At 41.1% G+C, this 144,179-nt stretch overlaps 1 long non-coding RNA gene across 2 annotated transcripts; it reads left to right on the top strand.

Annotated features, from left to right (window-relative positions):
* The first annotated feature begins 48,883 nt into the window (after positions 1–48,883).
* Positions 48,884–120,551, top strand: LOC138794739 (uncharacterized). Of its 2 annotated transcripts, none has more exons than XR_011363486.1 (4): positions 48,884–48,980; positions 104,656–104,761; positions 108,560–108,634; positions 120,316–120,551. It is a non-coding gene; the product is annotated as an uncharacterized lncRNA (long non-coding RNA). The 2 variants fall into 2 exon arrangements; XR_011363487.1 differs by lacking the exon at positions 48,884–48,980 and adding an exon at positions 100,673–100,712.
* The last annotated feature ends 23,628 nt before the right edge of the window (positions 120,552–144,179 follow it).

The raw sequence follows: 144,179 nt of genomic DNA, 5'->3' as shown, positions 1-144,179 counted from the left end.
AACAAAACATATAATGCAGAAAAAGCATTCTGGGAAAAATATATCTAAACACTGTGTGAATCTGGCCTAAAGCTTCAAGTATAGGAAATGTAGAACAACTTTATGAACAGAACTTCATTAGATGAAAGCCGTCAGTAATAGGTAGTTTGTCTTCTGTAAAAAAAACAACAACACTGCAGCTATTGATGTATATGTCATAATTTCATAAAACCTGTGAAAAGCAACAAGTGACTTTTGGTAAATAATCTAAATCTATTTATACTGATAATCCCAAGTGTAAAAGCACCTCATGTTAAAAATAATACCTGTTCTGCAGGAACATCAAGTGGCTTCAGCAGATGTGAATATTGTTATGGGTGTGATGACACGTTTGGGAGAATAACAGTACAAGAGAGAATTTAAGATAAAATGTTGCATAAGACCATATCACAGTACAGAGAGATATCATAATAATACATTACAGTCATGTAGCTAGTAGTTTTGATCAGTCTTCTGTAAAGTGGAGATATCTGTATAATGATAAAAAAAGCTTGCTGCAGGTTACTACAAATGGTGAGATAGCATACAGTCTACTGAAAGTAATGATACAATTCTGTTTAATATTAGCCTAGTATATTACTTTTTTATACACAAATACTGAGGAGGCATGTTCCACCTGGGAATAGTTTGACATGTTTAGGCCATGCTTAAAATATGTATTACGTCTGGGTCACGTAATGGCCGATCTCTGAAAAGATCATCCCGGCCGGTACTGCTGGATGATCTTTGCAGCCGCAGAGTTCTGATGCGGGCACATCCATGCGCGCCTGCATCAGAACTCCCCACTGCACACTATAGAGCGTGAGGTTGGAGCCGCTCGCTTAATAGTGTGCACTGACATGGTTTTTTACAGCTGTTATTCAATGAGTAACGGCCGCAGAACACAAAGATGTCAGTTGTTTGCGGCACCGCTAGGGATCCCGCCCGGAGCATATACTATGTATATAAGCTCCGGCCGGGATCCCATAGACAGCAAGGTAACGTATATTTTCATAATAATCACGGCCGTTGTACAATATTTTACGAACATATACGTTGTGTGAACATAGACTTAGATTGGAAGTCTCGGGTAAGCAGTAGTGTTGAGCGAGAATGCTCAGTCGACCATGGTGCTCGTTTTAGCATCTAGGCACTCAAATGGGAGCTCCATGCTCAAGTGAGCACCTTTGTTGTGCTTGGATAAAGGGGACCATACACCTTTAATTACTGATGGCTGTATCTCGGTTATACCTATTACGTTTTTTTTTTCTTTCTAATTTTTGTATTTTCGTCCCTTAAAGGGATGTTTAAATAAAATAAGAATGAAAAAATAAAATTAGAATGTAAACTTTTTCTGTAAGACACATTAGAACTTCGGCGGTATACCACGAGAGTTCTAATGTTTGAAACAAGACACAGACCAGCACAGCAAGGGTTTTCTTGAGAGACTGCCTTTCACTGGTGTGTGAGACGAATATGTACAGGTATCAGTGGAATACTGCTTTAGCGTGGTGGGTCTGCTTTAACAGTCCATAGTACATCCAATAAGGAAATTGTGACACTTAATGTGCAGAATATTGTGTGGGTCATTACAAAGAAAAATCCATGAGCACTCTCAGGTATTATAGCTGTAGCACTGGTGTCAACACCGCTCCATGAACACCTGTAAGTGTTCATGGAATTTTTGGTATAAGTCACACAATATTCTACACATTTAAGTGTCACTCTTGTTACAAAAAACTTTTGACATTTCAAAAGTTTTGATCTGTTTGGGTCTGAGGGTTCAGACCTGTACCAATTGGGAGAATGAGCAGGGAGAGGATCGTGCTGCAACGCATCCTCTCCCCGCTCTGAGTTAGAAAAGAGAGTCGGGTTCCATAGAGCTCCATTATAAGTCTGACTCTTTTTTTTTTAACTAGCGGCAGCATGTCTTCTCCCCGCTAATTTTCTACAAGCCTTTTTGGGAGAAAGCTAAATGACCTTCAAAGCGGGAATTAAATTAACTGCTATTAAAAAGAACAGAAAATAAAAACTGCGGACAGTTAGTGCAGATGATTGTCATATGTCTGTCACTTAAAAAAAAAAGTTAAAATATTATAAAATATTACACACACACACACACACACACAAACACACACTCGTTACTCCTTTCTGGACTATTGTATCTTGAGACGAGACTCAACATACAATATTACAGACAGTCAGAGCTGCAGCACATGTGAATAACTAGATGATCAACCAATAAAAGTGGCCATTTTACTGATAAAACCCCAGTATATAATCAGCAAAATGGCACCAAGGGAAGAGGCAGAGCCAGATGGCTGTACATCAGGCTACTATAAAATATTAAGGGCGGAATTAATGCCATAATATTATTTAATGAGATGTATAATAAGGGAACATATTATGAGACATATAAAATCAATCATAAAATAAAGTCATTGTCATGTTAGGTAGGGATCAGAGTAGCCAGGGGCATAGCCAAAGGCTCATGGGTCCTGGTGCAAAATTCAGCTTGTAATACCTGCAGGGATGTAAAATGGTCAGAGTGGAATCACTGGGCCTGGCTGGGATAAAACAGGTGAGGATAGTTTACTGAATAAACTAATTGTGCCACTGTATCCCCTTAATCTAATGATGCCATTGCCCTGCAACTGAGCCACCATGTCCTAATGAACAGTCTGATAATAAAAGTGCTGCTTATTCATCTGATAAAGAAGACGACTGATTCCAGAGTCATTTCTATAACCTTTCTTAAACAGTTGGTTGCCTAAATTTTGAAAGACCTAAGCCTAGGTCTAAGGCAGATGTCCACTATATCTGCTCTAGTAAAAAGTCTGGAGACCAGGCAAATGGATATCTCCCTAAAGGCTTACTAGACGAAATATCAAATATAAATGCAGCCCTCAACCAACTTACAAGATCTACTTCCTTTTCACACTACAGAACAGTTACTACAGCATATGGCCTTGGCAGACTTTTCACAACTTTGCTATCAGTGAAGAACCAAACACTCTCCTCTTCATTCTCCAAACTGCAGAGGAGGTTACTTATTAGTGATGAGCGAGTACTAAAATGCTCGGGTGCTCGTGACTCGAACCGAATATCTCCCGATACTCAAGTGCTCGTTTCGAGTAACGAACCCCATTGAAGTCAATGGGAGACTCAAGCATTTTTTGAGGGGACTCAAAGTCGGTAGAGTGAAGGTCGTGTGAAAACCTGTCAACCTCAGAAATTGATGGAAACACAACGGAAATGGACAGGAAACAGAAGGGGCAGCATGTATGCATGCCTCTGAGGCTACCTAATGGCACCATTATGCCTAATTCTGTGCAACAGCCTGGTAAAACAAAGTTAGGCATAGGGACCACCCAAAAACTCAGCCTGACACAGCATGGCAGTGAGAACACAGGGAACCATTAAAACAGAGGTAGCTTATCATGAACCACCCAAAAATTCAGCCTGACACAGCATAGCGGTGAGGACAGAGTGAACAAGGTAGAAGCGGTAGCCAGTCAGCCTTCCAAAAATGATACCAGACCTAGCATGGCAGTGAGCTCACAGAGAACCATTAAAAGTGAGTGAGGAAGAAAGGGAGCCTCCCCAAAATTAGGCCAAACACTGCATGGCATTGAGCACACAGAGAACTGCCAGGATCAGCAGTAGGCAACATGGAGGCCAGGCAGGAGCAACAGTAACCAACATGGAGGCCAGGCAGGAGCAACAGTAACCAACATGGAGGCCAGGCAGGAACAACAGTAGTTAACATGAAGGCCAGGCAGGATCAGCAGTAGCCAACATGGAGGCAAGGGCAGGCACACCAGTAGTCAGCAGTAGTCAACATGGATGCCAGTTAAGGCCCAGCAGTAGCCAACATGGAGTCAGGCACCACAGTAGTCAGCAGTAGTCAACATGGATGCCAGTAAAGGCCCAGCAGTACTCAACATCGATGCCAGTTAAGGCCAAGCAGTTGCCAACATGGAGGCAAGGGCAGGCACAGCAGTAGTCAACATGGATGCCAGTAAAGGCCCAGCAGTAGTCTACATGGATGCAAGTTAAGGCCCAGCAGTAACCAACATGGAGGAAAGGGCAGGCACACCAGTAGTCAGCAGTAGTCAACATGGATGCCAGTTAAGGCCCAGCAGTAGCCAACATGGAGGCAATGGCAGGCACACCAGTAGTCAGCAGTAGTCAACATGGATGCCAGTAAAGGCCCAGCAATAGTCAACATGGATGCCAGTTAAGGCCCAGCAAAAAGGAGGCAAGGGCAGGCACACCTAGTGAGGCTCCCCAAAACTAGGCCAGACACTGCAGGGCCTTGAACACACAGAGAGCCATTACAAGTGAGTGAGGAAGCTAGTGAGGCTTCCCAAAACTAGGCCAGACACAGCATGGCATTCAGTACACAGAGAGCCATTACAAGTGAGTGAGGAATCAAGTGAGCCCACCCAAAAATTGGAGTGAGTCCAGGGGCTGGGATATGTAGTAGACATGAACCCGGGTGCTGACAGCTAACTGGCTAGGCCTGCTCTCACTCACCACTCACCATCAAGAGTACACTTGATGCCTTTCGACCGGGGGTGGTGAGGCCCCGACCATGGCTAGACAAAAAAAATAAAATAAAACAGCTGGCCGGTTGGTGGGGGCGCGATTGGCGGGCCCCCGGCAACCAGTCCCGCTCCTCTGCAGACGTAGTGTGACGTCAGGCAGTGAGGACACATAGAACAATACAGTCTTCTTAAGAGGCCCTGGAATTTGAGAACACGGGGAACCATTAAAACAGAGGTAGCATATCATGAACCACCCAAAAATTCTGCCTGACACAGCATGGCGGTGAGAACAGAGTGAACAAGGTAGAAGCGGTAGCCAGTTAGCCTTCCAAAAATTATACCAGACCTAGCATGGCATTGAGAACACAGAGAATCCTTAAAAGTGAGTGAGGAAGCAAGTGGGCCTCCCAAAAATTAGGGCAGAAGCAGCATGGCATTGAGCACCCAGAGAACCATTACAAGTCAGTGAGGAATCAAGTGAGCCCACCCAAAAATTGGAGTGAGTCCAGAGGCTGGGATATGTAGTGGACATGAACCCGAGTGCTGACAGCTAACTGGCTAGGCCTGCTGTCAGTCACCACTCACCATCAAGAGTACACTTGATGCCTCTCGACCGGGGGTGGTGAGGCCCCGGCTATGGCTAGACAAAAAAAAACAAAACAGCTGGCCGGTTGGCGGGGGCGCGATCGGCGGGCCCCCGGCAGCCCGTCCCGCCCCTCCGCAAAAGTAGTGTGACGTCAGAGCATGGCAGTGAGGACACAGATTACCATTAGGAGTGAGGAAGCAATTGAGCCTCCCAATAATTAGGCCAGACCCTGCATGGCGGAAGAAGACTTGGCAGTTGGCTGATAATTGTAGGAAGAGGCGGAGGAGGAGAGGAGATACCAAGAATCTTCATATTCAGCTGCTTTCCCCGGGTGGACAGTTGAATTCAGGTGAAATTCAGGCATTGTTCATTTTTATAAACGTCAGCCTGTCAGCGCTGTCAGTGGACAGGGGGGTGCACTTATCAGTGATGATGGCACCAGCTGCACTGAAGACCCCCTCTGACAACATGCTAGCGGCAGGGCAGGCCAGCACCTCCAAGGCGTAAAGCACCAGTTGGGGCCACATATCTAGCTTTGAAACCCAGTAGTTGTAGGTAGCAGAGTGATCAGAAAGGACGGTGGTATGGTCAGCAAGGTACTTCCTCACCATCTTCCTGAAGGCTTCCCCCCTACTCTGTCTAGACTGGGATGGTTGACATAGTCTTGCTGGGGTGCCATGAAACTGTCAAAGGCCTTGGAGAGTGTTCCCCTGCCCCTTGACAAGCTGCCTGCTCTACCGCTCCTCTCCCCCGCTCTTTGGCCCACAGAACTACGTCCTCTGGCGCTAGTGGTGTCAGATGGGAAGTACATTTTCAGCTTCTGCACCAGGGCCTGTTGATATTGATTCACTCTCATACTGCGTTCCTCGGCAGGAATGACAGTGGAAAAGTTCGGTTTCTACCAAGGGTCCAGGAGAGTGAACACCCAGTAATCTGTGTTGTCCAAAACCAGTAGTCAACATGGATGCCAGTTAAGGCCCAGCATTAGTCAACACGGATGTCAGTTAAGGCCCAGCAGTAGTCAACATGGATGTCAGTTAAGGCCCAGCAGTAGTCAACACGGATGCCAGTTAAGGCCCAGCAGTAGTCAACATGGATGCCAGTTAAGGCCCAGCAGTAGTCAACATGGATGCCAGTTAAGGCCCAGCAACAAAGATGCAAGGGCAGGCCCAGCAGTAGTCAACATGGATGCCAGTTGAGGCCCAGCAGTAGTCAACATGGATGAGAGTTAAGGCCCAGCAGTAGTCAACATGGATGAGAGTTAAGGCACACCAGTAGTCAACATGGATGCCAGTAAAGGCCAAGCAGTGGCCAACATGGAGGCAAGGGCAGGCACATCAGTAGTCAGCAGTAGTCAACATGGATGCCAGTTGACTTGCGGAAATGCGCACAGATGCGGTGCACCTTGTTAAGCAAGTCAGCCACATTGGGGTAAGTTTTAAGGAACCACAGCAACATTAGGTTGAAGACGTGGGCCAGGCATGGTACATGTGTGAGGCTGTCGAGTTGCAGAGCCGCCACCAGGTTCCTCCCCTTGTCACACACAACCAAGCTCACTGCTAATTACACACGAACCCGGTTGCTGACAGATAACTGGCTAGGCCAGCTGTCAGTCACCATCAAGGGTACACCTGATGCCTCTCGACCGGGGGTGGTGAGGCCCTGGCCACGGCTAGACCAAAACATCTAAATTAAAACAGCTGGCTGGTTGGAGGGGGCGCGATCGGCTGGCCAAGGAAGGTAGAAGGTGCTGTTCAGTAGTTTAAGCACCGCCAGTTGGCGCTTACCAATGGCAGTGCTGCTGCGCCTAAAACTAAAATAGCCGGATTAGGGCAGGCACACCAATAGTCTACATGGATGCCAGTTAAGGCCCAGCAACAATGAGGCAAGGGCAGGCAGACCAGTAGTCTACATGGATGCCAGTTAAGGCCCGGCGACAACAAGGCAAGGGCAGGCACACCAGTAGTCTAGATGGATGCCAGTTAAGGCCCGGAAACAACGAGGCAAGGGCAGGCACACCTGTAGTCTACATGGATGCCAGTTAAGGCCCGGCAACAACGAGGCAAGGGCAGGCACACCAGTAGTCTACATGGATGCCAGTCAAGGCCCGGCAACAATGAGCTAAGGGCAGGCACACCAGTAGTCAACATGGATGCCAGTAAAGGCCCAGCAGTAGCCAACATGGAGGCAAGGGACAGTTGCTGCAGGGACAGTTGGACGCTGCGCTTGGACAACTTGCTGGAGGGTGTGGAGCATAGTGGAGGGGAAGGGGTGTGTGTAGGGTGTACCACCTGATGCCTCTCGACCGGGGGTGGTGAGGCCCTGGCCACGGCTAGACCAAAACATCTAAATTAAAACAGCTGGCTGGTTGGAGGGGGCGCGATCGGCTGGCCAAGGAAGGTCGAAGGTGCTGTTCAGCAGTTTAAGCACCGCCAGTTGGCGCTTACCAATGGCAGTGCTGCTGCGCCTAAAACTAAAATAGCCGGATTAGGGCAGGCACACCAGTAGTCTACATGGATGCCAGTTAAGGCCCAGCAACAATGAGGCAAGGGCAGGCAGACCAGTAGTCTACATGGATGCCAGTTAAGGCCCGGCGACAACAAGGCAAGGGCAGGCACACCAGTAGTCTAGATGGGTGCCAGTTAAGGCCCGGAAACAACGAGGCAAGGGCAGGCACACCTGTAGTCTACATGGATGCCAGTTAAGGCCCGGCAACAATGAGGCAAGGGCAGGCACACCAGTAGTCTACATGGATGCCAGTCAAGGCCCGGCAACAAAGAGCTAAGGGCAGGCACACCAGTAGTCAACATGGATGCCAGTAAAGGCCCAGCAGTAGCCAACATGGAGGCAAGGGACAGTTGCTGCAGGGACAGTTGGACGCTGCGCTTGGACAACTTGCTGGAGGGTGTGGAGCATAGTGGAGGTGAAGGGGTGTGTGTAGGGTGGGAGGCGCTCGTGCCTGGGGCCTGGGCGGCGGGACTGACAGAGCCAGCATGTGACACAGGGGAAGGAGCAGGGGTGCGACTTGCAGTCACTGAACGGCTTTGGTTCCACTGAGTGGGGTGTTTAGCACTCATATGCGCATGCTGGTAGTGGTTAGGCTGGTAGTGGTGGCTTCCCTGCTGATCCTGGCGTGGCACACGTTGCACACTACAGTCCGTCGGTCATCCGCAGTTTCTTTAAAAAACCTCCAGACTTCGGAACATCTAGCCCTGGCCACGGGAGTTTGACTCCGTGAAACAGTTGCGGATCTACTCGCTCTGCCCCTGCCTCTCCCTCACCTCCTCAGTTCCTCACTCTCTGGTATGGGCACCAACTGTACACACTTTCTGTCACCCCTATACAATGAGCAGTGAAGTTCTATGCAGGATGCACTACAAATCCCAGCAATACAGTGTAGTACACACTAGTTTAGGGGGTGCTATCTGGTATGAGCACCAACTGTACACACTTTCTGTCACCCCAATACAATGAGCAGTGAAGTTCTATGCAGGATGAACTACAAATCCCAGCAATACAGTGTAGTACACCAGGACCACCAGCCCCAAAATCAAAAAGGAGTACACTGAGCACTTCTTAGGGGTGTGTATGCAACACCTAATGTCCCCTTTCTGCCAGCAGCCGGTCACCACAGTGTGCTGGTTAAATCGCGGTAGCAGCACTGCAACTCCCAGCCAGCAGTCTCTAGTAATAGTATTAATAAAAGCTTTTAAGCCCTGAAAAGGGCTGTTTGTTTATATTGCTAGTATATACCCTGCCTACTGGAACGCTAAACCCTACACTGACCAGCAGCAGCTCTGTCCCTGATCTCTCACAGCATGTGTCTGAAGCAAGCATTGCCGGCGCCGAGTTTTTTATGGCAGGGTCATCTGATCTGGCCAACCAATCGCTGCTATCGACATGTATGGGTTCCACGTCATCGCAGGATGTACCAAAGAGTCTCCTGCATGTTTATTGGCTGAGAAATAGCGCCCAAACTTACAGGAAACGGATGATGAGATTTCATCGAGTATCGCGAGATGCTCGTCCGAGTAACGAGTACCATTGGGTACCCTAATACTCGATGGAGTACCAAGCTCGGACGAGCACGTTCGCTCATCACTATTACTTTTAGGTATGAGCGAATTTACAGTATGAACGAAGCAAATTGCCGGCTTCCTTTGAACTCCGTTCTGCTCCTCCCCGAATTCTGGGAAAAACTTCTCCCTGTTTCCCAGGACTGGATCTCGCTTTTCCCGGCATCACAGAGTTTAAAAAGGATGTACCATCAGGTACACTCTTTAAAATTACATATGAATTGAATGACACGGCGCTGTTCCCGTGTACAGCGCCATTCTATTCATGGTTACCAGACCAGGGGTGAAGCACTGGAGATGGCCGGCCCGCCCACAGTGGAAAGGAACTACTGCCCCTCCATAACACGGCTCCATTGATTAAAAAAAAGGACCACAATATCGGTTTCCCCGTGTCGGCCGTTTGATTCATGTGTAATTTTAAAGAGAGTGTACCTGATGGTACATCCTCTTTAACTCGGCTAATAACCAACTGCCGGGCTAAGGAAGCGATTTTGCTACTTACACACATCATGCGGATCCACAGCAGAAAACCTGCTGCGATACGGTGTGTGTGAAGCTATCCTAAACAAAAAAATTTGAATAAAAAAGCGTAGTAGCTTTCTACAAAACACAAGCCTGGAGAACAAAGAAATGGCTGCACATAGCACCCATGGTTAATGTAGCTTTAGTATCAACCATGGGTGAGATGTGCAGCCATCTCTGTGTTCTCCAGGCTTGTGCATTTCTGCAAAATACATTACAATTGTGGTTGCGATTGCCTGAAAATGACAGCTATGCAGCCTCAATTATTTGAGCAGCAACTGAGCATGCTTGATCAACACTAATAGCTATCAATCATCAAGTAGGACCACCTACATGATGGACCTTATGAGCACAGGCTCTGTTTTCATGGCTATGCTGTGTTCATGATGCCATGTCTATGAGCAGAATGCAGGATACTAGCCAAACAGGTCCCACCCCCTAGTCCTAAATACATGTTTCTGTGCAGAATCCGTGCATGTACCTTTACTACTAATTCCAGCCATCCTCTACATACATAAGTTATTTAAAATATTTTCTACACCTGATGTATTTAACAAATATATACATAAACCTCCGACAGGGCGGCACACATTGGAGGTTTATTGCCTATAAAAAAAAGAAATTAAACATGTATTAAACTTGTGTTATTACCAGAAAAAGAAACAAAAATATTATTTTAATATGTAAAGCAGAAGCCATTGCAAATAAACATAGTATCAGCCAATGCTGACTGTTATAGTTCTTTGGACAGCAAAGAAAGCTATTTAATTTATTGCTAACTCATCAAGCTCTATACATCAAAATGATTCGGGAAGAGAATAAATGTAAAAAAACAGCCGTTTGATTATAAGCAAGTTAGCATTAATATATCAATGCGTTTTATAATGAATGCCACCACATTTTGCATGTCTGCATATTTCCCCTTTTATTAGCATAAAAACTCTTAGCTCTAAACCTCTTCTGCAAATGATCTGTGTCCACCAGAAATATATTAACAATTTTATTGAAAAACTGCGTAGTTCAATAAACCTCAGTATGAACCTGAAGTCCAGCTAATAGGAACTATTTATCATTGTAAACGGACAGATTTTTACACACTCACAATTTCCACATTTTTCTATACATGTGTTTTGTCAGGGAGGGAATATACCAATTACATTCATTCATCTTATTGCATATTTCATTTCTTCCATTCAGAAATAAGTATTTATAATCTGGAATTTTCCCCATAATTCGGTAGCAATTATCTGGGCCTAATTTACGATAAGAAGTATTTTTACGGAACGTTTTATGTGCTTGCGCTGTTTTAGACTGATTAGTAATTCATATTATGAGGCGATAAACATAAACAAACAGATGAAGTTGTGATTAGTGTTGAACAAGCATCTTCTATCAAGGGCTCGATTGAGCATTGGGCTGCTGGTCACCACATGATGCTCAATCGCGCACCTTGTGTCCCTCGGGTCAAAGTGCAAGTCTCCTCCCTGAATGTTTGGCGGTTTTAATTTGCCTATAAACATGCAGGGAAGGCCTGGCACATCTACTAATGCCATAGCCATACCACTGACCACTGACAAGTAACCCTATTTTTTAATCTTTACTCCTCGAGGAATTTATGTACGGTAAAACCCTGTTTCCCCGAAAATAAGACATCCTCCAGAAATAAGGCCTAGTGGAGGATTTACTTAGCTTAAAGTGTCACTGTTGTTATAACTTTCAAAATCTAAATCAGCAGTAGATGTGATATAAAGCAAGTTTGCAACTTACATTCATTATTTATTTTTTAGTTATCATGGAAAACAGGGCACTTCATGTTTTCTGACTGTGCTTCCTGTTTTCTGAGAAAAAAAAAGTCAGAAAACAGGAAGTCCAGTTTATCCCAGGTCATCTGAGCTCTCACAGAGAGAAGGCAAGTCATTTGATTGATGGACACATTGAGCCGTGACTCTCTGTACTGTCCGGAATTCATGTGTTTAATCTGTTTTTTTCAACCAGCACAAGTCAGAAAATCTGCCTTCAGGAGACTGGGCCTGGATTTCTGGTAAGTACAGCTCTGATAATGATAACAACAACAAACAAAAATGAATGTATATTGCAAACTTGTTATATTTCACATCTACTGTTGATTTAGATTTTGAAAATTATAACGACAGTGACACTTTAAAATAAGGCACCCCCCAAAACTAAGACCCCCATCGTCGACCTGCTAAGGGGGGGAGTAAGTGGGAAAGGGATTGGTTTTGTTTGGTTATGCTGGTCTGTGATGACAACTACTATACAGTACATAAGAAATGTTCATTTCTTTTTGTTCAACAATAAGTGTGAATTCTTCTTCATGAAAAAATAAGAAAATAAGACATCCCCTGAAGACATAAAAATAATATAAGACACTGTCTTATTTTCGGTGAAACAGGGTATGAACATTTTGATACCACACATGCAGGGATTTTACAGAGCGTAATGTGCATAAGATTTTATGCAAACCTTGCATAAATTATGTGTAAGTGACAATTTGAGACTATTGCAGCTTCCGAGCCCACACAATGCAAGAGCTGTGCATGTATGGTGCTGAGAGCTAACTACCTTTTCACTGCACAATACATGTAAGGCGCAGGGCAGGAAAGTGTTAATACCCGTTAAACACAGATTACAAAATGTGCAAAAAAAAAGTACTATATATATATAATTTAACCTCTATTTTGCTCCTAAACCCTGTTGTAAATTATTTGAGGTCATATTAGAAAAATAGGGCAGTGCCCTAAAGGCCAAATTTGGCTGCCTCCTTAAGGGGTTAAAAAGTAAGTGCACCATTAAAAATAACCTAGCATTGTGCACTTATTATATTGAAAAAATGTGTGATTATTTACACAACTCACAATTATAAAGATCACACAATCTAAATAAACTAACAATACATGTTGTACTGTTCATTGTTTTCATTGAGCCCATTGAGTAAAAAGTCTATACGTATCCTATAAAGAGTACATTTCTTTTCAGTCCTCTTCTGTCAATGCCGAACCGATACAATAACCGCGTGTGAATGTGTTTCCACTATTTGAGGAAATATTTCTACTGGCCAATATTTTTCTGAGTTTGTTATACTACCATAAGGTTACATGGATAATTAAACTTCCACCTGTGTTTCACTCCTTGAAATTATTATTGAAGTATTAAAAATAAGCTTTTCATTGTTTTAGCCAGTCTGTGGAAGGTTTGCTGGTAAGTACCTAGCAATCTGGTAGAGCAGACAAATTCGTACTGGCAACAAGATACATTCTTTCTTTACAGTGCTAATTAACCCAGCATAGTGCTAATTAACCTAGCACCAGCCAGCCCAATAAATATGCTAATGAAGCCAGCTATTCCATGGTCAGACACTGAGAGAATTCCCTGGGAGGAGTCCAGAGAAGGGCACAGAGACGTGATTAAGAACAGGTCCATGTGCTTGTGTTTTTCCCCCCAATTATTATTATTATTATTATTATTATTATTATTATTATTATTAATAATAATAATAACAATAATAATAATCATAATAATCATAATAATAAAAAAAAATAATGCAATTATTTTTAACACAAAGTAATGAAAAATAAATGTAAATGTAGCCTATTAACCTCTTAAAGTAAACTTGCCTTTTGCAGTCCAACATCCAAGCAGCATATCATAAAACAAGAGATGTTCAGTTAATTTTGTTATTAAAGTTTTAGCATTACTTATTATTTCTTCATGTAAATCTCCACTTGGTTCTACATTTCTATATGTGCAGCTATACAGAGAAGGCTGTCAGTTACTGAATGCTCTTCTACCATTATGAGTTCTAATTCCTCAGCTTTATTAGTGAGGCTTCTAGCATTTGTATACGTACACTTAATATGTTTGACCATATTTCCTTTCCTCTTATCACCAGCGACTGTTCTATCCCCTCCCGCCGCTCCTCCCCCAGTTCCATAATCTAGCCCCAGCTCTCCATCTACTTTGTCTTCACCTTCTAGGTGGTAGTTCCTCTCTCCCCAGTCCTTAGTTTAAACACTCCTCCAACCTCTTAGCCATCTTCTCCTCCAGCACAGCTGCGCCCTCCCAATTGAGATGCAGCACATTAAAGTCTGGTGAAGTTTTTTATTAAAGTATTGTATTGCCCCCCCAAAAGTTATACAAATCACCAATATAAACTTATTACAGGAAATGCCTATAAAGTGTTTTTTTCCTGAACTTACTACTGAATCAAGGCTTTACTTATTGGATAACATGGTGATGTCACTTCCTGGATAACATGGTGATGTCACTTCCTGGATAACATGGTGATGTCACTTCTTGGATAACATGGTGATGTCACTTCCTGGATAACATGGTGATGTCACGACCCGACTCCCAGAGCTGTGCGGGCTGTGGCTGCTGGGAGGGGGACACTGAGGGACACAGGGCACTGGAGAGACACTGAGCATCCCTCTGCCATCATCCTCTCCATGTTAGATGTAGAGTGTAAAGTTCTATCTACTATAGCAACTCCAGAAGTATTGTGCATATCAATAGCAGAGCTCAGACAACACATGACTATAGTGCAATAACAGTATATCTGCCCTTTGCACCCAAGTTATTAGTTTGGCACCTGCCTCACACCAGTCTAAAAACTCCCTGGCATGCCTATACATTAGACTCTATATAAATATATATATGTATATATATATATATATATATATATATATATATATATATATACATATCTACCTGTGCAGGCATAGATGAGCCCTATAAGAAATAAACCTGATTGTCACGGTCATATAGCAAAGTATGACATGGAGAGAAAAGAGCTGTTGCACATCACACCTATGGCTGACACTAATGCCTCTCGGTCACATTTACTAGTGTTGAGCGAGCATGCATGGTATGATAATAATGCTTAAACGAGCTTTGTGGTGCATAATGCTTGATCTAACTTCGGGGTGCTCAATTGAACTTGATGCTCGCTGGAGCACTTTGTGGTGCTTGGGTAAAGGTGGCCATAAACCGTTAATAACTGATGGCCAAACTGACAATCATTTGTCCGTTAGTTATAACTACTACATTTGTTCGTTCTAAATTTTGTATATTTTTTCCCTTAAAGGGATGTGTAAACATTAGAGCTCCCAAAAGTATGCATCTCATAAAAGGGAATCTGTACCAAATGAATCCCCCCCCCAAAAAAACAAAACAAAACAAAACACTGGTACCATTGGTTAGATGAGGTAAAGTCCTTCCTAGATGTCTTTTTTTTAAATCCTCCTGGTGCCGTCTGTTATTTGAAAAATCATCATTTATTCTTCATCAGTGGTATTTCTCGTTTGCACGCACTATATCGATCCAAGATGGAGCAGGCGCAATGACGCGGACGGACATCTCGTTCCTGGTCAGCACATCAGTACGTCTGCGCCATCTTGTTTCCCAGAATATGGTAGTGATTATTTGCGAGGCACAAGCATGGTAGGGGGCAGCCGATTGGCCCATAAGAGAGCGGCGGTCTGCTGCTGATTGTTGCTATTGCTATCGGGATTTAGGTCATGCTGTAAATGAATTATCAGCCAACATTGTGCATAATGGCTGATCGTTGATTTAAAACATGACCTACTACACGGAATGATTATCAGCATGCTGATGGAGAAGCATCACAATCACATGCTCCTCCATGTCGGCCATTTTATGGACAGGAAAACCACAGAGCAGGGCAGCCCAGCCTGGAGGAGAGGAGTCTGATTTTAGCTCTATGAGGTACACAGGGAGCTGCTATCAGTATATACAGTGAGTACACCTACTAATACTGTACACTGAGCAATTTTACTATAAAGTGGTCAACCCCTTTAAACATTACTATTTGTTAAACCTGTTACAATACATACCGTACAATTAATTATTCTACTCATTATAATTGCAATGCACATATGTTACTTTGCAAATAAGTTTTAATTCTCACACTGCAAATTTTTAAGAAAAAAAAATCTATGTTTTTAATTTAATTTTCCAAACCTTTGCAAGAAAAACATGTATTTCCTTTGCAGCAGATTTAACATATGTCCTCTATGGTCTGGTGAGCTACAGTACATGGTTAGACAGTACAGCTGTATCTGCAAAAAATCAAAAGTGGGAGTAAAGACAGCTGTCTTATGGCCGTTCCAGACGTGATAGTGGCAGCGGTCAGCAGGGGTACCAGAGACACTGCCATTGGACTCGGGACAGCGGTGAGGTAAGAATATCATGTCTATGTTTTATCTAAGGGCAGGATTATATTAAAAGTTTTAAAGTGACGGAGTACCCTTTTAAAATTCCAAATTGTAACAGTATAGTAACAAACTTTCAAATGTGAATCTAAAGCACCAATATTTAATAAGGATTATTGAATGTTAAAAAAAAAATGTTGTATGGCATTAATACCTGATTGAGAGACATGCTATGGTCAAAACTGCTACTTTTTTAGCTTAGGAGGCCTGTGGTCAAATCATGTGATGCCCCTAACTCAGTTAGGCCCAGAAGCTCCAACATTCCCCATGGTGTGTGCAGTAACATGTCTACAAAACATTATGGAGAACACTTCATAGTTAGGGCTGTATTAGATGGCCTGATGACTATAGTAAATGAGTGTCGATCTGCTAGAACAGCGCTTGCTTACTGAGTCTATTACACTGCTCGATTATTGTGCAGCAAGGGCTGTATATATATATATATATATATATATATATATATATATATATATATACAGTGGTGCCTTGGATTACGAGCATAATTCGTTCCGGGACCGTGCTTGTAATCCAAATCTACTCTTAAACCAAAGCAAATTTTCCCATGAGAAATCACTGATATGCAAACAATTGGTTCCACACCCTAAAATGATAATTTATTATTCTGAATAACATGTAAAACAGATGACAAAAACATTCAGAAACAGCAGAATATGTGATATTATAGGTTACTGTACAGTAATGGAGAGGATGGGAAACAAAGGGCTGACAGAGACTGCAGGGAACATGAAGGCATGAGCAGGGCAGATGTGGTCTCAGTATAGCAGCGCTCTCTGTCCGGGGAGAGAGGGGTTACAGCTATGGAGAGATTACCTCCACAGTCCTGTCCTCTGATGCAAGCCCCAGCCTTAAGTGGATCTGTTCTGATTTGGAAGGTGAGGGAGACTTCTTGGGTCAGAGTACAGGGCTGTAGACCCCGCTATGCAGACCATGCCCCTCCCCCACTCACACTCCCACCTAGTACAGGGAGCTCTTAAACCAAAGCAATGCTCTTAAACCAAGTCACATTTTTGAAAAACTGTGAGATCTTAAACTAAAACGCTCTTCAACCAAGTTACTCTTAAACCAAGGTACCACTGTATATATATTTATTGTTAGTGATGTTTGTGCAGCCCTTGCTTAAAAGTGTAACATAAAGTTCATACATAACCCCCGGTTTTCTCTTCGATTCTGCCCGTTTTAGAGTTGGTCACTGCAGTTGGCTCAGCCAATCTCTGGACGCGATGGTCCTGTGCCAGCCAGTGATTGGCTGAGCGGCTTGTCACTTCAGAGACTGGTTCTGAAGTTGCACTGGGGGCTGAGGACAGGGGGTAGAAGTAAAGAGAACACCCAGAGAGCTTGGAGAGGTAATGTATGAATTTTATTATTTTCTTTACCCAGTCATCAGCCATCAGCCACCCATTGCTAATACAAGTAGCAATGCACACCCAGCGGCCGATGATCTTAGGTCAGGACTAAAATAGATGATCAGCCGATGATCGTTGTCATCGACTGACCATTGTCTTTATTATACAGAGCAAGAATCTGCCAAATCGGCTTGAGTATCGTTCCATGTAACAGAGCCCTTACTCTGTATAAGTTGACTTTTATAGAATGTACTGTTCTTATTTATTTCTTAAGAATAAAAACAATTGTACAGTTTTAGACATTGGTCAGTAAAAAAAAAAAAAAGAAAACTACCTAACCGATTATTCATCAATATATTGATATTCTTATCACTTCTCCAGTTAGATAAGTTGTTCCAATGGGGATAATGGTTTCCATAAGATACATAGAGAGATCTTGTTAGATTTCATTACCAGGTCTACATGGTTTCCAATGTAAAAGAAAACTGGATATCACCAATAATGGAAAAAATGATAATCTTCCATAAGAGATGGGAGTTGTCATGCAACCTATATATGTGTGATATATGGAAGAACAGACCCAATAATAACTCAGGGTAATGCAAGCAATGCCTTTACTTATACTTGTTGAATTGTGTCACTGTCCTGGCATTAGTGTTTCAAATATTTTACCGTGCTAGACTTTGCCAGTGATGTGCTACACACCTTCAATTGTCTATAAACAAGACATATGTACAATCTAGACTTATGATATCATATTGGGCCTCTACTTTTTCTATTACTAAATCACCTCTAATGGTCGGTGTTGAAAATAGTGTTGTAATATGGAAGCTGGAAAGGCAGTTTACAGCTCGACTGTAAGTATTGCTTTAAAAACTATATAAATTGATTTCAATTTTCCAATAGTTACACTTTTATTTCTCATGTCAAAATGCTTATTTCAAGGGCATATCACTTTCTAGCAGAGAAGGTATTTTCTCTGCATGGAGCCCATCTCTTGGTCTCTGATATTGGAAGCTAGTGCAAATCTGCAGTTTACTCGGATTAAATATAAATGTAAGTGAAGTACATGTTAAAACTTGTTGTTTGGCCTCGGTGGTTCCTCTACTGTCCATCCTATCAATTTAAATTCAATTGTTTTGCTTATCCCCTTATGATTTATTTTTCATTTCATACACCTATTTTTTATTTTCTCTTAGAATTCCAACCTTTGTTTCCTGTGGAGCCCTAAGTTTTAAAATCTTGCATCCCCAATCACTCGCTTTACTTTTCAGCAGGGGTCTAACAGCTTTACTCTTAAGATAACTTATATCTTAATAGTCACTGTGAAGACTCTTTGTAGACCGCGGCATTGTGATAACTCAACTAGCCGGTGGAAATACATCTCAAGCATGATACAAGTATGCTTACCAATGTTCTGTTTCAATCCCAGATTGTTTCATGGTGCCTTTATTTGTTTTGTAATCCAACAAACTCACTTGGGTTTGTAAAATGGGGGGGGGGGGGGGGCAAAAAATATGGTAGAAATTCAGAAGGATTTTTTTTTTTTTGCATTAAATTCAAACCCGTTAATACCCGTAATGGGGGTGGCCTGGCTGTGTTACGGAATTGGTCTAGTTTGGGGCCACACGTTCCTACTTCAGGATATGGAAGCTGGACTTCTCCTGCTTGTTGTTACCACTTTGCTCAATACGCATGGTCCTAGTATAGTTAGCAGCTGACCAGCCGACCAAAGAGCACCAGGGGGTCAGGTAGGTAGGTGTAGTCAGCAGTCTGAGTCGTAAACAGAAGAGTCAAAGTGATACTCAGGAAAAAAGTCAAAGAGATGTAGTCAAATACAGGCAGATGGTTGCCGCACAGGTTCAAGTCAGCAATCTGGGTCGGCAAAAGGAGAGGCAACAGTATAAGAGGGGTCAGGAACTAGCAGACAGACATGCATCCGAAAATATAGACAGGATCAGAGTAGCGCACCTTTAGGCCATGTTCACACAACGCGAAACAGTGGCTGTTCTGTAACCCGGCTGGGTCACAGAATGGCTGGTGTTAGTGAAGCTAATCCCAGCCGGTACAGCAATACCAGCTAAACGATCTTCATTTGTGCTGAATTGAGATGCCGGCGCATCCATGTGTGCCCACATCCCAATTCACCATAGAACACAATGGAGAGTGCGGCTGGAGCCGCACTCTTCATTGTGTAAGCTGTTAGTCAGTTTTTTGTATGGCCGCTCGTGATCCTGGCCGAAATGTATACTATGTGTATACACTCCAGCCAGGATCCCATAGACTGCATTATACTCCAAAAGACTATTCCTACAAGTGAATGTAAATAATCTAGTGGCAGTATAGTATTATCCAGGATGAAATTACAGGGACAACACTTGATCTGACAGAAAGAGAAGAAGGGATATTCAGAATTTATCATTAGTGAAAAAGCAGAAGAGGCTCTTATATCTCAGCTCCCCAGTAATAAATTACATGCTAGAAATCTGGCTGTTGAAACATCCAGTGATCTGGGGAAACCTACAGGTGCGCATGTAGTTTACTGTTAAGGTGACTGTTGAGATGACATAGAGATTTTGACTGCCATAGGGGTCACTTGACCAAAAGTTGCCACGTTGCACATTGAGCATGCCGCATCACACTTAAGATAAATAAATCGGTTGCTGTCACTGCCCCTTTTGGGTCACAGTATGACCGCATTGTAATGCAGCTATTTGGTCATGCAATTTGCAACAATGGCCCTGATTTATACAAAAGATACTTTGTATGTGCATGGGACATGTCAGATTTGTGCAGCCGCTATTTGAGCAGTGGTGAATTGGGATGCGGGTTCACACTGATGCGCCTGCATCCGAATTCATCAGAAGTGAAGATCATCTGGTGGGTACTGCAGTATCGGCTGGGATGATCCTCAGTAACGCTGGCCGTTCACAGAACGGCCGGTGTTTTACAATGTGTGAACATGGCCTTTGGCTGTAATCAGTAAAACCAAATCTAGTTTATACCTTCTCTCTAAAGTGTATGGAAAAAATGCCATCTGTGCACACATTGTAAAAAAATAAACAAATACATACATTTAAAGTGTGAGCACAGATGGCTGTTTCTCTATAGATGTTAATGTAGTACATTATTAGGTAAGAAAATTTTCTTATCTAATATTGTACAGCATTATTTAGATTTAGATTTGTGTTACAGTCTGTGGTAAAGGGTTGGAGTCTGCGGTAGAGGGTTGGAGTCTGTGGTAGAGGGTTGGAGTCTGGGGTAGAGGGTTGGAGTCTGCAGTAGAGGGTTGGAGTCTGGGGTAGAGGGTTGGAGTCTGGGGTAGAGGGTTGGAGTCTGTGGTAGAGGGTTGGAGTCTGTGGTAGAGGGTTGGAGTCTGGGGTAGAGGGTTGTAGTCTGGGGTAGAGGGTTGGAGTCTGGGGTAGAGGGTTGGAGTCTGGGGTAGAGGGTTGGAGTCTGCGGTAGAGGGTTGGAGTCTGCGGTAGAGGGTTGGAGTCTGCGGTAGAGGGTTGGAGTCTGTGGTAGAGGGTTGGAGTCTGTGGTAGAGGGTTGGAGTCTGCGGTAGAGGGTTAGAGTCTGTGGTAGAGGGTTGGAGTCTGTGGTAGAGGGTTGGAGTCTGCGGTAGAGGGTTGGAGTCTGTGGTAGAGGGTTAGAGTCTGCGGTAGAGGGTTGGAGTCTGCGGTAGAGGGTTGGAGTCTGTGGTAGAGGCCAGCACTTTGTGGTATATACATTGGGCTACATATTCAAAAATCGTTCAGCATACTGTAGCATGATCCTCTGCACTTTACACTTCATACATGCATTTATGCTGATAAGATAAACTGTTCTGCTTACATCTGTCCATGATGCACTGTTAGCACTTTTTCTAAACAACAAATCTCGGCTGAGATGGGCGGACAGGGGGTGCAGCATTTATCAGGATTTATACCTGCTAGCAGGTGTAAATCATGGCAAAACCCATCACTTGCTCTGGAGAAGATCTCTGAGCCTGCCATGTTGCAGCCACAGATCTACTGGATTTACTGAGAGTAGGGCGCCTCTTAGTAAATCCAGCAGGCTGCATGGGGGCAAGGCTTTAAGACTTGCTTACAGATACGGTCCAAAGAAAAACAAGTTTAACGGTGCGTTCACACGTACAGGATCTGCAGCAGATCCGCAGCAGATTTGATGGCCCAGAGTTATGCTGGGTTTACACGGACCGATTATCGTGCAAATTTGAGCGATAATTGTACGTGTAAAAGCAGCGAACAATCGAACGACGAGCGAGAAATCGTTCATCTTGATCTTTTAACTTGTTCTTAAATCGTCGTTCGTAAAATATTCGCTGATTGTTCCGTGTAAACAGTCGTTCACTGACTTTACCTATATGCGAGATAGTTAAGTGATCGCAAAGCTATCGGAAAACAAATTTTCTGTACGATATATCGTTCCATCTAAACGCTGATCGCTATAAAAGAAAAATCGTTACTTAGAAATCGTTAATCGTACGATTGGGCGAATTATCGCTCCGTGTAAACCCAGCATTAGGGTGCGTTTACACAGAAAGATTTATCTGACAGATTTTGGAAGCCAAAGCCAGGAATGCATTTGAAAAGACCTGATCCCTGTTTATAGTCTGTTGCTGGCTTTGGCTTCAAAGATCTGTCAGATAAATCTGTCTGCAATGAATCTGCAACTTCAAATCTGCGCCATCAAATCTGCTGCAGATCCTGTATGTGTGAATGCAACCCTAAAATAGTTACTTTATTATAATCATTAAAATGGAAAATATACCGTTGTATCCAAATACAGAAAATCTAAACCTCAACCAACTACAACAACAGTGACCCTGGTAAGGGAGACCCTATGCAGCGTATGGTTGTAGTATAACAGGGCCCTATTCTAGTCCCTATCTAGTCCCATATTCTAGTCCCTATCATGCCCTAGCCTAACCCCTGGGCCTAGGCAGGGTGGTCACCCTAATAAGAGGGGTCCAGCTCCAGAACCTATCCGTAATGAACCCTAGTACCCCCAATTGGGCACTATCTAAGATATGGTCTATTAAGACCTTCCCTAACTACCTTACCTACAGTACTCACCAATATTTCCAGATTCAAATGAGGTCACAATAGACCAAATCCTAGATGCATTAACATTAATGCACTAGGCAAAAAGGCACAAAATAAATATGCAAAAAATGTGCAAAAAACAAACAAACAAACAAACATACAGTATGCACTAACACCCAAGGACAGAAACTGTCCCTGATGGTGATGTGTAACTGGTTTCTGTATTTGAATACAACAGTGTATTTACCATTTTAATGATTATAATAACTGTTTTAAACTTGTTTTTAAACTTGTTTTTCTTTGAAAAATCCAGATCCTGTCATCTACGGTCTGCTGGCCGTACCACTCAGTAATAGGAGCCATGGCAGCAAACCGCTGCTGACTTCAATGGGCCACCCCTACCGCTGTTCCCCACTCGCTGTCTGTGCGTGTAATAGGTCGACGCTTGCTTCTCCCTTATATTGTGCTGCGTAATATGGCTTTAACTCTACAATGATACCTGATGTAAAGATGTCTGCACGCTCCCCTCCAATGCGTGTTTTGCATGGAGGGTTGTCTGAATGAATTTAGGAATCTTGTCTCATAATTTTCAGGTCTGGTTTGGGTTTCGGATTAGGTCAGGGCCAGACTTAAAATACAGCTCATTTTGTGCAAGCCAGACAGCAAGCCAGGAAATAAAGCACTTAGCCGGTTGCTTCTACCCAGCTCATTCTAATGAATGGTTGAGACCCGAACACTCAGCCCCTTACTGATAAAAAACCTTTGACTCTTCTCTTCAAAGATTTTCCTAATGACAGGGACACTATAACAATTTATTTATCAAAGCTACCTGAAACCTACACTGTCTATTTGTTTCCCACAGCAACCAATCACAGCTCAGTTTTAATTTTACCAGAGGTCGATAAGATATAAAATCTGAGCTTTGATTGGTTGGCATGGGGAAAAAGGTGTGGATTTCAGACAGCTTGATAAAATGGGCCCCAAAACTTCAGAGCTATATTTTATTTTAATAAAGTGTGCCCTCGTGTGAACTGGTTTATAGGGGCTGGTCTGTATTCACGATCTTAGGCACTCAAAAAAAACGGATCATATATATTGCCCTTGATCCTAGCAACGCTTATGGTGCTCAATCAACCAGCAAAGTCTAAAGACTATAATAACCACAAAGAAACTTGAAGTTGAGGCACTCAACACTGTGTTCTCTCTCTGAAGGTTAACCACTTTTTATTCACGTAAGTGCAGGTACACAGACACAGACGAATGGACGGGCGACAGCCTGTTTTGCGTGCACACCTGCACGCCTCCTCTCGGCCCTCCGGCCGAGAGGAAGCGTGCAGGTGTGCACGCGAAACAGGCTGTTTTTAATTGCCTCTGCTATTGACAAATATAATACATTGTTTATGTTTTTTATTCTATTTAAGCATTTCCACAATGTATCTGCATGATATAATACTTACATGTTACACAGGATGTGAGAATCACTTGATGAAAGATAAGACACAGCTGATATGCGTACACATATAGGTGTGGGATGTTTTAATGCTACAGTATGCAATACCGTACATCAGACAGGCAGTTAGACCTAGAATAAATTCAGGAGTTTGAATGAAATGTAAAGCACACTGTGGATGAGTGAATTTGCTCCAGCTATAGAGAATTCAGTCGGCTCCCTGCCTTGCAGGGAGCATGTTTGGCTGTGACGGCAGGAGATTATTTGTTCTCTTTCTCTGACACTGAACTAAAGAGAGCATTGTGGGAAAGCCATCATGACACATGACACAGTGCAAAGGAGCCTCGCAGCATGTGGCAGCATCAAGGGGTTTACATGGCCTTGATGCACTCTGGCACAGCTTGGGACTACAAAGGATAGTGGCTGTTCCAGCTTCAGCAACAGTTCAATTTGCACTACTCCCATAAGAGCTCGCAGTGAAGATTCATTCTGAAGCCCTTATATATGTGGGGCAAAAAAACTGTCACTGAGCTTTTGATAATATGAATCATAATTAGGATGATTGCTGTAAAATTGTTATAATTAGCATATTATCATTATTATTATTATTATTATTAAACTGTGAAGATGCTAAAAAAATTCATTACAAAAATGTATCAGCCAATAAGATACACAGGTAGGTTTCTGATTAAATTTTTATTATTATTATTTTTATGTATTTTTTTTTATTTTTATAAAATTAGCAGAATTAAAGATAAATCAATTATTTTGTCTCATGAACACATGTGGTGCTCAGACTTTACAGGTAAATTATTAGAATTGTATTCCAAAATCTTAGTCAGTTTATTTATTTTGCATAGTCTCCTATTTTTATTTATTATTCTATTGTTTAGTTAGCATAGTCTCCTATTTTTATTTATTATTCTATTATTTATTTTTGCATAGCCTCTTATTTTTATTTATAATTCTATTGTTTATTTTGCATAGCCTCCTATTTTTATTTATAATTCTATTGTTTATTTTGTATAGCCTCCTATTTGGTGGAATTAAAGTCTAATTGGTTTTGGTGCAAAAATGTTTAATGCAGACTATCTCCTATTTATGAAAAGAGGAAAACTGAGCACGGTTCAGAAATAGTTGAGTATATGAGGATCATAGGTTGTATATAGATTGTAACCCTTGAAGAAAATTGTAAAGTACTATGTATTAGAATATAGATTTTCTGTATTGCAGAAATGGATGCCTTTAGCTGAATAGGAATTTAGGGACAAAGTTGAGAAAGGAGATAAAAAGGCTTAAAAGCAAAATCAGTAGTAGTAAAAGTAAGTACCTGCTGCAGTACATAAAGCATATTACATTCTGCTCAATCACTTACTTTCAGACGAGGCCTAATTCAGATAGGGGCATTGTACCCACATTTCACAGTTCTTTTATGTATGAAGAACCCAGGCCCCAAGTGATTCTACTGAGCTGAATTTATAGCACTACAGATCCCTTAAAGGGATTATCCCAAGATTATAACGTATTACCGATCATGAGACATGGGGGGTCCCTTTTCCCCCTGAGTGAATGGAGCGGCAGCTTGCATGTTCGACCACGGTTCCATGCAAGTGTTATAGGTTTGCTAAATATAGGTGGCTCAAAGTAAGAAACTTTATCCAGGTTTACAAAAATAAAACTTTAGTTTTACTACTCCAATAAAAATACATACAATTTTTCTGCCTAGTCCAAGTTCTTTTTCCAAGTTATGGCCTCAGTGTAAGCCAGACATTGGATAAATGCAGTTTCATATTTTGAGCTGGATTCTTTGAAGGTCTGACCATGGTTCTAGAAGCTTAAAACTCTGTATGTAGTGGTCTAGGTCATGCTGCGCATCTATTACTCGTTCTCCTGATCGCTGCTTTCTGAACACTCAGAGCGCAACCATTCAAAACTTTTTATATGTCAGTAGCTGAGCTCACTTCATAGTGTGTGGGGACCAGCTGATATCAGCAGCCGGGTCCTCACTGTTACTGACGAGCCGCCTCAATCGTGTGGTCGCCTGCCATGAACCCCTGCAGTGCAGTGATTGCAGCATTTAAGACAGCGACAGGAGGGGCGCTCCTGTCACTGCCTGATCGAGACCCCCCCAGTGTAGTGCAGGAGTCCCAATCATTTTTATTGACTGCCGGAAGTCTCTTACCTTCCTCCCAGCAGTCAGCTCGGCTATCAATGCATAGAGTTTGCCACAGGCAGACTCTATGTAATGATCGCAGATAACACTGATCAATGCTATGCTTTGGCATAGCATAGATCAGTGTAAAGTAATCTCTAGGGCACTTTAAGTGTAAGGCCTGCAGTACTACAGTACTGGCCGAATGAACTTCATTTCTTTGGAACTGGAATGCGGGCACATTCCGGTGTGCTCACATTCCAATTCAACATAACCAACAATGTAAAGTGTGGCCAGAGTTGTACTTTACATTGTCTGCTCTGTCAGTATTGTGCGTCCACTATTAAATGAATTGTGGCTGCACAAAACTGACTCTGTAGAGGGAGAATTCTCTGTCAGGAGCCCTAAAGATGCTGCGGTCGTACTGACCGCAGTATCTATAGGGTTAACTCTCAGCACCAGAGCGCGGCTCCGGTGCTGAGAGTTGCAGCGGGTCCCGGGCTATCACTGATAGCCGGGACCCACCACGGATGACACAGACGCAGCTTCTACGCCTGTGTAAATTAATGTCGCAGCAGCATCAGGCATAGGCTTCAGCAACGTTAATGTACTGTGCAGCGGCGGGAGGGGGTTAAATAGGGCTATAGTGTTCTTAAACTATGTTTACCACATGGAAAAACAACCTCAAAAACAGATTACAAATTAGTGTAGGTTTTATTCATAGACAAAAATTTGAGGGATCAGAGACCATTTTGAGAAAGGGAAGCTGAACTGCAATTGGTTGCTAACTGTCCGAGACAAAAATGTGTTGATTTAATAAAGGTGTCGCATAAATTTGAGCCATGGTTTTTATAGTACAGGCTTTTTTTAATCTCCCAAGGATTTCCATGGGAACTGCCAAGAGAATCCACTCTTAAAACATGTCAATCGACATTCATTTTCAGTGTTTTTATGCTGTTTGGGCATTTCCCACTGAAGTCAATCGGAGCTTAAAACCACACTTTTTGGAGGGTATCTTTTAGGGCATTGTATTACTTGTTTGGGACATTTTGCCTCCTGTTTTATGTTATCTTTTTCTTTTCTTTACCAATCTCTGTGTGTTTTAATTTTCTAACAATCAAATAAAGGGTCTCATCATCTCTCATGCTACAGTAGGTCCAAAATATTAGTGCTATTCTCGTCTATTAAACTTCTTATTGACTTCTTATTAGTCAAGACAATTAGATGCTTAATAAATTGATCTCTTTGACTTAAATTGTTTATTCAGAACTTTTTAGAGGATTCCAGTAATGTTGACATAATGTTTCATATAACGGTCTATGACCTAAAACAGGCTGTGGAATTCTAAAACAATACATTTATGGATTCTGCTCTAAAAAGGTCCTTATTGTGACCTTGTAGAACTGTTCAAATGCATAAATCATCAGCTTTGAGATAATGTGTGCATGCAAATTTGAAGAACTTATTTTGCTGGCAATCAAGGATATTATGACTTTGGAAGCCATAGTAATGATATCTCATTACTGCTTGTGGATGACAATATTAAAGGGCATGTAGAATGAAATTCAACTACAAAGTTCAGGTCAGAACAGTGTTTACAGGATATGACACCTGGCTTACCTGCATCCCAAATGTCTTCTTCTGGTAAATACATCAGACCCACAGGCTATTATATAGCTAATGACAAAGTATTCACTCTATGGTAGAATATTTTAGCATAACAAGTGTTGGCTCCCTTGTCCAAATACATATTTTGCTATTACATGGCATATACTATTGATGGGAATTTCAGCTGCTGTTAATTTGGCACTTCACAATTGATGGGTATTCTCAGGATAGGCAATCAATATCAGATCCGTAGGGGCCAACTCCCAGTGCCTCCACCAATTGATTGACTCAAGGGCTTGTGGCACTCAGGTAAGAGCTGCAGCCTCTCTATTATGTTCCAGGCACAGAACTTTCTTTAGAGGTTGTCCCTGGTTCTACAGCTTACCACAGCTCAGTCCCATTTAAAGGGTTATCCATCTAAAAGTTAAAAAAAATTAAGCTGGTCTTAATCGCCAAGTCCTTCTGAATATTTTGAGCCGTTTCCTGTCTTTCTAGCTGCTGCCATTCCTAATTCACAAGTTTTTCTAAAAGCCGATCTATATCTAAGATGGCGACAGCAAGGAAACTACATTTCCCATCATGTATTTCCCTGATTGATCCATTTGCGTACTCGCCCCCTTAGCTTTCTTTCCTGCCCACTGCTGTCATTACTATTGCATAGTAAACACTGGACTGTTTCACATTACCCCAATATGTATTCCATACTAGCTGATGATGTAGCAGAGTTGATATTTGCATGGTGCAGCTATGTGCTGCATAACGGGCATCTGCTTACCAGGGGGTTGTAGTGTAGGTTAAGATCTCTGCTTGCTGACTGTGAATGGAAACATTCTAGTTTCATCCAGACTCTAAGAACATCCATAACACTTACAATATGCGGAACTAAGACACAAAGACAGGTACATATGCCTGCACAGCAATCAGAAATAGAACTATAACTTTTCATATTACAGGAACTTATGCTCAGAGACACATGTAAGTCTATGGAAGCAGCACAGGTGCATGGAGATTATCCAGATAATGTCTCCTGGAGGGTTGGGTAACCAAGTCAATAGACAGCTAACCCAGCCCCTAGAGAGGAGATCACATGTCCTGTAACTACAAAGGGAGGGAGGAAGAGGGAGATGAGTGTGGTCAGAGTGAACCCAGAGTAGAGGATTTTAGTCATCTAGAGCGGATAAGAATGAGATATGACATAGGGTGGTATTGGGAAGGGGGATTGTTTATAATATAGTTTTTTGTTACCCGTATAACTCCTTTAATTAAATTGGACTGAGCAACATGTAGTACCATGCACAGAACCTTCAAAATGTTCAGAGCTGTGTGTGTATGTGGACTTAGAAGGCCATCATTTGCCACCAGCTCCGTATTATATGTTGATTCAGAATATTTATTAGTCCTTAAATGGTCACTAATGTTTCAGTACCTTTTCATTTTATACATGAATCCCTGAAATCTGCTGTCCACTCCTTGCTGTTAGGGGAATTCCATTTCTGACAGCAGAGACAACAAGACAGAACACATGGGCCTTTTATGAGCAGGAAAGAGGAAGACAGCATGGGCTGTGTACTGATAAAATGTTCACCTCCTCCAGAGAGTCCACAATCAAGACTTCAATGCGATGAGAGTACCTACTAATAATAGATCACAGTGGTGATCATAAAAGTATTAGCTTAGTATTGTCCCACTGGCATAGATATAGCACACAACACTTCAGCTATTTGTCTTTTTCTGTAAAGTTCGTGCAATAGTGTACTACTTGCCCACTGGTAAAGGTACAGGTTACAGCACTTTAGCTTATTTGCACATTTGTTTTGCATGAGTCACTTTTATGATCACCACTGTGATCTATTATTAGTAGGTACTCCCATCGCATTGAATAACTTATTATATACATACATTTACACTGTTTTGTTTCCAATATATCCCCTGATGATATTTGGTAAATCCAATAGAAACGGCCACATCAGGATGTGGATATAGTGTGTATATAGGGATTGTATCCCAAAGGGGTAGTCTGGGGCAGGGGTCCCCCTTGTTAGGGCGAGTGCCCCGACAGACCCTGTGCGAGCACGGGTAAAAATACACATACACAACTAGGGGCATTTAGGGTGAGTTATCCTGACTGTCCGACAAGTTTGTGCACCCCTGCATCATACCGTATTGGACTTTAGAAAGAGAACACTAAGACTAACCGTAAAGTGGGTGAGATTGTACCATTTATTTTCTCCTTTCAATCATAGAGATTTGTTTCAGTGTGTATTGAGCCCAAAGAGTGCCACGATATTGGTGCGTGGCTAATTTGATTATTTCTAGCGAGGACCACGGCTGTGGTATTAAATGTTTGTTGGGGTGTTTTCTATTTTAAAAGATTATCATTAAAAGTGATGTTTTATTGGTGTTTCCCCATTTAGCTTTCTTTTTTTTTGTATATTTACCGTAAGGGGACTAGTTTAGTCATTTGACTAAATCTTGGATTGCAAAATGTATGACTAATATAAAGTACAATGTGCTGCAAAAAAACAAAAAACAATAAAACAGATATATAAATATGAGTTAGATACGGGACAGATAGATGTATAGATAGATAATGTACATAGATAAATAAATAAGCTGAATCCTGCAGCACTTCCTTGTGGTGATAACATTCCAAAGAGATTGTTTCATATCAAAGCCAGTTCACATGTAACCTTTCTGCTTCTTCTTGTACAGTGTCCATATTAGGACATAGTCAGAAGTCATAGTGAAGACTCTTTTTTACACAAGTGTCACACTTGAAAACTAACTTCTGATAACTGACTTCTAAGTACTGACTTTGACTTCTAAATACTGACTTTGACTTCTGACGACTGACTTTGACTATTGACTACTGACTTTGACTATTGACTACTGACTTTGACCACTGACTACTGACTTTGACCACTGACTTTGACCACTGACTTTGACCACTGACTTTGACCACTGACTTTGACTACTAATTACTGACTACTAACTTAGACTACTGACTTCTGACTTTGACTACTGACAACTGACTTCTGACTACTGACAACTGACTTCTGACTACTGACCATTGACACCTGACAACTGACTTTTGACTCCTTACTTCTGACTACTTATACCTGACTTCTGATAAAATAATGTGTGATATCTGATTTCTGAAATGTCAGTAGTTAGGTATTACAAGTCCTCATTCAGTTTGAGTTTTACTTTCACTTCAATTGCCAGGCAGCCCCTAGCTTGCATCATTCAGGAAACAAAAGTGAAGCTACATATGATCTCTGACTTGTCAGGAGTGAGAAGTCAGACATCCTGTCTTCTTGTTGATTACATACAGAGTTAGGGTGGGTTCATACTGAAGAATTCTCATGCACGGTTGCGCGCCTTTCCGCCGGCTCTATAGACACCATTTTATGGGCCGGCGTATTTCGCCATCCGCCGAAAGAAGTGACGTGTATATATATATTTTTTCTTTCCCCAACCATTTTATTGAATTTTTTTTAGCATCTAGTCAAAAATAAGTAGAAAGTACAAGAATACATACAGTACAATATGAAGTGACTAAATATACAGAGCAAATTCCATTGATGAAAGAACTAGCGTCATTTCAGTTTGTTTACAATAAGTAAAATTGTCCACAAATTGAGTCTACTATAAAAGTTTATACGAGATGACCAATTTATAACCATCTTCTGTAGAAATAAATTATCGTAGAACATGACATTTATATATTTTTTTAATTGTAAGCTGTATGTTTGATCATAAATTTCAAATATTCATCACCTGCCGCAAGTGGGTTTTTTTTTCCCTCCACCAGTTCTTTTTGTGTTCAACATAATGATGTTGAGTATACATTTGTTTGATATTTTTTCAAATACTTTTCGATAATCCATATTATTAGTAAAAACAAAAAGAGGTTTTAGAGCAGATCCTACACCTCTCTGTATCATGTCCATCCCTAGGTATTCAACGGCAACGATCATATGCTTTGTCTCAAATTCAAGAGTCCTTTGTACATCAATAAATGTAGGCTTTCTCAGGTAGGTTGTATCTTCCTCTAATTCACCCAGAATCCCCATTTTGTCAACATTGGTATACGAAAAAACAGTTTCAGAAGTTAAGTCCTCGCACTTTATTCTTACTCCATCTATCATTTTCTTGTATGTGAACCACTAGGTGCAGGTACTGAAAGGCAGGATCAACCATCTATATTCGGCAGGTATTTCATAAATTAATGGCTTTTATTTCACAACGTGTTTCGGCCTACCACTTTAAAGTATGCTTTTGTCAAGCTTGAAAAAGGCCTCCTTTGAAGTGGTAGGCCGAAACGCGTTGTGAAATAAAAGCCATCTATTTATGAAATACCTGCGGAATATGGATGGTTTATCCTGCCTTTGAGTACCTGCTCCCGCCTACATACTGGGATTTCTTCTGGTCCAGTGACCACTATTATTTGTAATCCACGGTGAATCAGCATTAACATGTAGTGGCATTCGTGGTTGGCCAGAGAACCCCCTTGTTGATGGGTATCCATAGTAGCGGACAGTCCCTAATAAACCCTGAGAGTAGTATGACATTGTACCTGTCAAAAGGGATCCCCTGCAGCCTAGTGTTATGCTCGATGCAGAATATGATGTCACAAAGTTTACATAAACAGTGATTGGACAAGAGTAGGCATTGACCGTGGAGAACCCCCTATTGGAACACATTCTATGCGCACATAACAGGGATGAACAGGTGCTTGCGCATTTGCAGTGTGCTCAAACAGAACAGCACAAAGAACACCGCATGGCGGAACAGTATTTAGAAATGAATTATTAAGAAGCAGTGGGGAGCGGGGATTACTCCGCCCAGTAATTTATGGATTTTATGTTGTAGACTATCACTTGGCAGACAGGTAGCTACCAGCACTGCTAAACTTAGGCTACCACATGTATGGACTCCACCGATGAATAGAGATTAGACGGTAATCACTGGTTGGTGCTCACTACGATATTAGATACATGTAAACTTCACAAGTCCATAAGAAAAAGATGAGGACACTCACTGCTTATGTGATCTTCTTTTATTTCATTTAATCTCTTAGCGTGCACAAAAGTTACTGGGCATACTGGGCTTGCGCATGAAACAGCTGTTACCTGTTCCAGTGGGTGCCTGGCGTCCACGCTGAAAGCAAAGTATGCCCAGTAACTTTTGTGCACGCTAAGAGGTGAAATGAAATAAAGAAGATCACATAAGCGGTGAGTGCCCTCATCTTTTTCTTATGGACTTGTGAAGTTTACATGTTTTAGACTATGCAATTTTGATATTATGGATATATATATATATATATATATATATTGTATATTGCTATTTCATAAATACTTCATTGGTTTTCATCAAGTTCATCAAAGACAAAACAAATGTGGAAAATGAAAACTTCTTGCTGAAACAAGTGAAATTTATTTACAGTGTATAGTACTGCGAAGATAAATGTGCACGTTTTGGTGCTGCACTGTACCCTTGTGTGAAATAATGACATGACCCGTAGGGCTGGTATATGTATAATCTCTCACAGTGACAGGACTACAGGTCCCATAATGCTCATCCTTAGGCCGATAACAGTAAGTCCAATGCCAGCAGGTAAATGATGCAGGGTTTTACCGTGATTCAGTAGTCCTTTAGCAGCGTTTATTACCAGTCCTTAGGCCAGTCCAAGACTCCTTACGCTCAACGCTTTTCCTGCGGTTCGCAATCATCAGGAGCGGTGTAAATGGAGTATAGTCTTATTGTATCTCTATGGTTTTACTGAATCACGGTAAAACCCTGCATCATTTACCTGCTGGCATTGGACTTACTGTTATCGGCCTAAGGATGAGCATTATGGGACCTGTAGTCCTGTCACTGTGAGAGATTATACATATACCAGCCCTACGGGTCATTTCATTATTTCACACAAGGGTACAGTGCAGCACCAAAACGTGCACATTTATCTTCGCAGTACTATACACTGTAAATTAAGTAAGTTTTCATTTTCCACATTTGTTTTGTCTTATATATATATTGTATGTATTGTAACACTTTATTATGTAACACTGATGTTCCATTAAAAACTTACATTGTGAATTATAATGTGCACAAAAAAACTTTTTCACTAATTATGCATTAATTGTAAAGTGTTACACAAGTTCTCTATATACAGTACTAGAAAATGTACCCGGCGCTGCCCGGATATAAAGTGTCAGTGTGTTAATTAGATTTGTTTTAAGGTGCCCAGGAGGCCAAGCTAAAGGTATTGTTTCATCTGAGTTAATCAGTGAAATTAATGTATACCTGTTGTGCATAGTTGGAGGGGTTCTGTATACCCACAATGTATAGTTTTTAGGGGTCTCGCATATCTGAAGTGCATAGTTGGGGGGCTGTATACCTATAGTGTATAGTTGAGGGAGGTCCTGTATACCTGCAGTGTATACCTGTTGTGCCCTGTATATACATGTACTGTATGGATGGAGTAGGGGGTCCTGTATATACATGTACTGTATAGATGGAGTAGGGGGTCCTGTATATACATGTACTGTATAGATGGAGTAGGGGGCCCTGTATATACATGTACTGTATAGATGGAGTAGGGGGTCCTGTATACATGTACTGTATAGATGGAGTAGGAGGTCCTGTATATACATGTACTGTATAGATGGAGTAGGGGGTCCTGTATATACATGTACTGTATAGATGGAGTAGGGGGTCCTGTATACATGTACTGTATAGATGGAGTAGGGGGTCCTGTATATACATGTACTGTATAGATGGAGTAGGGGGTCCTGTATATACATGTACTGTATAGATGGAGTAGGGGGCCCTGTATATACATGTACTGTATAGATGGAGTAGGGGGTCCTGTATATACATGTACTGTATAGATGGAGTAGGGGGTCCTGTATATACATGTACTGTATAGATAGAGTAGGGGGTCCTGTATATACATGTACTGTATAGATGGAGTAGGGGGCCCTGTATATACATGTACTGTATAGATGGAGTAGGGGCCCCTGTATACATGTACTGTATAGATGGAGTAGGGGGCCCTGTATATACATGTACTGTATGGATGGAGTAGGGGGCCCTGTATATACATGTACTGTATAGATGGAGTAGGGGGTCCTGTATATACATGTACTGTATAGATGGAGTAGGGGGTCCTGTATATACATGTACTGTATAGATGGAGTAGGGGCCCCTGTATACATGTACTGTATAGATGGAGTAGGGGGCCCTGTATATACATGTACTGTATGGATGGAGTAGGGGGCCCTGTATATACATGTACTGTATAGATGGAGTAGGGGGTCCTGTATATACATGTACTGTATAGATGGAGTAGGGGGTCCTGTATATACATGTACTGTATAGATGGAGTAGGGGGTCCTGTATATACATGTACTGTATAGATGGAGTAGGGGGTCCTGTATATACATGTACTGTATAGATGGAGTAGGGGGTCCTGTATACATGTCCTGTATAGATGGAGTAGGGGGTCTACCAGTTATTACTGTGCATGTTGTGAGGCAGCTTCCCTAGCAACCATTGCTCCCTGTAAAAATGAAAGCAGTAATCGTATTGGTTGCTAAGGCTCCAACTGCCGTGTCTGCTGCAGCTAATTATATCACCTGTGTGTGCAGTGAGGAGATTTTCCCATTCATCTCTATGGGGCGCCTCTCCTTCCCCTCCCCCTCCTCTCCTGTACATCTGGCGGGGACGGGACCTTCGCAATAACCTTCCCGGGCACCCAATGTATCTGTGTGCCAAATTTGGGGTCAAACGGTTCAGGCGTTTGGAAGTCTATAGAGGACAGACAGACAGAAGGACAGACAGACAGACAGACTTTGATTTTTATGATATAGACTAGAAAATGTACCCGGCGCTGCCCGGGTATAAAGTGTCAGTGTGTTAATTAGATTTGTTCTAAGGTGCCCAGGAGGCCAAGCTAAAGGTATTGTTTCATCTGAGTTAATCAGTGGAATTAGTGTATACCTGTAGTGCATAGTTGGAGGGGTTCTGTATACCCACAATGTATAGTTTTTAGGGGTTTCGCATATCTGTAGTGCATAGTTGGGGGGGCTGTATACCTATAGTGTATAGTTGAGGGAGGTCCTGTATACCTGCAGTGTACAGTTGGTGAAGGTCCTGTATACCTATACTGTATAGTTCGGGGGTCCTGTATACCTGTAGTATATAGTTGGTGCTGTATACCTGTAATGTATAGTTGGTGGAGGTCTTGTTTACCTGTATTTTATAGTTTGAGGGTCCTGGATACCTGTAGTGTATAATTGGTGGAGGTCTTGTATACCTGTAGTATATAGTTCGGGGGTCCTGTATACCTGTAGTAAATAGTTTGAGGGTCCTGTATAACTATAGTATAGAGTTGGTGGAGGTCCTGTATACCTGTAGTGTATAGTTTGGGGTCCGATATACCTGTAGTATATAGCTGGTGGAGTTTCTGTATACCTATAGTATATTTGGGGTCCTGTATACTTGTAGTATAGAGTTGGTGAAGGTGCTGTATACCTGTATTATAGAGTTGGTGTAGGTCCTGTATACCTGTAGGGTATGGTTTTGAGGTCCTGTATACCTGTAGTGTATAGTTTGGGGTCCTATATACCTGTAGTATATAGTTGGTGGAGTTCCTGTATACCTGTAGTGTATAGTTTGGGGTCCTATATACCTGTAGTATATAGTTGGTGGAGTTCCTGTATACCTGTAGTGTATAGTTTGGGGTCCTGTATACCTGTAGTATATAGTTGGTGGAGGTCCTGTATACCTGAAGTATATAGTTTTGTGGAGGTCCCGTTCACTTGTAGTGTATAGTTTTGGGGTCCTGTATACCTGTAGTGTCCTGCAGGGTTGTATTTACCCGTATGGCAGTGTTATTCAGTCACAGAGTGTCGGTATTGGTCATGTCTGGTATGGGGGTGTTATCCAGTCACAGTATGGCGGTATTGGTCAGGTCTGGTGTGGCGGTGTTATCCAGTCACGGTATGGTGGTATTGGTCAGGTCTGGTATAGCAGTGTTATCCAGTCACAGTATGGCAGTATCGGTCAGGTCTGATATGATGGTGTTATCCAGTCACAGTATGGTGGTATTGGTCAGGACTGGTCTGGCGGTGTTACCCAGTCACAGTTTGCCGGTATTGGTCAGGTCTGGTATGGCAGTGTTATCTAGTCACAGTATGGCGGTATTGGTCAGGTCTGGTATGACAGTGTTATCCAGCACAGTATGGCGGTATTGGTCAGGTCTGGTATGGCAGTGTTATCCAGTCACACAGTATGGCAGTATAGGTCAGGTCTTATATGACAGTGTTATCCAGTCACAGTATGGCGGTATTGGTCAGGTCTGGTATGACAGTGTTATCCAGTCACAGTATGGCGGTATTGGTCAGGTCTGGTGTGGCAGTGTTATCCAGTCACAGTATGGCGGTATTGGTCAGGTCTGGTGTGGCAGTGTTATCCAGTCACAGTATGGCGGTATTGGTCAGGTCTGGTATGACAGTGTTATCCAGCACAGTATGGCGGTATTGGTCAGGTCTGGTATGGCAGTGTTATCCAGTCACAGTATGGCAGTATTGGTCAGGTCTTATATGACAGTGTTATCCAGTCACAGTATGGCGGTATTGGTCAGGTCTGGTGTGGCAGTGTTATCCAGTCACAGTATGGCGGTATTGGTCAGGTCTGGTGTGGCAGTGTTATCCAGTCACAGTATGGCGGTATTGGTCAGGTCTGGTGTGGCAGTGTTATCCAGTCACAGTATGGCGGTATTGGTCAGGTCTGGTGTGGCGGTGTTATCCAGTCACAGTATGGCGGTATTGGTCAGGTCTGGCAGTGTTATCCAGTCACAGTATGGCGGTATTGGTCAGGTCTGGTATGACAGTGTTATCCAGCACAGTATGGCGGTATTGGTCAGGTCTGGTGTAGCAGTGTTACCCAGTCACAGTTTGGTATATCTGTTGTGCCCTGTATATACATGTACTGTATGGATGGAGTAGGGGGTCCGGTATATACATGTACTGTATAGATGGAGTAGGGGGTCCTGTATATACATGTTCTGTATAGATGGAGTAGGGGGCCCTGTATATACATGTACTGTATAGATGGAGTAGGGGGTCCTGTATATACATGTACTGTATAGATGGAGTAGGGGGTCCTGTATATACATGTACTGTATAGATGGAGTAGGGGGTCCTGTATATACATGTACTGTATAGATGGAGTAGGGGGTCCTGTATATACATGTACTGTATAGATGGAGTAGGGGTCCTGTATATACATGTACTGTATAGATGGAGTAGGGGGCCCTGTATATACATGTACTGTATGGATGGAGTAGGGGGTCCTGTATATACATGTACTGTATAGATGGAGTAGGGGGTCTACCAGTTATTACTGTGGATGTTGTGAGGCAGCTTCCCTAGCAACCATTGCTCCCTGTGAAAATGAAAGCAGTAATCCTATTGGTTGCTAGGGCTCCAACTGCCGTGTCTGCTGCAGCTATATATATTACCTGTGTTTGCAGTGAGGAGATTTTCCCATTCATCTCTATGAGGCGCCTCTCTTTCCCCTCCCCCTCCCCTCCTGTACATCTGGCGGGGACGGGAACTTCGCAATAACCTTCCCGGGCACCCAATGTATCTGTGGGCCAAATTTGGGGTCAAACGGTTTAGGCGTTTGGAAGTCTATAGAGGACAGACAGACAGACAGACAGACAGACAGAAGGACAGACAGACAGACAGACAGACTTTGATTTTTATGATATAGACTAGAAAATGTACCCGGCACTGCCCGGGTATAAAGTGTCAGTGTGTTAATTAGATTTGTTCTAAGGTGCCCAGGAGGCCAAGCTAAAGGTATTGTTTCATCTGAGTTAATCAGTGGAATTTGTGTATACCTGTAGTGCATAGTTGAAGGGGTTCTGTATACTCACAATGTATAGTTTTTAGGGGTCTCGCATATCTGTAGTGCATAGTTGGAGGGGCTGTATACCTATAGTGTATAGTTGGGGGGGTCCTGTATACCTGCAGTGTGTAGTTGGGGGGGCTGTATACCTATAGTGTATAGTTGGGGGGGTCCTGTATACCTGCAGTATGTAGTTGGGGGGGCTGTATACCTGTAGTGTATAGTTGAGGGAGGTCCTGTATACCTGCAGTGTACAGTTGGTGAAGGTCCTGTATACCTGTACTGTATAGTTCGGGGGTCCTGTATACCTGTAGTATATAGTTGGTGCTGTATACCTGTAATGTATAGTTGGTGGAGGTCTTGTATACCTGTAGTTTATAGTTTGAGGGTCCTGGTTACCTATAGTGTATAATTGGTGGAGGTCTTGTATACCTGTAGTATATAGTTCGGGGGTCCTATATACCTGTAGTGAATAGTTTCAGGGTCCTGTATAACTATAGTATAGAGTTGGTGAAGGTCCTGTATACCTGTAGTGTATAGTTTGGGGTCCTATATACCTGTAGTATATAGCTGGTGGAGTTCCTGTATACCTGTAGTATATTCGGGGTCCTGTATACTTGTACTATACAGTTGGTGAAGGTGCTGTATACCTGTATTATAGAGTTGGTGTAGGTCCTGTATACCTGTAGTGTATAGTTTTGGGGTCCTGTATACCTGTAGTGTATAGTTGGTGGAGGTCCTGTATACCTGAAGTATATAGTTGGTGGAGGTCCTGTATACCTGCAGTGTATAATTTTGGGGTCCTTTATACCTGTAGTTTAAAGTTTGGGGTCCTGTATACCTGTAGTATATAGTTTTGTGGAGGTCCCGTGCACCTGTAGTGTATAGTTTTGGTGTCCTGTATACCTGTAGTGTCCTGTATACCTGCAGGGTTGTATTTACCCGTATGGCAGTGTTATTCAGTCACAGTGTGTCGGTATTGGTCATGTCTGGTATGGCGGTGTTATCCAGTCACAGTATGGCGGTATTGGTCAGGTCTGGTGTGGCAGTGTTATCCAGTCACGGTATGGTGGTATTGGTCAGGTCTGGTATAGCGGTGTTATCCAGTCACAGTATGGTGGTATTGGTCAGGTCTGGTATGACAGTGTTATCCAGCACAGTATGGCGGTATTGGTCAGGTCTGGTATGGCAGTGTTATCCAGTCACAGTATGGCGGTATTGGTCAGGTCTGGTATGACAGTATTATCCAGCACAGTATAGCAGTATTGGTCAGGTCTGGTGTGGCGGTGTTATCCATTCACAGTATGGCAGTATTGGTCAGGTCTGGTATGGCGGTGTTATCCAGTCACAGTTTGGCGGTATTGGTCAGGTCTGATATGACAGTGTTATCTAGTCACAGTATGGCGGTATTGGTCAGGTCTGGTATGACAGTGTTATCCAGCACAGTATGGCGGTATTGTTCAGGTCTGGTGTGGCAGTGTTATCCAGCACAGTATGGCGGTATTGGTCAGGTCTGGTGTGGCAGTGTTACCCAGTCACAGTTTGGTATACCTGTAGTGCCCTGTATATACATGTACTGTATGGATGGAGTAGGGGGCCCTGTATATACATGTACTGTATAGTTGGAGTAGGGGGTCCTGTATATATATGTTCTGTATAGATGGAGTAGGGGGTCCTGTATATACATGTACTCTACAGTTGGAGTAGGGGGGCCTGTATATATATGTCCTGTATAGATGGAGTAGGGGGTCCTGTATATACATGTACTGTATAGATGGAGTAGGGGGTCCTGTATATACATGTACTGTATAGATGGAGTAGGGGGCCCTGTATATATATGTACTGTATAGATGGAGTAGGGGGTCCTGTATACATGTACTGTATAGATGGAGTAGGGGGTCCTGTATATACATGTACTGTATAGATGGAGTAGGGGGCCCTGTATATATATGTACTATATAGATGGAGTAGGGGGTCCTGTATACATGTACTGTATAGATGGAGTAGGGGGTCCTGTATATACATGTCCTGTATAGATGGAGTAGGGGGCCCTGTATATACATGTACTGTATGGATGGAGTAGGGGGTCCTGTATATACATGTACTGTATGGATAGAGTGGGGGGTCCTGTATATACATGTACTGTATAGATGGAGTAGGGGGTCCTGTATATACATGTACTGTATAGATGGAGTAGGAGGTCCTGTATATACATGTACTGTATAGATGGAGTAGGGGGTCCTGTATATACATGTACTGTATAGATGGAGTAGGGCAGGGGTGGGGAACCTCCGGCCCGCGGGCCGCATCCGGCCCCTGAGACCTCCCGATGCGGCCCGCGGCCCGCAGCTCCCCTGTAATGCGCGCTGCTCTGGAGGAGGAAGGAGCCGGCGCACACAGCATCCTCCTGTGTCTATGCCGGCTTCTTCCCCAGCAGAGCAGCGCGTCTTCAGTCTCCTGCGGGCCGTGCACGATTACGTCATTTCATCGCGCGCCGCCTGCAGGAGAAGACCGGCACAGAGGACCTGGGACATAAGAGGACGTGGGAGAGAAGAGGACCTGGACAGCGTGGGAACGGAGGTAAGGTAAGGGATGTTTATTTTTTTTATTTGGGGGTTAAATAGGCTACCAGGGACATGACAGATGGGGGTTAACTAGTCCACCAGGGACATGACTGATGGGGGTTAACTAGTCCACCAGGGACATGACTGATGGGGGTTAACTAGTCCACCAGGGACATGACTTATGGGGGTTAACCAGTCCACCAGGGACATGCCTGATGGGGGTTAACTAGTCCACCAGGGACATGACTGATGGGGGTTAACTAGTCCACCAGGGACATGACTGATGGGGGTTATTTAGGCTACCAGGGACATGACTGATGGGGGTTAACTAGTCCACCAGGGACATGACTGATGGGGGTTAACTAGTCCACCAGGGACATGACTGATGGGGGTTAACTAGTCCACCAGGGACATGACTGATGGGGGTTATTTAGGCTACCAGGGACATGACTGATGGGGGTTAACTAGTCCACCAGGGACATGACTGATGGGGGTTAACTAGTCCACCAGGGTCATGACTGATGGGGGTTATTTAGGCTACCAGGGACATGACTGATAGGGGGTTATTTAGGCTACCAGGGACATGACTGATAGGGGGTTATTTAGGCTACCAGGGACATGACTTGGCTAGACTAGACTACAAGGGGCATCACTGGGGATTAACTACAATAGCAGGGGCACTAGGGGAACAATACTTTGCCCCGGGTGCTGCAAACCCACGCTACTAATTGCCGCGCATGGTATGCGGCCCTCGAATGATTTTATTAATGCCCGACCGGCCCTCGACATGGAAAAGGTTCCCCACCCCTGGAGTAGGGGGTCCTGTATATACATGTACTGTATAGATGGAGTAGGGGGTCCTGTATATACATGTACTGTATAGATGGAGTAGGGGGTCCTGTATATACATGTACTGTATAGATGGAGTAGGGGGTCCTGTATATACATGTACTGTATAGATAGAGTAGGGGGTCCTGTATATACATGTACTGTATAGATGGAGTAGGGGGTCCTGTATATACATGTACTGTATAGATGGAGTAGGGGGTCCTGTATATACATGTACTGTATAGATGGAGTAGGGGGTCCTGTATATACATGTACTGTATAGATGGAGTAGGGGGTCCTGTATATACATGTACTGTATAGATGGAGTAGGGGGTCCTGTATATACATGTACTGTATAGATGGAGTAGGGGGTCCTGAATATACATGTACTGTATAGATGGAGTAGGGGGTCCTGTATATACATGTACTGTATAGATGGAGTAGGGGGCCCTGTATATACATGTACTGTATAGATGGAGTAGGGGGCCCTGTATACATGTACTGTATAGATGGAGTAGGGGGTCCTGTATATACATGTACTGTATAGATGGAGTAGGGGGCCCTGTATACATGTACTGTATAGATGGAGTAGGGGGTCCTGTATACATGTACTGTATACATGGAGTAGGGGGCCCTGTATATACATGTACTGTATAGATGGAGTAGGAGGTCCTGTATATACATGTACTGTATAGATGGAGTAGGGGTCCTGTATACATGTACTGTATAGATGGAGTAGGGGGGTCTGCCAGTTATTACTGTGGATGTTGTGAGGCAGCATTCCCTAGCATCCATTGCTCCCTGTGAAAATGAAAGCAGTAATCCTATTGGTTGCTAAGGCTCCAACTGCTGTGTCTGCTACAGCTAATTATATCACCTGTGTTTGCAGTGAGGAGATTTTCCCATTCATCTCTATGGGGCGCTCTTTCCCCTCCCCCTTCCCTCCTGTACATCTGGCGGGGACGGGACCTTCGCAATAACCTTCCCAGGCACCCAATGTATCTGTGTGCCAAATTTGGGGTCAAACGGTTCAGGCGTTTGGAAATCTATAGAGGACAGACAGACAGAAGGACAGACAGACAGACAGACTTTGATTTTTATGATATAGATAATGTGAGACTCATGTTTGCTGTTTTTGAAGAGGAAGCAGAAATGTTGCATGTGAACTGGCTTTGATATAAAATAAACACTTTGCACTGTTATCACCACAAGGAAGTGCTGCAGGATTAATAGATTGGTTAGAGGTAGGTAAATAACTAACTAAATATCTATCTATCTATCTATCTACTGGTGATAGATAGATAGAATGATAAGTGGTAGGCAGATGAATAAATAAAATGGATATTGCAAAAGATAGTATACTGACAAATAAATATGGAGTACCATAGCAGACTATTCTATGAAAAATCCAGTAAAAATTATAAATGATAAATGTATACATTAACAATGGGACTCTATGGGTGATAAATGCCTCTGTAGGGTATCTATTTAACCTCTTTAGGGTCACCCACAGTATATATACATTGGCAGTTGTAAGGAGGTGTATGGAGCAGACACCCATTACTAATGGTTGACTATCCAATAAAATGTCATGATTAAGCTTGATCATGGTCATTACATGTCCAAATAAAAAGTGTCGCAGTGGTTGGATCAGTATAAGTAATCTAATAATTGCTTATGAAAGTACCCTAGGAAGCACATTTTTGCATCACACTCTGCAGCAGGAAATCCCCATCGAATCATATGGATTCTGGTGCAAATTTTCCACTGCAGGTATGAAAAAATATGCAAATAATGACCAAGTGGTCATGGCATAGCTCTCAGTGGGGTAAGTGGAACAGAGTCTCCACGCGTTCCGTCCTCAAGACTTCATCAGGGGTCCTACCTTTTCTATTTTTCCGACAGTTTTTTCTTGCTTGTGATTTTCTCAAGCACATATATTTGTCTATTTGACTCTGATTTTGGGGTATTTATTAATGAATCTGTTGGATTAGGCATTTTGTTTGCTCTCATGGTCATAAACTTTATTTCTATAGGCAGCTTCCAGTACATCTGGGATAGGATGGGGTGTGGTTGCACATTGAAACTCATCAGGTTCTGTGCCTGATATGTGTGTTGTAGGTTTTAAGTGTTTTTAAATTTGTATTCAGCAGTTGTACCTAATAAGGCTATGTTTACACTACGAAAGAGACCGGCCGTTCAGTGACCCCGCCCGGGTCACGGAACGGCCGGTCTCTGGCCGGATGATCTTTTGGCCGCAGAGGTCTGATGCGGATGCATCAGCGCGCGCCCACATCAGAGCTTCCCATAGCACACAGTGAAGAAAGCGTCTGGAACTGCTCGCTTCACTGTGTGAACTGACAGGTCTTTCTGCGGCCGAAATTCACTGAATTCCGGCCGCAGAAAACTGACATGTAGTTTTCTGTATTTGCTTGGTAAGCAGCCCTTTATTCCTAGCTTGTTTCTCAATTTTTGCTTCTAATGCTGTGTAGTTTGAGCTAGGGGTTAGCACCCAGTGGTTTGTATTTGAAGTGGTGCCCACATAGGTTTTTTTTGTATATAATGTCAATTCTTTGAGCAGAGAGAGGTAGGGTGCAGAGACATGCAAGGTATAAAGATGACACAGTGAGGCAGATGGGATTCTGAGCGGAGTCTGCGGTGGGGGCTCTGCGCAGATGTCCACCACTTTTGCGCAGTGTGAACATACCCTTAAACAGCATGTTTCCATTCCAATGCAGCAACACTGTAATGAAAATTTGCTGTAATAAGTAAATATACACAAAAAAAGCTAGGGGGTGAGAAAGCAATCAGGATACATGGGAATCATGGAGATCATGGGAGCAAAGCTAGCATACAGAAACTAACTGTATACAACTGCTTAATCTCCTAAAATAATATAATATACTATCCGATGTGAGATTGGAAATGAGCCCCGGTCAGGTAGATAGGCGCTTTCCGATCTCACATTGTGTTAAACGGCCCTAAGTGTGTCCCCAGTAAAATCTGCAACACTGTGAATTAATTGCATATTTTAATTTTAACTAAAATCAATAGGAGAAACCCTACAATAAGCCTGGAATGACTAACCCCAAAATTTACATGCTGCTGATTTGAAATCTCTACTGCATGTTTATTTTGCACTGATTTTTTTCTACATTGTGCAGCTGAGATTTTTAAATCATCCACTTTGCTGCTACTGTACAGTATGTTACAGATATTCCCCACACATCTGCAGCAAAATATTCTAATTGTGACCTTACCTTAAAGGGGTACTTCAGAGAGTAATGTTTTTTTAAAATTTTATTTTATTTTTTTATTTTGCAATATAACTCCATTAAAATAAATGTATACATGGACCACTCTCTTGCCACCAACATTCCCAGACCACTGCTCTAAATGACTGCTGGAGCATAGCGCCATTGATAATGTATTATACCCAGTGGGTGGTTGCCTGTCATATGGCAGATTTTGCATATTGATATTTCCCAGGGGGCAATGCACCTTAGATTTCACTGTATTGAGCGCTTTAACTAGCAGTTAACAGTGTCTCTTGAGCTGGTTTCCCTTGAGATCACTGATCTGTTTGTTGTATTGGTCTACTAGGCATTGCTCCCTAGCCAGAATCTTGTTCCACACTGATGAGGGGCAACACCCTGAAACAGATGTCTGTGCATGGATACCTGGCTTTTCTATTTCCCTGGTCATATCATCGGACTCGTAATTGAGTTGAATATTGACTGAAGGGGCCACTTAATATGGTGGTTTGTGGCGATCCCTTTTCTAGGCCCTTTCCTGAAGGAATATTTGGCTAGTCCTGTGTTTTGAGACTCGTAACTGAGCCTCCACGGACCTTTTTGTATTATTGCCTAAAAAGATGTTTTATAAACATAGCCAGTTGCTGCAGATAAAGGCTGTTTTCACACAATGTACTATTTTTTACAGAACGGTCTTTTTGTTTTCCATTAAAACAATGGACGTTCATTTCATACTGCAATGAAATGCATTAAAGTCGATACAACAACGTCCGCACACACAATGTACGCCCAATGTCACACAATGTATTGAACAACAGCGGTTATTTTGAGTGCCAAACAATGGCCATTGTTCAATGCATTATGGGAAAAAAAGTTGTAGCATTGACTTCAATGCATTTCATTGCAGTATGAAAACAATGGAGTTTCTTTTAAAAAATAATAGGTTGTGTGAACATAGCCTTACTAAGTGCATCTGCTGGCCATTTATTCCAAGTTTCTACTATTCTTTCAGTAAAGTAATATTTTTTCATCTTTCATCTGATTTTTTTCTTCTGATCTGTCCCCCAACTAACCTCAGATTGTGCCCCCTTGTTATTGTGAACAGTTTATTTAGTCTTTTAAAGCAAATGTACCATGATGAATAGCCGGTGCCATGTTCCATTTTTTGAACTGCGGCCTGGTTCCCGTGTATGGCCCCATTCTATCCACGGGTACCAGGCCGTGTCTGAAGCACGGGAGGCGGGGAAGCCTGCCTCCAGTGGGAGAAAATCTCCCCACTATGACGTGGCTCCATTAGAATCAATGGAGCCGCGTCATAGAGGGGTGGTGGATTCCTCCCACTGGGGGCGGGCCGGCCCGCCTCCAGTGCCTTAGCCCCGGCCAGGTACCCGTGGAAAGAACGGCGCAGTACAGGGGAACCAGGCCACGGTGAAAAAAATGGACCGCGGCATCGGCTTGCTGGTGCTGATCTATCCGTGGGTTGTGTTAAAGCGAATGTACCTGATGGTACATTCGCTTTAACATATTTCCAGTAAGTTATCATACGTTCACATCATGATAATTTTTGCGGCCATCATTATTAATAGACAGTCACCTTTTCCCGATAAATCACAGCCAATTCCCATTGCCACATTTTTTTGCAACCTTATTTCTTTTCCCGGCCTTACTTTTTATTTTCTTTTTCTTCTTTTTTTTTTCCTTTGGAAAATCTATTGTGGCAAAATGTTTGCAGAAGCCTAAAAGTAAAATGTATCACAAACAATGTTTTTTTTTGTACTATAAGTATGGTATTTATTTAGTCTTGCTGTTTCCTTAGGCCACAGGAACAAACACGTCGAAGCTAAATAGAAAAACTTTATTTTGTGCAAACATATAATGTATATTCTTTTATTCTGCTTATTGAATTACCTAACTGTGGCTGGTACATATGTTATTACCACTAAATGTTTACGTTTTATTATACAAATATTCACTTGATTTAAATAGCTGGGTATGGGTGGCATATTTTTTAAGCACGTCGGTTAGAATTGGGTAATTTGCTCATTTTTATAAATGAATTGGAAAGACACTAATGCCCAATGTTATACAGCATTTCCTGGAGAAAAGCACTGATTTCACTTCTCCTGTCTATGTATCAAAGGAGAATAATTTCTGGTAGCTTCTGCCATAGCCCCCACTGTTCTTTACACAGGCCATCTGGCACCAGTCCTCAATCATTTATCCTCCCACCTAAGGAACATGAAGCAGGAGTGACTCCCCACTGCCATGTAGCAAATGCTCATTGCTCATGAAAGTGTCAACATGAGCAAAAAAAGAATTTTGATTAATCTCATGTACACCTGTTAACTGTTCCCCATCCTCGAGAAGATTTTACATTTTATGGACAAGTTGCATCTGTTCTTCTGAAGATGTAAATTAATCCTTGTTACAGTGTCACATCAGAAAGAAACAATAGGCTAACAGACTTCATCCCAGGTCTCCTAGTATTATGAACACAAGGCCAGCGTTTAACGCACAGTTCCAAATTTCGTCTTCAATTTCAAGGTGGTATTTATCTTTACTATTCACATATCCTAAATGTTATTTAAAGGGGTTATCTAGAATTAGAAAAAAAAAACCACACAGCTACTTTCTTGAAAAACAGCACCACTCCTGTCCCCAGGTTGTGTGTGGTATTACAATTCATCACCATTCCCTTTAGTGGAACTGAGCTGCAAAATTCACACCCAAACTTGAGATAAGAGTGGTGCTGTTTCTGTTTTGCTGTTATTTTCCTATGCGGTAACAATGTGCACACAACGTCAAAAATAGACAAAAGGCAGCCGATTTTGCTATTTAAAAATAACGTCTGTTTTGCCACGATTTAATTGACTGCAATGGCAATACATTGAAGTCAATGGAAAGACGAACGTCCAATGCACACAATATATTGAATAATGGATGTTTTTACCGTGGACGTCAAAATAATGATCATGATCATTATTTTGGGACCTATTTTGCAAACAGCGGACGTTTTTTATTAGTTGTTCACACAAAGTTTTTCTTTTCTAACTGGTCTTTCTCAGTTTTCACTATTAAATTCAATTAAGTCCAATTAGTAACCCTAAACTAGAATAATGTACAAACACCAGTCATTGCACTAAGGGGAGGCCAGGCTGCTTAATAACTTCCGTTATTTTAGACTCAAAATGACGGACATCATTTTAAACGGAGCTGAAAAACGTTGTGTGAACATAGCCATACTTTGATTCTTGAACACAATCCTTTCTGGAAGGCTGTTCCAAAACTAAAAAGTTTGGGAACCATGTGTTTCCATTTAGAACAATGTAAATGTGTTTAATTGTTTTTTTTACACTCCATGGGTCAGGTGCAGAGCGCCACTTACCTCCTCTGGCATTGAGCACCACTGATCTTTATACTATTGTACCGATGGTCCTGCATGGTGACATCCTCCCTTTCCAGGCAGCTGGCGTGGCTGTTTTTTTTTTTTTTTTTTATAATCTCTTCACATTTTTCACTTAAAATTATGGTCATATTTTGCTTTTATTTTACTTTGGGTGAACCTAGCCTGCAAAATTTTTATTTTCAGATCCTCTGGTCTCCTCAAAAATGTAAAAAACTATACAGTAGGATAAGTTCAGAAATTTCATTTTATTGTTGCAATTTTTTTTCTTCCGAACAGAGAGAGGAGGCGCCCAAGCTTCCCATAGACTGCCAGTATGACAAGGAGGCTTGCGGAATTCCACCAGTTTTACTCTGTGTGAACTGAACCTTAGACCACAACAGGTGAGTGTGCACTTGTGATTAAAAAAACACAAATGCTTTAGTTATGTTGATCTGCACATGCGGCACCATTTGTTGTGTTTTTTTTTTTCTTTGTGCATTGTAAATAGCAGGCCATATCTCCTTGTTATGCGAAGGCAAAAATAGGGATTTTGGTCTCCAGCTTCTTAAAATTCCAAGCTTTATTATAACATCATCATCTAAAATCCAATAGTTAAAATCACGCCGACGCGTTGCGAGGTAGACACCTCTTAATCAATTTGATTAAGAGGTGTCTACCTCGCAACGTGTCAGCGGGGTTTTAACTGTTGGATTTTAGATGATGACATTATAATAAAGTTTGGAATTTTGAGAAGCTGGAGACCAAAATCCCTCTTTTTGCCTTTGCATAACAATACGGGATATGGCCCGCAATACAGGTCTTCCGTGCTTCCTATCCGGAGAGCCAAGAAACAAACACTATGAGACATGGGGAGCTGATATAATTGTTTGCATATCTCGTAGTTACCTTCCTTGATGATAGAGATTGCTGTCATTGACTGGTCAATTCCGACGAGCCAATGAAAGCTGAGTAGGGGAATTCTGTACTTTGGTGACCCGGTAACATAGAAAAAAACGGAGTTTTGTGCTGACTGAGATAGCACCAATCGTCATTGTGAAGTACGGGGACAGTGGCCAGTGGTCTCTGCACACCACATTCTAGTCACAGTTGGTGTGTAGAGCAGGTGTGTGTCATTCTTACCTGATAAAGGCTTCAGAGCAAGGTGATCCTTGCTCAGTGTCTCTGGGTATTCTGCCCAAGGACCCGTAGCAGCTGTCAGTTTTTACTGAACCTACAAGGGCTGGACTGTGCTGTGAGAGCTGTCTGTCCCCTAGTTGCTGTTCAGGGCTATAGCACAGAGAAGCTGTATTTTTGAAGGTGCAGTGATTTTTTTCTTTATCTGCACATTTTTTAGGGGACTGCTGTCTGCGCCACCAGCTACGTTTTTGTGTTGTCTGGCCTTACCCTTTAATTTACATTCTTTAATTTTTAAAGGGGTTTCTGCTTATGCTACCAGCTACTGTCATGTGCTGTGTGGCTGGACCCTCCCCTGTGTACCCGCAACACCTGTTAACTTCCTTGGGTGTGGATTGTAATTTTTTCGTGTTCTCCCTACCACCGCTAGACACTGATCGGCGTTGCACATCACTCATGAGCAACTGCTAATTTTTGGCATAGATTTTTTCCCCCCTTTTTATTGTCATTTTTTAGAGTGTATCCTACTGCTATTGATCAGTGTTGCATATCATTGATCACAAACCACTCATGTATTATACATTACACGTGTACATACTCCTAAAAAAAATCCCTCTATAAAAATGGCCTAAAGTTGTTTTTAAGCGGATGACGCACCCCCCCCCCCCCCCCCCCCCCCGGATGATAGGGAGATCCTCCTTTCCTCTGTGTTCTTTCTCCTCCCCATCATCCAGCCTCCCAAAGACAAATTGTGCTTCCTCTATTTGGAGGCTTGCCTTGTGCCCACATGGCTCTTTATGTCCACATGTGGGATATTTTCCTACTCGGGAGAAATTGCTCTACAAGTTGATTTTCTCTTTTAACCCATTCTCAAAATGAAAAAAAAAAGAACTGAGGCTAGACCGTTTTAGTGAAAAAATAAAATTTTCATGGCGCATAACTTTGTGGGGTTCAAAGGCTCACTGCACCCCTTGTTACATTCCTTGAGGGGTGCAGTTTCCTCAATGGTGTCCCTTTAGGGGTGTTTTTTTATGTTTTGGTACCCCAGAGCCTCTGCCAACCTGTAGTTGTACTGTGAAAATGGCCAAATGTAATAAAGGCTTCAAAATTCACTAGTATCTCCTTACCTGAGGCTTATGGTTGAGTCAAGTAGTGCAATAGGGCCACACATAGGATATTTCTATAAACTGCAGAAACTACAAGGTGATTAATATTATGGTGCATTTCTCTGTTTATAGGTTTTCCATTCTGAAAGTATTTTCAATTTTCTCACGCACAGCTTTTATTTCTGTAACTCACATAAAGGGTTAAACTTTCTGGGTGTGATTTGAAACCGTTTGGTGGGTGCAGTTTCAGAAATGAGGAGAGATATAAGACACTGCGGGTGCACATAGTGTGCTACTTCGAACTAAAAGCTGGAATTAGCAATGGCACAAAAGCCGCTCACCTGGGGTGGTCGTGCTACGAGCGCGACACCGCTGATCACTTGATCAGATATTGCCACTTGAAGCCGGTCCATGAAGCCTGGGATCCCGGGAGAAAATCCAAAGAAGGTAGCAGGCTTGAGGCACAGCTGTGACGAAGATCCTGGACTCTCTGGCGCTGTATGACAAGACAATGGTCCCCCCTGCACTGATGGGAGTCGTAGTGGAAAATAATATTTTAACTTTTATTGCACAGGCCTCACCTCGAAACGCGTCATCTGTGCAATAAAAGTTAAAATTTTATCTACCACTACAACTCCCATCAAGGCAGTAGTGACTATTGTCTTGCCATTCAGCGCCAGAGAGTCCCGCATCTTTGGCACAGCTGTGCCTCAAGCCTGCTACCCTGTTTGCAGTTTCTGAAATGGGGTAAATAGGTGGGGCTTTCAAACATAGAGTCCCCTCAAATACACTTCAAATCTGAACTGGTCCCAAAAAAAAAAAAAAAAAAGATTTTGAAATTTCTGTGAAAATTTGGAAAGTTGCTGCTAAACTTTTAAGCTTTGTATTCTCTTAAAAAAATAGAAAGCAAATTTAACAAATGCTGCCAAAATACTAGGATAGGTAAAAGTTTATACATAAAGTGATGCATGTCATATTTGAAAAAAATTGGCTCTGTCTTTCAGGCCATTTTAGGCTGTGCCCTGAGAGGATTTTAATATTTAAAAATAAAATTAACAATTATAATCAACAACAAAAACCATATAGAAATGAGAATAAACAGGTATTGTGCCATAATATCTTCTTTGTTGCTGGGCAATAGGATTTCTGGACCATTGAAAATTGGAAAACATGAATTTTATTGCAACCATTTTACTATTATTACTGTTAATAAAGTATAGAATAATTTATGTTGCACAAAGATATGTTAAGGACGTAGCTTTTACACGCAGAAAACATTAATGGAACTTCTGGGAAGAAAATCTTTAATTTTTATTAAAACGAGAAAATATTATATAACATAATTATCACATCCTACAAGATGAGCAACACGTAATAAATTAATGTAAGGAATTTATATTTTCAGAGAAACTACAGTATCTAAATCCAGATCTTTTTACTGTATTATTTTCAAAGTACTAGTTTGTGGTTTTATTGGGAAAGAGACATTAGAAGTTCTAGTAAATGTTTGAATTGGTGTATAATATTTTTTTTCTGTACTTATTGGTTTTCCAATCACAAAATATTAGCTCAGTATTTTCTTATAAATGTTCCATTTGTTGTAAATTGCCATCAGTAATTAATGAGTTGCAGAAAGGTTTGAATTTTAAGAAATTGTCATTTTGTTCAATTTAGGTTTTGTTCCCATGTTGTCCTTACTTTTACCTAGTGAAAACACAGTCTAAGGCTATGTTCACACACCGTTTAACAGCGTCCATTGCTATGCAACGGACGCTGTTAAACAGCCGGCCGCCGGGCTGCACTCAGCCCGTTCCTGCAGCCGATACCTCCGTATCGGCTGCAGGAACCTTCTTTTTTCACAATTGATTTCCAGGCACCGGTGGCTGTGCCCGCAAATCAATTAGCCAATTACTCCAACGCAATAACGCACTAACAAATGACGTTGTGTGAACATAGCCTAAAAATGTTCTTTTGACATCAGCTAAAAAAGACAAACAAAAAAAAACAAACAAAAAAACATAGCATTGCTGACCTTTCTTGATTCATTTTTGAAATCACCAAAAATTTAGTTGTTTTGTGTGTTTGTGGGTCTCTTTTCTACTACGTTAAAGTTTTAGAGCCAAAGCCAGGAGTGGATTCGAAAAAATAGGAAATATTATTGGAATAACTTACACTTTTGGCCCTGACTCAAAAACTGCAGTGTCAGTTTTTCCAAAAGCTGCTGTGTGTGACAACAGCTTTAGGCTATGGTCACACACAATATTTCAGTCAGTATTTTCTCAACCATAAACAGGACTGGGTTAAAAACACAGAAACTGCGCAAATCTTCCCATTGTGGTTTTTCTCTGTCAGTTTCACTCCTGACTTTGGGTAAAAAAAACTGACAGACGCCTCCTCCGCGTCTTGCTCCTCCCCTCTGTGCTCCCACTGCCCGCCCATTGGGTGAGCAGGGAATACGGCCTCCGTACGCCAGGGAGGAGGGGTAAAAAATCATGCCTTTCCCCTGATGCACGCCTTGGGCGGATATTTCATAAATGTCCCCCTATGTGTAAACATAGTCTCCCAGGGTTTTACACAACTTACATACATAACATTAGGGCTATTTACACTCACAGTAAAATAAGAGCAAAATGCAACAGTAAAATAGGTAATGGCTATGTTCCCACATTGGGAGCATATCAGGCAAACACCGCCATCTCGTTAAATAGACCGCCGCTAATAATGATCATGACCACAGCCCTAAAACCTATTTGCAATTTGAATCTAATAATGTGCTACATCAAAATCTATGGAAAAACAGTATGTATGCACACATCATAATTTTATCTACAATGTATGCACAGATTGACATTTTTTTCATACGCTCTTATATAGCACATTATTAAAGCGGTTATCCAGCGCTACAGAAACATAGCCAGAAACAACGGCAACACTCTTGTCTCCAGTTTGAGTGGGTTTTGCAACTTAGTTCTATTGAATTGAATGGAGCTTAACTGCAAACCGCACCTGAACTGGGGACAAGAGTGGTGTTGTTTCTGGAAGAAAGTGGCCATGTTTTTGTAGCACTGGGTAACCCCTTTAGGGTATAAACCCACACACCGTATACGCAGCAGATATGCAACAAATACGCTGCATATACGGTGTGTGGGTTTATACCCTTAAAGAAGTTCTCTTAAATTAGAAAAACATGTACACATTCTTCCAGAGACAGCACCACTCTTGTCTCCAGTTTGGGTGTAGGTTCTGATAGGGTCCATTTACACAGAAAGATTATCTGACAGATTATCTGCCAAAGATTTAAAGCCAAAGCCAGGAATGGATTTAAAAAAAGAGGAGAAATCTCAGGCTTTCCTTTATGACCTGATCTCTGTTTATAGTCTGTTTCTGGCTTTGGCTTCAAATCTTTTGCAGATAATCTGTCAGATAATCTTTCTGTGTAAAAGGGCCCCTAGGTGTCCAATGTGTTTTTTTACAACAAAACAATCCACGTTTACTTCCTACACCACAGGACGTAGTTTTAGGATACAGAGCTTCCTAAATTGTGACACTACATATACTGTATATTTAGCACATTGTACTACCTGTAGATTACAGTATGTAGGTTCCTCTAAAAGGAAACTTAAAATTTGATTCTCTGAACATCTCCGTGACATTCGCTCTGTTGATTCCCCTTTTGGTGGTTCCAGAGCCATGTCAGGATTGTCCAGACATTTCCACCAGTGCCACGAGGGTGACACCCATTCACTCACCATACAGGCCATAGAGAAGGTTGATAAACCGAAAAGGGGTGGAGATTGGGTCCAAATGCTTCGTAAGAGGGAAGCATATTGGATCTTACATTTAGCAACACGCTTCCCGAAGGGCATAAACCAAAAAACAGATCTAATGTTTATTTACTAATTTATTCATTTTTTGTTCTGTATTTGTTTTGGTTCATTATTATTTGCCTATTTGTAATGTGTGTCACGTGGTTCCTCCATTTTTGGCCCCTTTCTGTTTCCCCACCTTGGGGTGGGGCCTAATGGAGGAGGTACACTTTGCTATGTATAAAGGTATTGAATGTTCAAACACACACTAGCCATGATTAAGGAGGGTTGCCTCCGCAACGCGTCGGCGCGGTTTTAATGCTTTTGTTATTTTTTAAGTTGTACCAATAAAAACGCAAATACTTTTTAAAGGAGCTGTGGATACCTTCCTTTTTGACACTAATGTTATAGTGTTAACATGAATGCTCATCCCCAAGGTTTCGATGGCAAGTTGTAAGACCAGGCAATGCAGACAATCCAAATGACTTAAAGAGTTTGTCCACCCAAAACTAACTTGTCCGCTATGCACAGGAAAGGGGACAAGTAAGTGATTTGGGGGGGGGGGGGGGTCCGACCTCCGTTCCCCCCACTGATCTCCAGAACGTCCCCCAGCTATTTTTAAGCAAAAAATAAAATAAAAAATATGGGTCCAAAATCTTTCATTTATACTTTTCCACTATGTTTGTTTCATTCCTGCTTTTGAGTTAGAAAAACTTAAGTACAATACTGACCACAATCCTGCCACATGAAAGTTGCCTAAGGCATATCTTTACCTCTCATTTGTCACAGAGTGGCTATGTTCACACAACATCAAAAATGGAGAAAAAACTGCCGATTTCGCTATTTAACTGACACAAGTGCCATTGCATTGGAATCAATGGGAAGACGGACGTCCAATGCACACAATGCATTGAAAAACGGACGTTTTTGCCGCGGACATCTTCTTTTGCATATTTAAATTTATAGGGGGCAATGCATCGGTGGAGACTCTTCAGTGAGTACTCCATTTGATTTTTTTGGTCGCTGGTCTCCCTGAGTTCAGCGATTGCTGTGTTTTGTCTATTTTTCATTGCCCCTGTTAGCCAGAATCCTACTCCACACTGACGAGGGGCAACTACCCCGAAACGATCGTCTGTGGATGGATGCCTGCCTTGGTAAACCCTTGTCATGTTGCAATACTTGCCACAGAGTTAGACTTAGACGTAAAAGGGGCCACCCTGGTATTTCCCTATTTATGTTCCAATACTCGCAACCGAGTGAGACTTAAGGGGTTACGTACCAGGGTGGTTTGGTGATCTCCCCACTGGGAGGCACCCCCTTGGCAATAGGCTTCCCTCCCCTGGAGGCATATCTGGTTACTCCCGTGTTTTGAGACTTGTAACTGAGACTCCACGGACCCTTCTTTTGCACATCAAAATAATGAGCATGAACATTATTTTCTGATGTTTTTTGCAAATAGCGGACGTTTTTTCTTAGTTGTTCACACACAGTTCTTATTGTGTCACCGTTCTTTCTCCGTTTTTACTATTAAACTTAATGGATTTTTCAATTAAGCCACACCCAAAGAGCAATTAGTAACCCCAAACTAAAATAATGTGCAAACACCCGTCATTGCACTAAGGGGATGTCAGGCTTCAAAAAATGTCCGTTATTTTAGAGTCAAAATAACGGACGTAATTTTAAATGGAGCTGAAAAAAATGTTGTGTGAACATAGCCAGTGACTTTATTTTCTCCCAGTGGGGGACTATTGAAATATGCCCAAAATACAGTTGCTAATGGACCTCATAGATATTCGCCAAATGGCATCTTTATGCACAGAACCAGAAACATTTAGACTCTCATAACCACAAATTGGAAATAAATTTTGCATCTTTAATTTTACACTGTATGTATTGTAATTATATACTGTTTAAAAGCCTATTATTTAGCAGTTTTTAGCAAATCCTTTACAAGTGCATTAGTTCTAAATTGGGTAGAAATATTGTGTCTTTTCCAATTTTTACACTGCTCTTAAATATAATAATTATATCAAGGAAGGCACAAAAAAAAAAAAAAAAGTCTTTATTTCCTGAGAATCCTACATTTCTGCACATTTTTCTAAGTCGCCAAAAACATAATCTACTGTAAGGCTTTGAAGATTAGGGTCCTCCCTTGCAAGGAAGCGGAAAATTACAATTCTAAGAAAAAAGCTGTACTTTTCATTTCCCCTTCGTGCATCAAAGTTAAAAATCAAATCATTCTCCGCTATATCAGGCAGTGGTGACAGCATGTGGATATCAGTGCTGTAATTAAAAAGTCATTCAACTCACTTGGTAAAATGTAATTTAAGCTGTAGTCACAGGTTGCTTTCTAGCAATCTATTTACCTCCCAATATCCCCAGGCAAACAGAGGAGAGTGTGAACTGATCAGGTTTTAGTTATACTCATACATAACAAATTTCATTTCAAATTGTGACTTTAATAAATGGTGTTATTTATAACGTAACAGTGAGATCTCACCGCTCTGTGGCAAGTGCAATCCAAAGTGATAACTTCTATGGGGGAAACTTTCCTCAGTTTGCTTTATCTGATAGTTGCACATTAATCTTTAAATTATCCTTTGAACACTGGTGTCAGGCTCCTTTCTTCTCTTTACTTCGGTTAATGATTTATTTTATGTTTACTTTTCTAAATGAATGAACATTAAGAGATGTCTAATAATTAAAAAAAAAAAAAGCAATGGTAGACGTTTAAATTTTTCCGCTCCATAAATAGTTTCTGCTTCGAAGGAAGAGAGGATGCAAGAAGTGTTTTTTTTTTTTTTTTTTTTAATTGATTTGATGAATGGAAATTTGTTTTTAAGTTGTTGAGTATTCTCACATTTGATTGATTTAGTGCAGAGATTTGACTATACGATTCATCTGAATAAGCTTGAAGGTTGAATATGTATGCATGTGTAAATATGCCAAGGGTGAAAATGGTGGGAATGATACGAAGTCTATATGTGGCTGGAGGGAAGGGAGTTAGCTACAAAAAAACCCATATCAACATGCTTACCTACCTGGGTTCGGTGCTGCTCCTGCTGCGATGTTTTCCAGTCCCCTCGCTTGTCACTATTCTTTCTATTTTAGACATGGATTAGAAACATGCTGACCCACTAACTTTACCATTTAGCCCAAAGTAAATGGGCTAAAGTTAGCAGTGTAGGGCCACAATAGAACTCTTAAAAGAAGTATTACCACAATAGGTTAAAAAAATATTTAAGTGGCAGATAGCATTGTTTTTCTGTCTGTTCTCTTCCTATGGCCCCCATTCACACTGAGCAAGAACGGCGGAATTCCGCTGCGGAATCCCACCATGCTCAGTGTCCTGCATTGAGTGAATGAGAGGGTGCACGCTCCTCCACTGCCGCCGCTCTCCGCTCAAAGAAGTGACATGTCATTTCTCTGAGCGGAGAGCGGCGGCAGCGGAGGAGCGTGCGCGTTCTCATTCAATGAAAGCAGCACACTGAGCATGGTGGGATTCCGCTACAGAGAGCTCCGCTGCGGAATTCTGCCATTCTTGCTCAGTGTGAACGGGTCCTATGTCATATTCTCATTGCGCTTGCGCTTCCCGATTGAACAGTTGTTCAGTACTATAATTTCCAGAATGCATTACTTTCTCACAGCTGTTCATTACAGTCTTCTCAATTTGCCCACTCCCCTCCCACAACAGTCATGCCTGTACTTCACCCAGTGATGCTGCAGAACATTGCTCCAGATAGTAAATAACCCTTTATAAAGCTTGTGTAGCGAAACGCAGCGTTGGGTGAGTGGTCTTACCAGGCAGAACATCTCCCTATCTGGAGGTTTAAGTATACTCCTTGTTGGATTTTTTTGTACATTTATTTTTCCCTCATTTTTTGTACACTTTTTGTATTTATTTTTTTCACATTTTTTCAACTATTATCTGCACTTGCAGTGTATATATATATATTATCACGCATATTATTAAGCACTTTGGAGTATCCTGTTTACCAATATTTGTATACCTCCATACTTCCTGGGATTGAATGACATATCATTAATCTACTGCATCATATAGAGCATACATTATTCTATCTGTCTTGTAAACCACCTGATGTATGTACTGTATTATTTTCTGTGTCTCCCTGTTTTTAACGTGGTTTTAAATATTTTTTTCTGTATATAACAATAAAGTATTGATTTAATCTAATGATCTAAGATTATTGTCCAGCATCTTTCAAGTTGTCGGATATATATCCAGATAGTAAATCTGCAAAAGCTGCTCAGCACACAACATGCTGTCCAAATTAAAATATGTATGTGTATCTGATAGGTAGATGGGGATATAGGCTGCAGGGGCTGGTCAGAGGTGGTGAAATCACTCAGGGTGTGGATCTTGAGCTAAAAGATAAAGATCCAGCCAAGCCTCCTGAGACAGCAGATGATGATGTGTTGTCTCTGGAGAGAGGGAGGAGCTGGGGAGATGCTGAGACAATACCACATTGTAATGTTCTTTTATGTTCAACTTCCTGTGAGAGGTAATGATCTGGGTTTTTACAGAGACCTACCATTGCAATGTTGCTGAAAGGAAAGTTGTGGGAAATATTTTGGTGAGTTTCAGTCACATTGTTGCAGAGAGGATCCGAGAGAGTGTTCTGCTGGGATACAACAGAGCTCTGACACGTCTGCCTCCATGCACTGCAGGCCATGCCCCCCCCCCCCAGTTTATCTATTTTAATGCTAAGGAACTATGTAACTATATACAGTATACAACAAATTAAACAGTGCTAATCATTATTTCTATGCTCAGGTTGTTCATAAAACCGAGAAAATCCTCTGGTTAGTCTGTCATTTAATTAACCAGGAGTCCGGAATCCTATAAAAGTTTATAACATGCGTCTATGCTTGACAAGTAAAGCACCACAGAGACTACTGATGTTTGTCTTCTCAATTGCAACAATGGACAAATAGGAAAAAAAGTAATGACCGCTCTGCATGTGATTCACTTCTATTTGCTTTTGCAAAAAACAAACAAATATCAATTTATTTTTAAAAAATGGATATAATTCGTAAAATTTGTTCATCTCTTGACGAGGACCAGATCTAAATAGGATTTGAAGCTGCTGGCAACACCTTGTAGCAGATTAAATATAAGATGCAGAAATGCTCATTCTGCTCACAGAGGCAGATATAATAGTTTTATATCTGGACTCAGATTACCCCAGTGATTTAAACTTCCTGCTATCTTTTCCTTTTTTCAAAAATCTCCCTTATTTGCCCAATTATGTCTTGCTGAGACATCCTGATTAAATAAAAAAGAAAGCCTTACAAGACTAAGAATTGTCAGGAAAAAAATAATTTAAGTGAATGCTAGCTATCAACTTTCCTAGTTTGTAACCTTTGGCCTTTTCTTCTCCACACCTAATCACCTCCTCAGATTGAAACCATGTACAGTATTAAAATATACTACACATAAAACATATTTATTTAATAAAATTCTGACAAGACGGTATGTTCTCTTTCATTCTACTTTCATATACTTAAAGCTTTCTTCTTAAAAAAAAATAATAATATTTTTTTCTAATTTAAACAGTATTGCATGTTAAATGAATACATGAGCTATCATGGCTTCCAGTTTGTCTAATTCACTTAAATTAAATTAATAGCAAAAGTTATTGATGTGTCTTATCATTATAAGTGCATACCAAGATACTGGAAGGTCTGTTATATACATGTAAACAATTTTGGGCTATTTTCACATGCTGTAAGAGACCGGTCGTTCCACAACAGCCGGTCTCTAAAAAGATCATCATCCTGGATGATCTTTATGGCCGCAGAGTTCTGATGAGGGTGTATCCGTGCACGCCCACATCAGAACTCTCCACAGCATACTATGTAGTGAGCGACCGGAGCTGCTCGCTCCAGATTGTGCACTGACATGGTTTTCTACGGCTGCTATTCAATGAATAGCAGCCGCAGAAAACTGACATGTCAGTTGTTTGCGGCGACGCTAAGGATCCCGGCTGGGATCCCATAGACAGCAATGAAACGTATATTCTCGTAAAAATATATTTGCGAAAATATACGTTGTGTGAACATAGCCTTGGGCTTATAAGGCTATGTTCACACAATGTAAAATACAACACAACAATTGAGAACATGTATTAAAGTGACTCTGTACCCACAATCTGACCCCCCTAAACCGCTTGTACCATCGAATAGCTGCTTTTAATTCAAGATCTGTCCTCGGGTTCAGCAGGTGATGCAGTTATTGCCCTAAAAACAACATTTAAACTGGTAGCCCTGTGTCAACTTGACGTGACCTAGAGTGTCTGTGCCGTAGGATTGAAACACCCCTCCGTCCTTCCTCCCCACCCTCATTATCATTGTTCTCCTATTCATCACCTGTCAGAACACTGCACAGGTGCTTTAACGATCCAGCACATGTGCAGTCTGACAGGTGATGAATAGGAGAAATTGTTCTAGGGGAATTCCTAATGATGATGAGGGCAGGGAGGGGGGACGGAGGGGTGTCGCAATCCTAGGGCATGGGTACTCTAGGCCACGCCAATTTGACACAGGATTGCAAGTTTCAGAGTTGTTTTTTAGGACAATAACTATATCACCTATCGAACGGACCCCAGGACAGATCTTGGTTTAAAAGTAGCTGTCTGATTGTACAGGTGGTTTAGGGGGGAGGGGCAGATTGTGGGTACAGAGTCGCTTTAAGGTTGGATTTTTAAGTGCCAGGCTTAAAAACGTTCCCACAGTACAGAGGTTAAAAATGTTAAATGCCGTTCACATAGAGGCTGCACCCCTGTTATGTCCCCTTCCCACCCTGTTTGCAAATAAAAGTGAACAGAACACAAGACAGGATGGGAAAGACAATGAAGGGAAGAAAGGGCAGGGTGGGGGATAGAGTGGAAATGTTTGGTAAATGGTACTTACTGGATGTACTTACGGCTGGGTAAGCAGATTTTTCTGAGCTTGCTCAGTGGTGTAGGATTTAGTGTATGCTAGGTGGTTATATTATTATGTTTTTAAATGTCACATAGAAACAAAAGAAGGTTGGAAATTATTGGACCAACTTGAAAGTTCCTCTAATTGGTGGATCTCGTTTGGTGGAAGGTGATGTAACCACAGTGTGGGTATCAAGAGTTTGGCAGCTGTTAGCAATTGGGTAAAAAGGGAGTTTTTTGCAGGTCGGTAGTCTTTTGCGGGAATTGCTAACACTATGGTGAAGAGACAGAGTAATTCGAGATTCACAGATTGAGTTTGCAAGGGATTCGACATCCTGCCAAAATGGGCGTAGCACAGGGCAATCCCAATATATGTGGGGGAGATTGCCTAGTGATTGTTTGCATCTCCAGCACCTCTTGGTGAAGGAGAGGTTCATGCAAAAGAGTTGATCAGGTGTTTTATACGAACATGTAAGCGATTTGTAATGGTTCTTTTAAATATTAATGCATCTTGAGAATCCATGTAAGTTTTTCAACACAAAATTAAATTCTGTCTCTGACATTTATACTAATATCCCAGGTCTGCAGAAAAGAAATATAGTTTATACTAGTTTTTTCAGGAATGGGATGGTGGTAAAAAAGGTGTGTCTCTTCAAAGCTCTAGAGACTAGCAGCAGCTCCAGCCATGTCAGCACCCCGGCTGGTAGCAGCAGGCTTCATAGGTAGCCACCCCTCCTTCTAACATCAAAGCAGCTATAGACTAAAGCTTTAAAAAGATCATGTTATCTGCCCATGTGATACCTGGACATTAACATCAGATAGATTAGGTATTAGCGGAACTCTGTTTTAGTTAAAATTCATTTGGACCAGGGACTGGGGAGATTTAGGCTTAGTGAGCAAGTGAGACTCACAGCCCAGTCTCCTGTTATAACAAGCAGAGCTTCGTATTGAGTTTCATTATATCATTTTGTATTTTCACATGGTGTTTTATGCAAGTGGTTGGACTACCATTTTAGATTATTAACCCCTTCACGGGCACAATCTGTATATATAGGTTCCTATTGCACATGCCCTGTGCAGTAGGAATGCATATATTTGTTCCTGCAGTGAAGGGCCTTTTTGTGTGTGATATTCTGCTATAATGTGAGCGTTTCCGCACACATCAGTGTTGCCAGCTCCGGAGGTAAGGACAGGCAGCCATGGTCATTAATCCCTTAACCCCTTTCCGCATGAGGGCCTAACTCATGTGGGTGGGGGGGCGTTCAGAGTGGGGTGCATGGCGACCCTACTCTGAACCACCATGGTCCTGGGTGCTATCTGCAGCCCGAGACCACGGCAATTAGCGGGCACGGTCTGATTGCTGTGCCTGCTAATTAGCCTTTTAAATGCAGCTGGTCTTGTGGGCACGTGGTCGCGCAGGAGCGATCCTTGCATCTGTTACCGGCCAGGGTCTGCACCATAATGGCGCTGATCCCACTCGTATTCTATTGTTTTCAGCTGCAGCATTGATCTATGCAGTACATCTATACTGCATAGATCTCAATGAGAGATCAAAGCAGGTATACTAGAAGTCCCCCAGGAGGACTTCAAGTGTGTGTGTAAAAAAAAAAATATTTTTTATTAATAAAAAAAATCCCTTCCCCTAATAAAAGTTTAAATCACCCCGATTCCCCATTTTATAAATAAATAAAAATAAATAAATAAACATGTTTGATATTGCCACGTGCGTAATCGCCCAAAATATTATTTATTTCACTCCTGATCTCTCACGGTAAATGGCGTAAGCACAAAAAAAATCAAAAGTGCGCATTTTTGATCACATCAAATACAGAAAAATTGTAATAAAAGGCGATCAAAAAGTTGCATATGCACAATCAAGGTACTGATAGAAAGTACAGATCATGGTGCAAAAAATGACACAGCCCCATAGACTTAAGGATAAAAGCGCTATAAGCATGGTAATAGAGCGATTTTAAGGTTTTACTTTTTTTAAAAGCCATCAAATAAAATAAAACTTACATATTATTGTAATCCTAACAACTTTAGGAACATGCATAACAAGTCAGTTATACCCTAGGGCAAATGGCGTAAACACAAAACCTCCCCAAATGAAAAAAAAGGCTTTTTTTTTTCAATTTCATCACACATTTAATTTTTTTTTGTTTCGCAGCCTACTTTATGCAAAAATTAAGCTGGTCATTGCAAAGTACAATTAGTGGCTCAAAAAATAAGCGCTCATGTGGGTCTGTAAGTGAAAAAATGCAAGCGCTATGGCCTTGGAAGCATGTGGAGCCTGGTCCTGAAGGGGTTAAACATTGCATAGTGATTGCGGCATTTAAGGAAGTCAGTGACAGGATAAATACCTGTCACTGACTTATTGGAACCCTTGCAGCATAGCTGTGGGAGTCCCGATCACTTTCACTTACAGGCGGGGGTAAACCACATACCTCTGTCCTGTCGGGTTGGCAATCTGTGCATAGAGTCTGCTCTCAGGTTATTCTGTGCCATGGCACAGAATTGATCAGTATATGCGGTCTAATGATTGCATATTTAACTATAAAAAAGTGTCTGATCTATTAAAAGATAAAAATATTGTTCCTGCATGGTGAACGTCGTACACAAAATGAGAAGAAAAAAACACACCAGGATTGCTGATTTATTTTTTAAAAATGATATATTAGTAAACGATTTATAAAAAGCAATCAAATTTTTTTTTACACCAACATGATGCCAATAAAAACTAGAGATCATGGTGCAATAAAAATGATACTTCAACCAGACCTGTAGGTGGAAAAAAAAACATTGCTTCAAATTTACCTGGACATCCGTGCATCAATGACCTTTGGCATTAAGAGGTTAAAGTAAATTCTTTGTTTATATTTCAGGCTCTTATTAATTATACATTAAATATTTCTAACAATGCCTTTTATGTTAAAGAGAGATGCCGTCAGGATTTCATGCTACCTGTTGTCCATGCAGCACAAAGATATTCCAACCTCTTAAAAATGGATGACACTTACACTGTATCTGTCATGTCGTTGTTAACAGGGTACTAAGAGAACTCATGGTGTGACCAGTTTCTGTACTACACTGCTTCTGGCTGCTATCAGTAGTTGGGGACCATGGCTGATAGCTGGCGGGATCATCCATGCTGGCTATTTAACCATTTAAATGTTGTTGGAAAAAACAGACAGCAGCATTTAAATAGTCTTCACTAACCTTCAAGGCTGGATCCAATATCAGAGCAGACCTCCTGGGCTGCCTGACATCTGGGATTGCTTCAGCCTGTCTACAGAAGGCTGAAGCAATCGAGCCGTGAGAGAATGGATCAGTGCAGTACATATGTACTTCATTGATCTCTATGAGCAATCAAAGTATTGCTTATAGGAGTCTCCTTGGGGGTCTACAAGTTTAAATCACCTCTGTTTTCTACAATAACAAAAAAGTAATAAACATATTTGCTATCGTTGCATGCAGAATCACCAGAACTATAAAATAATCACATTCCTGATCTCTCATGTTAAACAATGTTAACACAAAAGACCGCCAAGGTGCAAAATTGTTGACATGTTTTTATATCAAATTCAAGCCAGGTGCTGATACTTATTATGGTTAGAGATGAGCGAAGTAAAATTGGTATCGCAAAAGAAAGAGCTCATATTGGTCTGTACGTGAAAAAATGAAAGCGGTATAGCCTTCTAAACATGAGGAGGATTAAACAAAAGGGCAAAAAAACGAAAATCGGCCCAGTCATAAGAGGGTTAAATGTGTACTTCTCTCAGAATCGTTTTTGGTAGGAATAACTCATTCACATTTTTGCTATAATGTTATGATGGCTAATGTAATAGTTGTAGTCTCCTTCTAAGACAAATTTCTAGTCAAGTGGATCCATTAAAGAGATACTGAGATGCTAATAAAATGCTTAAGTATGATTTTGACCTCACATTTTACTTTAGTGTTTTTTACATTTGGCTTGCAGTATTCATTGCTTTAGCATATTGGTGGGCACAATGTAAAGATTTAATGAATGAAAATTTTAAAGTAGTCTGTCATGTGGTAAACTTAGCAACAATAAAAATAATTTACTATGCAGGGTTACATTACATCCATTTTTCTATGACCTTTTTACCAGGGTCCTCCTATGGTATCCTTGGATCATCTGCTGAATGCTCTAGTCGCCACTTCTAAAACAGACACATTTCGGCAGTGACAGTCCACTCAGCCAATCACAAACTGTTACTGCTGAAACGTATCTGTCTTGGAAGTGGCAACAGAAGCGTTCAGCAGGTGACCCAAAGATACCATAGAAGGACCCTGGGGGAGCGTGGTTGGTTTAGAATGGCATGTTTATTATGTTCTGTGCAAGGGCAGCAATATATAAAAATTTTTAAATGGTCATAGAACTCCTTTAAGGAAATAATTGGCCTAATGTGACAAATGCTAATTATGAAAGGTAATAGAAAAATGGATGTAATGGATGTAATGGACAAGTCCCTCGTGGAAGTTTCGACAGAAGCGTTCAGCGGGTGTCCCGAAGACATCAGGAGGACTCTTAGTGAGCATGGTTAGATAATATTGGCATGTTTATGTTCTTCTCAAGGGCAGCAATACGTAAAGAATTTTGAACAGCCACCAGTGGCTAAATATACCTTTACACAGTGCCCAAACTAGAAAGCGTTATAACATTGTGAAACAAATTTATTTGTTGTTGTTAATTTTTGCATGTTATGCAGCACACCCAGTTAGAAAATTAGATAAATGACACCTAGCACAAACATTTTAAGACTTTTTAAAAAGTTGCATATAAAACAATCAGGCAGAAACCATCAGGGCATGATAAATAAATGTAAAAAATAATATATACATATACACTACCGTTCAAAAGTTTGGGGTCACCCAAAGAATTTTTTGTTTTCCATGAAAAGTCACACTTATTCACCACCATATGTTGTAAAATGAGTCAAGACATTGACAAGGTTAGAAATAATGATTTGTATTTGAAATAACATTGTTTTTACATCAAACTTTGCTTTCGTCAAAGAATCCACCTTTTGCAGCAATTACAGCATTGCACACCTTTGGCATTCTAGCTATTACTCTGTTGAGGTAAGCTGGAGAAATTGCACCCCACGCTTCTAGAAGCAGCTCCCACAAGTTGGATTGGTTGGATGGGCACTTCTGGTGTAGCATACGGTCAAGCTGCTCCCACAACAGCTCAATGGGGTTCAGATCTGGTGACTGCGCTGGCCACTCCATTACCTATGATAGAATACCAGCTGCTGCTTCTGCTGTAAATAGTTCTTGCACAATTTGAAATGGTGTTTAGGGTCATCATCCTGTTGTAGGATGAAATTGGCTGCAATCAAGCGCTGTCCACTGGATATGGCATGGCGGTGCAAAATTGAGTGATAGCCTTCCTTATTCAGAATCCCTTTTACCCTGTACAAATTTCCCACCTTACCAGCACCAAAGCAACCCCAGACCATCACATTACCTCCACCATGCTTAACAGATGGCGTCAGGCATTCTTCCAGCATCTTTTCATTTGTTCTGCGTCTCACAAACGTTCTTCTTTGTGATCCAAACACCTCAAACTTGGATTCATCCGTCCACAACACTTTTTTCCAGTCTTCCTCTGTCTGTGTTCTTTTGCCCATCTTAATCTTTTTCTTTTATTGGCCAGTCTCAGATATGGCTTTTTCTTTGCCACTCTGCCCTGAAGCCCAAAATCCCGCAGCCGCCTCTTCACTGTACATGTTGACACTGGTGTTTTGTGAGTACTATTTAATGAAGATGCCAGTTGGGGACCTGTGAGGCGTCTGTTTCTCAAACTAGAGACTCTAATGTGCTTACAGTATCTTCTTGCTTAGTTGTGCAACGCGGCCTCCCAATTCTTTTTCTACTCTGGTTAAAGCCTGTTTGTGCTGTCCTCTGAAGGGAGTAGTACACACCGTTGTAGGAAATCTTCAATTTCTTAGCAATTTCTCGCATGGAATAGCCTTCATTTCTAAGAACAAGAATAGACTGTCGAGTTTCAGATGAAAGTTCTCTTTTTCTGGCCATTTTGAGCGTTTAATTGACCCCACAAATGTGATTCTCCAGAAACTCAATCTGCTCAAAGGAAGGTCAGTTTTGTAGCTTCTGTAGCGAGCTAGACTGTTTTCAGATGTGTGAACATGATTGCACAAGGGTTTTCTAATCATCAATTAGCCTTCTGAGCCAATGAGCAAACACATTGTACCATTAGAACACTGGAGTGATAGTTGCTGGAAATGGGCCTCTATACACCTATGTAGATATTGCACCAAAAAACAGACATTTGCAGCTAGAATAGTCATTTACCACATTAGCAATGTATAGAGTGTATTTGTTTAAAGTTAGGACTAGTTTAAAGTTATCTTCATTGAAAAGTACAGTGCTTTTCTTTAAAAAATAAGGACATTTCAATGTGACCCCAAACTTTTGAATGGTAGTGTATATGCATGTTTTATGCTTGAAAATTACGGCAGGAGTTGCACCCTTTATATAATTTGCTGTGCTGTATTTCCCATGAATTTATCTTGATGTTTCACATGGAATAAATTTATATTTTCTTGCACCTTAACTTGGTCAAGACTTATCTGCAGGCACCCAATGCACCTGTGCAGGGAGTGCAGTTACATTTCCCTTAATTTATATATCTATATACAGTATCTATCTATATATATATATATATACACTCACCAGCCACTTTGTTAGGTACACCTGTCCAACTGCACGTTACCACTTAATTTCTAATCAGCCAATCACATGGCGGCAACTCAGTGCATTTAGGCATGTAGACATGGTCAAGACAATCTCCTGCAGTTCAAACCGAGCATCAGTATGGGGAAGAAAGGTGATTTGAGTGCCTTTGAACGTGGCATGGTTGTTGGTGCAAGAAGGGCTGGTCTGAGTATTTCAGAAACTGCTGATCTACTGGAATTTTCACGCACAACCATCTCTAGGGTTTACAAAGAATGGTCCGAAAAAGAAAAAACATCCAGTGAGCGGCAGTTCTGTGGGCGGAAATGCCTTGTTGATGCCAGAGGTCAGAGGAGAATGGGCAGACTGGTTCGAGCTGATAGAAAGGCAACAGTGACTCAAATAGCCAACCGTTACAACCAAGGTAGGCAGAAGAGCATCTCTGAACGCACAGTACGTCGAACTTTGAGGCAGATGGGCTACAGCAGCAGAAGACCACACCGGGTGCCACTCCTTTCAGCTAAGAACAGGAAACTGAGGCTACAATTTGCACAAGCTCACCGAAATTGGACAGTAGAAGATTGGAAAAACGTTGCCTGGTCTGATGAGTCTCGATTTCTGCTTGAACATGACAATGAGTTCACTGTACTCAAATGGCCTCCACAGTCACCAGATCTCAATCCAATAGAGCATCTTTGGGATGTGGTGGAACGGGAGATTCGCATCATGAAAGTGCAGCCGAAAAATCTGCGGCAACTGTGTGATACCATCATGTCAATATGGACCAAAATCTCTGAGGAATGCTTCCAGCACCTTGTTGAATCTATGCCACGAAGAATTGAGGCAGTTCTGAAGGCAAAAGGGGGTCCAACCCGTTACTAGCATGGTGTACCTAATAAAGTGGCCAGTGAGTGTATATATATATATATATATATATATATATATATATATATATATATATATATATATAATATCTATAGCTATATATCTCTATCTATCTATCTATCTATCTATCTATCTATCTATCTATCTATCTATCTATTCTCAATAGATCTGCTTGGTACCCAAAAACTAGACCAAAAAGTTTCAAAACAACAGCAATAAAATTAAACAAAACAAAAAACAACAACAAACATAAAAAAAACATGCTTATTATACTTTTTTTTTATATGTACAGTTTTTTCTAGAATTCTAGAATGGTACATATTTGATTTTTTTTTTTTGCCTTTTTAGGAATTTGTTCACATTTTTGGTCTAAACAGCATTTAGAAACAATACAACTAACGCTTACATTTTGACATAACTTCTATTGCCTACCTTCCATTATATCATGTAGATTACAGCACCACATTAGAGCAAGTGGATGTTATCGCTTATTGTTCTCCATACGTGCAAACAATGAGACATATATCAAGATAAAGTTTACAGAAAGGGATTCCAAATAAAATACATAAAACATACGGGCAAGGAAAAGGCAGAGCTTTTTAAAGTGACATTTATATGGCACCGTGGTATCTAACAGAAAAATTGTTACAAACACAGAGATAAGAAAATAGATGGAAAATATATAGATGTCTTGCATAGGTTCAGGCAGCGAAAGCTTTTATATAATTATGGGATCAGCATAGCACAGTATTTCTAATTTTATTGGTAGCCTAAATTTGCAAAGAGATGGCATGGAATACTTTTCCTGCAATCGAGATGAAGCAAACTGATTACACTGTAGAGCACATGAAATATCAATTTGTCCCAGTTATTACCCTACCAGCATGTATTTTAAGCCAACCGTCTGGATCTGTTCAAAAGAAATGAATTTATTATGTTTTCTTCCAGGGACACATATTTCACATTTACGTGGAAGAAACTTAGAGAATCTAACACTGCATTCTGTAGGTTCTATCACTATTTATAGCTATATGTGTGAAAAGCCTTAAACCAGTCTTATTACAGTGATCCATAACTAGTGTTCATTATATAATCTACTAGTGGCGAGACGCAATCTAAGATTCCCAGGAACCTAAGATCAGTAGTATGTGAGAATATATATTCTTTGTACTCTTTGTCTATTATCTTTACATTTTAACATAATGCATTAGATTCTCTCTTTTTCTCTCTATTTCTATATATTAACCCTTTCATGATCATGGGTCATTGATTCCTCAATGCCCAGGTCGTTTTAGGACATCAGCTTATGGGATCATAATGATCTCATAAGCTGATGTCCCTATGTGTGCCCCCTCTAATCTGTCCCCTGCTGCTGTCACAATCCTTGTGATAGTGGCAGAGGAGAGAGAGTGGAGGGGGAAGAGCGCATGGCTGCATGCCTTGCCTTCCCTCCCCCCGGCGCTTGCCCTGACTTACCTCCCTCCCCCCGCCGGCCTCCATATCCAGGAAACCGGAAGCCTGAGCCTTTTGGTTTCCATGGGTACCATTGGGGCTCTGCAATCACTTCTCAGAGCCCCAATGGACACTGGACAGAGAATTCTCCCTCTGTAGAGGAAGAATTCTCTGTCTGAAGCCCTATAGATGTTGCGGTCGTGTTAACCGAAGTATCTATAGGGTTAACTCTCAGCTCGAGAGCGTGGCTCCAGTGCTGAGAGTTGTGGTGGGTCCCCAGCTATCACTAATAGCCGGGACCTGCCGGGAATGACACAGGCGCAGCTTCTGTCGCTGCAGCCTCAGGCATAGGCTATGTTCGCACAACGTCAAAAATATTGAATAGGTGTCTGATTTTGCTATTTAGAAAACAGTTTTTGCCGCGATTTAACTGACTGCAATGGCAATGCATTGAAGTCAATGGGAAGATGGACGTGCAATGCATACAGTGTACTTTATAACTGACGTTTTTACCGTGGACGTCAAAAAAATTAACATGATCATTATTTTCGGATGTCTTTTGCAAACAGCGGACGTTTTTTTTAGTAGTTCACACACAGTTTTTCTTTTGTCACCGTTCTTTCTCCATTTTTTACTATTAAATTTAATGGACTTTTCAATTAAGCCACACCCAAAGTCCAATTAGTAACCTCAAACTAGAATAATGTACCTACAGCCGTCATTGCACTAAGGGGAGGCCAGGCAGCTAAATTTCATCCGTTATTTTAGACTCAAAATAACGGACATAATTTTAAACGGAGCGGAAAAAATGTTGTGTAAACATAGCCATAGGCTGCAGCGATGTTGATTTACTGTGCAGCGGCGGGAGGGGGTTAACATATTCTTCTCTTTACTAACCTATAAATATAGTTTACTTAATTCTAAATCATGTTCGTAAGATTCCAACTGATCTTGTTTCACTGTGGAAAATCTATAACATCAATTGATATTCAGAAATTGTATACTCTCAGCCTGAAAATCTAATAATCCTAATGAGTGTGTAACACAGCTATACCTTTGCCTGTATGCTATTGATCAACATCTGGCCAAAGTGCAAATGGATGTTAACAAGCAAGAAAGTGAGAATACACAGATTGCCAGGCAAAGTAGGAACAACATAATATAGCACATACTGTACATTATTACCATTTAGTATCAATGCTGCAGCGCTGCGGTTTAACAAGCTACAAGGGCTACAAGGTGAGAACACTTCAACAGAGTAGTATTCATCTACTGCTGTGCCTATTCATCATTACTATAGAATAATGTCACATAGTATAATGCCCCAGCCCATCAATAAGAAACTAGTAATTCTTTATAGTTATGACTCCTTAAACCTCCATGCAGTACACACATTCTACTGCCCAAATGGTAAATATAGCAATATCCTATATAAAAATAACATTTTCTGCAATGGAGATTTTTTTTTCTTGTTCGAAATAGTGATGAGCAAGAACAGCAAAAAAAAAATAAAAATTGCTGTGATTGGTTCTTGTTCGCCGAACATTCAAGAACAATTAACGAACCTACAGTAGGTACACGGGGGCACGCGGTACATGGGGCAGTGTGGCTTGATCAATTCATACACAAAATTCTGATGTTTTTTATGCAGCCGAGAGGCACTAGTGTCAGCCATAGGTGTGATGTGCAACACTCTTTTTCTTCCCTGAACCGTATTTTGTTTCTCTCTTTTCTCAGTGTTTTTGCACTCCTACTGGAAGACCCACATGACCGCAATTAGCAGGAGACACCTGAGTGCATGTGCTTTTATCCCCCCTGTTTGTCCCATTCTATCTGCAGTAGCAATGGTGAGCGCAATACCTTATCCAGACTTGTGCTGTTTGGGGGCAGCTTCCTCCGCCGGCGGTGCTGGCTGGGAGTTTTTTGGGGGGGCACTTTTGGGTCTGGTCCTGTGGCATGGGGGTTGCAGGGCCGTTCCATGGACCCCCTTCCCTGCTCATGCACGCCTGCGGGGGTGGTGGCCACTGACCGACACAGTGTGGACTTAGTGTAGGGACCCATGTGTATCAGATACCTGCACGCGGTACATGGGTCAGTGTGGCTTGATCAATTCATACACAAAATTCTGATGTTTTTTATGCAGCAGAGAGGCACTAGTGTCAGCCATAGGTGTGAGATGCAGTGCTCTTTTTCTTCCCTGAACCGTAACTACAGTAGAAGCATACGTGTAAATATTATCAGGTGCAAAGCATAAAATAAACCCTTCTCGGTCAGCTCTCCCTCCCTACGCTGACTAACTACCACTGTGACAATTGCTGCTTAACTAAATTCAGATGCTATCCCTGCTCGTTTCGCTCTTCCTACTGAACGGCACAAGAATCAGGAATCAGAAAATTCACCTCAGCATTACTTTTTTATAGCGTATATGTAATGTATGTAATGACGCTAATCATATAGCCAATCACAGTAATGCCAGTAGTGAACATGGCTACTACATTACCTAATGTGTCCTTCCTCCCCCACACATTCATTGGTTCTTTCAAATTGCTGGGAGGAAACTTACGCAGTTGCGTATATCACAAGATAAAGGTTCACATGTTTGAATATGTTCATAAAAAAATAATTGTTATAACCATTCCAATCAACGAACAAATTGTTCATGATCGACAAACATGAACAATTAGCGCCGTGTTCATACGAACATTTACAAACACGTTCGCTCATCACTAGTTAGAAATTCACAGATTTTTAAGAACTTTGGACTAGACGGATTTTGTTAAGAAAAATTATACTAGTTCTTAGGTGTATGTATTGCACAGATTTCCACTTTTGTGATGGTTTTTTTAATGGTTTGTAAGATTGAAAAGCTGTGTGGGAGGGAAAGTAATGGGGCAAAAAGTGCCCTACCACCACCACTGATCACTTTACCTCAGTAAGTTAGCTGTCAAGTGAACAATTATTCCTGTTTTCTTCCTTTTCACCAATCACTAATATTCTTCGGCCAGGTTTAACCCCTAGGCGACCCTGGGCGTACCTCCAGGGCCACCCACGTGTGTGCAGAGCAGTGCCGCGCGGCGGTGGCGCTCTAAACCCGCCACGGTCCCGGGTGCCGCATGTAGCCTGGGGCTGTGGCTATTAGCGGGCGTGGTCCGATCCCCGTTCCTGCTAATAAAGTAATTGGGTGCAGCTGTTAAAGTTGACAGCTGCATCCGATTACTTGTATGCAGCCATCCCTGGTGTCTAGTGGAGTAGATTGCTCCTCCGGGATGATCCACACCTGCTTCGGCAGGGCTTAGCGCAGCTGGAAGCAATCAAAGTGCCTATCTCATAGATCTATGCTGTATAAGTATACAGAATAGATCTCAATTAGAGATTAGAGTGCTTCTACTAGAAATTGCCCAGAGGTAAAAGTGTAAAAGTATAAAAAAGAGTATTATTATTAATAAAAAGCCCCCTCCCCTAATAAAAGTTTGGTATCGCTGCATGTGTAATCGCCCAAACTATTAATTAATCACATTCCTGATCTCGCACGGTAAACGGCGTATGCGCAAAAAAATCCCAGAGTGCAAAATTGAGCATTTTTGGTCGCATCAAATCCAGAAAAATTGTAATAAAAAGTGATCAAAAAGTCGCATATGCACAATCAAGGTACCAATAGAACACATCATGGCACAAAAAATGATACCTCAAACAGCCCCATAGACAAAAGGATAAAAGTGCTATAAGCATGGGAATAGAGTGATTTTAAGGAACATATATTTGTTAACAATGGTTTGAATTTTTTACCAGTCATTAGATACAATAAAAGTTATACATGTTACATATCGTTGTAATCGTAACGACTTGAGGAATATATATAAGTTTTTTTCAATTTCACCACACATTGAATTTTTTTCTGGTTTCGCAGTGTACTTTATGAAAAAAATTTCAGCCTGTTATTGCAAAGAACAATTATTGGCGCAAAAAATAAGGGCTTATGTGGGTTTCTAGGTGAACAAATGCAAGTGCTATGGCCTTTTAAGCACAAGGAGGAAAAAACGAAAACGCAAAAATTTTAATTGGCCCGGTCCTTTAAGGGTTAAATTCATCCGACGGAACGGCCACATTTCCCTCTGGAGCAGTAGAAAAGCTCTGGAGGGAAACACGTTTGAATTTAAAGCATTCGACAATCGCTGGACACACCATACATCAGAACGTGTCTTGCAGAATTCTGCCATACGGCCTGCCCGTTGATGAAAAAAAAGGAATAGAAAGCCAGATGGCAACTGATGCCTTTTTTGCATCAGTTGTGTCCAGTTTCTCAAAAACAAACAAAAAAACAAACAAACAGAAATGTATGCAACTGATAAATGTAAACCCAGCCTTACTTCTTAAAGTTTCTACAGTACTTCACCTTCACCTATATGAAATCCCTCCATCTATAGCAGGTTTATGAAGATTCTTTAGCTTACTGTATCTTCTTGCTCCACCATAGACCTTTCAGACCATGGGTAGTGCTGAGCATACTTTATGAAAGTGTCTGTGTTCGGCAACTTTTCCGAACCTCAATGCTGGGCATTTAACTCCCCACATCTGGAGAATTTGGATGCTGCCTTTGGAGTCCTGTAAAACCTGGATACAACCATAGGCTGTATCCATGTTTTCCAAGCAATCATCGGGCTGCCTTCACCTTCTATAGACAAGGGGGCTTAAAAGTCGAGTATTCAAGCTTGAAGAAGTTGCCAAATCCAGACACATTCATGAAGTTCGCACAACACCAACCACGGGTAGTCACTCTGTTCAATCAGCTGCTTCCCTCTACAGGTTGCAATGTACTTCATTCGCTCAATGAAAAAGAGCACTATTAACTCCTCATGAAAATTGTCTAGTTGTTCTTAACAACAAACAACATTACAATGTATTAGTCTGTAAATTGGACCCCAATCCCATGGCATCCTAGTAATTACCCAATCCAGTTCCTCCAGGGGTGAAATGCTCTTTGTCCCTCCATCTGTTGCCTCATCATACATGCATTATGTACATACTCTTACAGTTTTTTTTAGCTATTTGTGGCTCAAAATGAGGCTCAAAAAATAATTTATGAACATAGCCTCAAGGTAATTTTTTTTTACAGGAGTCAAAATAACTTTTGACATATCATGCGCCATGTCAAAAGTTATTAATAGCTGTGATAGGGAGATACAGCCAGGGAGAGAGGGCAGCAGCAGCATCTAGACTAATTCTAGAGATGAGCGAGTAGTGAAATATTCGACTTTCGAGAATTCGAATCGATTAGGCACTGAGATTGACTATTCGAACGAATATTCGATCCCATTATAGTCTATGGGAAAAAAATTCTCGGTACTTGGAAATCAAAGTTCGACCACTTGGAGGTCACCAAGTCCCCCATGAACCTCCCTAAACGATGCAAACACCTCCGGAATGACACTGGGACATTAGGGGGAGCATGCCTGGGTGCACACAACACCCCAAAATCTGCTGCTGTTATATCATCTATTTCTTAGAACTGAGAAGTGCTTTGGATGCAGAGTCCAGAGATTACTTTTTTGCGGGATATTAGCCCTGAAAAGGACTTTGGGGTTCTGTAGTAATCTCACTCACTCACATCTCTCACTGCTCGAAGAACTCTCCCTGACTAGGTTGAAAGCGCATCTGTGGTAGAGAGGTGGAAGTCAAGTCTTAAATATTCAAGGTCATGTGGTTCAGCCATCCAATGAGGGTAGACGCCGTTTTTGCGCTGTGTGCGTACTCCAAGGGTCCCTCACGGCATGGTAATTGGATTAAAAAAAGCGGCAAATGCGATGGAAAGGCTTTCAAATGTTTGCCGCGTATTCGACACACTACTCGATGTATTCAAATCTTTCGAATACCGCAATATTCGATCGAATACCTACTCGATCAAATTGTATTCGCTCATCTCTACCTAATTCCAATAGTGTAAGTCCATGTGGCTACATAATCAGAATTAGTGAGTGGCCAGAGGTGAGTCTGCTGTTGTCGTGCTCTCTCTCTCTCTCCGGCGACATCTCCTGTTATAGTGATCAATAACTTTTGAAGTGTCTGATGACTAGAGATGATCGAACAGTGAAAAATCTTAGGTTCTATAGAACTCGAACCTTGTCAAACTTTCCGCATTTGATTCCCGATGCTTTCCCGATGTCAAAATTGGAAAAAAAAAGTCCATTTTTCTTTTTAAATGTCAACCAGCCTGTCGATCATTCAATTTCCGCCTTGGACAGCATTGAATGTTGGTGGATCAGAGGCGTAATATCAATGTTCTCTCAGTGGACATTGGTAAATGAGCACCCAGTGAGTTATTAAGATGGACACTGTGTTTACTGTGACTTTCTATAATGCACACCCAGCACCCAGTGACTTGGTATAATGTACAAAAGTCACCCAGTGTCTTGGTATACTGGATAATGGCTTCACTGCTCCCACATAAAACCACCCACAATCCATCCTCCTCTCTGTCCCTATCTCTCCGTATTTCTCTCTCTGCTCTAACTGCCTGCTGCAACTTACTCTCCACTATACACAGCCGACTCTCCGCCTGTGGGAGGCCAATCACCTTATATAGAGAGTGAGGTGCTGATGGCATTATGGATAATTCCTTGCTCCCGCCAGAAGACAGTTTGGGAAATTAAAGCGTAACTGTCATTTCAGGGTCATTTTTCTGAAAACATTAAATATCAACAGTTCAAGTGATTTTAAGAAACTCTGTAATAGGTTTTATGTACTAAAAGAGTTTCCTTCTGTACTGAAAAAGCAATCTCCCAGCCTCCCCCCTCACATCAAATGAAGCAGGATTTCTGTCTCCATTATGTGGCTATGGAGAGGGGAGGGGCTGCTAGGAGTGACTGAGCACTGAGCAGTCCTGCACAGCACAACACCCTGCAATCTTCTCTCAGTAAGTTCATAGATAAGCACTGACCTCTCTGAAACCTGAATCCTGTGGTTTAGGTGCCCAGAGAGTCTACAAACAGCTGACCTTCATGTCACCTCTTCCTGCTCCCTCATCTCCCCCAGCCCCTCCCCCCTCCATAGGGATAGAATGGAGACAGCAGAGCCCGTCTTCACTGGCTTCTCTGTAATGAAGACGTGTTTTCCTGATAATGCACAGATAAGAAGTCAGGGGGGGAGGCTGGGAAATCGCTTCTTGAGTACAGAAGGAGGCTTTTTTGGCTGATGAAACCTATTACAGAGTTTCTTAAAATCGCTTATACTACTGATTTCTGCAATAAAAAAAAACATGACAGTTACGCTTTAACATGTGTGGCTGCCATGTTGAGCAAATTTGCTAAAGCGAAATTTGTCAGAATCGCTTCGCTCATCTCTAACAGTGACTCTTTAAGTACATTTAAAATAACTTAAAAGCACAAGTAGAAATAAACCATTTTATGATTTGTGCATTCAAACTTTTTCTTACCTTTTAAAATAATTGTTATTTAAGAAGCCATCGGAAAACATTCTTGAGTGAATTATATTCCTCTACCAGGACCCACCACATTGTTTAATTCTGAAATGTGTCTTCATAGTGACTTCCACGGATGGCATGTTTTTTTCCCTGATTCTACAGACAGAGCTAAACCTCATGCTGCTGTATGTCAAATGCAATTGGTACAGTCTCAAAATTTTAGATCTCTGATGCAGGGCATGCTTTAACCTCCAGGCTGCTATTTTAGATAGTCATGACCCTGAGGAGAACCAGTCAACAAAACAGACAGACAAGAGGATGTGATTTGTAAGCATATCTGAATCTTCTCATATCACCTCTGACCCTGGGGTTAGCCTGCAAATGACAGCCTGGTGCCAACACCTGATCAGACAGCACATTTTCATTAAAGAAAAAACTTGGAAGAGTTACCAGATACTAGGTTTAGGACCACGAAATGAAATGTTTGCAGCAAAATGGAAAAGTAAATTCAATACGGCAGAAGAGAACTAAGCGAGAAGCGGCACTATATATTTTTGATAAACATCAGTGAAATTGGCACAGCTTTTTAATAAAGGCTTTCTGTAATATAATGCTAAAGATGGAATGCATATTTATTTTTTTGATCTTAACTTGCTTTTTGAAATCGAACACTCTCACGGGTTTATTGTACTAAGTACGTATACTTATGGGTAAAGTGTAAAATGGGATTTGGAGGCCCTAAAACCAAAATACTAGATTGTAGAGAACAACTTTTAAAATTGCAAATCATAAATGTATACAAAATTTCATTTAAACTGGATCAATAAGGTAGTTTGTTGACTCATTAATAATACCACTGCGATTCGCACCATAGACGTATTGTAGCTGATGCAGTTATCATATATCCATTGGTGAGAGTGCTCCAGCCTAACTAATGTCCCAAAAAGGTGGTAAAGTAGGCATGAGGAGCCAACTTAAAAGGAACGTTTCACCAGGATTTTTTTTTAATAATTAGAGCTTGATAGTGAAACACATTCTTTTTTCTAACGTGTTCCTATTTTCTGAGTGTAATTTCATTTTTTGTTGTAAATGTAAAGATCCAAGGGAAGTCATCCCTGGGCACTTCTGTTTTGCTTGTAGACAGAAAGGGAGGAACCTAGCCCCCCTACCTCCAAAATCTAAAGCACAAGAAGTCAAAAGGGGGCATGATCAAAACCTTTAAAGTGTCCCTGTTGTAATAACTTTCAAAATCTAAATCAACAATAGATGTGATATAAAGCAAGTTTGCAATTTACATTGATGATTTTTTTTTGTTATCATGAAAAACATGGCACTTCCTGTTTTCTGACTCTTTTTTTCCCACTCAGAGTCAGAAAACAGGAAGTCCTGTGTATCCCAGGCCATCTGACTGCTCACAGAGAGAAGGCAGTCATGTGACTGATGGACACATTGAGCCGTGACTCTCTATACTGCTTTATATCACATCTACTGTTAAGAAAAAAACAAAACAAAGGGACACAATCTGAGGTTAGTTGGGGGAAAGATCAGAAGCAACATGATGAAATATTACTTTACTAAAAGAGTAGTAGATGCCTGGAACAAACTTCCAGCAGATGTGGTTAGTAAATCTACAATAACTGAATGTAAACCTGCCTGGAATGAATATATATCTATACTAAGATAATAAGAAAGGAAATAATATAAAGCCAGACTAGATAGACCAAGTGGTCTTTTTCTGCCATTAATCTTCCATGTTTCTATGTTTCTGAGGGCCCTATTACACCAAGGAATTATTGTCTGTGTTTGGACGATTATCAGCCGTAACAGACGATAATTGCTTGGTGGATTAGCTGCTGTAAAAAGGTAATGATCAGCAAACATGCACAATGGTTTGCTGGCTGTCTCTCCATGTAATAAGAGCAGTGCAAGCAGACCACTCGCTGCTATCATATATGGACTCCCTGGACAATCTAAAGATCATCTGGAGAGCCCCTCTCGCAAATCACTGCGCCCCCCCCCCCCCAACCACTCTTACCCGCTTGCTGTCGGCACATGTAATAGAGCCGGCAGCGAGCGGGGAAGGAGGAAAAAGCGAGCGCTTATCTGACAGGTCGACGATTGCTTGCTCCTCCAGGTTGGCCCATATAATAAGCACAGCATAGCCATTAGGTCACATAAAAATAAAGGATCAATTTGAATGTTTCCCATTCTTGTCAAGGTTACAGGTCTTGTCCATTGTTGCCTATGTCCATGGGGGTTGCTGTAAATCTTAATGGCAGTCCCCATAATAATGTATAAAAAAATGAAGCACAATAAGTCACAGCATAGCCAAGAGATCATGGATAAAAATAAAGAATCAGTTTATTCCACCATCTCTAGATACAACACTTCAGTGGATATCAAGCTGTCCATATATTTTAAGTAAAGTCCATACAAATCTGGAGAAAAAAAAAATTTCTGCACATCTCATCTATGTTTCTCATTTACATTAACCCCTTCGCGCCAGTAATATGTATATATACGTTCCTACTGCACATACCCCGTGCAGTAGGAATGTATATATACGTTTCTGTACTGATGGGGTTATTGATGTGAGCGGGAGCACTGCAGAGATAGCAATCCCGCTCACATCAGTCTCCAGGGCCGCAGGTAATGAGAGTCAGCTGCGATCCCGCAGCTGAGTCTCATTAACCCCTTAAATGCCGCAATCTACATCGATCGCAGCGTTTAAGGTGCTCAGTGACAGATCAAGCTGTGCTGTGGGGGTTCCGACCACATGTGCCGACAGGCAGGGGTAAGCTCCTTACCTCCGTCCTGTCGGATCTGCAATCTACGTGTAGAGTCTGCTCTCAGGCAGGCTTTATACATAGATCGCCGATAACACTGATCTATGCTATGCTTTGGAATAGCATAGATCAGTATATGCAATCTAATGATTACATATTTTACAGTAAATAAAAGTGTAAAAAAAGTGTAATAAAAAAGTTTTTTAAAGTATTAAAAAACCCCTTATAAACACCCACAATAAAAGTTTAAAATATCCCATTGCCCATTATAAAAATATAAATCAATAAACATATTACATATCGTAGCATGCAGAATTGTCCGATCTATTAAAATATAACATTATTGTTCCCGCACAGTGAACAGCGTAAACGGAAACAAAAAAGAACACACCAGGATTGCTGATTTTATTAAATTATATATCACAAAAAATTAATAAAGAGCAATCAAAATTTCTCTGCTTCACCAATATGATATTAATAAAAACTAGAGATTATGGCACAAAAAATGACACCTCAACCAGCCCTGTAGGTGGAAGAATAAAAGTGCTATGGCTCTTAGAAGGCGGGGTGGAACATTGCATTAATTTGACCCGGACTTTTGTGCATCAAAGGGCTCTGTCTTGAAGGGGTTAAAAACCAAGATCAGAAGTCAGTATGTCATTTGATCAAACATTATTGCCTCCTGTACCACATGGAGGTCTTCTGATATACATGAGGGGGTGCAGGTCTTCTGATATACATTGGGTTGCTGGACAATTGGGCTGCCCCTCCCCCTGTGGGCGCTGGCTTTGCGGTGGTGGTCGCTGACCGACACTGGGCCATTGTTAGAGTAGGAATTCATGTATATCAGAAGACCTGCACGTGGTCTATGAGGCAATATTGTTTTATCAAATGATATACTAACTTCTGATGTTGGTTTTTAACCCCTTAGCGACCCATGACGTATCTGATATGTCATGGTGCTGCGGGGGGTGTTCAGAGCGGGGTCCCACCCAACAGCTGATCCCAGCTGATATGTGCAGCCGAGCAGTGCCTCTATTAGCCGGCGCGGGTCCCGTTGCCACGGTGGCTAATTAAGCCTCTAAGTGCAGCTGTGAGGCTTTGCTCCTCACTTCCCCGGTGTCTAGTGGGAAGGATCTCCCCCTCCTGGAGGGGGGGAGATCCGTTCTTCTGCCCGTGCCGGGCCTCAGCGTCGGAATGAGGCTGATCCCGGCTCGGCAATAGATTGCTATGGCCTGCAGCAGGCCATAGCAATCTATGACCGATCTGATCGATCTTTGCTGTGTATATACACAGCATTGATCTCTATGAGAGATCAGTGCTGTCTATATACAAGTACCCCAGAGGGACTTCTAGTTAACGTAAAAATAAAAGTAAAAATGTTTTTTTATTAATAAAAAATCCCCTCCCCCATTCAAATCACCCCCCTTTTCCCATTTTATAAATATAAATAAAAAATAAAAAAATCACTTCCTGATCTTGCACAGTAAACGGCGTCAGCGCAAAAAAATTACAAAGTGCAAAATTGCGCATTTTTGGTCGCATCAAATCCAGAAAATTTTTTATAAAACGTGATCAAAAAGTCGCATATGCGCAATCAAGGTACCGATAGAAAGTACATGTCATGGCGCAAAAAATTACACCTGACACAGCCCCATAGACTAAAGGATAAAAGCGTTATAAGCATGGGAATAGAGCGATTTTAAGGAACATATATCTGTTAACAATGGTTTGAATTTTTTACAAGCCATCAGATACATGAAAAGTTATACATGTTACATATCGTTGTAATCGTAACAACTTGAGGAACATGCATAACAAGTCAATTTTACCATAGGGCGAACGGCGTAAATGCAAAACTCCCAGAAATAAAAACAAATTCCTTTTTTTTTTAAATGATTTTTTTCCAGTTTCGCAGCATATGTTATGGAAAAATATTGCCTGTCATTGCAAAGTACAATTGGTTTCGCAAAAAATAAGGGGTCATGTGGGTCTCTAGGTGAAAAAATGCAAGCGCTATGGACTTTTAAACATAAAGTGGAAAAAGCAAAAGCGCAAAAAACGAAAATTGGCTTTGACCTTAAGGGATTTATGTAGCTGAGAAGCTTTAGTATCAAACATGTGTGAGAGGTGCAGCCATTTTCTTGTTCTCCAGACTTGTACATTTAAGTAAAGTCCATACTTAATGATTGATAAAGAAAGGACCCCGTCAGCTGATTAAAACTTTTGACATGTCTTTATGGCATTTCCAAAGTTTTTTCAAATTACAGTGACACTTAAAATATAGACTTTTCACAGAAACCCTTTATGTAAAGTATGGCATTCTTCCTTGATTCCTCTTTTTCCTTTTCTTCTATCCATATTTTGCTCTCTCCTCTCCTTTCATTCCTTTCCGTTCCCATTTTCTCTCCTTTGCCCTCCCCCTTTTCCTCTCTTCCCGCTTTTCCCCTCCTTTGCCGCTTTTTCTTCACTTACCTCTTTTTTTGTATTTTTTTCTTTCTACTTTTGTTAAAAAATTTTATTTTATTAGTTTTTATTTTGTATATTTTCCATTTTTAATTTTCTAAAATTTTTATTTTTAACTTTTCTTCTTTTTTTTTTTTACTTTCTTCTTTATCTTTCTTCTCTCTGTTTTTCTACTTTTATTGTTCAGTATATAAATATAACCTTTTGTGCAGGAATGTTTTCAGACTATTTTTTTTATCTTTTTCTACACTTTTTTTTTTTAGATGTCTGTAATTTCCTAGTGGTGGGAGTGGATTCCATCAGCTATCTCTGGACCTGATTCGATTATTTACATACCAACTTGAATGCTGCGTTTACACGGAACGATTATCATTCAAATGCGTAAACGATCACATTTGAGCGATAATCATACCGTGTAAACACAACAAACGATCAAACTATGAGCGAGAAATCGTTCATTTTGATCTTTCAACATGTTCTTAAATCGTTGTTCGCCGTTCGCTGAAAATTCGCAAATCGCTTTGTGTAAACACCCATCACCGATTTACCCTATGTAAAAGATGGGCTTAAGCGATCTTAAAAACGATTTTTCTGACGATTTTTCTTACAAATTTTCAAACGATTTTTCTAACGATTTATTTATCTAAACGCTGAGCGTTATAAAAAGTAAATTGTTGCTTCAAAATCGTTAAACGATCGATTGGGCAAATTATAGCTCTGTGTAAATGCAGCATAACATAGTGATGGCCTCGTTATATTGATTTCTTTTCCCTGATGCAGCTGCTAGATTTTGGTGCATGCAAAGGCGGGTTGTCGTAGCTTTATGTGGTTTTTAATATGTTGAACGTGTGCATGCTTTGCACATGCACAGATGGGAGGGTGTTTTATTTACATCACATGACCACCATAGAAACAAAGTTAAAACACCATTGTAATTTTTTTAATGCCGGCCACCAGTAATAAAAAGAGAAAATTTATATGCAAAAAAAAGTGCTGATGATTCCCACTGGGCATTCTCGGTGGATTTTTTTCAAACATGTTACATCGTGTCAATGTTTCATGCAAATTAAGTGGTTGGGTGCTAAGAGGACACCAGACCCATTCTTATTTCTTGCATGTTCATGTAAGAATAGAAAGTCAACCATATTTAGTGTATATCTCTATTAATACATAGCAGACATACAGTAACTCCCAAAGGAATTTGTCAGATTGGTATCCTTTATTTTTGTACATAAATTAAGTAGGCCAGTAAGGATGGAAACAGTTAAGTATAAACAGAATTTATGTGTAACCTTTAAAATGGTTCATTTTTACCAGCTTGTCAACCTGTAAAATTAAAGATCTATAATTACATTCTCACCTAGAAAAAAGTGAAAAACTAATTTTCTTGTATATTTTTTAGCATTGTGGAAGAAAAATATAGACTTGACAGAACAGCAAAGTGCCCTTGGGAATTAATGTGTTTTCTGACAGTAAATGCCAAGTTAAAAACAAGCCTTTGCAATTTTGCGAGTGAAAATTTTTTTCAGTCAAAACTCATGGGGTAAAACAGATACAAAATAAAAATAAAAAAGAAGCATAATAAATGAAACACATGAAAAAAAAATAAAAAAAAAATAGATAAAAAATTAGCACTTTCTATAATATTGTCTACAAAATTATGGAATCACCACAGCTTTTTCACTTCATAGCAAACCAATATTTGCTATTAAACCAATATCACACATAAGATGCAAAAATTTTGTCCAGTGACAACCATTTCTTTTACAGCACACTAAAATAGCTGCTGATCTCCTATATCAGTGACAGACTACATTCCCATAACAACTTTTTTTTGGTAATTTGTAGCCAAATAATGGTTATTACTTCATAATAACGGCCGTTGTTTGACCTCAAACAGCACAAAAAAAAGACTTTTTTTGGGAACATAGCATCAGTCACCAACACAATAAGAAAGTATTTTACAGTTTCTACCTTCCTAATCTCTATGCATACAGCATTTATATGTGTGCTGTTTATTCAATGGAGGCAGTGGTGCTAGGAGTTTCATCCCAAGGATCATGCAATGCCTGTTTGACAGATCATATGGCTATGCTGCTTGGTCTAACAAAACATAGTACAGCTTAAAGCGACTCTGTACCCACAATCTGTCCCCCCAAACCACTTGTACAGTCAGCTGCTTTTAATCCAAGATCTGTCCTGGGGTCCGTTTGGCAGGTGATGCAGTTATTTTACTCAAAAACAACTTTTAAACTTGCAGTGCCCTAACTTTGAACCACCCCTCCGGCCCTCCTCCCTGCCCTCTTTACCATTTTTCCTTTTCCTCTGCACTGAAAACTACACAGGTGACTTAATGATCCAGCCCATGTGCCGTGTTCTCACAGGTGATGAATAGTAGAAAATCTGCCTGGAGCATTCCTAATGATGAGGAGAGTGAGGAGGAGGGACGGAGAGGTGGTGCCAGCCTAATGCATACACAATTTAGGCCACGGCCGTTTGACTCAGGGCTGCAAGTTTAAAAGTTGTTTTTTAGGACAATAACTGCATCACCTGCTGAACAGACCCCAGGACTGATCTTGGATTAAAAGCAGCTATCCGAAGGTAAAAGCGATTTTGGGGGTGGGGGGTGGGGGTCAGATTGTGGGTACAGAGTCATTTTAAAAGAGACTGATATCACATGTCATGCCTGCTTTCTATCTGAGTGGGGCTCTTATAGCCCCAAAAGGTCTTTAGCAGATATATCTAAAGATATATAATAAAGTAAACAAAGAAATTAATGAATAAATAAAGTATAGAGTGACTGATTAATAAATGAACCCCTTTCAATCATACACAAAGCTCTGCCCTTAACATACTGACCTAAACTAGGGATGCCATACATCAAAATAACTGACACATAATAGTAAGAAAACAAAACCAAAAAAAAAAAAAAAACTCTGAATTAGGCTATGTACCCATACAATATTCTGGGCTATTTTATAGCTCAAAAAAGGCTGAACAAATTGTCAGCCCAGCACTGTCAGTTGACCAGTCAGAGAAATTGAAGCCTGTCTAATCTTGTAAATTGAGTGAAATAGCACTATATGTGCATTTCCCATAATTATTGTACATTACGAATTTGTCTAAGGCTATGTTCACACAACGTCAAAAATAGAGAAAAAGCGGCCGATTTTCTTATTTAAAATGACGGCCATTTTTGCCGCAATTTAACTGACTGCAATGGCAATGCATTGAAGTCAATGGGAAGATGGACATTCATTGCATACTGTGTATTGAATAACGCACGTTTTTTGCGGTGGACATCAAAATAATGAACATGATCATTATTTTCGGACGTCTTTTGCAATCAGCGGACATTTTTTATTAGTAGTTCACACACAGTTTTTCTTTTTCCACCGTTCTTTCTTTGTCTTTACTATTAAATACAATGGACTTTTCAATTAAGACACACCCAAAAGCCAATTAGTAACCAAACTAGATTAATGTGCCAACAGCCGTCATTGCACTAAAGGAGGCCAGACAGCTAAATAACGACTGTTATTTTAGCCTCAAAATAACATCCGTCATTTTAAACAGAGCTGAAAAACGTCGTGTGAACATAGCCTAACTTTGCTTATGTAAAAACATATAAAAAAGTAGATTTTGCCAGGAGTTCTCCTTTAAGCCAGATATGATTAAAGTACAAATATCTAGGACTTTTAGGGTCAAGGTCTTTTATCTAAAGATCAAAGGAGTTTGGGGGTAACATTACTTGCTTGTGTTCACTTGTGACAATGTCAGAATATTCCCAAAGACCAAGACCTACCTTCTATCTTTGGCTCATGTGGTTTTCTAGGTCAGTCTCATTGCTTAATTGGTAGATGCAAAGGGGCGTAAATGGAAAGTACTGTCTGACTAGCTATTGAGATTCTCTTCCTACCCCTTGCCAGCTTCCATCCTGGGGGTAATTCATTATCACTTTTTAAATATGACATCATCATGATACTGGATCTTGTGTCAATCAATATTTTATGTATAGTAAACATCTACAGTATTTCTTTAGAATGAGTGTTATATCCTTCACTACAGTACATGCTGTACGTATACATATATAATGGAGTCATAAAGACGTGAGAAGTGTGAAGGTTAAAACATATTCTTTTTTTTATTTATATAAATCAGTAGTTCATGTAAACACAAAACTTATCCTGTAATGTATCCAGTTAACATAAAGCGGCATACTCCTTGCTTTTCAGCAGTTTGTAGTTTAGGGTAAGCAACCTATGAGAAGGTCACGTTGTCTCAAAACTGTAATGGTGATGGTGTACGGTCTTAAAAAACAGATGGCAAATGCTGCTACATGTTGCATCCACTGAGACTACAGGACTGCAGCAACATCATGATTAGAGATGAGCGAACCGGGTTCGGGTTCGAGTCGATCCGAACCCGAACGTTCGGTATTCGATTAGCTGGGGCTGCTGAACTTTGATAAAGCTCTAAGGTTGTCTGGAAAACATGGATACAGCCAATGACTATATCCATGTTTTCCACATAGCCTTAGGGCTTTGTCCAACTTCAGCAGCCACCGGTAATCAAATGCCGAAAGTTCGGGTTCGGATCGACTCGAGCATGCTCCAGGTTCGCTCATCTCTAGTCATGATATACATTTGCAGAACAGTCCTTTTTCAGCCTCTTCTACTGACATTAATAAAGTCAGCCAATGGAAGTAGAGACATGATCTGTCCTGGCCAGAAGAAGAGAGAGGAAATATAAGCAATTAACACGGTATCCCCTGAAAAACCTGAAAAAAACTCAAAAAGTGACAGTCTGGTCCCTAGGGGTTAACCCCCCTCCTTACCGACATTTAACCCCTTGGGGGCCAGTCTGAACAGTCTTGTCCCAAAGGAATTAAGAAGGGTTGCATATCATGTCCACTTAACTGTGCTATGCAAGCTCACAGAAATAAAAACACCTCCACAACCCTTGTAGACCATTTTAGTAAAAATAAAAATTCACAGGACATCAACGTAGTCCACTGAATCCGACAGGATACCAATATCTGAAAAATAAAAAGGAGAGAAAAAAAAAAGAAAAAAAAGCAGAATACCGATCATTTTGACAGGTGTTCTGCTCCTTACAATATGCATCTGTACAGATAGTTGCTTACATTCTGGCCCCCAGGAGGTTCAGTATGCATCCCCTCTTAAGCCCCTGGGGATCAGAAAATGGTCCATCTGTTGTCCTGCAGCAGTTGAGGCACAGTCTGGCCCCCAGGGGGTTAAGTGGGGTTGCATATCTTATCCACTTAACTGGCCAGACTAAATAATTTGTCCGTCAGTCTGACAGGGGTTAAGTGGACATGCTATGTGACCCCACTTAATGCCTTAAGAGCCAGTCTGGGCAGACACAACTGTTAAAAGGGGTTATCCAGCGCTACAAAAACATGGCCAATTGCTTCCAACAACAAGACTCATGTCTCCAGGTCAGCTGTGGTTTGCAACCATTCACTTCAATAGAACTAAGTGCCAAACCCTACCCAAACTGGAGACAAGAGCGTAGCTGTCTCTGGAAGAAAGTGGCCATGTTTTTGTAGCGCTGGATAACCCCTTTAAATAGGTCACATGGCATATTAACTTAACTCCTTGGGGGACGCTGATTGGCTAAGCAGAGACTCTTGCAGCCTGAGTGGATATGATATGACAGCATTATGCATTTACACAGCCTTAAAGCTTGGCTGTTTTTTTTAAACTAAGCACCCGAGGTTCACAATGTGTCGGCTACGCATTGAGCTTAATCAAGCACGCCAATGAGATATATAGTGATAGTGATATAGTAGTGCTTGGACCACCATCCGCTTTTTTCTACTAAAGCACGCCAATGCTTGATTAAGCACTATCCTCAATAGAACATGCTTACTCAAAATAAATGCGTACCTGTCATGATGTTCCCTCCCCTGATCAGTGTGCAGTCACTCCTGCTGCTGGAAGGTTAGGTAACTATGGATACAACCTTGGACACTATGGTAACTCTACCAAAGCCTCATTCTGATCCAAAAGAAGTTATGCACAGAACAGAGCGGATGTGGTCATATCTAGTGATGAGCGAATAGTATTCCATAGAATAGCTTTTCGATCGACTAGTACGCTATTCACGCTATGCGATTGCATTTGAATATTCGAACGATAATGCAGTAAAAATTCGATTCGCCCTCCCCCATTCTCTAGCGCTTTTTTCCAGCCAATAAACATGCAGGGGGGAGGGACAGGCACTAGGAATAGGCAGGACTTTAAAAAACCTAACTGTGATTGGCTGGCTAAACTATGTCACCTCCTGAGTATACGAATAGGGGATTTCAGATTCATGTCACTTGCTGTTTGGAGCTAGAGAGGGAGAGACTGTATACCAGGGAGAAAGAGCTTTTAGGTTAAGTTGGTTAGGAAGGGACTTCCAAAAGCCCTTGTTAGGGCTAAAAGTATAAAAACCATATATTTAGAAGCTGTTGTGAGATAGGCAGTGTGTTCAGACATATACTGATTTCACTATTTGCTCATCTCTAGTCATATCGATAGTTGCCCAAACTTCCGGTGGCAGGAATAACTGCACGCCAATCTAGTGAGAGATCATGATGACAGGTAGGAACGCTTCAGCATGCCAAGACATTTTGGACTATTGTATGTTTCCCAATATACCATACCACTAAGCAGATCTACATAGTCAAGTGACAAATACTGTATTTTTAATCAACATTAAGAAAAAAAAATGAATGAATAAGTCACCTAAATGATATTTACAAACCCATTCAATGGTTTCCAAGCTAAAGCATCACTTCTATGCCTGTTTATTTTAAAGGAAATGGCCCCATCTTTACATTCTGGCCCCGTCTTTATATTCTCCTTCTTCTGCACTTGTATCCAGTATCTATTGCAGATCATTAGTAAATACCCTGATTTTCTATTCCTTCTCAGCTCGTGTAATCCCTCCCCCCTCCCCAGGTTCCTTACAGCTAACCAGGGAATCTTTTACTTTTGTCCTTTGCTGACCCTTTAAGGCCACATTCAGTGTTTCCATTCACGCCATCTGCTCCCTGAGAAAGGAACTGTTTTCTAAGTGTAGCAAAAAATGCATCAAACTGAGCTGTCACTATTATTAATCCATTGTACATTCAATCCTGCTGATCCAGTTTTTTGGGGACATGCACTACAAATGTTCCATCAAGCTTGCAGTAAATTGTTTTTACAGCTATATTACAGAACACAATCTCTCCCCCCCCCTCTTTAGTTCAAACAAAATGGTACAATCTTTTTTTCTTGACAGAAGTCTTTTCTAAAGATTTGCTCAAGCCTCACTAAGCAGCTGCGAGTTAGGTCATTTTCCCAGGAGTTTTACATGTGGAAAACTGGGCATTAGTAAGTCCTCAAAAAGGACACCATCTGGCCTTGGTGAAGAAAAGATCATGACATTTTCAGTGGTACCAACAGGCCATGATAAACCATAAAGGAATTCATGCTAGGGCTCTGATCCAATAACAGCCTAGTCCAACAATCACCTTCATGACAGAAACGTCTATTCTTTACTGGGGCTGTTCACACAATAGGTCATTGTGTGGTCCTGCTCATTGACATATGCATACAATGGATAGAACGTATCATGTCATCTTTTGGTAAGAGCTATGCTGTCTAATTTACAATACGCCACCGGTGGCTTCTGATTTATGGAATACAGCAAAACCTTGTAGTCCCGGTGTGGTAAGTGTGTGTATAGCTGTAGTACTTGACATATAGAATGAGCAGGTGAAATGTTGGTGGGATTTATCAAATGGTTTATACCGGCGAAAAGGCACACATTTTTGCATAAACCGTTTGGTTTGTGTAAACGCCCAAACTTGTTTGTGGCTGATGTATGTCCTGCTTGCCTGATGAACATGATTTTTTTTAAATAAATCTTTTAAATAATTTTAATTCATTTTTTTTAAATGTTTCGGGTGGCAGGACTGGCTCCAGGTTTTTGCAGGCCCTCGAGCGACAGAGCCTCAGTGGGCCCCTCATCCACACACTATGCACAATCACTTGAGACACCACTGACATACACAAACACAAATTGCCGACACAGACACTGACTTGCAGACTGACACTGACTGACCGACACTGACACACAGCACTTACAGTTCAGTCTTCTTCCTCTTCCTTTCTATTGGGCTGCTCTTCACACCAGTGGCTGTTCACCGAGCCTGGGCCCCCCACACCCCACTGTAACTATGGCAGCACTAGCGTGGTGTTCATAGTACAGGATAGATAATGTCATAATGACCTCATTTGTGCAAAATTGCGATAAAAAGCAGTGATTTTTTTTTTTCAAATCATGGCAGAACTGTAGCCAGGAGACAATACACCACTCAAAGTATAAATCTTTTGGGGGGCAATGGGGCCCCCCAGGAGCTCAGTACCCTGAAAAGGACCTATTATAATCCACTACTGCCCCACACTGTAAAGTTGAGGACCTTTGGGTCATGTGATCAGGTCCTTCACCCTTTTCTCTCTGCAGGTCCCACTTCATCTCCTGTGTCCTCTGATGTTTAGGCTGCTCACCCTGCACTACAGTAAGCAGGCTTCACATTAGAGCACCAGGCCCCTCTCCCTTTCTGGGCCCCTAGAGACACTGTGGGCCCCGGCACTTGCCCAGGTAAGCCCTGTGCTGATGCTGCCCCTGTCGGTTGGGCTAACACTTACTGGATCGCAGCAGATTTCATGCTGTGATTTCCGCTGCAGAGTCAGCTGCGATTCCTGGTACTGTCATTTTGTATAGGTCTACATACTCACAGCGAAATTATAATTCTGCTATGAGTATGTAAAGCCCCATCCCCCTTATCCCGTAGCAGCCCTGTGAATACTTTACCCATCTCAGGCCTGCTTCTGTGGCTCCCGGCTTCCTGATGTACCGCTCAATCAGCAGCTGTGGCGAGCCAGTGTACTGATTGGCAGAACGAGACGTCAGGGAACCGGGAGCCACAATAGAAGACTGGAGTACGAATGGGTAAAGTATTCACCAGGCCACGATGGGTTTAGGGGGGGGGGGGGCTTTACATACTGACAGCTAATCTGGTTGGTGTGAACCCACCCTTATTGAACATTTTCAGTAAAAAGTACAAACAGATGTAATTTAGGAGTCATGATTTATGCCTGCTAGCATGATGAAAATTTACACCAGCTTATAGGCTGCTTTGTGACCACCTCCAATTCACTGGCACCTCTCAGTAAATCCGCTGTAGACCATGGGGGTAGGGATTTTTACATAGTGTGAAACTAGCCTTTATCAGCTGCTGTATGTCCTAAAGAAAATTGAGTTTTCTTTCCAGTCTGACACAGTGCTCTCTGCTGCCACCTCTGTTTGTGACGGGAATTGTCTAGAGCAGCAGTAAATCCCCATAGAAAATCTCTCCTGCTCTGGACAGTTCCTGTCACAGACAGAGGTGGAAGCAGAGAGCACTGTGTCAGACTGGAAAGAAAACACCCCTTTCTTCTGGACATACAGCATATAGAAGTAGAGTACAAATCTGTATAACTTTGTGACACCAGTTGATTTAAATACATTTTTTTCCACTGGAGTACCCCTTTACAAAGGCGTAAGTCCTTACATCAGCCTTGGTTGCCATGATTCCAACATATTTATTTTTTATTTAGTTATTATTCCCTCCCATTCCTGAGAAACTGGACCTACAGTATATAGTTGTCTGTCTACAAATTTCCCAGAATAGTCAGACAGGCGAGTACTTTATTGTAAAAAGTAAGGGTGTGTTTACACAGAAAGATTTATGTGACAGATTTTGGAAGCCAAAGCCAGGAATGGATTTAAAAACAGGATAGATCCCAGTCTTTCCTTTATGACCTGATCCCTGTTTATAGTCTGCTCCTGGTTTTGGCTTAAAAGATCTGTCAGATAAATCTGTCTGTGTAAACGCACCGTAATGCTAAGTTTACACGAGGCGATTATTGGCCCGATCGTACGATTAACGATTTCGAAGTAACAATTTTTTTTTTTATAACGATCAGCGTTTAGACGGTACGATATATCGTGTGGATAAATCGTTTTGCGATCGTGCGCCCGCAGCCCGGCCCGCCCCCCCGCTCAACCGCAGCCCCCTGCGCCGCCCCGATCGCCACCCCCGTCGCTTCGATCACCACCCCCGCCGCCGCCCCGATCGCCACCCCCGCCGCCGTTCTGATTGCCACCCCCGCCGCCGCTCCGATCGCCACCCCCGCCGCCGCTCCGATCGCCACCCCCGCCGCCACTCCTATCGCCCCCCCCCCCCCCGTCGCCGCTCCGATCGCCCCCACCGCCGCGGCCAAGAGCATACGTTACCTGCTCCGCACAGCAGGTCTTCTGACATCCCCGGCTCTTCAGCGCACTGATTGGCTGAAGAGATGAGCCGGGAATTTCAAACTGCTCCTCTTCAGCCAATCAGTGCTCCTCTTCAGCACTGATTGGCTGAAGGGGAGCCGTTTGAAATTCCCGGCTCCCCTCTTCAGCCAATCAATGCATGGCAGCACTGATTGGCTGAAGGGGAGCCGTTTGAAATTCCCGGCTCCCCTATCGCGCGACGACTGTTTACACGGAACGATCGGCAAATTTTTTGCGATCAGCGAACGACGATTTATGAACATGTTAAAAGATCAAAATGAACGATTTTTCGATCGTTCGCTGCGTTTACACGTACGATTATCGTTCGAATTCGATCTTTATCGCTAAAATTCGCCCAATAATCGCTATGTGTAAACCCAGCATTAGAGTGCTAGACTGAGGGGATGGGGGTCTAATTTGAACCTCTCAGCCTCATAGACAGCCCCTGAGCCTGATTTTCACACCACCTTGAACAAAACCCTTTTAGGGCTATGTTCACACACAGTATTTTGTTCAGTATTTTGCAACCAAAACCAGGAGTGGATTGAAAACACAGAAAGGATCTGTTCACACAATGTTAAAATTGAGTGGATGGCTGCCATTTATTGGCAAATAATTGCTGTTATTTTAAAACAACCGCTGTTTTTTGCCATTAAATGCCTGCCATCCACTCAATTTAAACAGTGTGGGAACATAGCTTTTCTGTGTTTTCAATCCACTCCTGGTTTTGGTTGCAAAATACTGACTAAAAAACTGACCAAAAATACTATGTGTAAGCATAGCCTTGAAGTGTAAGCATAACAACAAAATAAAAACAGCAGTTGAATCAGGGCACCTGAGTATACTAGATGGGATACAACTAGAGATGAGCGAACCGGGTTTGGGTTCGAGTCCATCCGAACCCGAACGTTCAGTATTTGATTAGCGCTGGCTGCTGAAGTTGGATAAAGCTCTAAGGTTGTCTGGAAAACATGGATACAGCCAATGACTATATCCATGTTTTCCACATAGCCTTAGGGCTTTATCCAACTTCAGCAGCCCCCGCTAATCAAATGCTGAAAGAGCATGCTCGAGGTTCGCTCATCTCTAGATACAACTCCATTTTTTCTAACCGACCTGTCTTGTCTGACCTGACTTAAAAATAGTGCACCTAATAAAAATAATAATATAAAAACTGCAATACCACATAATGAATATATGTCTACATGCTTAAAAACACGTTAGGCTGGATTTACTCTACGTTTTTGCAATCTGTTTTTTTTTTCTTTTAGTAAAGAAAAAAAAAACAACGGATGAAAAACGGATGCATTTGTGTGCATCCATTTTGATCCGTTTTTCCCTTGACTTCCAAAAAAAAGGGATCAAAATGTAGTCGACCTCATTTTTGTGTCCGTAAAAAAATACGGATCCGTTTTGATCCGTTATCAAAAGCATTCTTAGGCCATGTTCACACAACGATTTTCAATGGCCGCTATTGATTACTCAAAATAACGGTTGTTGTTTTAAGCATCAAATACTTGGATACTTGCATACTTGCCACTGATGGCCATTGGTACATTATTAAAGTTTAGGTTCAAAACGGCTGCTTTTTTACACCCTTTTGGGTGTGGCTATTTTTAAATTTCCTCCACATGTTGTATAAATTATGGTGAGAGGACGGTAAGAAAAAAAAATCTAAAAACGGACGTTGTTGCCATATACGTCAATGGAAATCATTCAAGAAAATGGTCGTAATTTTAAATTAAAACCCTGGACCTTATTTGAAGAAAGAAACTGTGTATGAACATAGCCCTATAAGGTAATTTAAGGTAAAGGTATATTTTATCTTGTTTAACATTTAGACAATTTATTTGACGAGTTGCTAATGTAAAAATCCAGAATGCTTCATGGTCCAGTAGCTACCCGTCCCTGCCAGTCAAAGATCAGTAAACATTTTTATTGCCAGAGAAAACCCAAGCAGAGAAAACTCTCTGTCATGTACAGTTGTGAAGTAGCGTGAGACTGATCGCTTATCAGCTTCTATATTGCCATATTGTCTGACAGAGCCACAAACTGTACAACTGGAATTCTGCAGGAATTTGTGCACTTTGGATACCAGTTGTGTTCACCTTTCCAAACTGTTCATATGTAAGTTTTGCCTGATAAAAAAAAAACTGCTAAGCTTGCTTAAAGACAAATAAACAACAACAACAAAAAAAACCAGCTAATCTTTTGCGCAATTACACATAGATCTAATTATTTTTCATTTAAATTTCGTTTAAATTTATTTTGCTGAAATCAATAGTACAGGCGATTTTAAGAAACTTTGTAATTGGGTTTATTAGCCAAAAAAATGCATTTTTATCATGAAAAAGCAGTTTAAAGCTCTCCCCCGTCTTCATGGTTTTCTTATGGAGAGGGGAGGGATTGAGGGAGATGAGGCACCAAAACAGGACAACAAAGAGTTAATTTACAGCTACATCACCGGACTATCTCCTCTGAAGTTGGCCCTGACCGCTCTGACTTTTGAATACTGGCTTTCACACAGGTCCAGCTGTGTTATCCTTTGTTCTCTGCTCTCTGCTGGCAACTAATCTCCTTCCTCCCTCCTTCCCCCTCCCCTCTCCATAGGTTACACAGGGCTCGACTGATGTAAAAGAGTCAGGATTTGCTTGATAATAAGCAGTGAAAGAGAAAGAGGAGGGGGGGGGGGGCGACCTGGGGAAAGTGTTTTTGAATGCAGATATTGGTAAAAAAAAAAAAAAAAGACAGTGACACTTTAAGGCCATATTACAAGACTTGACCCACAGTGTAAGTGAGCACCAGTTAGATTGCCATTCCCTTACAGAGCCTATTGCACGGATTGATAATCATGTGACCAAGACTGCACGGACTTTTCTAGGTTGATCATGCAGCACTTTCTGTTAATCAGCTGTTGGCTGCACATGTCATTATACGGAGAGATATGTAGCTGACTGTGGATTATCTGTTGACATGTTTAAAGTAAGCAATCAGCCAATGCGAGGGCATTTCTTTGTTTGTCAGCTGATCACTGCCCCGCTATTACACGGGGAAATAGCTGCTGGATTTGGCCTTTAGTAATAGAGCCTTTCGTGTCTGTTCAATAGAGATGAGCGAGTACTAAAATGCCCGAATGCTCATTACTCAAGTTTAGTATTTTTCGATACTCAAGTGATCAATTTAAGTAACAAACCCCATTGAAGTCAATGGGAGACTCAAGTATTTTTTCAGGAACCTCCTATTCGGCAGAGGGAAAAGTGTCTGGTGCCCCTTAAATTCTTAGGAAGTGAAGGAAACACCACGGAAATGCAACTGGCACAGCAGGGGAGCATGCATGGATGCAGTGGCGTAGCTACAGGGGTCGCAACGGTCGCAGTTGCGACCCGGCCCGCCAGCCAGGGGGGCCCGGCTGGGCCCCCCATGCCACCTTGCTGTGTCCCCGAAGCTGCTTGCAGTGGCGCAGCTACCACGGTCGCGGCGGTCGCCGCCGCGACCGGGCCGCTACCTAGGGGGGGCCCGCGGGCCACTGCACTGCTCCCCTCCCACTCCCTCTTGTGACCGCAAGCAATGTTTTGCCTGCGATCACAAGAGGAGGCTGGGACGGGGCCGGCTGACGTGCGGGGCTGGGAGCATCAGGTAGGCAAAAAGACAGGTCCCGCGAAGCTCCGCCCCCTCCGCGGGAAGCCCCGCCCCCGCAGCGAGAAGCCCGCCAGCGCGCGTGACTAGAAGACTAGAGGAACCATTCAGGTGAGTAAAGATTTTTTTGTTTTAAAGGACATGATGGGGGGTGTAGTGGTATGGTGGTGGAACAAGAGGATGATGGGAGGTGTAGTGGTATGGTGGTGGAACAAGAGGATGATGGGAGGTGTAGTGGTATGGTGGTGGAACAAGAGGATGATGGGGGCTGTAGTGGTATGGTGGTGGAACAAGAGGATGATGGGGGCTGTAGTGGTATGGTGGTGGAACAAGAGGATGATGGGGGGTGTAGTGGTATGGTGATGAAGGAACAAGAGGATGATGGGGGGTGTAGTGGTATGAGGATGATGGAACAAGAGGATGATGGGGGTGTAGTGGTATGGTGAAGGAACAAGAGGATGATGGGGGGTGTAGTGGTATGGTGAAGGAACAAGAGGATGATGGGGGGTGTAGTGGTATGATCATGGAACAAGAGGATGATGGGGGGTGTAGTGGTATGATGATGGGGGGTGTAGTGGTATGATGAAGGAACAAGAGGATGATGGGGGGTGTAATGGTATGATCATGGAACAAGAGGATGATGGGGGGTGTAGTGGTATGATGATGGGGGGTGTAGTGGTATGATGAAACAAGAGGATGATGAGGGGTGTAGTGGTATGATGAAACAAGAGGATGATGAGGGGTGTAGTGGTATGATGATGGAACAAGAGGATGATGGGGGTGTAGTGGTATGATGATGGAACAAGAGGATGATGGGGGTGTAGTGGTATGATGATGATGAAACAAGAGGATGATGGGGGGTGTAGTGGTATGATGATGATGATGGAACAAGAGGATGATGGGGGTGTAGTGGTATGATGATGGAACAAGAGGATGATGGGGGTGTAGTGGTATGATGATGATGATGAAACAAGAGGATGATGGGGGGTGTAGTGGTATGATGAAGGAACAAGAGGATGATGGGGGTGTAGTGGTATGATGATGATGGAACAAGAGGATGATGAGGGGTGTAGTGGTATGATGATGAAACAAGAGGATGATGGGGGTGTAGTGGTATGATGATGGAACAAGAGGATGATGGGGGTGTAGTGGTATGGTGATGATGGAACAAGAGGATGATGGGGGTGTAGTGGTATGATGATAATGGAACAAGAGGATGATGGGGGGTGTAGTGGTATGATGATGAAACAAGAGGATGATGGGGGTGTAGTGGTATGATGATGAAACAAGAGGATGATGGGGGTGTAGTGGTATGATGATGATGGAACAAGAGGATGATGGGGGGTGTAGTGGTATGATGATGATGGAACAAGAGGATGATGGGGGTGTAGTGGTATGATGATGATGGAACAAGAGGATGATGGGGGGTGTAGTGGTATGATGATGATGGAACAAGAGGATGATGGGGGTGTAGTGGTATGATGATGATGGAACAAGAGGATGATGGTGGGTGTAGTGGTATGAGGATGATGGAACAAGAGGATGATGGGGGTGTAGTGGTATGGTGATGGAACAAGAGGATGATGGGGGGTGTAGTGGTATGATGATGATGGAACAAGAGGATGATGGGGGGTGTAGTGGTATGAGGATGATGGAACAAGAGGATGATGGGGGTGTAGTGGTATGATGATGATGGAACAAGAGGATGATGGGGGGTGTAGTGGTATGATGATGATGAAACAAAAGATGATGGGGGTGTAGTGGTATGATGATGAAGGAACAAGAGGATGATGAAGAGTGTAGTGGTATGATGATGGAGGGCAGGAGGATGAAGGGGGTGGTAGTATGGTGATGAAGGGGCAGGAGGAGGGGACAACATGGGGGGCATCTGTAAGGGGGATAAAATGGGGGGCCATCTATATGGGGGATAACATGGGGGGCATCTATATGGGGGATAACATGGGGGGGCATCTATAAGGGGGAAACATTGGGGGGCCATCTATAAGGTGGACTACATGGGGGGTGTATACAATAGGGCATGCACAGAGGGGGATATGTACTATAAGGGGATCACATAGTGTCAGGGCTAGCTGCTAAATGAGGGTGTAAAGGGGACAGTACAGATGTGCAGTGTGTATAGAGATGAGGATGGTGTCAGTGTGAGGAGACTAATATGTCTGTCTGGCAGATTCTGTGGATTCGTGGCTCAGACGTTCTCATAATGGCCCAGGACAGATGGAGAAGAAGATGAAAAGGGAAGAACTACGATCAGAGAAGACGTCCCCTGTGAGTCACTTGATATAACTGCACTGTAATTTATATGGTGTATAGAGCCTGTGTGGAGCTGCATCCACCTCTATATGACTGGATGAGGTGATATTGGTCTATGTACAGAGGATTATATTCAGTAGCAGTGGTGGTGTTAGTCAGTATGTGGTGGTATTAGTCAGTAGCAGCAGTGGTGTTAGTCAGTATGTGGTGGTATTATTTGTTGTTATCCGGTACTGTGTTTTATTGGATTTAGTATACTGGATTTGGTCAGTAACAATATGGTGGTGAGGGTTGTGGTGTGGCAGTAATATTTCCCCTTGTGTACTGGTAATATGGGTCTCAGTAAACAGGATTTGTTTAGTAACAATATGGCGGTAATATGTACGGTGATAATATTTCCTGTATACTGGTATTATTGGTAATATCAGTCTTGAGATATATATCTACCAATAGCATCGAGAAGGGGGGGGGGGGGCCCAAGTTGACCTCTTGCACCAGGGCCCAAGAGACATTAGCTACGCCCCTGCATGGATGCAATAAGGACTCCCTGAATTATGCCACTTTGGAAGTGCGATGTTATTATGCACCCACCCCAAGGTAAAGTCCAGTTCAAAGTGGGAAAAAAGTATAAAACGGGGTATACTTAGTCACCAACCTGAGACTGTTAGACTGTTTATCACTGGTATCATACTGTATGGCAGATGATTATTTTTGTGCTTTGTTTTCAAAAAGGGATAATACTAGGCAGCAAAATAAATGTATTCATGTTTTGGACAGTAGTGAGTACTCTATCCCCACCACTGCCGGTCGCACTAAGACAATAGTCAGACTGTATTACACTGGTACTATACTGGATGGCAGATGATTTTTCAAGAAAGGTATAACACTAGGCAGGAAAATAAATGTATTCATATTTTGGACAATAGTGAGTATAGTACTGTCAGCAAAAAAAAAAAAAAAAAAATAGCACAATATATATCGGCGTATACTCAATCCCCATCACTGCACAGTCGCACTAGGACAATGCTTAGACTGTATGACACTGGTATTATACTGTATGGCTGATGATTTTTTTGTGCTTTGTTTTCCAGACACCAGTCAGAAAACAATACATATTCAAGTTTTGTACCATAGTGAGTATACTACTGTCCGCAAAAAAGTGTAGCACAGTATACAGCAGTATATACTCAGTAATTACCCCAAGATTGCCATTTTATGCCACTGGTTAGACCGGATAACACTGGTTCTATACTGTATGAAAGATTATTTTATTTTCTCTTTTTCTAGTCCTAAAAAGGACTTTACTATAGTGTGGTATGTGGATATAACTGACAACTACTATTACCTATATACCACTATACTATCCTTTCCAGTATTGGTATATTGTATGGAATTAGCTCATTCAATCACATTCTAGAGATACTAGAGATGATGGAACAGCGCTGATGTTAAGGATCGTAGGAACTCGAACCATCAGTATTTGACTCCCGCAGTCTTCCCTTTCCGTGGGGAAGGTGGAGAGAGCCCGAGTACCACCCGGAAAACAGGGATACAACCTATGGCCCAGGCTGTATTTCTGTTTTCCAGGCGGGACTCGGCCTGTCTCCCTACGGAACGGGAAGACTGCGGGAGTCAAATACTGATGGTTCGAGTTTGTACGGACCTGAACATCAGCGCTGTTCGATCACCTCTTATTACTTCTACTAGTCCTTAAATGGACTGTTGATTGTTAAAAACTAATCTTCTACCTAACTATATCATCTAAGCCCTACACCTGCTCTGTCCCTGCTCCAGCAGCTCTCCCTGTCAGCTAAGTAACTGTAAGTGGGTGGAGCATCTGGAGACCTGAGTCTATTTACACCCAGGTCACCTGATGCAGCCGTCCAATCACTGCTATGACAGCAGTCAACATAGCTGCTATGTAGCATGACCTCCCAGTCCCTCCCATGCATGTTTATTGGCTGATTTAAGTCGCCAAACATACGGGGAGGAGACTATGAATTTTACTTGTGCACCACATGGTACTTGTTTAAGCGTTGAGTACTTTCAAGTGCTGCGATGCTCGTGCAAAATGTCTGTTTTTTTTTTTGTTTTTTTCAAATGGATCTTTGGGTTTTTCAATTCTTTTTTTAAAAGTGTGACAAATGAAGATTGTCTTATTTTTCTGTACTGTCAAGAACAGGCTCCTGATTTTGTGTGTAATGCATGTCTGTAGCAGAAAGATACTGCAGGAAGGGCATCTTGTTAGACCATACTGTTTGCCATACACTTTTTTTTTTTTATTGCAATTTAATATTGCACCTCCAAAAAAAGGGGGGGGGATTAAAAGTAATACAAACAGCTACAAGCTGATATAATGAATCCCTTAAAGGGGTTATCCAGTGCTACAAAAACATGGCCATTTTTGCACCACTCTTGTCTCCAGGTGTGGTTTGCAATTAAGCTCCATTTACTTCAATGGAAGTTTCAAACCCCACCCAATCTGGAGATAAGAGTGGGGCAAAAGTGGCCATGTTTTTGTAGCACTGGACAACCCTTTTTAAAAAGAACTCACCGTTGCTACCTGGAAAAAAAAAACCTAGAATTTGTCAGGTTGTCTTTGTCAGGTTGTACGTTGGAAAAATGACAAAAAGCATGCTGACGTACAGCTAAGCAGGACCATTGAGTTTTATGGGCCAAACCTTGGCTTCTGACTGGGTTTAGTCCATATCCCAAATGTGTGCCCCATATGTATGGGACTCTAAAACATCTGTAACAGTACTCTTTCTGGAAGGTAGATCTATGTTACATGTGATCACCAGTAGGGATGGTCCGAACCTGCCGAGGTTCGGGTTCGTACAAACCCGGACCCTTGGCAATGATTCCCGCTGTCTTAAACCTCCATGCGGAGGGTGGATACAGCGGGAGGACCGCCTGGAAAACTGGGATACAGCCACAGCCCTAGGCAGGTTCGGACCATCCCTAATCACCAGGATAATTTTCAGTGAGTGAAGGACGGAAAAACCAAACTCCATACAGTTCAAAGGGGGAGCTGTGTAATAAGCCATGTTAGCTGCCAGCTGTAAAAGCTTCTATAAGCAAGGTGTGATCTATTACCACAGGACTCCCAGCCTAGGGGATGTCAGCCTGTGGCTAGGTTCATAATATGTAAAAATGACGTGGGGGCACTGTGTGTTGTAAGGTATTAGGGGGGCACAGTGGTTTTTAATATGACACAGTGTATTATAAGTTATTAAGGGGCACAGTTTACTATAACATGGGGTCAGTAAATTATAACCGAAGAGGGCACAATATCAGTTACTAAGGGGGGCAAAGTGCATTATAACAGTTGGGCACAGTGCATTATAACTGATGAAGTGAGGCCAAGTCATTAAGGGGAAACAGTAAGTTGTAATTTATTAGGGATGAAAATAATAAAAATGTAGTTATTATGTGTTGTATACAAAAAATAACTGTGCACGGTAGAGAAGTTACCCAAACATGCTGCAGGAGCATACAGCATTGCTTACCTGTTTGCCCCTATTCTAAAATCACCAAAAATCCATTTTTGGGGGAGGGGTATGTGTGTGTATTATCTCGGTACTTCCTGGTTGTGCATTTGCTCAGTACTACAATTCCCAGAATGCATTGCTTTCCCTCAGATGTTCATCATTGTCTTGCAACCCTGTCTCCTCCCCTCCCACAGTACTCCTGCCAGTACCCACTGTAATGCAAAGAGACTTTTAGTTAGGTTATAAATAGTGACACAACTTTTCCAAGTTCGACTCCAAGATGACTGGATTCCTTTTGAGATGTGAAGCTCCCCTTTCCTTCTCTAAGCTCTCTTTTTGTAAGTACTGTACCTTCATATATTAAAGCCTAAAACTTTAATTGTTTGCCTTGTGGTCAGGGCTGTATTAACAGCTGCTGCTGCCCTAGGCACTAAACCTGAAGACGCCCCATCCACACGCACCTATTGGCGATACCAGACCTGACCAATACCACCATACCCCCCTGACACCAGATTTACTGGCAAGTCTGAACGGGAGGAGGGAAACTAAAAAAAATAAAAACAAAAAAATTAGTTTTTCTGTCCCCCTGCTCCCTGGTGCTGCCCCCCTGCAAGGTGCTGCCCTCGGCACCGGACCACGGGTGCCTAGTGGTAAATACGGCCCTGCTTGTGGTCCTAAAGAATCTTAGCCTCCCTGTAAATCTGTGGCTTTTATCAGTTACTGGGATATTACTAGAGAGCGTAGAGTGCATTTGTGTGTATGGAACTGTGGCATCCTGTCTGCTGAAAAAGACAGGTAGTGGCAGCGATTGTGAGTGGGTGCGTGGACTGTTTTAGTAGGGTGTGCGTAACACATTTTACTGCAATAAGTGAGTACAAAAGTAGAGAGTCCCTTAACAGTCATGGCCAGACATGAAACCCCCTTATGCTGCGTTTACACGTAACGATTATCGTGCGAATTTGCGCGACAACGATCGAATTCGAATGATAATCGTACGTGTAAACGCAGCGAACGATTAAAAGACGAACTAGAAATCGTTCATTTTGATCTTACAACATGTTCTCAAATCGTCGTTCGTAGTTGGCAAAAAATTCACAGACCGTGTAAACAGTCGTTCGCCGATTTAACCAATGTGTGAGATAGGCTTAAGCGATCGCAAAACAAGTTTTCCGTATGATGTATTTTTCCGTCTAAACGCTGATCGTTATGACATAAAAAAAACGTTACTCCGGCATCTTTAATCGTACGATCGGGCCAATTATCATTTCGTGTAAACGCAGCATTAGTGCTGTTGTAGAACATTTCATTGCAGTCTATTGTACAATCAGTGAGGTTGCAGCACCTGCTGCATTCACTTCTTTTGTATTTATGAGAAGCCAGCATGCTATAATCACACCTCTTTCTCCCTAAGTGTCCCAATAAAGACCCCAGAGATTTTTTTAAGGCTTCAGTGCAGTGCCTGCATATATCTGCATATTAAAGAGGCAAACAACATCTGTTATGGACTGTACATCGTATTAAAAAATAAGAAAAGTTTTGCATTTATGAAAAAAGTGATTTGTGTTTCCATCTTTGTTTCTTCCAGTCAACTCTATCTGTGATACTACCATCGGTTGACAGAGGAGAACCAACTGGCGAAAGGATGGTGAAGAGAAACTAAAAGGACAAAGGGTATTAACGAGGTTATCGAGGTATAGAAAAAAAAGAAAAGCTCTAACAACCTTAAAACAACTGTTTGTGTGTGGTATTAAAATTTAACTCCATTAACTTCAATAGAACTGTGCTGATAAATGCACAACATGCTATGTGGAGAATGGTAAATTAGACAAGAGGGGTTACGTCGCTATTTCTATGACGACTTTCTTATTAAGGTGCCAGAATGGGCCAAGTGGCAATTTTTTAAAGGGCTCCATCACCTAATAAAGTTATTTTAATGAATTACTAATCTATGTGAATGTTTTTAAAGCAACGCTATACCCACAATCTACCCCCCCCCCCCCAAACCGCTTGTACCTTTGGATAGCTGCTTTTAATCCAAGATCTGTCCCGAGGTCTGCTCGGCAGGTGATGCAGTTATTGTCCTAAAAAACAACTTTTAAACTTGCAGCCCTGTGCCCAATGGCTGTGGCCTATATTGTGTGTGCATTAGGCTGGCACACCCTCTCTGTCCCTCCTCCCCGCCCCTGTCTCCTATTCCTCAGCTGTGTCAGCACGGCACATGGGCTGGAACGTTAAGGCACCTGTGCAATGTTCAGACAGGAGAAAATGTTCTAATTATGAAGAGGGTGGGGAGGAGGGACAGAGAGGGTGTGCCAACGTAATGCACACACAATCTAGGCCACAGCCATTGGGCAAAGAGCTGACACTTTAAAAGTTGTTTTTTAGGACAATAACTGCATCACCTGCAGAACGGACCCCAGGACAGATCTTGGATTAAAAGCAGCTATTTGAAGGTACAAGCGGTTTGGGGGGGTCAGATTGTGGGTACAGAGTCGCTTTAAGTCTCATTGTTACCATTGTCATATTATCTGAAATGACTTATATTTAGCTACTAAAACATCGGATCTGCCTTAGTTTTTACTAACTAAAATAAAATAATCGCTTGTTATCAATGGACGCCGAGCAGTTGACGGCTATAAATACCTTTTTAGTCTATGAGCTTTTAGTTCACGTAAGCCTGTTCTGCAGAAAGCGTCAGTTTATATAAAGAAAAAAAAAAGGTATTTTTGATGAGACAGTCAGTCATTCTTTGGCTTCCTATTTTGGCGAACAAGGCTTTGTGTGAATAGAACATTTTCCCATGCTAAGCTCCTTCTGTAAAGTGCCTTTTCTTTAAATACACCTTTTATAATAATGTAATTTCCCTTACAATAATTGTATCAGCTATGCCAGAAGAGGACAAAATGAAGGATGCCTCTCCCTCAAAATTCTTACAAAATGCAGCGTCTGAGCTACTTTTCTGTAAGGTTACTAAAATGCTAGTGTAGTTTTGCACAACATAATTCATCCCATTAAGGAGAACAGTCTTTCAGACATTTTCTGTAAGTTGCTTGAAATAGGGGAAGAAAAAAAAAATGGTAATGACAGTATGAGCCATGAACATGCAGTATAGCCCTTGGCACCCAGGCATAGGTCTACCACTGATGATCAATGCACAATGAGTCCCCTCGGTGGAGGACAGGGAATACAAAAGACCTGGGATTCTGCAAATACATACTGGAAGAGACTTTGAAGTTTGTACAGCGTTTTCTTTTTTAGAACTGGGGAAAACAAGAGGATAGGGCACCTAGGTCTTTTTATCAGTGCGGCTACTGCAATAGGCTTTCAGCAAACCAATTAACAACTGTTTCTAATGCATAATAAAGAGAGACTTTGACAACACGGCAACGCAGAACGCTCTGTGAAACCAGACTCGCTACACGCTACTCATTAACAAACAGGCTTTGTATTAACCCGGTCTTTGCTGCTTTGCTAACAGCTCAATGAATTTTGCCACTATGTATTTAATACCACTCCTTAATTAACTTAAAAAAAATTAAAATAATATATATATATATTTTTTTATTATGCTCCAGTCTTAGCTTAGCTAGTAATGACCTCTGAGAATTCACAATGATGGAAAAAAATATATATGAAAAAAAAATATATATATATCAGCTGGTTTTAAAAGATGACTATAAGTGTCCTTTTGCAATAATCATGTTACTTCTTTTATTTGTTCTTTAGCCGTACAGCTCTTAATGACATAAATGTCTCAGCCAAGGACTGGAGTTTGAAGACAGAAGTGTTTGTATTGACACCTCACAAAAGCAATGTTATGTCCTTGAAAATTCCATAGTTAATTACTAATGGAATCACATTTTTTTTTTTTTTTTTTTAACTTTTTCTTTCTGTGTTCTCAAACTACTCCAGAGAAGGGTAGTTAGAGGACAGTGGAGAAGCCTAGAAAGGGAGAATAATAGACAGTGGAAAGGTGGGTGGGAGGATTGAGTACAAATTCCATGTGGGCAGCTCAGCTGCAATAATCCCTTTTCTGCTTTTGGTCCAAGCAACACATGAGAACACTTCAGCGTCTTTCATCATTATTTGTGGCCCTTTGTAGGGAGCATCTTATATCCAAAGCTATTTCAGCAATTAATTTAAAAAAGGATGAATAATGATTTATCGTTAATAGTAACTGAAACCAAATCCACTAAAAAAGCCAGTTAAATGAATACTACATACTGTACCTGATAGTGTGAAGTGTTAGACCGGAGGAAAGAAACATGTTGTCCCAATGTAATTAATATTGTTGATCGTGCAGTATGTAGTTACAATGGTTGAAGCAAAAGAAAACATCATAATAATTTCTTTATTTATATAGCGACAACTTATTCCGCAGCACTTTATATAGCTTGTGATCACTCAGATCAATCCCTGTCAGTATTAAAGGGGTTATCCAGCGCTACAAAAACATGGCCACTTTCTTCCAGAGACAGCATCGCTCTTGTCTCCAGCTTGGGCGGGGTTTTGCTGCTCAGTTCCATTGAAGTGAATGGACCTTAATTGCAAACCGCACCTGAACTGGAGACCAGAGTCGTGTTGTCTCTGAAAGAAAGTGGCCATGTTTTTGTAGCACTGGATAACCCCTTTAAGACTCACAAGCTAAGCGGAAAATCCACCTAAGTCTGAAGAGGAACCCACTCAAATGTGGGGAGAACATACAAACTCCTTCCAGGTGTTGTCCTTGGTGGGATGTGGACTTAGGATCCTAGTGTTGCAAGGCAAAAATGCTCACCACTAAGATAAATAACGCTACAATGTAGAATAAAATGCAATATAGGGTATAAACAATGAACCAGTATTAATGCAATATCATAGTCAATCTAATATACTTCAAGAGACTGTCAGCAGGATTATGCTGTCCTATCTAAGGGTAGCATGAATTAGTCAGAAAAAGCTGAACAGAATGATGTATCACTTACTTTGTTCTGTGCAGCTGATACAGAGATCTTCTCCTGAATAACATGGACAATAAGTAGTCCTCTCCATTATGTGCATGAGCCCAGTAGTCCTGGATATTCATGAGAAGCAGAAAACTCCGCCCAACGGATTGGCAGTTATCTATCCATGCTGTGTATAGGCAGTCAACCTTTATACAGCAGCTGGAGGGCGGGGGGAGAGGTGTGGTAAGAATCCTATTCTCCTGCATATTAGGAGAACGGCTGAACAGAATGATGTAAGTAATACACTTATCTGTTCAGCATTTATATCACTAGTTTATGCTGCTCTCATTTAAGGCAGAATAAACCTAGTGACAGATTCCCTTTAATGATAGTAAATTAGTATTTAGTATATCCTTTATTTGCTTTCTGTGGGTAGGTTCGCATGGTGATGCTACCGCATTACACCATGATTAACGCTGTGTAAGGCCGCTGAAACGTGCTGGCGTCTTGTTGGGGCTAATGGCAAGATGGTGAGAAAAATAAAGTTATTCATTTATCACTTAGCTGGACCTTGGACTTTATTATTGGATTTGAATCACACACCGTTGGAGAGTCCATGCCGCATGCACAGTGAAAGCGGTAAGCTGGCGTTTTCTCTTGACTTCATGCTACCTTATTAAGCCGGAACTCTGTTCACATGCACAATACTTACTGGCAACATGTAACGTGTACCCTGTGGCTTCACCATGACCCTACTTTCAACCGTTCTTGACCTCTTAATTGCAGTTATTATTGGGTTGCACTAAATAGCAGTAGTTATTTAAACACACACCTAATATTAATGTTGAACTCTTTTATAGGTGAGGTGAGGTAATTTTATCTCAAGCCCCCCCCCCTATTAAATTTGGGGCGACAGCTGGTTCTCAGAACTCAGTGATTCGTTCTGCTTTCTATCACATCCTTTTTCTGCCCACTCAACAATTCATTGGCTGAGGTGGGTCACCACTGGGATTACCACTGCAGTCAGTACTTGGCTGTGTGTGAGAGGTTTTTGCGTGCAAAAATATCATAGGAAGCAGGAAGAAGCTGAGAATAGAGTGAAATGTTTTGTTCTACACAATAGGTGATGACTTGATAAAGATCTCTACTCTATTGATTGTTAACATTAGAGTTACCTGACTAATAGGTCACCAGAGCCCTTGTTTTGCCAAAACAAGTTGCACCCTTTCGGACATGGACACCGCAAGATCTCTAAAGGTGTTCTGCTGTATTTGGCATGTTAGCAGCAGACACTTTAAATGGGGTTGTCCAGCGCTACAAAAACATGGCCACTTTCTTCCAGAGACAGCACCACTCTTGTCTCCAGTTCAGGTGTGGTTTGCAATTAAAGGGGTTATCCAGCGCTACAAAAACATGGCCACTTTCCCCCTACTGTTGTGTCCAGTTTGGGTGGGGTTTTACAACTCAGTTTCATTGAAGTAAATGGAGCTTAATGGCAAACCACACCTGAACTGGAGATAACAGTAGGGGGAAAAGTGGCCATGTTTTTGTAGCGCTGGATAACCCCTTTAAGTGCCATTCGCTTCAATGGAACTGAGTTGCAGAACCCCACCCAAACTGGAGACAAGAGTGATGCTGTCACTAAAGCAAAGTGGCCATGTTTCTTTTGTGCTGGATAACCCCTTTAAATCTTGTAAACTGCAAAGTGGGTCTCCATGGCTTATCCTACAGATGCTCAGGGGGATTAAAATCTGGGGAGTTTAAAGACAAAGTCAACACCTTGAACTCTTTATTATATGTAAAACGCAAACAAAGAACTTTGTTGAAGGTCTTACATACTGTTGTGTTGCTATAGGGCCAGGGATGCTGCAAAAGAAGGTAGTTTTCTTAATTCATCCTCAGCGCCATTTTCTTCAATTCTTAGCAATATGTTAATTAAGCAGTTCAGTATATGGGAGGGCAGTATTACAAACCTCTGTTCATCAAAGTGCCTGCCAGCTTTGCAGTGCTGTAACTTTGGCCGCTCATCACTGCAGAGTACTGAGGGCTGTAGTACTGCGCCCAGTGCACCGATACACCTAATCAACATATTGAGGATTTATGCAAAAAAAAACCAAAAAACGAGTTTGTTGTCAATTTTACTAATTTTAATGAGAAAAATGTCTCCCGACTCCAAATCCGCCGATCACAATAAATTCTCTGGTTTGATGACCCTTCCCCAGAATCTAGTGACTCTAACCTCTAATATTATTTCCCTCTAAAAGTGCATCCAGACCCTTTTGATTCTTCTATTATTGAATTTACCATGACTATTTTTTCTGGCAGAGAATACCATAGTGCTACTGCTCTTACAGTAAATAATCCTTTTCTGTGCTGGTGTAGAAACTTTTTTTCACCTAGACATAGAGGCTGTCTCCTTGTTGGAGATACAGTCCTAGTTTTAAATAAATCAGGGGAGACATGATTTATTTATGCCCCCCTGATATAAAAGTTATAGGCTATCCACTAGCTGTCTTTCTTGAAGCTAAATAACTCTAGGGCTATGTTGGCACAACAGGAGAATATCATGATCATTATTTGGCACAACAGGAGAATATCATGATCATTATTTGGCACAACAGGAGAATATCGTCCTTCTTTTTAGCAGCACAAGATGGCTGTCTATCATGATGGCCGCAAATAATGATCATGATACTGCCATCATTTTTAATACAAAGCCTTATTTTGGTGCTAAACTGATGGTTGTCCAGAAAGAAGGTTGTTGTTTTCTGTTGAGAGAACATAGCTTAAAGCAGCACTATCAGAAGCTTCTTCCTAGAGAACCTGCTGACATGCCGCAGTAGCTGTGTCCCTCAATAGTATATGGCAGTTAGTTTCACCCCTCTCCTTCCCCGCATTATTTGTAAAATCGCTAAATGCTCTTAAGAGCATTTAGGGCGTTGCTTGGGGCCAGAGAGCATCACTGCATTACGCCCAGCACGCCCCCTCCTGTCCCGCCCACAATGCATATTCATAACTGCATAATGGGCTCTATACAGGGTGGCTGTGCAGGGAAGCAGTCCTGTCCTGTCGGAGACGGGCTGCTTCCCACGCATGTGTGAATCCCCCGGGCTGCCGCCGATCCTCCCGGTGGTTTCTTAAGTATAAGTATATCTTATACGTACGCCCTGAGGGACCTCTGGGAGGTTCGGCGGTGGCCCGGGGGATTCAGTCCGAAGGGACTGCTTCCCTGCGCAGCCGCCATGTATAGAGCCCACTATGCAGTTGTGAATGTGCAAAGTGGGCGGGATGGGAGGAGGCGGGCTGGTCTGGGCGCGGCGTGGCGATGCTAGTCGGCCCCGAGCAACACCCTAAATGCTCTTAAGCAAGTAATTTGCATATAAGCACTTAGCGATTTTAGAAACAATGCGGGGGAGGAGAGAGGTGAAAGTAATGCCCATATACTACTGAAGGACACAGCTACTGCGGCATATTAGCAGGTTCTCTGGAAAGAACCTGCTGATAGTGCCGCTTTAATTGTGATACTTTTTCTGGGTACTGTAGTTCTCCCATCACATTAATGCCCAAGCGTTATCACAGCTTTATTATTATTTTTAATTATATTATTTTTTATATTATTATTATTATTATTATTATTATTATTATTATTTATTTATTTTATGCAAAGGCAAATTCAGAGGGGATATGAGGATATCGAAAAATTGTCATTAAAATACATGTTTTTCTTATAGGATAAAATACCCATTTATTTATTCATTCATTCATTCATTCATTCTTTCATTCAAACTTTCTCTAAAGTTAAATGAGCGAAGGAAGTTAAAACTTCATACTGCATCTTCACTGGCAGGCAATTATATTGTGTTTTAAAGAAGAAGCATGCCAGACACAGATTCTGTAGACTCTCGCTGAGCACAATAAGAGCAGAAATGAGGTTGGTCTCTGGCTATAAAAGACAAGTGGGAATTAATAGGAATGTTGTCTATGGCACACATCACATATTCACCAAGAGCAGGCTGATTGCTGTAAATTTTCCCTCAAAAGCTCTTTTAGTGCCTCCTTTTTTCAAGTAGCGGCAGGGTCTTATTATTTGTTAATGTCTTTTTCGGAGTCCTCTAAATACACATGCCAGCTCAATAATTTGCGGAGGAGGGTAAAATAAGTGTAGTTATGGTTTTTTTTTCCACCACCCATCTTTCTTTGTACTATGACTTGCAGTTCTTCCTTTCCTATAAAAGCCAAAGGCAACAAGACAGTCCCACTAATATTGGCTTTATATGCTGATTTGGAGTGAATAGAATTTGCCTTACAAAAATTTGAGCCATATAAAGTGTGGATATTTTAAAGGGGAACTCCACTTAATAAAATTTAACCCTGTTCAATTCCCACCCATAATCTAAGTTTGTTTGTAATAGGTTTCTATTACATAAATTGGTCCGTTTGTCTGCAACACATCCTGACTCATAGCCTGAAGCTGAAGAAAATCCTCACTTTTTGGTCCCCATGGTTATGGCATCTCTGTCCTCCCCCTCTGTCTGAGACCAAAGTCTCATGAACTTGGTCTCTTCTGTTGCCAGACAAGCTGTAACACCACATCTCTAACCCTGCCCACCACTGACATCACACCAATCAGTGAGCACCTGGCCAAGGGGCAGGAAAACAACAGAACAAAGGCAGCCTCCCGAGCAGTATAGGGTAAATAAAACTGTTTCATCTCTCTCTCTTTCTAATCTATCTATGTAGATGGATAAGTGGCCCAGGGTAAGCTTGTCTGTCACTGTCAATGGTTAATTGTATTGCCCCTCAGCTCTGGGAGTCGGGTCGTGACATCACCATTTTATCCAGGAAGTAAAGCCTTGATGCAGTAGTAAGTGCAGGAAAAAAAGCACTTTATGTGCATTTCCTGTAATAAGTGTATATTGGGGATTTGTATAACTTTTGGGGGGATATACAATACTTAAATAAAAAATTTTGCAAGACTTCTCCTTTAATTACCTCTGTCTGGCAGTTAGAGATGCAAGAAGTGCCAGCACACAACATTGCTAGTTGTCCAGCATTGAGGGAATTTATAGAGCTGGGCTGTGAGAGAAGGGGCATAGAAGGATCTTACGTGGTTTCCAGTCAGTGTGTTGTGCGGTAAAATGAAGTGTGTGGGGTAGAAACAGTGAAAGAGAAGGACAGATTTATGTGGAAACAACAGGCACATGAGCTGGATTTGCCACAAGGGGAGTGTGCTAGGAAGTATGTCATCCCTGTGATGTCACCAGTATGTCATCACTGATGTTTCTTTCTTTCTTATTCATGAATAAATCCTGTTAAACTGCACTAGAGTGAAACCTACTTAACTTCATGAGGTGTATAAAAGAGAGGATACACTTAAGGGTCCCAAGGCCCTTCCCAATTCCCTCAGAATCTTAAAGAGCTCACAATATCCCACACTGCAATACCATAGGAGTGGCTGTGGATAACAGATAGATAGATAAATATTTTGTTTATAGTGTAAAACAAAAGCAGCAATGGGCAGGTACTTGACAGAGGTGCAATGCATGCTGGAAAAAGTAGTTTCCTGGCTGACGCCATCTTTGATATAGTCAGACTTTTAGAAAAACTTTTAGCTCAGTAACTGCGGCAGCTAGAAAGATGGGACATGGCTCAAATTACTCAGGGGGACTTGTTGAGTAAAACCAAGGTTTGGGAGAATTTCATTTTTTTAACACTTTAGTGGAATGCCCCTTTAATGCAATTGGTCAATGATTTTTCTTTAGGGAACTTGCTTCATATAAATCTATTATAAAGATTTTATTACTGTTAATGGGACTTTGTTTCACGCCCAATAAACGTAATAATAACTAAAGATCATGAACGTGTACTGTCTTCCAATCATTATATAAATTAGAATAGTCAGCTGTCCTATTTGATGTCTTTCCGGAGTCTATTTAGGGACCCTACCTGTGACCTCTGTATTCCTGAAATAGAGTGAAAAATGCATTTATGGTAATTACCAATCATCCCTAGTAGATTTATTACATTTGATTGAGAGTTTTCACATGATATGCAGCTTTTTTTGTCAGGCAGTGAGTACATGAATAAATTATAATGTTATTAAAAAAAAAAAAAGGGTTACAAATACTTTACAGGAATTTTTTAACTTAAGCTGCCCGTAAACACTAGATCAATGTTGGCAATGTAATGGGTATGGGGAAGATGAACGTGCATAATGCTTACCCTACTGAAGTGACCCTTACTCCTACGATTGCTATATTGGATCCAGTATTTAGCCCTCCTTTGGGAAATGGAAGGAGAACGACAGGTATGGGAAGTGATCATCACCATTACACCATTCCCTATATGATGACATTTTTCTTTGTAAGAAATCATACCTTTTCCTTTCTCGTACATGAGAGAAATGGTCAGAAAATCATGTTAGCAGTGCAAAGAATCAGAAGAAGTTTCAAAGTCTATTGCTGTGAGTTATTTAGGCAGGTAAATGCAGAGACTTTATATTCATATCTAAGCTAAGCATACAGCCACCAGCCTTTTCATAAAAAAATATAAAAAAATCTTATATATCAGAACAGTAACTTGGATCTGGGTTGCCCATACACTTATTAACCAGTGCATTGCCGGACACCCAAGAACCATTAATTAGACATTTACTATTGGATAGCTGCTTCCAACTAGAGATGAGCGAAGGCGGCAGAAAAGTGTCAAAAATTGGAAAATCTCAATTTTAAAAAAATGTCAGCCAGTCACTCATCCAATTTCTGCCATGAACAGCAGGGGACATTGGTGTAACAGTGGCATAACATTTATTTTCTCCCAGGACAGCCTTATATAAAAAGGGGGGTGCTGACTAGAGATGAGTGAACCTCGAGCATGCTCGAGTCCATCCGAACCCGATCGTTTGGCATTTGATTAGTGGCGGCTGCTGAAGTTGGATAAAGCTCTAAGGTTGTCTGGAAAACATGGATACAGCTAATAACTATATCCATGTTTTCTACATAGCCTTAGGGCTTTATCTAATTTCCTCAGTCCCTGCTAATCAAATGGCGAACAATCGGGTTTCGGATGAACTTCAGCATCCTCGAGGTTCGCTCATCTCTAGTGCTGACATCACAGAGGGGCCGGCAGCTGATTGGATGGGCGCTAGGGATTATGATTAATCTCTTTCTCGCGCCCAGTGATGCTCCAGACAGTATGTGTGGCCACCATGTTTTTTGCGAATTTCTTAACGAATCCGTGTGAATTTGCTTCACAGAACAAAGCGAATTGAAAGCATTATTCGCAGCGAATCGTGCTTCGCTTATCTCTACTTTCAACGTTGCCTAATTTTAATCCACATTAGATCAGCACATTTTAAAGAGAAATCTCCTATATACAACTCTTTCCATGGGCAAGCTTAAAGGTGATTTCTTGTCTTCTTGTCCCATCAGGCCTTTCACCCACTGACAACATGACATTTCTATAATGAATCTGAGTACTGGCTAAAAACATTACATAGGAACACTAATCAATCAAATAAAGTTAACACTTAAAGGGGTAGTCCAGCTTTTTTTTTCTTTCAAATCAACTGGTGCCAGAAAGTGCAAAAGATTTTTTAATTTACTTCTATTAAAAAAAAACCCTCAAGTCTTTCAGTTCCTATCAGCTGCTTTATATCCTGCAGAAAGTGATGTATTTTTTCCAGTGTGAAGAGCAGAAGAGGTTTTCTATAGAGATTTGCTACTACTCTGCACAGTTCCTGACATGGACAGAAGTGGCAGCAGAGAGCACTGTGTCAGGCTGAAAAAAATACCCCACTTCCTGCAGGGCATACAGCAGCTGATAGTTACTTTCATATTTGACATTTTCAAATAGAAGTAAATGACAAATCTCTGGCACTTTATGGCACCAGTTTATTTGAATGATTATTATTATTATTATGATTATTATTATTTATTTATGTATTTTGCTGAACTACCCCTTTAACCAACCACTTTATTGAAACCCCTGCTGGGTTACAAACTATCAAATACAGGCGTTATTTTACCAATCAGGGACCTTTTTTTTTTTTTTTTTAAACTATTAATCGTGTCTGTGAATGTTTTGAAGCTGAAGGGGCGTGTACAGATTATTGTGACTGTAACTAGCATAATCTTACAGTTACATAATCTATGAAGCCAATGTGTTCATACCAGTACTTTAATGTATAGGGCAAATATTACTTGCAATTAGGGATGGTCCGAACCCTCCGAGGTTCAGGTTCGTATGAACCCAAACGCTCGGCATCAGGTTCCCACTGTCTGCCCGCTCCACGGAGCGGGTGGATACAGCGGGAGGACCGCCTGGAAAACTGGGATACAGCCTATGGCTATGGCTGTATCCCAGTTTTCCAGGCGGTCCTCCCGCTAGATCCGCCCACTGCACGGAGTGGGCAGACGGAGGGAATCATTACCGAGAGTTCGGGTTCGTACGAACCCGAAACCGAACTCGGTTCGGACCATCCCTACTTGCAATCATTGCCTTAGCTTCCAAAATATCTATATATGCCAGGTATAAACAATAACCAACTTCTGCCTCTTTCATGGTTTGAGAGCAGCAGCAAGCAGACAGGTAAGTTACCAAACATTGTTGGGAAAAATTATAATATTTATTTTGAATATCTACAATTTTTTTTATTTTTTTTTTAACTTTAAAGAATTTTTTTAAAATTGATTTAAAATAAAATTCTCCTTCATTTATTGAATCGAAGCTGTCGTTTTTTTTTTTGTTTTTTTTTTAATACAACCACAAACTAGATGCTGAGGCTTAAAAAGACTGTGTTTCTTGTTAAATTCTGACCTCGGCAGAGTTAGATAGTAATAGGTTATTGACTTGCTAGGTCTTGAACAGTCAGAGGGGACATCACTCGAAGCCATTGCAATGCACTGGAGGTTTGTTTTATTGATCCGTCTGTTTTACCCATCATCTCCAGGCATTTGAACAAGGCTACAGATGCTTGGCAATCCAAATATTTCATTTTGTATTGGGGTACAGTGAAAGTAGGAAAGACAAATCACAATTGAGCCCAAAGGAAAAAATATATTACTAACAATATTATTTGTCCTGGCAGTTTTGCTATATTAACTACTAGAGCTTCTGTGAAAAAGCATGCATTCAGTTACAGTACACTCATTATAACACATGTGTCTTTACATGTGGTGTATCTGTAATATACACAATACAAAACTAGAAATACTTACTAAATACATAGTAAAAGAAACATAACTTTCTAATGTAATGCTGTCACTAATATTATTGGCTTCAGTAGGTTTTTGCTTGATTTACCCCTGACAGGAAGTTAAAAATGAAGGAACCATACAATGTGTGGGCTGACTACAGGTCCTCTTTAACTCCTTCACATCAGCAAGACGTATATATATAAGTTTCTACTGCCAACTGCCTGTGCAGTAGGAACGTAAATATACATTTCTGCTGTGAAGGGATACATTAAAGGGGTTATCCAGGGAAATAAAAAATCTTTCAAATCAACTGATGTCAGAAAGTTATATAGATTCGTAATTTGTTATATTTAAAAACCTCAAGTCTTCCCGTACTTATAAGCTACTATATATCCTGCAGGAAGTGGTATTTTATTTTCAGTCTGACACAGTGCTCTCTGCTGCCACCTCTGTCCATGTCAGGAACTGTCCAGAGCAGCAGCAAATCCCCATAGAAACCTCTCCTGCTCTGGACAGTTCCTGACATGGACAGAGGTGGCAGCAGAGAGCACTGTGTCAGACTGAAAATAAAATACCACTTCTTGCAGGATATATAGTAGCTAATAAGTATAGGAAGACTTGAGATTTTAAAATAGAAGTAAATTATAAATCTATATAACTTTCTAACACCAGTTGATTTGAAAGATTTTTTTTTCCACTGGTCAACCCCTCTAAGGTCTGATGAGCTGGAGATAATAACAGTCAGCACCTGTCATTAACCCCTTAAAAGCTATGATCTATGGCGATCACAGCTTTTAAGAAAGTTAGTGACAGGATAAGTACCTATCACTGACTGATCGGGACCCCCTCACATGGCTGTGGGGGTCCCTATTACTTTTGATGACAGGCGAAGGCAAAATACTTACCTCTGTCTGGTCAGATCACAGAGTCTGCTCTCAGGCAGGCTCTATTTGCAGAGCGAGAATAATGCTAATCAGTGCTACACAATGGCATAGCATTCATCAATATATGACTGTATATAAGTCCCCTAAGGGAACTTAAAGGCTATGGGAGAAATTTATCAAACATGGTGTAAACTGAAACCTAACCCTAACCCTAACCCTAACCCTAGCAACCAATCAGCTTCCTCCTTTCATTTTGCAAAGAGTCTGTGAGGAATAAAAGGTGGAATCTGATTGGTTGCTAGGGGCAACTCAGACAGTTTCACTTTACATCATGTTTGATAAATCTCCTTCTATGTTCAAACAATTTATTATCATGAAAAATATCTATCTTTTGATAAAGATGGACGTCATTAATGATCATGACAATTTTTTATAGGCGTCTTTTGCAAACATCGGACGTTATATCTTAGGATTTAAGGAAACCACCGGGACGTCCTATCGTCTCGGGGGTCGATTCCTTGTTCCATTCTCTATCCATTTATGTTGATAATTTTTTACAGACTTCAGTTAAGAAGTTACCTAATTGTTTACACGACACTCAGCACTTTCTGGAGGTGATACGACAAGTAGACACGAGCGACGTCACATGGCTGTGTACTATGGACATCAAAAGTTTGTACACTAACATCCCGTATTCGGATGCCATGGACGCCGTTCGTGAACAACTCTCCTTGAATGTTAACCTTAAAAATTGTCAAATTGCTTTTTTGATGGACATTATTTTAAGTAAAAATTATTTCCGTTTTGGGGATGATTTTTATTTACAGTTACAGGGGACTTCGATGGGGTCCCCTGTGGCACCTAGTGTCGCAAACATCTTTATGTCCAATTTTGAACAAAGATTCGTTTGGTCACATACACATAGCGGACTGATTAAGTCCTGGTCTCGCTATGTGGACGATATTTGCATGATGTGGAAAGGAAGTAAAGAGACACTGGACGAATTTATTGTTTATCTTAATTCATGTCATCCTCTTTTAGAATTTTCTTTAGAATGTGATCCTAAATGCATACATTTTTTGGATGTGGAGGTCAGAAAGGAGGACAATGGTCAGATTACCACGACCTTGTTCTCCAAACCGTCTGATTGGAATAATGCCTTATTGAAAAGCAGCAATCTTGCCCCCCAGACTTTCAAAGGGATCCCCCGAGGTCAGTTTATCCGAATCCGGCGGATCTGTAGTACGGACGCGGAATACCGAATAAATAAAGATAAAATGGTAGAGAAATATGTAGAGAAGAATTACAGGAGAGAAGAACTAGTTAAAGTAGGGGAAGAAGTAGGTAAAATTAAAAGAGAGAATTTATTATCCAAAAGGAATAAGAAAAAGGAAGATGATAACATGATGTTCATTTTTACTTATGACAAGCACGCAAATATGATTAAACAGGTGATTCAGAAACATTGGGGCATGCTGCAATATGAATTCAAATATGGGAGGTTATTCTCGAAACCCCCTAAATTTGTTTACAAAAGAGGGAAGACGATTGCTAATCGATTGGTGAGGGCAGATATTAAAAAGAAAAAACTTACTAGACAAATGTTTTTAGGATCCAAAAGATGTGGAACGTTCTCATGTCGTAAGTGTCAGAACTGTAATGCCATCATAGCGGGTGACTCAGTTCCTCACCCACATAAAGGACATCCATTAAAATCAAGGGCTGGTACTCGTGCGACAGCATTCGAGTGATTTATTTGCTCAAATGCCCGTGCGGGTTATGCTATGTTGGTCAAACTTCCCGTAGTGTGAAAACACGCATAGGTGAACATAAAGCAGCCATCAGGAGAGGGTTACAGAGAGGCATAGGGGAAGAACCTAATAAATTTGGTTTTATAGAATATAAACATAACATCAGTGAACTAAGGTGGATGGCATTGGAGGAAATTGAAGGTGAAAATGAAACGAGGATTAAGAAAAAACTATTACAATGTGAGGTCTACTGGATCCAACGGTTGGATACAGTAAGCCCGAAAGGACTTAATGAAATGTGCAATTTTAGTGTGTTTTAGTAATTTTTCAGTAATGTGCCATATGGTATCTTATCATGTTTATGATTTGATCAAGGGACATATCTCTATTAATATTGGGATTTGTAAGTAGTAATTTGGTTGAAGCTTAAAGTGCTCTTATATATATTATGCTAAGTTATTGATCATGTCATTCTTTGTTTTTAACAGCCGCGGAAGAACTCTCGCGAGGCTTCCTAGGCATAAATGTGGTGGTGGTTATCTATTCACACATGCTTGAGAAAGAAGCGCTTGCTTCGAAACGTTGCAGACGTGAACTCTCCATCTGTTCCGTGAGTGTCCTAGTGTCCGAATGTGAACTGTGACCAGCCCGGCTGGGCGGTGGACTTTTTCTTTATCATTATATTGCTGTGGTCCTCTCTATAGCTACGTGTTGTTCATATCACTTGGTGGTGAAATTTAGCAAATAAGTGTTTGCTAAAGAATGTAATAAACCAAGAAAGCATTGGAATCTTCTGTGTATGCTTCGATTTTTGATTGGTCTTTTGGGAGTGCAGGCTCCTACATACACTGAGAGGACTGGAATAGCACAGTGCGCTTTATTACATTGGAGTTATATCTTCCCCCCCACCGTCTTTTCTCTGCTTTTACTATAAAATTCAATGGACTTTTCAAATACAGACACAACCAAAGCCCGATTAGTCCATCTAAACCAGAATAATGTAACAGCATCTGACGGGTGACCACTGGCCAATCCTCAAAATAATGGACGTCATTTTGGACTCAAAATAATGGATCTCATTTTAAATATTATAAACAGACAAGAAAAAACATTGTGGGAAAATAGAACTCACCATCATGGTAGCTTTTTAAGAACAGACTAAAATATATTTAAATATATATATATATATATATATATATATATATATATATATATACAGTATATATATTATATATACTAAAAAGGAAAATTTGACAGAGAGTTAAAAGGGTATCACCTTAAGGTCCATGTTTCTTCTTGAATTTTCTGTCCTCCACATTGCTGCCATTGTAGGTATAGCTAATGCCTTAGTTGCAATACATCAGAATAGTATCATAAATACATAGTAATAACATTTATCAATGGTTGTCATTCAAATAAAACCAAAGTTCTTTATTAAAAGATCACCCAATGTGAAGTGATAAAATTGATTTGGCCGTGAAAGGTCAAACCTCCTATGTCACTTAGTGGTTAAGCTTTCCTATACGATATCTGACATGAACCAATTAGGTGTTAGACAAGTGTTAAGCAATTCCCTTACCTTATTAAATCAAACACAAGAAATCAAGCAAATCAGAAAATGGCAGATGATATACTAATATTCCGGCCTGGTTACAAATGGATTGCTTCTTAAGGCCATACTTGACTTGCCTGCCCTCTCTTCATTCTTTCTCACTGCATTGAATCTCATAGATCAAATGAATGGGAACAAATTGTGTTTGACAATAATAATTCAAGCATACTACTATACCTTTGGCACCCTCGGACACAGGGCTACGGGCTTTTCAAATATCTGGATATGCAATTAGTACAGAGTAAATTGAGAGCTATTACAGAGTGCAAGGCAGCGAAAAGGAAAAAGTGCAGATTTTGGACTTCAACTTTTAGAAAACCCAAGCTTAGATGGAAATTATCAATCCTAACCACTTGATGACCGAGGTCATTGGTGCCCAGATGTCCAGGTCAAATTAATGCTATGTTCCTTCCCACCTTCTAAGAGCCATGGCACTTTTATTTTCCCACCTACAGGGCTGGTTGAGGTGTCATTTTTTTGCGCCATGATCTCTAGTTTTTATTAGTATTATATTAGTGTAAGAGAAAAATTTTGATAGTTTTTTATAAATTTTTTAATGATATATAATAATAATAAAAAAAAACCACAGCAATCTTGGTGTTCTTTTCCCGTTTAACCCCTTAAGGGGGTAGGAACAATAATGTAATATCTTAATAGATCAGACAATTCCCTAAGCTACGATATGTAATATAAAGAAAAGAAGGAGAGGCACCACGGGGCGCACATAGTGTGATCCGCAAACTGGCAAAGACGGGGTACAGGTGGTGAGAAAATCGTACACTCACGTGGTGCGGTCGTGCTACGAGCACGGCACCGCTGGGCGCAAGTAAATTAAGTTGTCCGCTGCCTTCCCGACTCTCCGGTCCCCCGGAGCAGACTGTGTTTGAAGCAGGTAATACCAGTGGAGGTCCACAAGTAGCAAGGATTCGGATGCATAGGTGCTGGTACAGCAAGCTGTAGTAGTACTGAAGCAGAGCAAATGATAGGAATAGCAGTAGGTAGTTTAAAACTACATTTAATATAGACAACGCGTTTCTAGGTTAAACCTCTTTCTCAAGTCCTCACTTGAGAAAGAGGTTTAACCTAGAAACGCGTTGTCCGTTTTAAAAATTAATAATGGAAGTCAATGGAAAAATGGATCCAAACGGATGACACACAATTGCATCCGTTTTTGCATCCATTTTTTCCCCATAAAAATTAACATGTAAAATGGATTGCAAAAACGCAGTGTGAACCTAGCCTTACACCTAAAGGGGTAGTTCACAAAATAACCCAATAACTTTTAAATCAACTGGTGCCAGAAAGTGTCAGAAATTTGTAATTTACTTCTATTAAAAAAAAATCTCCAGTCTTCCGGTACTTATCAGCTGCTGTATGTCCTGCAGCCAGTGGTGTATTCTTTCAGTCTAACACAATGCTCTCTGCTGCCACCTCTGTCCATGACAGAAACTGTTCAGAGCAGTAGCAAATCCCCTTAGAAAACCTCTTTTGCTCTCCAGACTGGAAAGAATACACCACTTCCTGCAGAATACAAAGCTGCTGATAAGTACTGCAAGAATGAGATTTTTTAATAGAAGTAAATTACAAATCTCTGGCACTTTCTGGCACCAGTTGATTTGACAGTTTTTTTTTTTTTTGTTGAACTATCCCTTTAATGACATTGTCTATAGACCAATCAGGTGCCTCCCTGATGTCACCTTACCTCAGTTTGAGGGATTAAGTAAATGCAAATAATATTAGCTCCTATCATTAGGGATATTTTATAGGTACAATAGAATGATTATAAGGTTATTGTGTCAACTATTATGTAGGCAATTTCTTCTATTAGTTCATTTATACTCCATTCACAACATGTATAAGACAAAAACTAATTAAAATAATACACCACAACACTAAACACAAAAACATACTGTACAAAGGCGTAAGACACATGCCTTGCCTAAAACCTGGTAACATATAGCAAATTTACGATAGTGTGTTATGACCTTAGGACTGTATTTTTTACCTTTACATTAGTTAATTGTACAGAAACATAAATTAACTTTAGAATACAAAAATGGCAACTTTATTTATGAATTTATTACACTTCTTTACCCCAAGCCAAACAACTAAATTGCTACTTAGCATAAATTATTTATTGGCTTAGACTCAATATCTTCTAATATCAGTCCCCGGAGGTATGGGAGATATAAAATATTTATGTGACAGAGTTGGAACTGCCGCACAGCTATTTTCTTTCTAGAAGCTTACACTTAATGCTGCTGTAAATAAACAATGTTTCTTTTGACCAAAATATTTTAAAAAGAAGCCTATTGGAGCACTGTTTTATTTGCGTCTTACTAGTGTATATTTACTAAACTCACTGTAAAATATTTGAAGTAGAAAATGAAAAAAAAAAAAAAAAAACAATTACAAAAATTGTTTAGACATAAAATAGACAAAATTATTGTAACATTGAAAAAAAAAAAAAAGGATCGCCATGTATATTTACATACGGAGAAGGATCAGAGCGGCACTCCGTGCAAGCTGGTGGTGCACGAGGAAAGGAGCGTAGTCCCAAAATAGTATATCAAATGGAAATCCCGGCACTCACCATATTCATCTCATGATTTTATTTGGTTCAAAACCGTAACAGTGTGAAACAGCAGAACGCGTTTCGGCTATATGCCTTTGTCAACTGCCTAATACAGAGTGAGACTAACAGGTTTAAATAACAAATGTAAGTCCATGTCTGCTAGTGGTTGAAGTGTGTTCCGGTGACGTCATCTCCGCACCGGGAGTAATCAGATCCATTAACTCTCGCATTACTAGTCCATACTCAAAACCGCAGCACATAATGTTTAAATGTGAACAGACTCTATAACAAATACAAAACAACACATTTAAGAACAATACATATACAGTTTATATACAGTTTAGCTATAGATACTCGTCAATAGTACTGAGGACTATAAATAGATATAAAACATAAATAGTAGAACTCCTCATAGGGTATTACAAAATTACAAAGTTATCAATATAAATAAATATACAAAAGTACAAAACTATACTAAATATTAGTTTATATCTATATATACACAAAAGACCTATATACATACATACATACATACATGTGACCAAAAAAGGAACAAGCCTACCGTAACCTTCTTTTCTTGGGCTCCAGCCAGAGTCCGGTGGGTTAACGGGTTTGGGAGGACTAGTTTTTATTATAAAAAACTACCCAATTCATAATCGCGATTAAGACCCCTAGGATGTAACGTTTGAAGGGTATGTATCCAATAAGCTTCGCACTTTTGCAGTAGTTTTTTTATATCACCTCCTCTCTTGGGTATTCTGATTTGTTCTAGTACCTGGAACTTCAACTGAGAGATGGAATGATGTTTCTGTTTAAAATTATTAGGGATCGGCAGGAGTAGATTTTTGCAACGAATAGTTGACTTATGTTTACTTATTTTATCTCTCACTGCCTGGGTAGTTTCCCCCACATACAGCATCCCACATGGACATTTGATACAGTAGACTACAATTTTTGTACCACAGGTATAATACCCCTTTATATTATACGGTCTACCTGTCTGTGGGTGGAATACTTGATGTCCCTTAGATACGTTACTACATTGAGAACACTGTAGGCAAGGAAAAGTCCCTTTCCTCGGAGTGCTCAATGTCTGTTGTTGTGTCACACAGGTATCAGTTCTACATTCCGCTCTCACTAATAAATTGTATAAATTAGGGTTTTTTTTTTTTTGCAAATAAGTGGAGGATTTTTTAATTCTGCTATATTTGGATATGCTCTAGCCAGAACATACCAATGTTTCCTGATCACCTTATCAATTTTATATGATAACGGATGATATTGTCTAACAAAAGCAATTCTCTTGGCCATTCCTGTTCTTCTATTCTGCTGTCCCAGGGAAGAAGTCGGACAACAGGGACAGCAGAATAGAAGAACAGGAATGGCCAAGAGAATTGCTTTTGTTAGACAATATCACCCGTTATCATATAAAATTGATAAGGTGATCAGGAAACATTGGTATGTTCTGGCTAGAGCATATCCAAATATAGCAGAATTCAAAAATCCTCCACTTATTTGCAATAAAAAAACGCCTAATTTATACAATTTATTAGTGAGAGCGGAATGTAGAACTGATACCTGTGTGACACGACAACAGACATTGAGCACTCCGAGGAAAGGGACTTTTCCTTGCCTACAGTGTTCTCAATGTAGTAACGTATCTAAGGGACATCAAGTATTCCACTCACAGACAGGTAGACCGTATAATATAAAGGGGTATTATACCTGTGGTACAAAAAATGTAGTCTACTGTATCAAATGTCCATGTGGGATGCTGTATGTGGGGGAAACTACCCAGGCAGTGAGAGATAGAATAAGTAAACATAAGTCAACTATTCGTTGCAAAAATCTACTCCTGCCGATCCCTAATCATTTTGAACAGAAACATCATTCCATCTCTCAGTTGAAGTTCCAGGTACTAGAACAAATCAGAATACCCAAAAGAGGAGGTGATATAAAAAAACTACTGCAAAAGCGCGAAGCTTATTGGATACATACCCTTCAAACGTTACATCCTAGGGGTCTTAATCACAATTATGAATTGGGTAGTTTTTTATAATAAAAAAAACTTTTATGATATTTTCTTTGGATATCCATTCTAATCCCTGTTTTTGTCCCATATAATTTTTAGTCCTCCCAAACCCGTTAAACCACCAGACTCCGGCTAGAGCCCGAGAAAAGAAGGTTACGGTAGGCTTGTTCCTTTTTTGGTCACATGTATGTATGTATGTACAGTATATAGGTCTTTTGTGTATATATAGATATAAACTAATATTTAGTATAGTTTTGTACTTTTGTATATTTATTTATATTGATAACTTTGTAATTTTGTAATATTCTATGAGGAGTTCTACTATTTATGTTTTAGATCTATTTATAGTCCTCAGTACTATTGACGAGTATCTATAGCTAAACTGTATATAAACTGTATATGTATTGTTCTTAAATGTGTTGTTTTGTATTTGTTATAGAGTCTGTTCACATTTAAACATTATGTGCTGCGGTTTTGAGTATGGACTAGTAATGGGAGAGTTAATGGATCTGATTACTCCCGGTGTGGAGATGACGTCACCGGAACACACTTCAACCACTAGCAGACATGGACTTACATTTGTTATTTAAACCTGTTAGTCTCACTCTGTATTAGGCAGTTGACAAAGGCATGTAGCCGAAACGCGTTCTGCTGTTTCACACTGTTACGGTTTTTAACCAAATAAAATAATGAGATGAATATGGTGAGTGCCGGGATTTCCATTTGATATGATGTATATTTACATGACATAAAACAGGAGTAAGGAAGTGGCATTAGTTCTGCTTTGACTTCTGTTTAGTGCTTTCCAGTTGAACCACGAATTAAAAAAAAAGTATATTAGGGCAAACCGTATGAGAAAATGCATACAATGCTTTTGTGTCTTCTTGGGTAATATACCGTATGAACTTTCAAAATTTGCTTACCTGGAAAAAAATATAAGAAAAGTGAATTTTAATTGTGCATTTACCAGAAGTAACAACTGATCATGTCACATAACAAGATCCAACAATGACAATGTTGAAGTAATGAAACAATATAAAAATAAAGATAGGAGCTAATACTGGTGCTGCCTGGTTCCTTGTCTACCTTCTAACCTCATTAAATGTGTTTCTCAGTCCCCAATATAATTGTGCAGTAGCATACAGTAGCACATTGGCAGTTTTCCATTGGCAAATGTTTTTTTTTATTAATTTTCACAGTGACTAATAATAATTAGAGCGAATCGTGCGGTCAATTTGCTTCTTTCTGTGCAGGAAATTTATGCAGAATGGTTAAGAAAATTTGCAAAAAAAAAAAAAAAAATGGTGGCTGCACATGCTGTCTAAAGCATCACTGGGCAGGAGAAATGAATTAACCATAATCCCTAGTGCCCATCCAATCAGCTGCAGGCCCCTCTGTGATTCCAGCACCTCCCCCTCCCCTTCTATAAAAGGCGGTTCGTTTCCAGAGGTGACCAGTCGGCGGTATGTGGAGGAGAGAGCAGGATGACAGCGGTGAGGCACTCACTGTGCACTGTAAACTCCTCTAAATTGGTACTGAGTTATAACAATTTACTGGGATCAGTGAACTGAGTGTGCTCCTTAAATAATCAGTGCTTGCACTCCACTCCTACTGTGTTATACAACCTGGGTTTCATTACTGAACTGAGTGTGCACCTTACATAATCAGTGCTCGCACTCCACTCCTACTGTGTCATACAAGCTGGGTTTCATTACTGAACTGAGTGTGCACCTTACATAATCAGTGGTCGCCCTCCGCTCCTACTGTGTTATACAAGCTGGGTTTTATTACTGAACTGAGTGTGCACCTTACATAATCAGTGCTCGCACTCCACTCCTACTGTGTCATACAAGCTGGGTTTCATTACTGAACTGAGTGTGCACCTTACATAATCAGTGCTCGCCCTCAACTCCTACTGTGTTATACAACCTGGGTTTTATTACTGAACTGAGTGTGCACCTTAAATAATCAGTGCTCGCACTCCACTCCTACTGTGTCATACAAGCTGGGTTTCATTACTGAACTGAGTGTGCACCTTACATAACCAGTGCTCGCACTCCACTCCTACTGTGTTACACAAGCTGGGTTTTATTGCTGAACTGAGTGTGCTCCTTACATAACCAGTGCTCGCACTCCACTCCACTCCTACTGTGTTATAGTAGCTGGGTTTCATTACTGAACTGAGTGTGCACCTTTTATAATCAGTGCTCACACTCCACTCCTACTGTGTCATACAAGCTAGCTTTCATTACTGAACTGAGTGTGCGCCTTACATAATCAGTGCTCGCACTCCACTCCTACTGTGTTATAGTAGCTGGGTTTCATTACTGAACTGAGTGTACGCCTTACATAATCAGTACTCCCACACTTCTCCTGTCCTAGGAAGAAATTGATATTACGCCCCTGATGCACTGAAGTCCAACACTGTCCATGGCGGAAATTAGATTAGTGGCTGACTGAAATTTTTTTAAATTGTAATTTTTTGATTTTTGACACAGTTACAACAACACACTTTAAGACATCCGTCCTTTTGTAATAGTGCCAATATTGTAGCTACTATACAAAACGATTCTCTCCAGCTCACTAAAATTCCAATGCCTTATTAAACCAGTAAAAATCCAACGCGTTTCAGGCTTGCCCCCCCTTAATCATGGCTCTGCTCTGTTCTAGATGTGGTGTGGGCAAACACGCTGCTACTATGCTTAGCACTGTGGGGAACGGCGAGTGATTGCTTCTCCACCCTGAGATAGGTGACGGCTATTTGTCTGTAGAGTCTTATATGACACAACAGAGCAGAGCCATGATTAAGGGCGAGCAAGCCTGAAATGCATCGGATTTTTAATGGTTTAATAAAGCATTGGAATTTTAGTGAGCTGGAGAGAATTGTTTTGTGTTCATCCCCTTTTCTGGTCACCCTTGGGTCCAGGGTCTACTCTCATGGGCTCCTAGAGTGGCATACAGCCAGTATAAACACTACTGAATATATGAAAGGGATGGAATCCGAGTGCTGACCACCCACTGCCTTCTTTGGTTATTTGTAGCTACTATAGTTTTGTCTGTTTAAATGAAATTTAATAAATCAAATCTTAACTAATATGACCCAAAATTCGCAAAGTTTGCAAAACGAATTTCCAGCTGCTTCGCTCATCTCTAGTGCCGATAAGTATAGATGAGCAAACTTACAGTACATGACTGCAGAACGAGTACAGTACATGGATGCAGCCTTAGGGCTGCCTGGAAACCATGGTTACAGCAGGATGTATCCATCTTTTACAGGCAGCCCTACGGCCGCATCTATCTTTTCCAGGCTGCAAGATTCAAATGCCAAGTTTTAAATTTACCTGAACTTATTTTAAGTTTACTCATCTCTACTAAGGAGTTCATTTTGATCAATATTGTCCTCCCAGATAGTTTGAAAAATTTTATCTAAAAAGATACTTATGTGGTATGGAAAGAGGGATAGAAAAAAATATGGATATAGCGTATTTTTCACTTTTATAAGATGCACCTTCACCTTCACTAAGGGCCCTATTCCACCGGACAATTATCATTTGCATAATCGTTAACGATCTCAAACGACCGCTATTGCGAAAGACCTGAAAATGTTCACTCATTTCCATGGAAAGATAATTGTTACTTAAGGCCCTATTCCACAGAACGATTATCGTTCGTATTCGGACGATATCGGCTGCTACGGACGATGATCGTCCGGTGGAATAGAGTGCAACGATCAGACGACATCGTTCATGTCGGCTGATCGTTGCAGTTGCTTGTTTTTCAACATGTTGAAAAACAAGCGACTGATATAGCAGCGATCTGCTGCTGTCGCTCCGTTGAATAGGAGCATCGGCAGCAGACGCTGCTGTATCCTATGGACTGCCCGGACGATCAGCGATCCCCCGGGCAGCCCCCCCGCAGCTCCCCGCTGCCCCTCCCACACTTACCCGCTCGCTGCAGCCGCGCTGAATAGCGGCGGCAGCGAGCGGGGAACGAGGAGTAAACGAACGCTGAGAGCGCTCGTTTGTTCCTCTAAACGACCTGTGGAATAGGGGCATTATGATCGTAATTGCGATCGTTTTTTTCGCTATTTATTCGCTATTGCGTTCGTATCTATTGCGAACAACCGAACGATGTCTTATTCAATGCAAACGATGTGCGTACGTTTTGCGAACGAGCAACGATAAAAATAGGTCCAGGTCTTATAAAGCGATCAACGATTTCTCGTTCGGTCGTTAATTGTTAACTGCATTTCAACCGAACGATTATCGTTTAGATTCAAACGATTTAACAATAATCTGAACGATAATCGTGCGGTGGAATAGGGCCCTAAGATGCAACTCTGATTTAAACAACTGAAAAAAGATATTAGCACAATATTAGGGGGACACTGAGGGGCACAGGGCACTGGAGAGACACTGAGCATCCCCTGCTATCATCCTCTCCAGCAGCCACAGCCCGCACAGCTCACAGCTCTGGGAGTTGGGTTGTGACATCACCATTTTATCCAGCAAGTGAAGCCTTGATGCAGTAGTAAGTGCAGGGAAAAAGCTCTTTATGTGCATTTCCCATATTAAGTATATATTGGTAATTTGTATAACTTTAGGGAGCAATACAATACTTTAATAAAAATTTGCTTGACTTCTCCTTTAAGGTAATGAAGGGGATCATGCAGTGAAGAGGTCAAAGTTTATTGAAACAATAGGGCCACTTTAACAATGATAGTACCTTATACCCACACATATACACCCAGCCCTGCTGCATCATACACACTCAGCTTTGCTACATTACACACATAAGCTCTGCTACATAAAGATACCAACAGACACAGACAATGCTGTGTCAATATACAGACACACACACACCTCTGCTACTTTCATAAAGGCAAAAACAGACACACACATACACACATGTACACAGACAAATTTAAAGTGTAACTATCATTTGAAAAAACTTCTGACATGTCAGAAGTTTGCATTGGTCGGGGTTTGGTTCCAGAGACCCCCGCAGATCACTAAAATGAAGATGCAGACGTGCTAAGCAGTGTGCGCTCTGTCCTTTCTTCTCTGCTATAAACTTGCGTTGTTAGTTAACTTTATTATAATGAGAGCCTATGGAAATTCCAGTATACAGAATTGCCAGAAGTTCCATAGGCCCCCATAATAATCCCATAGACTTCTCATGTTAGCAGTTACAGCAAAGATGAAAGGGCAGAGCGCACATCTGCCCCTTCTTTCTAGCGATCATAGAGAACCTCAACATCCGGACGCTTACCAATACAAACATTTGACATGTCGTTTTTTTTATTTTTGCAGAAATCAATAGTCCAGGCAAATAGTCCAGGCGAAACTTTGTAGTTATTAGGCAAATAGGCCATTATCTGCATTCAAAAAGACTTTCCCCAAGTCCCCCCCCCCCCCCACACTCCTCTTCTCTCTCATTCACTGCTCATTATCAGGAATTCTCAACTCTTTTACATCAGTCGAGCCCTGTGTAACCTATGGAGAGGGGAGGCGGGAGGAGGGAGATTAGTTGCCAGCAGAGAACAAAGGATTACACAGCGGGACCTGTGTGAAAGCCATACTTAGAGGTCAGAGAGGTTAGTGCTAACTTCAGAGGAGATAGCCCAGTGATGTAGCTGTAAATTAACTCTTTGTTGTCCTGTTTTGTTGCCTCATCTCCCTCCACCCCTCCCCTCTCCATAGACAACAATAAAGACAGGGGGGAGAGCTTCAAACTGCTTTTTCATGATAAAAAAAATGCATTTTTCAGCTAATAAACCCAATTTAAAGTGTCTTAAAATCACCTGTACTATTGATTTCTGCAAAAAAATTTTAACAACAATGACACTTTACATACAGATTGTATTTAACAGAACAGTAGCTGAGGCAGCTCCAGTTTCCTTTCCTGTTAGGCACTGATCTCATTGATCATTGTCGGGCAGGAAAAGGGGGAGAACTGTGCCGCTATCCATTGATGCACTGAATCAGCACTGTGCCCAACTATTAGGGAAGGAGTCAGGGCTGTCTAACACTGTCAGGCTGTCCTGCCTCCTAAATAGAAGATGCAGGAACTTTTTAACAGGTTATTTTCCTGCTAAAACGTACGTCGTATAAAACGAAATATACAGTAATACCACCCTGTGTGTTGCAACATGTTTATTATTGGTTTGAATAATAAATATACTTATAAATAATCTTTCTTTAATAGTTTGTTAAGATACAGTAATCTGTTTGTACCATGCAGATGCATTTAATATCTTTTGCCACTGATCATATAAGTTAGAACCTCTTCCAACTGTGGCGTTACTGTCTCAGTGTGCCACCTGCTCATGCAGTACTGATATGCACAATCTGCTCGTAGTGCAGGAAGGGTGAGTCTATAAAGAATTCTCTCTGATGTTTTATTGAACTTGTAGGAGAGAAGCTGTGTGCCAGTATGGCATGTATTCCAAGTTTTTGTATGCTATTATTATTTAAGTACAGTTTGTCAAGCCGTATGTTGTTCACTGCTCATTTATGGAATTTGTCGCATATGCCAAAAATACTTTTTATTCTCATCTGATTACCGATTATCTTTTTTTTTTATTTATTACATTAGTCTTTTATTGTGCTGACACTACACATGATGTTATTTGAATCCTTATTCAATTCATAGCTTTTCCCTCTTAAACCATCAGGTTAATTGCATCATTGGGATTAACTAGACTTTGCTCACATTAGCCAGAATGCTACTCCACACTGATGAGGGGAAAAAACCCTGAAACAGCTGTCTGTGGATGGATACCTTGCTAGGGTATTTCTCAAGTCCTGTCATTTTTTGATTGTGGCTTGTTGGAAGGTGGTTTGCTTGACTAGAACACCCCTTTGACTTCGTTGTTCCTTCCTGGGGGAAAGTCTGGCCAACTCACTGATGTTGATAAACATGTGATGGTGTCTCTGCAGTATGCTTGCATATTTGATTTCCCAGGGGGCAACGTTCCAAGATTCACTGACGTTAAGAAACATGTGATGGGGACTCTGCTGTGTTTCGGTTGATCTCCCTGAGGTGAACCATCATTCTCTTGAATGCTTTTACTTATTTTTGCTCCCACTACCCAGAATCCTACTCCATACTGATGAGAGGCAAATACCCAGTAACAGCTGTCTGAGGATGGATACCTTGCTCGGGTATTTTGTACTGTCATTTCTTTATTGTGGCTTGTTGGAAGGTTGTTTCCCTGACTGGAGTTCTTTCCGGAAGAATGTTTGGCTAGCTCACTGACGCTGAGAAAAACGTGATGGTATCTCCGCAGTATTTTTGCATATTGTGATCAAGTTAACACATGCTACATCTGTACTTCCCCAGCTCCAGTTCCCAGGTCTTTGGCTGCTTCTTGGTCTGAGAGGGGTCCTGGGACATGATGTGGAAGACCTACTCAGCCAGACAGCATTTAGCCATTTCAGGTTTCACCTCAGGCAGCAGAAAACCTAGAATCAGCCCTGAACTAAGAACACACAAAAAGTAGAAAATAAAATTGTGCATGCAAAAATTTCTTTCAAACACATCTCCTACTATATACCAAATGTAATTAAACATTAAAAATTATGTTATGTTGGCAAAAATATATTATTTTCATGACCATAAAACTTTTACGTACTAAGGTCTGGCTACAATTCCTATGTATATTTGTAGCATAAATCTTAAGGAAAGAATATAGGGCACATTTACCATCTGCACAACTTTTTTTTGCTCTTGCACACTTTTGTTTGCCGCTCAAACACTCACAGACCTTGCTCAATAATGTATCTTTAAGTGCACAGGCCTTAATGAATCTTGTGCATTTTTGTCTGCTTGGGCAATTTTGTTGCACAATTTTTTGTCAATTTTTTTTTGCCAAAGACTATACCAGGGTAGGAGTGTCGTACTGCTGTGCAATTTTTTGTGCAAAACCTAAAAAAAAAAATCACACTAGATAAATCTGGCTATTAAAGTAGTTAATATGAACCCGCTCCCCTTCTGAGTTAAAAAAAAAACAAAAAAATGAAAAAGGTGTAGCTGGTGAAAAACTGCTTAAAATAACACAAACGTCTTGATAAATGTTGCTTAAAGGGGAACCCCCGATAAGAAAAACTTGTTTTCTATTAAAAGTAGATTAAAAGTTATATAGATGTGTCTATACAATGTATTACCATATCTGTACAGTTCTGCTAGACTGGTAGCTCATAGAAATCCAGGAAGGGAAGAAAAATGGCCCCTGTGCCAATGCACATTGTCTCCTGCTCCTTCTGCTCTCCCACCTTAGAAGACATATATTCCATGCATCTGTCTCACATTGTGTGTGTCTGCTGAGGACAGGCTGATGATGCAGACAGGGGGCAGGGCGTGATCTCACAGGAGGCTCGACTGGATACCCCAATCCCCTGAGTGATCCACCATCTCTGACTGGCCAGAAGCAGGTGCAGCACTAATTTAACTGATTGTGATGGGTGGGGGACTGTGATGATCAGCTGAGGGAAAGCATTGCATTCTGGGAACTGCTGCTCAACCAGGAACACAATACAGAACAAACACCCCCCCCTCCCCCCAAAATAAATAAATAAATAAATAAATAGATTTTTGGTAGTTTCAAAACTGGGAGTTTCAAAACTGGGAAACACAATACAGAACAAACACCCCCCCCCCAAAAAATAAATAAATAAATAAATAAATAAAAATAAATAAAATAGATTTTTGGTAGTTTCAAAACTGGGATATAATGCTATATGCTTCTGCAGAAGTTTCATTTTTTTAACCTCTACCAGGAGTTCCCCTTTAAAATTTTACGTCAAGAGCAAAAACTTCAAATAAGCCAAAATAATGGTGCAAAGAGAATGAGAAATGTGTCCCTGTGTGGTTTTTCACTGTGTGTTTGTCTAAATTATTTGACTAGTGGTACATGGAGACATGTCTATGACACTGGTTGCATGGCTAAGGGTCACAGTGTTGTGCTTCCTGTTTCATTCTGCATTAGAGCTAAGAAAAATAAATTTCCTCATGTTTAACCCATAAATTGATGTCACCACAAATAGAAATCCATCTTGTTTAGATCTCCTGTGTTTGTCAGCATGCAGCTACTTACATGAAATAAATTGCAGACAGCTTGACATGACATGATCTGTAGCCTTACGATCTGTGTTGCAGTCACACTTACCTTAGTACTAAAGTATTAATGGAAACTTCCAAGTAACATACCTTTTTTTGCTATTTTGTTCATTTTACATTAGGTATGGTTTGTAAAATGGAAAATATTAATTCCAATGTGAGACTTTATGACATACAGTATACTACCTAGCACAGTGGTTCTTAATCAGGGTGCCAATGAGGCATACTTTGGTGCCATGAGAACCTGCCATGGTCATTGTGACATTACAGTGGGCATAATGGCACCCATGCAAAGACACCTGTGGTTTAGCACAGGAATTAAAGGGTTAATAGTTATGCTCAGCCAATCGCGGCTGAGCAGCTGATGACACGCTTGAGGGGGGCCAGCATGAGGGAGGGCTGGAGCGGTCTGGAGAGGTTAAAGTAAAGGACGCAGAAGATTTTGGGAGTGTCTTCCTCTGGGATGTGCATGTCAATGACGTCATTGTGTGCATTGCAGAGGTAGAGATTCTTCCAGCCTCTAGTAGCTGCAGGAAGAAGCTGGTGCAACCTGAAAGTGAGAAAAGAGGAAAAGAGGTGGCTGTGGAGAGCTGAGAGAAAAAGGCAAGTATGTGATTTTTTTTCTATGTTGGTAAATGAGGTCTTCTTGGAGGGGGTAAACTACCTACAGGTGGCCATACATATAGGGGCAAATAATCTTTAGGGGTGTCCTAACTGCATGGGGCAAGCTATCTTCAGGAAGATCCTAACTGCATGGGGCAAGCTATTTTTAGGAATATCATAGCTTCATGGGAGGCAATTTATCTTCAGGGGGTCCTACCTACAGGTGGCAAACTATCTTCAGGTGGGTACTACTAACAGGGGGCTAAACTAAATACAAGGAAGTCCTACCTACGGGTGGACGGGAAGGGACGGGTTGATGTCTTACAGGGAAAGGCTACCTCAGGGTCATATCCACAGTACAAGGAACAAACTACCTGCAGAGAGTACTATCTATGGAGGCATCCTACCTACAGGGGGCAGACTAGCTTAAGGAGATCCTACCTACAAGTGGCAAACTACTAATTTTTTTTTATAATAGCTGCTGTTATTATATAAATTATTACTATTACTGCTATTATAAAATGATGGCTTTTATTTGTCATTAAATGGCGGCCATCCAATTAAAACAGATGTCATTTCGACAGAGTGTGAACATAGCCTAAAATTGTGCTGTAATATAAACTGCTACTTTATGAAATTGGGAAAAAAATAAAGTGCCATACCTGCACATATACTTGCCAATGACTTTAAGAAAATTAAGGCTAATAGACCCTTTCCATTTTATCCGCTCTTCAGACAGACTTCCATGTAAAAAGCCTTCGAAGGAAATTCACCTCCATCATAGACCAAACAAGTTCTTTTCTTTTTTACACAGCCTTGTATCCATTTACTCAACATGGTTTTTTGTATCAAATGGGTTTTATCCATGATGTAGATATCAGTTGCCCAAACTGAGTAAGTCAGATGTAAATGACTTACAGCCCTGATAAGAACACAGTGAGCCTCAGTATCTGAACACTTTTCCTATTCTTTCTGGATAAAGGCTCTCAGTTACCTTAAATTAACTAACTACCTATCAAGCCAAATACAGATAGCAGACAAATACGATATATTCTTTTCCAACATCTCCATCAACTCTGGGTCAGCTCCTACTATTGTTAGAAAAATAACATTAGAGGAACATTTGTAGAAGGACTATGATTGTCCTGATAAGGAGGATAGTGAGACTAGTAATCAGTGAAATTGGAGGCATCATATTTCTTGTTTGAAAAGACGAGAAGATAGATACAAAGAAAAAGTCCATCTCAATTTGTCCTGGTATTTCCTGTTCAGATGCAACAAGCCCGTATCACTTACCATTTTACACTTAGTATACGTTTCGTGAAAGAATGATGTTAACGTTAAAAGAAGGAAAAAGTAAGAGTTACCGAGTCCTAAAATTATTGACATCTTGGAATGAGAAAGGAAAACAATAGACAGAATAGTCTGAAAGAGTAATATACAGAAAGACTGTAGTAAAATTTTTTTTTGCTTTTTTTATAATAGGAGATAATATTTTTGTAATATATTTATTATTAACCCCTTAAAGAGAATCTTTCACCACTCCAGAGTGGTATAATAGCCCCCAGTACCTTATAGAGCAGGTGATCAGCAGTCAGGCAATGTTAAAATAAATGGCACAATCTGGAAAAAATCTGTATTTAATTGGAGCTCACTCCATATGTAAAGAATGTTTTTTAGCCACAGGATTTCCTTGCCTTTCTTTTTCAGTCATTTGGGTAATGCCTCTATTCCTCCCACACTGACCTGAGTGACGTCCCTTAGTGCACTTGGGTCTTTCACTCTACATCTTTATCATTTCTTTACATTACACAGTGAAATAAAAGGTGTAATAGAAAAGTACAACTTTTCACACAAAAAAGTCCTTATTTAGCTATATCGATAGAAAAATAAAATGTTATTGCCTCTAAAAGGGTGTAAAATTAAAAAAAACACTCCGGCACATTTATCAAAAATTCACCCCTGGCATACTCCATGGAAAAGGTGCAAATTCTTACATTTTCGAGGGTGTATGCCAGCCGTAAGCTCCGCTTGCCTTATGGGCGGGCAAGCGGCAGGTGGAGTGAGGGCGTGCCAAGGTGGGGAGGAGGCAGGAAACAGGTGTAAACCATGCATAAATTTATCTTTTTTGAAGCCACAAATCATGAATTATGATACACAGAGCCAAAAAGGCCCCAAAAAGTGTATATAGATGGTACTGACTTAAAGATGTAGGATTTGTGGACACAACTTTTTAACAGCTACAACATACCCATGCGACTATACTGTACCTCTTACTTAATACAGAATATGACCGAAAAAATATTGGAGCATACCCGATCCTCTATCGTTTTATGGAGGCACTCTTTCTTAGTATACAAAAAGGAGTGTCTATGGCTATTCAGGAGCTAGCAGTGCTGCCATATAGTCTCTGCCCTGCATGATCCTTTATATTTGTGGATTTAACACACAACTACCATACATACAGTATAAAGGATCATGTAGGTGTCAGAAACAATCGTGGCACTCCATACTCTAAAATAGTATTTGAAATTAAAGGGGTACTCCAGCGGGAGGGCTATTTTGGGATCTGGCTGGGGAGGAGGTGGCTGAGGGAAACAAAGTCCACTCACCTCCCCGGTTCCAGTGGTGTGTCTCGTATCACAGCGCTCTGGTCCCCGGTGCCTGGCCGCTTCCTGGTGTCTGATGCAGGCTCGAAACGTGACATCTCAAGTCCGCTCAGCCAGTCAGTGACAGAGGCGGGATCTCAGTGGACTTGAAACGGATCCCACCTCTGTCACTGACTGGCTGAGCGGACTTGAGACGTCATGTCTCAAGCCCTCGTCAGACACCAGGAAGCGATACGGGACCCGCAGATCCCAAAAAAGCTCCCCTGCCAGAGTACCCTTTTAAAGACAGTTGTCAATCCAGAAGGATGGAGAAGTGGATTCTTCCTCTAGATTTTCCATTTGTTTGGTAATTCACCTCAAAATTTAAAGTGAAAGTACCACCAGTACATTTGCTTTAAGTTGCTCACATGAATAGAACGGCGCCAGAGCGGGGAAACCAGTGCTGCGGGCCCTTTTCTGAACCGGAGCCCAGTTCCCGCACACGGTGCCAGTCTGTTACTGAGCACCAGCCTGGGCTCAAGCAGCAGAGGCAGGTCGGCCTTCTTCCAACGGACCTGCATCATAGAGGGGCGGGGGTTTCCTCTCACTGGGGAAGGGCCTACCCGCCTCCAGTGCTTCAGCCCGGGCCAGTGCTCAGTAATAGATAGGCAGTGTACTGATGGTACATTCTCTTTAAGTCAAATTGCTATTTAAAAATTGGCATTTTAAAAAAGATTTTTTTTATTGGTATAAATTGCTGCATTTAACAGTGTAAAAATGAGTTCAATTAACCATAAGTATAGCTATTACAACAAGATTATAAATACAATAAATTCTATAGCACTAGTGGCTGATCTACTGCTATGCACCAGCATCTATTAATACTTTACATGATAAAGCTGACAGCCAGGGAGGATGCCTGGCAGCACAATAGCCAACAAATCTATGCATGGCAAGCCACAAATAAACACCTATGTAAATCTAAAAGCCTATGATGGAAAGGTTCATAAAAAAAGCAGATGACATGCATTTTCCTCTATTTAAGGAAATGAGCACGCCTTCGAAAAATCAATAGAAAGGATTTGAATTCTACAACTTGATATTATGTAACAATTTGCAGCGATTTGATGGCTAATTTTTTGGACCGTTTCCTGATGCCATTACTCAACGACTCGATCGACCAGTAATTATGAATCATATCTTTAATTAGCTGCTGCTCTTCAGAAACAACCAAAAGCCAAGGGCATAAAGTAATTGGCATAAAAGTTTTCCTAATTAATTTATCTGTCTGTGTGAGTAACCAAGACTGGAGCCTGGGGATCATTTATAACTCCAGGAAGGCCAATCCTAAAACTCAGTGTCATAGGAGATTTATATTTGTAAATTATAGAAAGAAAACAAGCCAAAAGAATTACATTATTCCCCACGTTAACAGTGGAGTCGGTAATAGGCTATTCAGAGATGAGCAAGAAGATCTTATTGATCCAATTCATTTTCATCATATCCTCCAGTGAGCTTTTGAAATCTCTCTGCCCATTTCCTTCAGACTACAATGTAACAGTAATCAAGCACATTAAGCAATTCATTAAACAATGGGCCCACTGAGCACGGGGAGCAATCCTGCTCACATTAATTAGAAAGCTGCTAACTTTATTATTGTTACATTGGTGCTAGTGGCAAAAGGAGAACACTCACATTGTACAGCAAACTATACCTAAGAATACTGTAAAAACACCTTTATAACTAATGCTTTTAGAAGACGAGATTGCTGAGATGATAGATGGATAGATAGATAGATAGATAGATAGATAGATAGATATGCAAAAGAAGGGTCCGTGGAGTCTCAGTTACGAGTCTCAAAACACGGGAATAACCAGATATCCCTCCAGGGGAGGGAAGCCTATTGCCAAGGGGGTGCCTCCCAGTGGGGAGTACACCAAACCACCCTGGTACGTAACCCCTTAAGTCCCACTCGGTTGGGAGTATTGGAACATAAATAGGGAAATACCAGGGTGGCCCCTTTTACGTCAAAGTCTAACTCTGTGGCGAGTATTGCGACATGACAAGGGTTTACCAAGGCAGGCATCCATCCACAGACGATCTTTTTGGGGTAGTTGCCCCTCGTCAGTGTGGAGTGGGATTCTGGCTAACAGGGGTAATGAAAAATAGACCAACAAAACACAGCAATCGCTGAGCTCAGGGAGACCAGCGACAAAAAAATCAAATGGAGTAATAGATTTGGAGATAGAGATAGGAGATAGATAGATAGATAGATAGATAGATAGATAGATAGATAGATAGATAGATAAATAGATAGATAGATAGATAAATACGAGAGAGATAGATAGATAGATTAGATAGGAGATAGATAGATACTTAGATAGATAGAAGCAATCGCGGAGAAGTGGCCCCCGCTTGTGACCCAACCAGGGGTCTGCGCAGTAATGGCGCTGATCCTGTCTCGGTAATCTATTGCTCTCAGCTATAATCTCAAAGAGAGATCAATGTGGCTAGTGTAAAAAAAAAAAAAAATAATAATAATTAATAAAAAATCCCCTCCCCCAACAAAAGTTTAAATCACCCCCTTTCCCCATTTTATAAATAAAAATAAATAAATGAATAAACATATTTGGTATTGCAGAATGCATAATCGCCCAAACTATTAATTTATCACATTCCTGATCTCGCACAGTAAGCGCCAGTGCAAAAAAAGTCGCATATACGCAAACAAGGTACCGATAGATGGAAAGTACAGATGGAACAAAAATGACACCTCACACAGCCCCATAGACCAAAAAATAAAAGGGTTATAAGGGTGGTAAATAGAGCTATTTTAAAGAACTTTTTTTTTTTTTAAAGGTTTTAATTTTTTTTAAAGCAACCGAATAAAATAAAAGTTACACAGGTTACATATCATTGTAATCGTACTAACTTGAGGAACATGTATAACAATTCAGTTTTACCCCAGGGAGAATGGGGTAAATGGGAAATCTCCCCACATTAAATTTTTTTCTGGTTTCGCAGTGTACTTTATGGAAAATTTCAGCCTGTCAAAGTAAAAGTAAAATTAGTGGGGTAAAAAATAAGGGTTCGTGTGGGTTTCTAGGTGAAAAAATGCAAGTGCTAGGGCCTTTTTAGCACAGTTCAGGAACCCTTCACAAGCTCCTGAACTGCTGCAATTTGGAAGGCCTCGTCTCTGGATTTCACTTGCAATTTTCGATGTGGCAATTTATATATTTTAGTTTTCAACCCTGCTGTCTATGTGCCATAACTTTTAAATTTTTTATTATTTATTTTTCTGGTGTTCACTGTGAGTTTTTTTTAATGTTTTACCACTTTTGCAAAACAAAATCAATAATAATATTTTGCCGAATGGACAGTACATGTGAAAGGAGCAAATATTTTTATAATTTTTTTTTCTTTAAAACATTTCTGTACTGCATAATGTTATAACAGTCAGTAATATACTAACAGTTGAAGCCTGTGGGACCCTGTCTATGAATATGGGGCCTCATTTATCAAGCCTTTCAAAAAAGAACTGCCTGTTGTTTGTAACAACTAATGACAGCGCAGCTTTGTTTAAACTGCTCTGGTAAAATGAAAATTCAACTTTGGTAGCTATGGACAACTCTCATGGGCCTTGTTGTAAGAGGTCAACTTGGGCCACTCCTCATTGACTAAGTGACGCCACATGCTTATAGTGCAGTTACATTCAATGACTTACAGGGGGCATCTTCTCTGCTGGTGACGTTTTTGCTATTCAGAGTTCTTCTTTTTTCGTTTTCTTCTGGCCCGGCCATCATGAAAACTTCTTGTGCCATGGCTTGTTTCCAAAGGATCTGCCGGATAAACATTTTAGATTCCTTGCTCCAATGTCGCAAATCTATACACAAACTGTCAATGTGTATTGTTTCGCACATAATCAGTGCCCCTCTGTGCCCCTATAAAAGCATTTATGCTCAATATATGCCTCTAAATAGTAGAGAAGCCCTGTCTGTACCCCCATATCATATTACACCCCCTCTGTGCTTCCATATAGCACAGGTCTTCTTTGTGTCCCTGTATAATATAGGCCACCTATATGCCTCCTTATAGTAGTTAGGCCCCCTCTGTGCATCCATATATAGCAGTGAGACCTCAATATGTCCTATAAAGTAGTTAGGTGCCTCTGTATGCCCCATACAGTAGGTATCTTCTGAGCATCCCCCTGTAGATAGCCCCCCCCCCCAGTAAATTGGTATCCTTTCTGTAGGCAATCCCTCCTAAAGGTAATCTTGCCCCATTCCTTAAAGGCAATATCTCCTGTAGGTGATCCATTTGCATGTATCAATCCCACTGTGGTAAATGCCCCCTCCCCTGTAGTAATCTAACACCAACATTCTACCCCTGTGTGTATTCTCCTTAATCCTTAGGCAACCCTGGACGTACCCGTACCCATACAGCAGCTGATAAGTTCTGGAAGATCGGAGATTTTTAAATAAAAGTGAAATGCAAATCTTTATAACTTTCTGACACCAGTTGATTTAAAAGGAAAAAAAAAATAGCTGGAGTACCCCTTTAATTATACAAACTTCACTACAAATGTGAACCAAGATTAGGATTGTTGCACATTTTCCTGCCTTTTGGTGTTATTTCTGGCACTTTTTCAGCCATTTTCTCATTTTAGTGTAAGTTACAACTGGTGTTTTATCCCCTGCGATTTTTTCCCATGTCATGTGATTCTTAATCATGTGATTCTACGTTTTCTGCTACAAAAAAAAAAAACACCATAGCAGAAAAATCTCCTATGGGTATTGCTTTTCGCTTTTCCCCATTGACCATCAGCTAACATCTGGTTGTAGTGTTTTTGACCCCCAAAAATGCCAAATTCCATATTTTTGAATCTAACCATATAGTACATGAGAACACACACTGTCCCAAAGTTATTCATAGGATAAGGGATAACAAGACCCATAGAGAAATAATAAAGCACTGTCCCCACTGTTTATTTGAGGAGACATGTTCTCATGACCACTGAAACCCCAACCAATCATATCCCCTATGCTTTGGATTGTAGGGGGAAGGGGGGGGGGAGCTACCTAGGCCAAACCTGGAAGTATGGGTCTGGGAGTGCACTATTTTACCTTGCCCCTGATGCTGCCCACACACACAAGAGCTACTGGTTGTGTACATATGATGTACATATATGGTGGTGTCCATGTTGCTATGACCCTGTCACTTGAAAAAAAAACATTTAACAAACCTTGCATATGTAGGTATAAACCTTGCGATGTTGCAAGATTTCAGGGTCTCTTTAATCCAGGCATATGCACATACATGCAAGAGTTCTACTATCCACTGCTCCATCCTATTTGCGCTCATTGTGCATTGAGAGAGAAAAATAGAGAGGGCGAAAGCTAGATAGATTAGGCACAGGAGAGCAAAGGATGCACAGAACAAAAACGTGCTATAGAGATATATAAGTACTTTACCCTTGCGAGAGTGTATATGACATAAGTGTTCTTCTGAGGCACAAATATACCTCGTCCATTTGTGTAGAATAAAACTCTAAAAAAAGTGCTCTACAGATATTTGAAGTACAATAGTTGGATCCTTGTGATAGTGTATATGACATACGTGTTATCCTAAGACACAAATATACCTCGTGCATTTGTGTAGAATAAAACCTTTTTCCTGCATAGACCCTGTAATGGTGAATTTCCTGCATAGACCCTGTAATGGTGAATTTCCTGCATAGACCCTGTAATAGTGAATATTGAAGTCTAAAAAAAAAAAAAAAAATTACTTTGAGATATTGAAAAGATAATGACGTTACTGACATG

The sequence above is a fragment of the Dendropsophus ebraccatus genome, chromosome 6, assembly GCF_027789765.1.
Source record: "Dendropsophus ebraccatus isolate aDenEbr1 chromosome 6, aDenEbr1.pat, whole genome shotgun sequence".
NCBI classification, from domain to species: Eukaryota; Metazoa; Chordata; class Amphibia; order Anura; family Hylidae; genus Dendropsophus; species Dendropsophus ebraccatus.
This window is presented reverse-complemented; position numbering and strand designations above follow the sequence as displayed.